Consider the following 144,179-nt stretch of genomic DNA (forward strand, 5'->3'; position numbering starts at 1 on the left):
ACAATGTTGATTCTACCAATTCACAAGCATGTGAATTGTTTGACTTCTTTCTTCCCTATTATTTCTTGCTATGACTAGGAATTCCAAAACAATATTGAGTAGGAGTGGAAAAAGCAGACAGCTCTGTCTTGTTCTTGAATTCAAGGGGAACAGTTTTAGTTGTTCTCCATTTAGCATGATGTTGGCTCTAGGTTTGTCATATATAGTCTTTATTGTGTTGAGGAACATTTCTTCTATTCCTAGTTTTGTCAGAGCTTTTATCATGAAAGGGTGTTGGATTTTGTCACAGGCTTTTTCTGTGTCTGTTGAGAGGAACATGTGGTTTTATACTTGCTTCTGTTTATGTGTTACATTACATTTATGGATTTACATATGTTGAACCATCCTTGTGTCCCTGGAATGAAACTGACTTGGTCATGGTGTATGATCTTTCTTACATGTTGTTGAATTTTGTTTGCCAGGATTTTGTTGAGAATCTTCACATCTATATTCATTAAAGGTATTGGTCTATAATTTTCTTTTCTGGTTACATCTTTATTGGGTTTCAGAATGGGTGTAATGCTGGCTTTCATAGAATGAGTTTGGTAGTGTTCCTTCCTATCTATTTCTTGTAAAAGTTTGAGGAGTATTGGTATTCTTTTTTTTTAAAGATTTGGTAAAATTCGGCTGTGAATCCATTAGGTCCCAGGCTCTTTGTAGAAAGACTCTTCATTACTGCTTCAATTTCATTGTAAATAATAGAACTATTTAGGTGGTTAATATCTTCTTGGTTCAATTTTGTTTGGATGTATGCATCTAGGAATTTGTCCATTTCACCTGGATTTTCCAGTTTACTTGAATATAAGTTTTCAAAGTGCTCTCTAATGATTCTCTGGATTTTGTTAGTATTTGTGGTTATATCCCCCCTTTTCATCTGTGATTTTATTAATTTGGGTTTTCTCCCTCCTCTGTTCTGTCATGTTGGCTAAGGGTTTGTCAAACTTGTTAATCTTTTTAAAGAACCAGTTGTGAAAATGGCCATACAACCAAAAGCAATCTACATGTTCAATGCAATCCCCATAAAAATTCCAGTGACATTCTGTACACAAATGGAAAAATCAGTCATGAAATACATATGGAAACACAAAAGACCTCAAATAGCCAAAGCAATTCTGAGCAAAAAGTCCAATGCTGGAGGCACCACAATACCCAACTTCAAACTATATTACAGAGCCATAACAATAAAAACAGCATGGTATTGGCACAAAAACAGGCAGAAGACCAATGGCTCATAACAGAAGATCTAGACATGCATCTATAGCCAACTGATCTTTGACAAAGGAGCCCAAAATACACAATGGAGAGTTGGTGGAATGGTTCAAGTGGTAGAGCGCCTGCCTAGGAAGCCTGAGGCACTGAGTTCAATCTCCAGCACCACCACCAAAAACCAAAACAAAGCACCAAAAAAACAAAGCAGACCCAAAACACACAATGGAGAAAAGACAGTCTCTTCAACAAAAACTGCTGGGAAAACTGGATATCCACATGTAGAAGACTGAAACTAGATCCCTTTCACCCTGTACCAAAATCAGCTCAAAGTGGATCAAAGACCTTAGTATGAGGCCTGAAACTTTGAAACAACTCCAGGAAGCAGTAGGAAATACACTGGAACTGATAGGTATAGTGAACAACTTCCTAAGCAGAACTCAAAAGGCTAAGCCTGTAAGAGAAACACTGAACAAATGGGACTGCATCAAACTAAAGAGCTTCTGCACAGCAAAGGAAACAGTCACCAGACTCAAGAGACAGCCCACAGAATGGGAGAAAATCTTTGCCAGCTACTCATCCAATAAGGGACTAATATCCAGAATCTACAGGGAACTCAAAAAACTCAGCCCCCAAAGAATCAACACCCCAATGAAGAAATGAGCTCATGAATTAAACAGGAAATTCTCAAAGGAAGAGATACAAATGGCCAGTAAATACATGAAGAAGTGTTCAACTTCCCTGCTTATAAAAGAGATGCAAATCAAAACAACACTTAGATTTCTTCTCATCCCAGTTGGAATGGCCATAATCAGGGGTAATAACAATAAATGCTAGTGAGGATGTGGTGAAACACGAACCCTTATACACTGCTGGTGGGAAGGCAAGTTAGTACAACCATTATGGAAAGCAGTATGGAGACTCCTCAAAACACTAGAGATAGAACTGCCATTTGATCCAGTGATACTGCTCTTGGGGCATCTATTGAAAAGAACATAAAACAGGATACAATAGAGACACCTGTACACTGATGTTCACTGTAGCACTAGTCACAATAGCCAAGGTCTGGAAACAAGCCAGATGCCCTACAACTAATAAATGGATCAAGAAATTGTGATATATACACACACACACACACACACACACACACACACACACACACACACACACACAATGGAGTATTACTCAGCCACAAGGAATAATGACATGTTGTTTGAAGGTAAATGGATGCAATTGGAGGACATCATGTTAAGTGAAGTTAGCCAGGATCAGAAACACAAAAGGTGTATGTTTTCTTTCATACATGGAAGAAACATATACACAAAACCAAGCATGATCATATAGAAACTCAGAAGTAGGACATATTCGTAACAGTGAAACTACTCTATGGATCTCGGGGAAAGAGGGAAAGGAAAAGAGAATGATAGAGCATCAGTAATATTGCATAACATAGGATGTGAAGGTAGAGGATATATTGAAAGCTGTTGAAAAACATAGGGTGGGAGGTAAAGAGGTAAGAGAGTGCAATTGGAAGGATTAAACAGCCCAAAGTAAACACATCCACAATGGGTATACATTGAGATACCCCATTTGAATGTCAACTTAAATATTAATAATGAAAATCAGGACTGTAAAATAGGCATAGTGTGTAAAATAGTACTCGTGGAGTACTAGTGGGAGGGGATAGTGAAGGAAGATATACCAGTCTTGCAACGGTATATGGTTGGACTTCATATACCTATATGAAACAGAACTAAAAAAATTCTTGCAATTGCTTTGGGTGGGGTGGGGAGCGGGCTGAGGGGGAAGAGACAATGAGGGTAATGTAAATAATGTACAATGTAAGTCTGATTGGAATTGTCACTTCGAATCCTCCTCATACCTAATAAGAAACTTGTAATAAAAAAAAGACCATCTTTGGTCTCACTATCCATACTATAATTACTTACTTGCTCAATGTTAAGTGCATACAAAAGGCAGTTTTGGAATTGCTAGCCCACATCCCATTACTAGAGTACACTATTTGTGTATAGTTCATCGTGTCTTTAGCCTTATAGCATGTGAACTGGCTGCTCATCTCTTCCAAAATTACTGATGTTCGTTATCTTCCCTACTCCCTTCTGTATGGTAAAATTCTTTATTTGTAATATAGATAGGTTCATGCTTTAGTCTGTATTTTGAGTTCCTGCACATCATAGTTGATTTTATATTTGGGGTATGTGAAACATGGCCATAGTTTGGATTTGGAGCATTAAAAAAAAATGTAGCAATTAGTCTCCCCTTCCCTATTTCAATGACTCCATTCCCAATTTTCTTACTTTCCACTCTGTGTACGTCCAGTCTGTGTAGGTAACCAGCTTCTAGTTTAGTCTGAGTTTTGCTTGCACAAACAAGCACATACATGTATATTTTCTTAGTATGTCCTGGAAATCACATTAGTTCATAGAGATCTTCCTCAGTCTCTTCTGTGGCTTAGGATTCCATTGTGTGGCTGTAGATTGCTTATTGAATCACTCTATGTGCAGACATTTAGGTAACTTCCAATGTTTTGCAATTATTACCAGTGCTGCAAAGAGTAACCTTGTGCATGTGAATTTCTGCGTTGTTGAGGTGTCACCAGGGTAGTTTTGGAAATGGAACTGCTGGGCCAACAGGAAGTGCACATGTACTTATTACACTGACAAGTGCCCTCCAGACTGCACTTCCACCAACACACAAGGGTGCCTCACTGACAGAATGTGGAGCTGCCATACGTTTTTTTCTAGTCTTACAGATAAGTGGCACCTTGGCCACTTAACGTAACTACATGTTATGGGATGCATATAAAGGAAAAAGTTATTATAGTGAAGTGAATTATGTATCCATCAGTTCATGTGTTTGAATTTTATTTCTGTGCTGGACTTGAACCCAGGGCTTCACACTTGCTAGGTAGGCAAGGGGTCTTCCACTGAGCTCCATCCTTGGGCTGGGAGTGTGGCTGCCCTCAACTTCCACGTTTGAATTTTTAAAATACACTGAGACATTTTCTTTTGTGAACTGTCTGCTCACTCCCCTCCATAGTCTTCTATCAGGCTTTTGGTCTTTTGTCCTTCAATACTTAAGATTAGGCCTAATGATTCTGTAAAACTAATATTAATGTACACACTGGTGGTTAAAGTTTCCCATCATAACTTCACCCAAGTAAGTAATATTATATAGTGTACATGAGGACATGAAGGATGGTCTCCTACAGTGCTGGGCTCTATTTTAATTTGAACACCAGATCACACCTAAAGTCTCGGAAACACAGGCAGATGTTTGTCTACCTATACAGCCAATTCATATTTACTAGGGAACAGACTTATCGTTTTGTATTCTTATTTTCTTAGCTCACGTAGTTGAGCCTCACTGCCAGAGTTCAGAAGTAAATTGAGATAGGGCTTCAGAACTTATGATGGTAAGTTATTTGGGTTCCAAGCCAGGCATAAACCATTTTTTTTTTTGAGTGATTAGACACTTTTTTTTTTTAAAATGATGGTACTGGGGTTTGAATTCAAGGCCTCATAGTTGAATCATGTCCCCAGCATTAGACATGTTTTAACAGTATTTACCTCCCTACCCTGTGGACAACTGGCAGATAAATAGGGACCCTTTTCCTATTACCAGATTATTTTAGAACATCCTTAAAAGTCAACTGTGCATAAAAGATCCAGTTTAGTCAGGCATAGTGAAGCACACTTGTAATCTCAGCTAAGGCAGAAGATGGTCAATTTGAGACCAGCTTGAGACTCCATTCTCAAAAAAAAAAAGACAACAAAACCCCCTATAAATCTAGTTCAACTACCATACATTGCTTGAATTTTATATCTAATTATATGCCACTCTTTCAAAAAATGGTTCTCCATTTGTCTTAGGCAATTGGAAAGAATGACTTATGAAGACTGATTTTTAGACATTAAAAATTGCATTTTTTTCTGTGACTGATTTTCTAGTTATTAAAACATGCCCATGGATGCTATGAAACTGATTAAAAACTCTACTACTGGATGATTCAATTGCAGTACCAATATCACATAATTTCTGATGGGACTAATAAAGTGAGCAAGAAGTGGAAATTATAGTAGCACTGCCCTGTGAATTTATAATGGATTCCTAACATGTATTCCTGTGGCAGAGAAGCTTCGCTGTGAAAGTGCAACTACAAAGCAGTCCCCCAGTTGCTCTCACTGTCCTACTAAGTCACATTATGGCTGCTGTGGCAGGTGGTCTACTTGAGGCCACCATCTTCCCAAAGTGTTAAAATACATGGACTAGTTTGTTGTTGCTTGTTTTTAGCATTAATTTTTCTTATACTCAATTCAGAATAAGGGGAGATAGTACAGAAAAAATACATTAAACTTCTGGAAAAGTTAACAGCAGTTAAAAATTTCCCAAAGAATCATTCTCTTCTTGGTGTTCAGTAGAACACATCGTAGTTGTCTTAACTTCTACTTATCAGTGAAGAGTGGTCAGTGAGATCAGTGGATTTGTTATGACTACTACTTTGCAGGAAAATACTCATGACACTAGATTTCCTCTCACCGTTCCCTCTGTTTTCCAGGAGCCTGACAAAACAAAACTATGACAGTATTTGGGAAATTCCCACAAGAGTAATGTCAAAGCTTTGACATTACTGCTGAATCTTCAGGAAAGAATTGCAAAAAGCTGGAGTCAGTGAGCAAACTGAAGTGTATGAATTTCTTACATGGAGTTTCTTTATGCCTTACTTGCACAAATGTTCCTTAGTGCTGGCTGAGCAGAAAAGTCTTTGTTTACATTATCATCAATGAGAATTTCAATGCAGTGGAAGTTTTACATTTTTTATAAAAATTTTAAAAAAGGGAATTAAGCATACTGAGCCTTTTAAAAAACATGCTCAAATAAAGGAAAAGCTCGAGATGGACTATAGCTTTAAAAAACAAGATGTGGTCAGAAAAAAGGGGACACTTTTATACATAGGATTTTATTTTGCACTGCTGTAACAATTTCATTATAGACCAAGGGAGAAAAAGAAAAAAAGGATAAAACCACCACACTGAGTAAATTACTAAAGCTTTTCTACTTTTTAACAGGATTTTCCATCTGGTAGATTTATTATCATATCCCCTTCAAAACAGACAAGATGCTTACCATATTTTAAAGATTATAGGATGCCACTGAAAAGAAAAATTGTACACAGTCACTGTACATCAAGGTTGAAAACTGTCCTGCATGAAAAACATACTTAGAAATCATGTGAATAAAGAAAAGAAAACATTATTGTGTTTAAGGAAAGATTAAAGTCCTCATCATGTGCCATTTAAATGTGGACACTCATTCTTCTTAGAGTCATTTTAGATGTAGGGATTTCTTGCTTCTGCCCTTTCCACTCATTATACTGTGTTTTTACCCAACAGTATTCATTAAGGCAAACAAATCCTTTTCTGAAGAGAACTTAAGGAAATTGTGGACAAATAGCAAACTTTTGGTATTAAAATAGGTTAACACATACATAGCCTTCAGTAATATACATTAAGCATATTTTTCTTGGACTAGTAACAAGAAGAGATGAACATGCTTGTTAACAATGTCAAAAAGTTTAAAATTCAGTGTCCAGGCAATTCCTAACAATGCTTCTGTAGCTTTAAGCTCTAAACAGTGTAGAATTTATGCAAATGCATTAAAGAATTCAAGCTTGGCCAATTACACCCAAGCAGGTTATTAAACTATATATACAGAAAATAAATGATAAATACAGAATTAAGAGAGTCCTTCTGTTTTCCTTATAGCCTTGAAAATTGACAAACTTTTTTTGAGGACAGTTCTATCATATTAAAAATTAGGTAACCACAGGTGTCGGGAAACCTAACTACACAAACTGATTTAAAATACTCAAGATGACTCTGTAGTGTTTAATACAATTCAGTTCATAGTTAAGGGCACAAGACAACATTTAACAAAAATAATCACATCAATTGACTTAGAAATCAAATGCAAATAGATATGAATACAATCTCCAAAATCTGTCTTTTTAAGTGAACATTAACCATTTATTCAAAGTTATACAAGAATTTGAAAGATTAAAGTCTTCTGTGACATAAAGCCATTTCAAATAGTTTCATGTCTCAGCTGAGTATGAGGAGAGAGGGTGAAAGAGTGAAGTAGCTCCACCAGGCAGCTAGACGGTAAAAACAGACTCAACAGCAGCCTCCCCCGGCCTGCTGTCCTCCCTGGCTGCCTGCGTGTGTTGCATTAGTAGCAGCGTGCTGAGGGCCAATTTTAATGCCATTTGCCTGATAAAAAGAAAAGAATAATAAATAGAAGTGGACCCAATCAAACGATATTCTGATTAAAACAACAACAAAAAAAACCCTCATGAATTCTTCATAATACAATTTTACCAAACCACCCTGAAAAAATATAGTAAGTAGATTTTGAAACAATTACAACAATCTCTTATGGGACATTCCTTCTTTTTTAAAAATAACATTGTGGAAATGTTTATCGCAGTAGGTAAACAGAAATTGGATAATGCTGCTTTTTTGGGAAATTCTCATAATGGAGAATTGTTTACAACAATTATTACAAGGAATCTTTAAAGGATAAAAATATCCATAGCCCCTGCTGCCCTAACATGACTTAAATTCTTTTCTCTAGACAGCGTTTCTGCTCCATGTTGAATCAGCTGTACGGGCTAAGGGCATATGAGTGTTCTGTGTCATCAATAATTCCTATGATCCCCAAAGACATGGCAGGTTGCCAAGAACCCACACACAGAGTAGTTCTTTCATTCATCAAACTCACACTTATGTCTTAACCCTCGCTCCCTCAAGTGGATTTTACCTAAAAATACAACACTTTGAGAAAAGTAGTACGGTAGCTTCAGAAATGAAGCTCTTAAGGAAACTTTACGTCACAGCAAATCTCAGATTTATAGTGCTTGGCAGTTGTTCTGCACAGTAGTAGCCTTGGGGTTTCTGGCACTAGCTCAGTATTGACAGCAGCTGATGTGGTTTCTTTTCGCTCTTTTGACTCCTCTTTAATAAAAAGCATGCCCTATGGCTCATTGGTTTTGCCCCCTCTGGGCTGGTAGCAACTTCTTGAAGAATCAAGGAGTCAGACTTGGCATTAGGCCAAATAAATAGCACGGCCTGTTGGCTCCTGACAGCACATTACAATCAAAGCTGCATACAGCACAGTAAAGCAGTCAGCTACTGTATGAAACCAGACAGAAACAATGACCATGTCCTCTTAAACCAAGGCCCAATTACTATTCAGCTCACAGGGCATTAATGTCAGAATGATGTCACCTTTAAATTAACTCAAGAGGTACCGCCATGTAAGTCTAGAAGACAGGATTTAGAAACTATATTATTCCAAATAAAAAGAAATGAGATGGTTGGGAGCATGGCTCAAGAGGCAGAGTGCTTGTCTACCAAGCGTGAGGCCCTGAATTCAAATCCCAGTAAACCTCCCTTCTGCCAAAAAAAAAAAAAAAGGAATGAGAAGATCAAGTATATTTTGGACTCCTTAGGCAAACTGTTCATTTTAGCAGAGAACCACTGAGGCAAGTAATTGAGAGCCTCCTGTCTGTACAGGCCAAGAGACATATTTGCAATGGCTTCCCAACATATTTTTCTAACTGCAACTGGGAGGAATAAGGGTTTTTCTCTCGGAAGCTAGAAGATTTAACATAGATTCACAAAAATGTTTATGTAAAAGTTAAGTAATGTGGTCTATTCACACAGTCTGAAATAAATAAGGATAAATGCAGAGTGGGGATTTACGTCAAAATAATAGCTAGTGAGCATTCAAAGCTTTACATTTTATCCTAATTGTGTTGACTGAAATGGGCTCAAAATAACAAAAAAAGGCATTGCCAATTACCAATTATATATATGTTAATTTGGTCTCCTGAAAACACACTCTGCTATACTGGGAGTAATTTCCAATTTGGAAATTTCCTTCTTTCATAACAGAAAACAGAGCATCTTGCAATAGTAACATAGCACATGCATTCACACACTAGAATATTATTCCCCAAAGCAGATGCCACCATATGGACATGTGGATAAAAGTGGATTTTTTTTTGGCCTTTGGGGGATTTATATTATTTTGCATTGCTTGCAATAAATAGATAGGGCCACTTACTATAATCCATTTTCATAGATAAAGTGATGCCTTACTAAAACACAAACATTTAATGGACAGTACTACATACATTAGCTTTTTAGTTAGATGATTCCTTACTAACGTGTTCATTGACTATCATCAGCCATTTTAGGTACTTAAAAGATAGAAACCAATGAATCCAAATAGTAAGTAAAAGTAAATTTTAAATTAATATTAGCTAGTAATATTTATATGTATATACCTCATTATTAATGTCAAAAACTCCTTCTTGGATTTTTTCATAAATTTCTTTTGCTGTATTAATAAATGCCTGAAATATAAAGAGAAAGTGGTTCATATTATTCAAAATCACAATAGTGAAAGAACATTATATAAAAACTGTAAAGAATTTCATATCATTAAGCATATGAAAATCAGTTGATATGGGCTGAAGGAGGAGTGGCTCAAGTGGTAGATTACTTGCCTAGCAAGTGTGAAGCTGAGTTCAAACCCCAGTACCACACCCACCCCCCAAAAAAATCAACTGACAAAAACCATATGATTACCTCAATAGATGCAGAAAAAGCACTTGACAAAATCCAACAACTCATTATGAGAACCCTCAACATACCAGAAATAGAAGGGAACTTTCTCAATGTGATAAATAACATCTAAGAAAAATCACACCCAACATCATACTCAGTGGGGAAAACTAAAGGTAAGGATGTATGTAAAATTTCATTAGCATTATTAGCAGCATTATTCACAACAGCAAAAATGTAGAAATATGAATGTTCATTCATCAATGAATGAAAACAAAAATGTGGGCTACAGATACAATGGAATATTATTCAACCCCCAAAAGGAATGAATTGCTGATTCAATGTGGATGAATTCTGAAAACATGCTAAATGAAAGGCAGGCATGAAAGGTCACATATAGTACAACTTCATTTATATGAAATGTCCAAAACAGGCAAATGCACAGAAAGTGGATTATTGGTTACCAGGGGCTAGGAGAAGGAGGAAATGGGAATGACTGGTAATAAGTATGGGGTTTCTTTTGGGGGTGATGAAAATTAGATTGTGCTGATGGTTGAACAATTTTGTGAATAAACTAAAACTCATTTGTATACTAAAACTAAATTGTATACTGTAAATGGGTGACTATTAAGATTTGTGAATTATATCTGAAAAGGAAAAGCATGACAGGGCAGGGGAAGATTATCATAATGCAAAAACAATACTCATTTCAACTAGGTAGCCTGTATAACCTTCTACGTTCAAAAAGCTTACTTTTGGGAACACTATCCCACATAGGGTCCCTTTTGGTTCATATTATTATATAATATAAATAACATTACATATGGTAATATTGTGTATTATCATTCTATTAAGTAATTCAAAGTTTAAGAGAAAAGATACATAGGATAAACAGATATGACAGCACAAATCCTATGCCATGTTGAATGGTTTTGCCCATTTCCCATACATGAACTATTAAATGAACAGAAAATTAGAATACTGCGTATCACATGAATCCCATAAAAACTAAAATTTATCCACAAGCACTCTATAGTTATGTAAAATATTAAGGTACGTTGCAGAAGGTTCTAAGCAATCATATTTGAGAGAGAACAGATAACAGTATTAATCAATATTAGAAATAAGGTCCTCTTCAATTAGCATGCTATGAAAATTCATAAAAGGAAGTTATTCTCCTGTACCACTGATACAGACCTAATTCAAATGTAAAGAAGTAAACAGAATTCATGGGGAGGAACAACTCAAACCCCTCATCTTTTCTACATTGGAAACATTTGACTGCTGAACTTGCCATCAGAGCTTTTGTTTCCTAATTAACAGGACTGATATGTTTTCACCTTTAAAGGCCTTACAGCTCCCCAGAGTAATCAATCTACTGCAGCTCAATTACTGCACCAAGCACACACCAGTCAGTGAAGGAGACTTCAACGGGTACGACAGGAGCACAGAGATATGAATATGCATAAACTCTAAGTGGCTGATCGAATCATCACAGAGGGTCATGAGAATTTGCAGCAAAATAATGAGAAGAATTAATCACTGCAGATTCACAAGGCACTTAGGACGCCAGTCTGCTTTTCATGTGTGTGCTGATGTTAAAGTGAAGGAGAAATTGGCTCCAAGCCAACTATGAATTCACATTCTTCAATATGAAGTTATCCCTATAAACAAGGAACATTTTAGCTTTATTTCTAATAACATGTCCATTACTGTGATGGCCCTAGAAACCAGCCTAACTCAATAGTAAAGTTAACAGATACATAAATCTACCGGGCTAGAATTCCTTGAATGTGTGAATTCCACTAGAATGCTAGACAGAACTACAAAGCTCTATGAATGAGTTATATAACTTCATATAAACAAGCAGTTCTATATTGTGAAAATCATTATGAAATAATTAAAATAAATTTATGAAAATAAATTGCTTTTTTTCCAATCTGTTGATGAATGTCTTTAAAACTAGCTTAAGAAAGCTATGCTATATAGAATTTCACTAATTTTATTATCTAAACACTACTTGATACTTTATTAAGCACTTTTAAAAGCACAGTTGTACCACATGGAATCAAGATGTATTTTATGTTTGAAAGACTGTATATAATCCCTTTAAATAGAAATATAACATAGTTATACTTTTTCACTGCAATTTCTGTCACCTCTGTAGTACCTATGGACAGTGCTACCTTTACTCTGTAATTCTCTGGTTACACATTACAGCCACTAAAATATTTTCTACCTTTCCAAGCATATGCTATATAAATGGATTGTCTTATATGCTTCATGACAAAAAGTTAGCATTTAATATATATTACTGACTAATGACTAATTTTAATGGGTCCTTAGAGTATGAAACCACCCCACATGACAAATGTAGACATTAATACTCTGGTTTTAAAAGTATATGGCTTATGATTAAAATTGCTGAGCTTCCAAATACTATCAAGGCTTATTAGCAATTAATTTCACTCTTTATTCAACATCAAACTTCACAGATATTCTCAAGGTATAGATAGGTAGATATTTCTAGTTTATCCTTGGATTACTGCCTGTGTTTTTTTGAGACAGCTCAGGCTGGTCTCAAATTCAAGATCCTCCTGCTGCAGCCTCCTGAGTGCTGGGATTACAGGTCTGAACCACCACACCTGGCTTAGCAAGTTTTTTATGGGCATAAATAATGTATAAAATAGATATTTTAAATATTGCTCAGATAATACTAATGTTCTTCACAGAATTAATTTGAATGTTTGAGTTGTTTCCCTAAAAATACTTTATCTGTAGATTATTAAGCATATTGTATTTTTGAATCTCTAGTACAATGCTTAAAAATAACATCGGTACTTAAAAGATCTTTGTTAGATTCAATAAGCCTAGCAAGAAATATCTAAAGGGTACACTGGATTTCCATGAAATACTGTTTTCTTTTTGTTTATATATCCATCTGTTTGGGAGCAAGTTCTTTAAGACTTTATTAGGGGGCAAGTAACATGCAAAATTAATAGATTTTAGTATAGGAATAAAAAACCCTAGGAAACTGATGTGAAATTATTTCATTATAAGCACTGTGAAACAATACCTAGGCAAATCTATGATTATTAAGTATAAACATGCTTCTCTCAGCCAACTGAATTTGGCTATCCTCTTGCCTCCCACGCAGTAGGTGTTCTGCTCTAGCGTCAGAAGCCTGTTTGTCTCTTCCTTTCACTCCTGTCCTCCCCTCTCACCCTTTGGTTAATTGCAAAGTTCAGTTCCTTACCTTCATTTTCTTCATTAGCCATTATTTCTCATCTTCCCTCTGATGACACTCATCTTTCAACACTTGACAGCAGTTTTTTGAATGTTACTGATAATACCTAAGCTTGAGGTAAAATTTCTGGGACTTTTACAGCAAGAATTAAAATAAATTACCAAAAACCACCATGATCAGCTAATACACATGCTGATGTGCATAGCAGGTACCGACACTTACTCAAGGGAACCTAGTAAGTTGTTGGAGCATGTTTCAGAGCCTCTCTCAATACTATGGAAGACACAAGAAAGAGGAGGACACAGTTCCTACAGTTGCTGAACTAAAACCATTAGTAGGAAAATCTAAGCACATGGGCTCAAAACTCAGTTCAAGATAGAGGAAAAAGACTTTATTAATTTATAGAGGGAGCATGAGAGGCAGGACTGAGGTCTGTACACTACACACAATGTGCTAAGAGGGCCTTCAGACCAGACTGGAGAGAGGCAAGGGGGTACACAGAGCACTTCTATCAGTTTAATAGTTTTTACAATAAAACACTAAAAATAAATTCTGTCTTCAACAGAGTAACTCTTACTTTGTATATAACATGCTGCCACCTGGTGGCAAGATAAAAATTATAGTATCAGGTAAAACTTCAAAATAACAACTCAAGTAAAGTATCTTGGACAATTTTATTTAAATATCTAGATGCTAGAGAGCACAGTAGCTTATAAAACAAAAGACTTATTAGTTTTTTCTTCAAACTAGAACACACGATGTCACTAAGCTACTGTTTAGTTTTCTTCTCAACTGCTGAAATAAATTACAGGTGTCATTGTGCCTAAGCTAACCAATATTTATCAAGTCCTTAGTATGGGCTAGTCAGTATAATTTTTTAAAAACATTTTAATTAGTATGTAATGGTTGTACAGGGGGTTTCATTGTGATATTTTCATATATGTGTACAACATACCCTAGTTTGGTTCATTTCCTCCATTAGTCACTAGTTTTTAACTATTTCTTATGATTCAAATTATGTGTATAAATATTGAAAATTAATTTTGACTTTCAAGAAAAACTTATGGTTGTGGTGAAGTTATGTCTATAGAACTAGCAGAATGGCTAGGGTGAACCAGGCTCTCCTAGTTCCAACTCCAGTGTCACTACTTGGTAGCTGTGTTACTTGGGGCCTTTTGTTTAACCTCTTTGTAAAATGACCATGCTAGGGTTGATAGAGTGGCTTAAGTGGTAGAGTGCCTGCCTGGCAAGTGTGAGGCCCTGAGCTCAAACCCCAATACTGCCAAAAAACCAAAACAAACAAAATGAGCACGCTGTGGCACTACTTGATAGGCTTGCTGGATCAATGTAAAGTGCTGACAATAGTGCTTGGCAAGCATGAAGCACTCAATGAGTGTCAGGTCCCATGAATGTTTGGGTGCCATGACATGTGGGGAGCAACAAAAGAGGTACAGGTGTTAAATGTCAATGTGCCCTGCAAACACACAATTATTCTTTAGTACATTCAAATACCTTGATTAAATAAAGCTAAACATTAAAAAAGCAAATTAGAAACAAACCATGCATAGAGTGAGCCCTAAAGAATAAGACACCTTGAGATAAGCTAAGTACTATGCAAAGCTAGGAAAGTGCTATGAAAAACACTAGCCTAGAATTTGTTATTAGGGAGATCCAATAAGAAAGAAACTCTTTCAAATTCTGTGACATTAAAGTGTCCTGATCTCATTTGATTTAACTTCAGTGGAAAAGGACTCAGAATAGTGGCTTTTGAATCATTTTTCAGGCCAATGCTGCTGGGGCTACCTTTTGGGGATGAGATATGGAGTAGGGATAGGCCGGTGGAGGGAAGCTCTTCATTATTCCCTTCATTCTCCACAACATCCCTAACTGCAAAGTGCATTGTTCTGCCTTTATTTACTTCTTTCATTGTTTGCTTGTGTTTCACTGAAAAGGGCCACTGCTACTACCCATAGTGATTCACAAGTGCCTCACTTAATAGATATGATGGACTGCAAAGAGAGAAGTGGCTTGCCTGAGACCACACAATCACAGCAGAAGCAGGATGAGAATCTAACATTCTTACCATACTTATCTTTCCTTTATTACTCCACATCCTGAACAAACCTTCCCTGAAGAACTCCCAGGGAAGGGGAAAGAGGCAGGGCAAGAGAGGGTAGAAAGGAGGGCAGGCATAGCCAAAGCACAATATATGCATTTACAGAAACATTATATTGAAATCCATTTATCTGTACAAGTAACGACTTGCAATTATAATTTAAAAACCCTACTTGTTGGTATTATTTTGGATTTCTAGGATTATCTTTGGAAATATATTATACTTGTGATTATTTATGTAGTTTTTCTTCTTTCCTACGCTTTAAAAATGCAGTATCACCAGTAATTACTTATTAACAAGGAAAAGACTGAAACAAATCTTGATTGATTTAAGCAGGAGCCACTGGGGGGTACAGTTTAGTGCTTAGCATGTGAGACCCTGGGTTTAATCTATGGCATACTCTAGCTCTCCAAAAGAAAATTTTAGTAGAGGAATAACAGGGAAGAATCTGGAACTACTAGATTAGAAAGGCTTGGGACAGAATTCTTATAGTACAGAGTTTCCTGTTGTTGGGGCTGGAAGCATGACTCAAGTAATAGAGTGCTTGCTTAGCAAGCAAGAGGCCCCGAGTTCAACCCCAGTACCTCCATCCCCTAAAACAAAAGTTCCTGTGTCTCCAACAACAAAAAAGATATGTATATTTCCTTAGTAATCTAGTTTTTCCACTCAATAAGCATGTACTGAGTGCTTGTTTTGTACCAGACACTGGGGATACTCAGGTTAACTTGAGTATATTAAACCTCAATGGTTTAATAGGCTTTGTGCTTGCAAAGCAGGCACTTTATCACCTCCAGTCCATTTTACTCTGGTTATTTTGAAAATGGGGGTCTCATGACTTATTTGTCCAGGATCTTGAATCATGATCTTCCCTATCTCAACCTGAGTCAATGGCACCTGGAAGGTATGACTACTTCTAAGAAAGAGAAAACCCTGTGAGGCAAGGGCTGGAGGATAAGTAAGACCCCACTCATTTATTAAGAAAATTGAGGAAGGGAAATTGAGATTTTTAAGCTCAATTCCACTGGAAAAATGGGGCAGGCAGGCATTTGAGCTGATGTTAGAGGTGGGCCTATAGGCACCAGAAACTCTGAAAGGCAGGCAAGGAACAAGACAGAGGATATTTTGGAGGACAAATATAAAGGGGCAAGGCTGGTAATAGGCAAACCTGTGAGGTGGCTAAAACAATAATACTGGCAAGAAACAAAGGCCTGAGGAATTAAGATGGTGGCAAAGATCAAATTTATTATCGACTTTGAAGAAATGAATAGGAATTGGCAAATTACAAATAGAAAAAGATAAGGTGTTCACTTTTGGTTTAAATGAGATGAAAGGATATACCATGAACTGAGGTAAATTAAAAAAGGAAAGATGATCAGGTTTTGAGGAGGGAGTGAAAGATTTTAGACAAAATTCTAATGCTTACACAACATCTACATGTGGGATAGTCCTGGTAGATGTTTGAGATGTTACTCCTCATATGTTAGCTACCCTGGTTTGGAAGTATAGAAAATGGATGCAACTTTCAAGAGTTAAATTTGGGCCATCTATGAAGTTCCCAAGGATAGTGGCCAACTTACAGGTGAAGAATCTAAGGCTAGTCAGCCTAGTATTCCAATATGTAAAGGAGAGTGGTAAATATTAAATTAACCTATCCTCAAGCAATGATAGAAGCCTGATAAGATGAGGTGAGATTTCCGGTGTAAAGTCTTGGGGTAGGACTCCAACAATTAGAAGAGGTGAGGAAAAGAAAAAGCCTTCAGCGTACAATCATATTCTGAGCTGAAGAAAAAGTAGTCTCCCGCAAACTAGATGCAACCATGAAGCTGGGTGCCGGTGGTTCACCTCTATAATCCCAGCTACTAATAAGGGAGAGATCAGGAGGATCACAGTTCAAAGGCAGTTCCAGACAAATAGTTTCAGAGATCCTATCTTAAAAAAACAAACAAACAATCAAACAAAAACAGTACAGAAAGGGCTGGTGAAGTGACTCAAGCAGTACAGCTCAAGCCCTAGCACCCTCCCCCCCGCACCCGCAAAAGGACCGCTTGTTATGTTAACAGACTTATGCAGTTTCCCCCAGAAATTCCATCTGGGTGGTTGTGTGTGTGTGTGTGTGTGGGGAATGGCTAAATAATGTTTGGAAAACTGGGGGTTAAAAAAGAGTCAGCAGGGCTGGATTTAAGTGGTAGAGCACATATGCAGGCCCTGTGATCAGTTCTCAATGTATTGTACTTGGGAGAGGAGGGTCAGCATAGTTCTTAATGGTGTGTTCACAGAAATTAATATACTATTGTAAAGTTTGGTTCCCTAACAGACGCATGCTCCACCTTCTCCTACACTTGTTTGCCCACAGAACTATGTACAAGTGGTCATTTTAATAAAAACTCCTCAGGAAGGATCAAATAATCTTCACAACAGCTACTCTATTCTGTACTGTGTGGCATAATATAAACGGGAAAGTACAGGGTACTGCAATGCCTGGGTTTGAGTCTTCTGTGAAAACTGAGATACGGCATGTGAAAGAATCTTGACAAAGTGCCCTAAGAATATCTGACTGCATTATTATTGTTAAGCATAATTATATTTAAAGAAATCAGTAACAGGCATTGAAAATGTAAAGCATGATTTCCAGTCTCCCTTTTCCATGGGAATACCATAATAATAAGAGTATTTTGGTTGAAATTGGTTTTTTTATTTTATTAACATTTAGAAGAATGAATTCTGGAGGGTACCTCTACTATCACATTTATGGGTTTGTCTCCTCAAAAAAGGATAAACGGGTTTAGAGCTACCCCAAGTTGTATAAAACTGACTGAAATCTACTTCAAAGGCGTAATGAACTCCTTTATAATAATTTGCAACTTGAAAATTGTAACTTATAATTTGGAAATAAGTATACTTAAACATAATACTTAAAACTATGATATTTTGCTAATGCACAGATATTTCACATAAGATTTCCATGTTTATAATATTTGAGTACATATCTATTATTAATGTAATATGTACGCCTCTACTCTCCCACTCCAGACATGTATATATCACATAGAGAAATTCTTACCACTTAAGTAATCTCTAGTTTAGGCATTTTTTATTTTTATGCCCTTCTGAAAGTAATCTGAAAATACTGTCTTGGGTAGCATTTTAAATTTGAGATCCTAGTTCAAGATAGATGGTATAAATTCAGTTAAGAACAAAGCAGCTGGAACACCAGGAGGCTAGTTAAAAGAAAATATAACATTTGATGTATGTAAGTACAGTGCTGAGGCTTCATGCCTGTAATCCTAGCTACCCAGGAGACAGAGATCAGGTGGATCGTGGTTCAAAGCCAGCCAAAGCAAAATAGTTTTTGAGACCTTATCTTGAAAAAGCTCTTCACAAAAAAGGGCTGGTAGAGTGGCCAAGGAGAGAGGTGTACAGTAGGTGGTGGTGACTCACACCTATAATCCTAACTACTTGGGAGGCTGAGATCAGGAAGATCATGGTTCAAGGCCAGCCCACGCAAATAGTTCACAAGACCCCATCTCCAAAATAACTAGAGCAAAATGGGCTGGAGGTGTGGCTTGAGCCACAGTACCACAAAAAAAAAAAAAAAAAAAAAAAAAAAAAGATTGTAAGTAGAGTACTCCTGAAGAACAATGCTGATGGGTACCTAATTGGAAAGCAGGAGGGCAGTAGGGGCAGAAAGATAATAATCTTGGATCCAGGTAGCAACATTACCAGGACAGATGCTGAAATAGTTGAGGGTACTCACTGTAGGAGTCACAGGTCAGAAGCAACCTGTTAATTAGAAGTGATGTCAGTGATCTCATTCCATGACAGTACTTTCCAGTCTTCTTCCCTCAGAACATCAGTGAAATGAAGCATTTTTAATATCAAAATCACAGCATCATCTCTTCTACTACTCAGTGCATAAAGAAGATTCATGTATTATGCTGTCATTGGTACTTCAATGCCTTAATTGTGTTCTGTATTCTAACTCAGTGCTTGTCAACCTCAATATAATCAACTCTGTGGACCAAATAATTCTTTGTTGTGGGAGCTCTCCAGTGTATTTTCCTCTAACCCTACTTTGTCTCTTCTTCCTCTCAACAGATCCTTCATAGGTGAAATCATTAATAGTACATCTGTAGATTACACTAAATCTATTTTCAGTAATCACACAGTTAATGCTAAAACAATGGTATTATTAGCTTACTCTGCAAATAATCGAATCCCTTACAGGAAAATGTAAGCTAAACCTCATGGTTTCTACTCAGAAATACAGTAACTGGATCTTTGTTAAAATACGTAAACTTACTATAGCACAAAATGCAAAGGAAACAGGTCCAAGTCTATACCTAATTAACATACCATTTGGATTTAACTCAATGAATAATCACAAAGCCTTTCATTTCTTAAAATAACCATTTTAAGTAAATTATACTGGCATTTGTATTAGTCATTCTTTTACTACATTTTAAAATAATTCATGTATTTTGAAAGGCTTTTGAATTTTTTTTTGGTGGCACGAGGGTCTGAACTCAAGGCCTCATGCTTGCTTGTCAGGTGCTCTACCACCTGAGCCATTCCATCAGAACTTTAAAAGGTTTTTGAGAGCTGGAGAATGAACCCAGAGGCTTGCTCATGCTAGCCAAATCCTCTACAGGAGGATGAGCTACAATCTTAAAACAAAACAAAACACATCAAAAAACATGGTAAACACTGATTGAATTGATTTAAAACAGCAGACTCATCACTTCATTGTGATGAAAGCCTATCAAAATGCTATCCTACAGGTGATACACAAAAATAAGAACAAGCAGTAGAGCACTTGGCTCACAAGCACAAGGGGCTGAGTTCACCCCCAAGGCCCACCATAACTAACTAACTAACTAAAAAGATAGGCTAATGGATCAAAGTGTATTGCCCTAAGAATGCACTGTACTTAATGATGTAAGTAATTGTGTTTAAAAATCTGACGTGTAGACACTGTGCATGAATGTAGTCTTGTTTTAACTTCCAAACAGGTCTTGATGTTAAAGAAAGGATTAAATTTAGCACAAGTTATTTGTACATCATTATTTTTTGTCTAAACTTTTTTATTTTGAACTAACTGTAGATTCATATACAGGTGTAAGAAGTAATCATAGAGATCCTGTGTAACCATTACTTAGTTTTGTCCAAGGGTGACTTTATAGAAAACTATAGTATATTGTTACAATCAAAATACAGAAAAAGGATACAGATCATTCCTATTATGACAGGATCCTGCATGTGGGCTTTTTTTTTTTTTTTGATGGGATTGGGTTTGAACTCACAGCTTGGAGCCTGAGGCACACCTCCAGCCCATTTTGCTCTAAGTTATTTTGGAGATGAGGTCTTGTGAACTATCTGCCTGGGCTGGCCTTGAACCATGATCGTCCCAATCTCAGCCTCCCTAGTAGTTAGGATTATAGGCATGAGTCACCAACACCTACTGTACACCTTCTCTCCCTGGCAGTGACTAATCTGTTCTTCACATCTCTAATTTGGTCACTTCAAGGAAGTTATACAGATGGAACTGCATGCACACTATGCAATGCTGGGGGACTGACCTCATTCAGTGAGCTTAGTTCATACAGATAATTGCAGGTATCAATTATCAATCTTGTCCCACTTTATTATGGAGAAATTGTATTCCATAATGTGGATGTACCACATTGTACTACCATTCATTCATTAAAGTATCCTTCAACCCAGTGGTCTGGGTTGTTTCCAGACTTGGGGCTATTACAAATAAACTGTTATAAACATCTGTATGTACAGGGTTTTGTATAATGAAGTAAGTCTTCATTTTGTTGAAGTAAGTCTCCTTCAACCTGGGAACAACTGCCAGGTTGTACGGTAGGTATGGTAGTGGCATTTTTAGTGTATAGACGACAGCCTAAATTACCTTCCAGAGTGACTTTACTATTTTACATTTCCACAAAAGTGCATGAGTGATCTAGTTGCTCTACATCCTCACCAGTATTGGTGTGGTTATTTTTATTTTAATCATTTTGATAGGTATCCAGTGATCTCTCATGGAGGTTTAATTCATACTTCTTAATGGTTAGTGATGATGAATAGCTTTTCAAGTGTTTATTTGGCAAATGTATGGCCTCTTTCACACAATGTCTGCCAATGTCTCTTCCTCATTTTCTAACTGACTTTTATGTCAATTTATGAAGGGTCATCTTTACAAAGCCGAATATTCCAAATAATAAACACAATACGTTTCTCCATTTAGATATTTTACCTCATTCATCCATATTTTGTGATTTTTAGCATGTCTTATACATGTTTTTAGATTTAAACCTAAGTATTTTTTATTTTCGTTTGAATTTTGGTGTTCACGCCTCTATTGCTATCATACAGAAATACAACTTTTTATGTTTATCATGTATCCAGCAACCATGCTGAACAGTCTCACTAGCTCTTGGTTTTTTCTTTGTAAATTCCTTGAGATTTTCTACTGAGACAATTAGGCCATTCACAAATAGTTTTATTTCTTCCTCATGCTTGCTAGGCAGGCACTTTAACTTGAACCATGCCCCCAGCTCTCTTTGCTATAGGTTATTTTTCAGGTAGGGTCTTGCATTTTTGCTCAGGGCTGGCCTTCCTGGGATGGCGATCCTTCTATGCCTCCTGTGTAGCTCAGATTACTGATATGTGGCATGCCCAGCATATTTATGGAGGTGGGGGCAGGTGTCTTACTAATGTTGCTTGGGCTGGTTCTGAACTATGATCCTCCTGATCTCTGCTTCCTGAGTGACTGGGATTACAACCAGGTAACACCAGGCCTGGCAGCTGTGCGGTTTTATTTCGTCTTCTTGTTTCATGGTACTGGCAAGAGCTTCCATTGACATGTTAAATAATGGTATACACACATTCTAGGACTGCTTTATTTTCCTTGTGAATTACTTTTTATATTATGGAATGTCCTGTCTCTGGTAATTTGTTTTTGCTCTTAAATTTATTTTGTCTGATATATAGCTACTCCTGCTTTCTTTTGATTAATGTTTATATATTACTTTTCCCATTATTTTATTTTCAACTTTTTTTTTTTTTTTTTAAACTTAGGGCCTTGTGTGTGCTGCCAAGTGCTCTATCACTTACACCACATTCCAGTCCTTTTTGCTTTAGTTTTTTCCCTCAGATTACATCTTACACATTTTCTGCCCAGGCTGGCCTCAGACTACAATCCTCCCACCTTTGCCTCTTGTGTAGCTAGGTTTGTAGGCATGCACTACCATGTTGGTTTGTTCTTTGAGACTGAACTGTGCTCCTATTTCTGCCTCCCAAATAGCCAGGATTACAGGTATCTGCTACTGCATCCAGCATGAAATGAGTTTCTTCTCTTTTTTGTTTTATATTTTAAAAACTTTTTATTTTACTTTTTAATTAGTATACATTGTCACTATAAGTTTCAAGATGCATATTGTGTACTCTGAACAAGTTCACCATCTCCTTTATACTTCTTTACACCCTTCCTCTCCCTTTTCAAAGTGTTTGGTGGGTTTCATTATGCTATCTTCTTCTAAAGATAATTAATACCATCATCATTTTAGGTTCAGAGTCCACAAATGTGGGAAGATATGTGATATTTGATTTTCCGAGCTTGGCTTATTTTGCTCTACATAATGATCTCCAGTTCCTGCAAATAACATAATTTCACTTTTCTGTGGGGGTAATACTCCATAGTGCCAATATGTACACACACACACACACAAACACACACAAACTTTCTTTATCTATTCATTGGTTATTGGGCACATAGGCTGATTCCAGAGTTTGGCTATACTAAACAGAACTGCAATAAACATGGGTATGCAGGTATACTCTCTTCTAGGTTGATTTATACACCTTCAGATTATGTCCAAGAGTTAGGTATGACAATCATAAGTAGGATTATTTTGAGGAACTTCCATGCTGATTTACATAATGGTTGCACTAATTTAGTTCCTATCATAGTGTATGGGGATTGCTTATCCCCTCTGCATCTTCACCATTTATTGCTGTTTGTTTTCTTGATGATGGCCAGTCTGACTGGTGTGAGAATCTTACTAGTTTTGATTTGCATTTCCTTTATAGCTAAGAAAGTTGAGAACATTTCTTCATTTATTAGCCATTTGAGTGTCTTTGTCTGAGAACTGTTCAGTTATTTGGCCTACCTATTAATTGGATTTTTTTGTCCTTTTGCTGTTAAATTTTTTGAGCTCTCAGTATATTCTGGTTATTAATACTTTATTCACTGAATAGCTGGCAAATGTTTTCTCCCATTCCTTGGGTGTCCTCTTGATTCTGTTGTATCCTTTGATGTGCAGAGATGTTTTAATTTTTCTTAAGTGGGACTAGAGTTTAAACTCAGCACTTAGCACTTCACAAAGCAAGCACACTACTGCTTGAGCTGCACACCTCCAGTGCATTTTGCTCTGGTTATTTTTGGAGATGGGGGTCTTGTGAATTATTTGCTTGAGCTGGCCTCGAACCCTGATCCTCTTGATTTCAGCTTTCTAAGTAATTAAGATTATAGACATGAGCCACTGGTACCCAGCCAGAAATGTTTTAATTTAATGCAATACAATTATTTCCTGGGCAACTGGAATCCTATTCAGAAAATATTGCTTATGCCTACATCTTCCAGTGTTTTCCCTATTTTTTTTGTAGTAGTTTCAAAGTTTTAGATCTTCCCATTAAGATCAGAGTATAGTTTCAGTCTTCTGCATGTAGATAACCAGTTTTCCCAGCACAATTTATAGTAGATAAATGTATGTTTTTTGGCTCCTTTGTCAAAAAAATCAGATGGCTGTAAGCTGTGTGTGATTATTTCTGGGTCTTCTATTCTGTTCCATTTGTCTTCATGTCTGTTTTTGTAGTAGTACCATGATGCTTTTGTTGCTATTCTATAGTATAATTTGAAGTCCAGAAGTGTCTTTTTTTTTTTTTTTTGCTCAGGATTACTTTTGCTATTTGGGGTCTTCTCTACTTTCATATGAATTTTAGTATTGGTCCTGGGCTTTTCTTTGTTGGAAGACCTATTATTACTGCTTCAATCTCATTAGCTTTTATAGACCTGTTTAAGTGGTTTATATCCTCTTGGTTCAATTTTGGTAGGTCAAATTCATCTAATAATTTATCCATTTCTTCAAGATTTTCCACTTCATCAGAATATAAATTTTCAAAATATGCCTCAGGATCTTCTGGATTTCATCAGTATTTGTTGTGCAATCCCCCTTTCCATCTCCAATTTTGTTAATCTGGGCCTTTCCCCTTTTTCTTTCAGTCAGTTTGACTAAGGGTTTATCGATCTTATTATTTCAAAGAATCAACTTTTTGATTCTTTGTATTGTCTTTTTAGTCTCCATGCCACTGATATCTGCCCTAATCTTTATTATTTCTTTCTGCCTTCTAATTTTTGAGTATGGTTTGTTCCTGTTTTTCTAGAAGCTCAAGGTAATTAATTAGGCTATTTGAGATCTCTGGGTTTTTTTGATGTAGGCATTCATCACTTTTCCTCTGAGAACTACCTTTGCTGTATCCTAAAAGTTCTAGTAGGTTTCATTTTTAGTAGATTCTAAGAACTTTTATTTTCCTCCTTTGTTTCTTCAATGATCCATGGGTCATTCAACAGTGTACTGTTCAGTATCCTTGTGTTTAAATACTTCCTGCAGTTTCTTTAGCTGTTGTGTTCTAGTTTTATTCCATTATGGTCTGACAGAATACAGGGAGTTACTTTAATTTTTTCATATTTGCTAAGACTTGCTTTATATCCTAAAATATGATTTATTTTGGACAAAGTCCATGGGCTGCTGAGAATAATGTACATTGTGCAGATGCTGGGTTACATATTCTGTAGGTGTCTGTTAAGCCCATTTATTATCAATTAATTGTGAAGTTTATTTGTTGATTTCTCCTGTGTTTTCGTGAGAGTGAGGCATTGAAATCTCCCTCTATTATTTGGGATTTTTCTGTGCCTGTAAATTCAGTAATGTTTAATAAAATCAGATGTGTCAATGTATAGTACATATATGTCAATAATTATTTTAATCTCTTGATAGACTGTTCCCTTTATTAATATGAAATAACCTTCCTTGCCTCATCTGATTAATTTTGAAGTCTGCTTTGTCAGACATGCGTACAGCTACTCCTGTCACATTTCAGGGTTCATTTTCTTGGACAATTTTTTTTTTTCATCCTTTTACCTTAAGCCCATGTTTGTCTTTGTCAGTGAGATGCTTCTTGTATGCAACAAATGGTTAGGTCTTGCTTTTTAATCTAATTTGTCATTCTGTCTTGAGAATTGAGACCATTAACATTCAGTGTTAATATTGAAAGGCATACAATATTTTCTGTTGTTTTTGTTATGTTTGCTTCTTTTCTTTTCTATCTTTATTGTTGTGTTGGGTGGGGGTACACTGTGGTATTTTACACAGGTTCGTATAATGTATCGAATATATCATATGTGAATTTACCTCCTCAACCATTCTCCTCCATTCCCCCTTCCCCCAATTCCTGGAATAATTTCAACAGGTATCATTTTTGTGTTTACTTACATGTGTAGATTTTATTCCATCCTCCCACCCACCCTTTCCCCAACCCCTCCCCCCTCCCACTGGTGCCAGCCCTCCTCCCTGGGCAGGACTTGTTCCGTTCTCCTTCTACAATTTTGCAGGAGAAAAAGATAAAAGATAAAACAAGACATGACAATTTCCTTGTGATAGTTCCATGTATGTATGTATTATAACCCCAACTGGTTAATCTGTAATTTTCTTGATTCTACCTCAGTCCCTTTCTTATGGTGGTTTCAGTCAGTTTAAGATTTCTACATTCATTCTTGTATAGTGAGTATATCAACCTTATTCAAATTCTTAGTTTTTATTTCCCTCATGTACATGACATCCCTTTAGTGTGACGAGTGTTTCATAGTATTTGTTTGCTTCTTTTCTAATCCTCATTTGCTAGTCTACTCAGCTAGTGGTAATCATTTTTTTCCTGTATTTTCCTGGGTGCATCTCTCTTCTTCTTTTACATGTAGTATTCTTTTACATTATCTTCTGTAGTGCTTGTTTAGTGGTCACAAATTCCTTCAATTTTTGTTTATTATGGAAAGTTTTTACTTCTTCAATTATGAAGGACAGCTTTGCTGGATACATTAATCTAAACTGACAGTTATTTTACTTCAGGGCTTGGAAAATATTCCATGCCCTCCCTGCTTTTAGAGTTTTTGTTGAAAACTCTTCTGTTATTCTGATGGGTATGCCTTCAGATGTGACTGATGTTCCTCTTTTGCCACTTTCAGTAGTTTTGTTGTGTATATTTAGTGTTTTAACTATAATGCGTCTAGAAGTGTTTCTTCTCTGATCTTACCTGTTTGGTCTTCTGGGAGCCTCCTGTACCTGGATGACACTCCCTATCTCAAGATTGGGGAAGTTTTCTGTTATATTTTGTTGACTGTGTTTTCTATGCTTTTGGCTTCTATCTTTTCCCATTCTATACCCATGATTTGTAGGTTTGCTTTTTTCATGGTGTCATAGAGGCCTTATGTGTTCTGTTTGTATTTTCTAGGTATTTTTTCTTCTGGTTTGAGTGATCTAATTCCTCTACTTCACCTTTGATCCTTGACACGATTTGCAACTGTTCCATTGTATTAGAAAGGCTTTCAATTGAGGTTTTAATTTGAGATTTTCATGTACAGTATTTCTATTTGTTTTCAGGATTTTCATCTTTATTGAATTCTTTATTTCTTATATTGTCTTATTTCCTTCAGTTGTTTGCGTTCTCTTTGATTTCATTCAGCAGTTTATTTTTAACTTCTTTGATTTCATTAAGGTGCTATATGTGTCCTCTTTTAATTTTGGTCAGTCTTATCACTGTTCTTTTGAGTTCACTGTTTGAAATTTCATTCACTTCACTATCATTCAAATCCTTTAACTGTGGAACTATTGACTCTTAGAGGAGACTTGCTTTGTTTTTTATATTACTTGTTTTTCTATACTGAGATCTACACATCTGAGAGCAAGTAGTTTGTTGAAAATTTTAGTCACTGGTATTCTTTCAACTGAAATAATCTTAATGTTCAGACAGACAGTGTGGCTGGGTTGACTTGTTATTTATCACCACTGGGTATAGCTCAGTGACCAGGCCTTTGCCCAGCACTCAGGGCACTGGGTCTGATCCTCAGCTCAGACTGAACTGTGAACCTCTTGTGGAGGGGTTATTGCCCTCTTCTGCATTACTTTCACTATAGAAGCTTCCCTCTTTGTGTACTGGAAGCCACTGTTGGCTGAAGGGAATTTTACAGCTTGTACTTTCTCTTTATTACCCACTCCCACTCCATTTGTGTTCTCAGGGGCAGCAAATGTTTGAATCTGGGGATGATCTCTGAATGCTACAGAAATGTGTGTGTGGGGAGGGGTGGGTGAACAGAGCATTGACTCCTGCCTTGGCTGGGAGAGGACTGAGGGACATCGTCACCCTGTCTGTTGTTCTCAGTGCTTAGAGATCCTGTCCAGCAGTTCATTTCTCTTTGTGGAGGAGGTGGCTGTAGAAGTTTTGTGATTCAGAGAGCCTGGTTTGGGGTCCTTAGTTCTGTCAGCATGCCTACCAGGATGCAATTTCTAGGGGTAGGTTACCATGTTTGGGGCCCTGCCTGACTACTCACCTCTTTGTGGGGTGTAAGGTTGTGGGTATCACATGAGTTGGAAGGTCTGAGAAGCAGGGCTCTGACCCTCTCAGCAGTCTACAACCATAGTCAGAAGGCAGACCTTCAAGCCACAGGCTTGAAGCTTTGTTGCTGTCCTATCCTCAGTGTTGGAAGTCACTCCTGGCCAGGGAATGTGGGGTCTCTGACAACACAAGCCTTGGGCACACAGCACAGCATAGGTGATGGCTTCCTGAGCACGTGCCATGCTGCTACCCTGGCCACCCTCAGTCACTGTTTTGTGTAGCCACTGGACATCTAAGCTGTTGTTACATTGCTGTAACTGGTCAGGCTACTGATTTCCCAGCTACAGGTGCCCAAGATGTTTCTCCTGATGTCCTATGCTGCTACCATCCAAGCTACCCACAGATTTCCCTGCAGCTGAAACTTGTCTGGGGGGACCCCATCAGACACTTTCCCTTTCTTCAACCTCTTCTTGTGGCTGTCTCCCACACAGACTGTGGCAGGCTGTCCTAAAACTCCCTGAGCTATGAATGTTCCTTATTTTTCAGGTCATCAGAATTCCTCCATCTCATCACAATAGGCCCTCTCTCAAGATGACACTCTGCCGTCCAAGATAAGGGAAACCACTGATCATCTTTCTTCACTAAGGCTAGCCTTCTACACTGCAGCAGTCACTGTCTCCCAAGTCCCTGCACTGGGATTAAGGCATGTGGAATGTGTGGATTTATCTTGTAGCTAGAATTGGCAGTCTGTCAACTGGGCTGTCAATTTTACCTTGTAATGGAGTCTTTAGCTTTCCTTGCCCCTCTCAGGAAGGAGAGGGTTTGGAACTTCTCCCCTTCCATTTTTTCCCCATTGGCATGGTTTCTCTGTGATTTTCTGCCTTCCTGCTACCTCTGGCGTGGTTCCTGAGGCTCTTTTTCTCTTTCTCTCTTCAGAATCTAGCCTCTCCTGTGTTACCACCAGACTCTTCTCATTCATGGAGTCAAATGGTGGAAGCTTCTAATTCATGATATTGCCCAGCCTCCTCTCCTCTGCCTTACAGACACCTTATAGATCAGATGTTATTTAATCATCTTTGCCAATCCATTTGGTGTGTTTAGATCATTTATGTGTAATTATTAACACGTGAAAGCGTAAGTTTGTCATTCACTTTTTGTTTTCTTTTCTCACCCTCTCTCCTTCTTTTTGGTGGTACTGGTGATTGAGTCCAGTTTTGCATATGTTAGGAAAGAACTCTACCTCTGAGCTACACCTGTAACTCTTTTATTATTAAATTTAATTTTGATACAGGGTCTCACTAAGTTACCCAAGCTGAGCTCAAACTTGCCTCCTGCCTCAGCCTCCTTAGTAGCTGTAATTAAAGGTGGTACATGATGCCCAGCTATCATGCTTTCTTGTGGATTAATTAAACATTTTTAGAATTCTAATTTAAGGGGTTGGTGGTAAAGCACCTGCTTAAAATTCTAATTTACCTATTATCTTTTATCTCTTTGTATGACTTTTAAAGTAATAGCACCAGGTAATGTACTATATATACACTATTCATCAATCAAATGAATTACACAGAAACTTTATCTTCCTTGGCATCCCTTTATCCTTGTATGGTCTGAAATATTTTCCTTTGTCTACATGAATAACTATATAGAACAGTACTATAACTTTTGCTTCAACCATCAAACATAATAAGACCCAAAACAATAAAACACCTACCATATTTGTCTACATTTTTGTTTATTGTGTTCTTTCTTCCATTATAATGTTAATTTCCATTAATAAATTCCTTTAGCCATTCTTTTATGGTAGATTTGCTATTGACAATTTCTTAGTTTTACTTTAACTGTCAATGCCTTGATAACTCCTTCATTCCTGAAAGAAATTTTTGGTAAGGTATAGAAATTGAAGCTGACAGTTCTTTTTTTTTCAGCTCTTGTTGATTTTTTTTTTTTTCCCTCCACATCTGGAAATTTCATCCTCATTCTTCTCTCTAGGACTGATAACACTTAACTTCTGTTATAACCTCACAAGTCTCTGAGGCACAGTTCATTATTTTTTTCAGCCTATTTTTTCTGCAATTCAGGATTCTTTTTTTATATTTTTTACATTTTAGGGAGCTAGGGATTGAACCTAGCCAGGGCTTTAAGCATGCAAGGTAAACGTTGTATAACACCCTCAGCCTATCTCTGCAGTTTAGACTGGGTAGCTTCTATTGTTTTGTACTATAGTATACTATTTCCTTCCTCTGCTCCTCTCCTTCTGCTGTTAAGCCCATTCACTGAGTTTTTAATTTCAATTATTGTATTCTGCTGGTTGGTGGCATGGCTCAGTGGTAAAAGTGCCTGCCTAACCAGCACAAGGCCATGAGTTCAAACCCCAGTACCACCAAAAAATAAATAAATAAATAAAATCATTTTTCAGTTGTAAAATTTCCTTTTGGCCACATGTATACTATATACCATAATCTGCATCTTACTTTTCTTTTGCTTAAACTTTCTATTTTTGCTGAGATAAGTTTTCATTTCAATCATGTTCCTAATTCAGGCAATTTTATGATGGCTACTTTAAAATCTTAGTTCAAGGGCACATACAAGCCTCCCTGTCTCCTGCCATGTGATGGGCACCCTATACTTCCCTGGTATCTGCCAGCAAGGCAGTCATCACCAGATGTGTCCCCTCAACTTTGCACCCCCAGAACCATAAGCCAAAATAAACCCCCTTTCTTTATAAAGTTGAACAAAATTTTAGTTCAGTAATTCTAGTATCTTTCACATCTCAGTATTGGAATCTATCTTTTTTTCATTTCATTTGAGATCTTCCTAGTGTTAGGTATGTAAGAGGCTTTTTTCCATTGGAACCTTGCATTTTGAGTACTGTGTTATGAGACTGCAGACATTATTTAAACCCCTGCTTTAGTTGGCTCCTCTGACACCACTAACAGGAAAGTGGTGATAATTCGTTACTGCCACGTAATGGTATATATGGCAGCATATACTCTTTACAGTCTACAATAGTGCATATAGCCTTCAATGATGTCTGCCTGCAGGAGAATGACTATTTTCTTAGAGTTCTGTCTTACCAAAATGCCCTTTTCCTGGTCTTCTGGCTAGAACAGACTTCCCCCACTTTGTGCCTATTGGTCTTTAAGACTTCCAGTTTCTGTAGCACCTACTCTAGGGTATGAGACAAAAATGAAAACCAAAGGAAATTAATGCTGTGTGATTCCTCAGGTACCAAGATATGAAGCTGGTCTGCCTTCTTCTCTCCACCTTTCAGAATCTTCTTGTATTTGTCTCATATATAATGCCCAGGGTTTAAGTTGTATTTAGCAGGAGGAATAAGGATAAGTAAGTCTGCTCTATCTTCTTAGAAACACAAGTTTCTTGGCTATTGTTTTCACATTTAATTAATTCTTAAATCATATTAATATATTTAAGTTTGATACCACCCTTTCTTAAATCACAGAGTAGTCTTTCATCTTTTGTTTTGAAATAGGGTAGTCAGGATAGCCACAAACTTGCTACCTAGCCCAGTGTAGCCTCGAAGTTATGATCCTCCTGCCTCTGTGTCCCAAGTACTGGGATTACAAGTGTCTACCACAATGCCTGGCTCTTATCTTAAAATACCTTATCACATAATAAAGGACTTTTTAATCTTTCAGATAAAACCTTACTTACACATTATTTTATTAACTACAAATATAGAAGTTCTGTACTAAGTGTTCTTGAATGTTCAACCAGAAGGACAACAGTAAGTTTACTGCATACAAATAAATATTGTTACTATTATTTTCCATTAGTGATACCTTGTTATTCCACTTCACAGTATGGTTCTTTGTTAAAATTCAGACAGTTTTGGATTTATAGTTCTTAAAATTAACAAGACATACACTCCTAAAGGATATATTTCAGATGACTTAAATCCCCTCTCCCCAACAAACTGCCCTTTATGGATCCAAATGAAACACCTCTAACAAAGCAGTACCTCTCTGAAACATGTAGCTTTATGTCTATTTAAAGTTGGAAAAAAGGTGGAATGGATTTCTCACTGAATATGCCCTATGACATGAAATTTTACTCTTTATCTTATAAGCTGTAACTATTAACAATAACAAAAATCAGTCCCTGTATGAAATGCATTTAGAATTATCACAGAACACACTCATCAAGTATAGGTAAGTATAATATCTTACCTAAAAAATAATTCTTTAGAAAGTACCAGTGTTGTAGAATTACTGTAGTTAATTTTTGGGTTTAAGGGTTAACTAAATATTTACTAACTATATACTATGTTGAAGATATAGTACTAGCTGCTGTTGTCCTTAACAGTGAGAGTTCTCAATCATTTGTTTCCTGAAACCCCTTTCTACAGCTATTTTACAAGCTGCTCTTATCCAAAAGGTAGAAATTAAGCATTAGTTCTAGTAAACTACTTATTTTCTTAGCCTTATTTCCTCTTTTCATAAAATAAGGAGTATAGTTAACACATTTGCCTTAGAGTTTTAACTGTCTAATCATCTGTGTATAGTAGATAAATACCATATCCAAATATATACAGCATAAAATGTGTGATATGTTCAGAAAACTTCTGAAAGTTCAGGTTGAACAATGGAAATAATTGAGATAATGCGAATTTCACCTATTAAAGATGGCAGAATTCCCATGCTTTGAAAAGTGATACACAGCAGTGACAGATGTAGGCTTCAAGAAGGCCTCAGAAGATAATTTAAGGATCTCACAGAAAATGTATGTTATAAGGCATTTCAAAGGGAAGAAAATTTTTAACTTTATGATATTCAAGGATTATCAGAGACTAGCAAACTTACGGAATGAGCACTCATAAATAAACATTAAGATATATGAAAAATTTCTGTTAAGTGAAACAATGATGGACATTTTAAGCGGGCCTCTTATTTACCTCTTCTACATTGGAAGCAGTCTTGGCGGATGTTTCCATGAAGATAAGTCCATGTTCTCGTGCAAAAGCTTCACCTTCTTCTTTTTTTACTTCTCTTCTAGATTCTAAATCACTAATTATGAGAGAGAAAGTATCATGTTATTAACCAATGTCATACAAATAGTGTCATCTTTGGCAAATGGACCATGGAACACAAAGTCGTGCTGACCATTCTTTCAATTAATTTTTAACACATAAATAACTGTGTTATTCAGAGCATTACGAGTGTCAATGTTTGTAATACATTACTCACTTTAAAAAACTAATAATTCAGCAGAAGAAAGAGTCCAATTTAGAGTCCCAGGATACCAGAACTAGTAGCAACTTGAAGGGAGCCTCTAGTCCAACACCCTACCTAAGTCAGAGAGTTTAGAAGAAAGTATGCTATTCAGTTTTACTACACTGGAACTGCATTAATGAGAGTGAAAAGAAGCAGTCTTTTTCAGTTGTGCTTTATTGTAAAAGTTTAAAAAAAAACCCTTACTGTTATGTATAATATTTGTTATTTTATAATATCCATAAACTCCCATTTAATTTTGACATAATTTCCAGATTTACTTCAAATTTCTTTTAAGAAACAAAATCAGTACAATTGAATCGTCTCCCATGTGTCTGTCTGTGTCTCTGATCCCTTTATTTTCGCTCTTACTCAAAGGCTCACTAGAGCTGGCTATGGTGGCATACAACTGTGGTCCTAGCATTCAGGAAGCTAAGGCTGGAGGATCACAAGTCCGAAGCCAGCCTGGGCAACAAAGAGAGACCCTGATCTCAAAAAACCCACCCTTCAAAAAAACTAAAACAACAAAACAATAACAACCCCTCCCAAACAAAAACAAAACAAAACAAACCCAAAAGGTAACCACTACTATGAATTTGCTTTTATCCTCATGCAGGTTTTTATACTTAAAATTCAAGGTTTATAATCATAAATACAGAGTATTTCTTGTATGTTAAAAAAATCTAGATACAGCTTCTGTTCTACAACTTGTGAGCTTTGGTTAACATTATTTTTTCTAGAATTATCCCCATAGTATACATAGATCTAGTTTCTTGAATTTTTTTTACTGTTGTACTATATTCTACTAAATGAATAACACTATTTTTATTGCTCAGTTTGCAAAATTACTTTTATTTTTCCTTATCAAAAGCAATTTTACAATGAATACCTTTGTGTACATGTGGGAAAGTTTTTTCAGGGTAGTATCATGACTCAGAGAAATGTAAAATCACTCTAGTAGGTCATAGTCAGAATTTGTTTAAAAAGAAAGAGTAGAAAATATTAAGAGTATCACTTCTGTTGTATGGAATTTTTGTTTGATGTGTAAGTACATACATACTAGGTAGTCATTTAAAACATACTATTATAATTAAAAAAAAAAAGAATCCTGAAAGCCACTGTACTTGAATACATACTTAGTTCAAAGGTGCTTTCCAAAACAATGATCATTGCCTCAGTTTCCCAGACATAAGATCAAATTGCTGTTTTTGATTCTGCATTCCCTAATTAATCCCATTTAAGTTGTTTCTAGTACTTACACATCTTTCTTTTCTAAATTACTCTTTCATTTTATGCACCCTTCTGTTTGAAGTTTATATGACAGTACTTTTACTATTAAAAACTTTCATCCTTTTAAACTTTTCTTCCAGTTTAAAATGCTACAGTAAGAAAAATCTGTATCATGTGTCATTCTGGGTAACTGCCCTTCTCAAATTCCTTCACTGGCTTCCTACTGCTTAATGCAGCTACCAAAAATTGCATGTTCTTTGTTCTGATGTCTATCCCAACTCACCTCATCCAATAATAACATCTTATTTATTTCTTTTTGTACCTTTCCATTCCTTATATTCCTATGTGTTGTTAGGGTGACCCATCTACAATCATTAGAAACATTTCTTATATATATACCATGCTTTTCCTTTACACCTTTGAACTGTAAGCTCCTCATGGTCAACAATCAAACTGAAAGCCACTGTAAGTTGCCACCAAGCATGTTTCAGACACATGGAAAAAACTGGTAAGATAAAAGTATAAGTCTGTATTCTTCAAATATTCTTTTATTATTTCATATATTGAATGGCAGAAGGAATACTTTCATTGCAGATAAACTAAAACTTCTCACAATAAGTTTACCCTCCAAAGAAGGTTAAGTGAGATGACCTAAATGAGGAAAAGAACCTTGGATGAATGCCAATTCTTCTAAGTATAAAGAAGTAAAAAAAGAATTGGATTTTTTATAATGCAAATGTTACTTAAGTAAATATTTTCTCTTAATAAACCTCAGTTTCTATTAAAATGACATATGCTAAAATCAAATCTATATAGTATGTTATTTGCTACATTAGCCTTTTTTTATACAGCTTTACTGAGGTATAATTAACAGAAAAAAACTGCAATTAAATAGATATAGATATATCTGTTAATTGACATTTGGGTTGTTTCCAGTTTGGGGAACAGGTTTTTATAAACCTGTTATAAACATTTATGATCAATTCCTTATGTATAAAAACATAATTATGAAGGGCAAGCAACGTATCTAGATAGTATGGTGGATATATGTTTAATTTCTAAAGAATCTATCCAAAATTTTTCCAAAGTGGTTGTATTCATTCTAGAGCCCCACTAGCAGTATATCTTTTTTAGTGACATGTCAGTTCAAATCTTGTGCTCACTTTTAAAAACTGGGTTGTCTTCTTATTAATGAACTGTAAGAATTCTTTGTATATTCTAGATACAAATATTTTACTATATATGTTATATATGTTTTGCAAATATTTTATCGCAATCTGTGGCTTGCCTTTTCATTTTTGTAACTACCTTTTTGAACACCGGGCCTTACGCTTAGCTTGGCAGGTAGTCTTATCACTTGAGCCATTCCACCAGTTCTGATTCCTCCCCTGCTTTTAGTTTGTTTATTTCTATCCCAGTTTAAAAATGTTTGCCTTACAAAGATTTTCTGGTTTTTCTAAAAAATAATTTTAGCTCTTACATCTATGTTAATGATCTTAACTTTATTATTCACTTATTTTTGCAGTACTGGGGGGGTGGGTTGTTGAACTCAGGGCCTTGCACTTGCTAGGCACGTGTGCTAGCACCTGAACCACTCCACCAGCCCTTACCATTAATCTTTGTCTGTGGTATGTAGTAAGGGTTGAGGTTCACATTTTGTGTATGGAGTTCAACTAATCAAGCACCCTTTAATGAAAAGATTACCCTTTCTCCCACTGAATTAATATCACTATCAAAAAAATTAACTAACCATATATGCACAGACCAACTTTTGGGCTTTTTTTTGGGGGGGGGGGGGCAGCATTAGGACTTGAACTCAGGACTTCACACTAGCTAGGCAGGTGTTCACTACTGCATGAGCCATGCCTCCAGCCCTCTGTGTTGCTTATTTTGGAGATAGGGTCTTGCTTTTTACCCAGGCTGGCAAGGACCATGATTGTCTGATATGATGCTTCCTGCTGTTGCTGGAACGATAGGTATGCATCACCACACCCAGCTTTTTTCCACTTAGATGGGATTTTGTGAACATTTTTTTGTCAGGGCTGACTTAGAACAGCGAAGCTACCAATCTTAACCACCCATGAAGCCTGGGATGACAGGAGAGTGTACCACCACAGCCAGCTACTGGTCAAGATGGGCCTGCCTTGAACCTCAATCCTCCCAAATTCAGCCTCCCAAGTATGGACTTCTTACCCTGGTCTACTGTTCTATGTCTGTCTATGCTGTTATAATTTGCATCTTAAAAGTCCCCTGGAATCTCATATGCTGAAGATCACTCCCCAGCTGATAGTGATGTTGGGAGTTGATAAAAACTTTAAGAGGTAAGGCCTAGTTAGACAGTTAGGTCACTGGGGGCATGCCCTTCAAGGGGATATCGGGACCCTGTTCATACCTTCTTTTGGCTTTTCAACCACCATGAGGTGAGTAGTTTTCTCTACCTAATGCTTCCACCCAAAAGCACAGTGTCAAGTTACCATGGGCTGAAGCCTCTAAAATCATGAACCAAAACAAACCTTTCCTTCTTTTAATTTGATTTTTTCCTCAGGCAATTTGTTATAGTAACAGAAAGCTGACTAACATATTTGCCAATAACAGACAAATGTGATTATAGTAGCTTTATAATAAACCTTGAAATCCTTATTACTGAAGTCAGCAAATCCTACCATTTTGTTCCCTTTGTTTAAAGTTGTTATGGCTAGACAATAGCTTTTGCATTTTATATATTTAAAAAAATCAGCTTGTCAATATCTACTGCCCTTTACAAATCTGCAGAATTTTTAGTAGGATTACAATGAATCTTTAGATAAATCTGGGAAGAACTATTATCCTTTTTTGTTTCAATGGACTAGGTTTTGAACTCAGGGCTTCATATTTGCAAAGCAGATGCTCTGTTGCTTGAGCCACAACTCCATTCTATTTTGGAGATACGGGTCTCATGAACAATTTGCCCAGGCTTGCCTGGAATTGCAATCCTCCTGAACTCAGTCTCCTAAGTAGCTAGGATTATTGGTGTTAGGTGCCAATTCCCAGCAAGAACTGGTATCTTGAAAGTATTTTGTTTTCTAATCCATGAATATGGTATACCCCTCTCCATTTACTTTGTCTATTCAGTGTTCTTTAATTATTCTTTTTAATATCTGAAAGACCTTTACTGATGTCAATCTTGCATCCCTAATTTTGATAATGCATGTGTGTGCATAAGTGTACTTCTGATAAGTATCAGTAGTTTTTGGCTTTCTCTTATCTCTTTCATTGCTTACCTTGGATTTAGATTATTCTGATGTTTCCAAGCTTTTCTTTGCCTTTTTAGACAGGGTCTCACTATGTAGCACAGATTAGCCTTAACTTGTTATCCTTTTGCCTCAGCATCTGGAGGGCTGGGAATATAGGTGTACACCAATACACCTGGGTATCTTTCTAGTTTCTTTAGCTTAGGTTGCTGATTTGATACCCTTTCCTAATTAATGAGATAAATAAAACCTTTCAACATTTGTTCATGAGCTTACCTTTCTAAATACATTATCTTTTAACAATTACCTATTTTGTAAGCCTAAAGAATGAATGAGTTGTAGGATGAGAGTGTGTGACTCCAGTGATAGAGCACCTGCCTACCAGAGTTCAACAGTCCCCTCCAAAAGGAAAGAATTATGTTTCTAGCGTTTAAAAAAACCACTAATTTTGATACCACTGTAATTTTCTACTGAAATTAGTAAAACTTTTCCATACTCTGATTAGTTTATAGACACTTAGGCCAAGCCACTCTGCTTTCCCAAGACTATCATTTTAAGTGTAACACGCAAGCATATTTACTGAGATAATACTCTGTAAGTAAAACAATGGCACTAATACAAAGTCAAGGAGTTAAGTTTAAAGTAACAATGTAAGCTGGGTGCCTTCATGCCAATAGGAGGATTGTGGTTCGAAGCCAGCCTGGGCAAGTATCTCAAAAAAAACCCTTCACAAAAAAGGGCTGGTGGAGTGGCTCAAGACGTAGGCTGAGTTCAAACCCTAGTACGCTAAAAAAAAAGTACTATTTACTCAGCAATATTAGTAAGTGTTTTAGTACTTTAGAAATATACCCGCTTAATCTCTGTAATGTGCTAATTTATATAATGCACATTAAGTCATCAAAAAGGAAAACACTATTTTTCTGAGTTCTACAAATACTTATTTCTACTGTCAAGTTTTTAAAACAATTTGGATAGTTCTTAACAGTTGCCCTCACCTCTCCCACAATAAGCCAGTGAGTTTTAGTTTAAATTAGTAATCATGTAAAACTTGTTCAGATTTTTTTTTTTTTTTTTTGGTGTTAGAGGGTTAGAACTACTCAAGACGTCACAGTTGCTACACAGGTGCTCTACCACTTTAGTGAGATTTCACCAAACTGAGATGCGTCTTGTGAACTGTTTTTGCCCAGGCTGGCTGAAACCTCAATCCTTCTGAAGTCAGTCAGCCTTCCAAGTAGCTAGAATTACAGGTGTGAGCTACCGGCAGAAATCAGATTATTTTTTAAAAGTACACCTTCGAACAAAAAGTATTTCAAATATAATAATGGTAATACCCAACAGACCTTATTATTATATTTTAAAACTGAAAGAAATACCTTAGAATTTTCAAAGAGTTAAAATTTTCGAAGTCAGTTACTTCCATGTATGCAAATGTGCAGGGGAAGTAGTAATATAAAATAATTTACAGTGTTCATCATTAATACAAAGTTAGCTCTGAATTGGTCCTTTTACCTTTTATTTCCAATAAGCATAATAACCATGTTGGAATTGGAATGCTGGCGGGCGTCTTCTAGCCAGGTTGTCAAGTGGTTGAATGTATCTCTCCTAAAAGAAGTAAGTTTATTACTGTTTTCAAAGTATTTCCCTTAGCAGCACATAATGATATAAACATTTTTAGCCATTTGTTTATGTAATGAGAAACACATTTCATATACAGTACCTGGGTTTAAGTTCTGTGATTACATTTCAGTTTAGATATTAAATCTAACCACAACTTAGAAAATTCCAATGAATAAATAATATTACCAAAGTGATTAATTTGAGGTGCTTCTTTAAATAAGAGAAAAAAACTCAGTTGCATATTTCTATAGTAAATTTAAGTTGGTTTCAAGCTCACAGTTTTAAAGGTGAGTAGAAAGGGCATAAGGAAATTATGGTAACCATGCTTATATAGACATTGTCTCTTGCACTGAACTGAAAAATTGACAACTACTCACCTTGTAATATCATACACTAGTAAAGCCCCCGCTGCACCTCTGTAATATGACCTTGTGATAGAACGAAAGGACTCTTGCCCTGCCTGTGAAGAAAGAAAAGGTCAAGAGTTTCCTTTAAAACTATTTCCTCTACATTTTCTCATTACTCATACACAGACTATGGAGTAAAAAGGGAAGGAGAGCATAAAAAGGGAGAAGAAAACTCCAGCAGTCTGAGGAAAAAGTCATAATACCATTATTGCTTAGGTCACCAGGATGCAGAGGCAGCCTTTCCTGCAACAACCTCCCCGCCCCCCAACACTCCTAACCCCTTTTGGCAATCTCTTGACAACCCAATTTACGGGATGGCTTCACAATACATGAATCTTTATTAGACCACAGAATGGACTCCTAGCAACTAAGCTCTGAAGACAAATTTGAAAGGAAGCAAATAACCCAGAGCTTCACATTTGAATTCAATAACCCACTCCCTGGGGCAGCTGTTGACACTAGAATAAATAAAGCCCATTGTAAATAAATGATGAATGACGTCTTTACGCCCACCATCTGCTGGTGTAAAGGTTGTTGGAAGGCCAAGGATGGAGATTTTATCAGTTATATCATAAGTTGCAGTAAGCTTTCAACAGTTCTAAGATGGAATTCTTTGAGCAATCACTTTATTATGAAAAACAGAAAATGGCTCTGAATTTAATTTTTTCCCTCCACACTTAATCAATTTTTCTCTTCTCAAATGGCACCAGGATGTATCTTTGTATCCACTTATGAAACAGATACCAGAGATTATGCAAATTTAGGTAATTTCTCTAACTCATGGCATTACCTTTCAGTTTTTAAAGAAAGGCTGATAAGGCATAGGAATATTGCCTCTGAGTTTTTATCAAAAGTCCTCTTTCATTTTTAGTCACTTTTTTTCTCGCAGTGCTGGGGATTGAACCCAGGCCTTGTACATGCTAAGCAAGTGCTCTACCACTATGATACAGCCTCCAGCTCTAATCACTTCTACCTTTGAGGAAAAATAAGCATTTTAATTAAGTAACTGTGAAGACAGATTTTAGCAATTTTTGTACATAATTTTTTTCTAACATGAAAAACACTCAGGTTTATATGTTCTCAGTTCTGATTTTCCTAAGTAAACATAAACCCCTTCTCTAATGTTCTACCCTGTTCTAACACTCAATGCTCTCTTAATACTTTGTTCTTGTTGGCTCTCCAACTACATTTCCTCCTTCCAATACCACCAAATGCCTAACACTGGGGCTGGTACATAGAAAGCTTGACGAATTAAAGAACAAACCCAAATGTCTTATTTACATGAACAAAATGGGCAACACTGCATTCCACTTGCATAAGTGGACATGCTAACAGTCAATGAATATAAGTTCTATATGGAAATTAGCAGTTAAGTGCTCTTAGTAACCAATTTTAGCACTCTGAATGTCTTATGTTAAAGCCGTAATATAAAAAAGTTGAAAAGGCTTGGTGCCAGTGGCTCATGCCTGTCCTCTTTGCTACTTGGGAAGCTGAGATCAGGAGGATCACAGTTAAGAGACTAGACTGGGCAAATAGTTTGCAAGACCTTATCTCCAAAATTACAGAAGTAAAAATGGACTGGAAATATGGCTCAAGCAGTAGAACACCTGCTTTGCAAATGTGATGTCCTGAGTTCAAACACCAGTCATATGAGGACAAAAAAAAAAGGCTGAAAAAATACCCAACCCATTTCACATAGTTAGAGGTTAAAAAATTAGATGTTGTTGCTGGGTGCCGGTGGCTCACACCTGCAATGCTAGCTACTGAAAAGGCAGAGATCACGAGGATCATGGTTCAAGGCCAAGGGTCTCCAGCCACGCAAACAGTTCTCCAGATCCTATCTTGAAAATATCCAACATGAAAAAGGGCTGGTGGAGTGGCTCAAGTGGTAGAGTGCCTACCTAGCAAGTGTGAGGCCCTTACTTCAAGCCCCAGTACCACCCCCGCCAAAAGATAATGTTAGGAGCATGAAATTATTTTTTATACATTTATTGAGATGTTCTTTCAAACAGTTCAATAAAATCTAAATTCAAAATGAATTCAGGAATTCATTCACGTGAATTCCTTCTTTAACTGCTTAACATAGGAAAACTAAGGACTAGATCTTTGAGAGTCATTTTATTATGAATCATATATTCTAAGAAAAATAATACCAAAAAATGCACAGTTTATAAGGTCAAAATACAAATAAGGTTTAGAGCTCTTATATTTCCTATGGCCAACTATCCAGCAGAGGTAAAAGTCCTTTAAAACAATCTCCTTCAAACAGTCTACGGAATGAGTTTAAAAGAAAATGTTGCTAGAAAAATTTTCCTTCAGGCAAAACAGTAAAACTTCAGGGTTTACAGTTTGGGTATTAAAAAACAGTAAAAAGGAAATAAACTAGGAAAAGGAGAAAAGCAAATTGTTTTTAAATTGTTTTGAAAGAACAAAACACATGTTCTAATATGGAAGCAATTTGTACTGAATACCACTTCATACTGAATCCACTGAATCTGGATTTTGCTTATTAATACAAAATCAGACAAAAACTCAGGCAAATAAAAAACCATACATTCCAATCAGAGACTACAAACATAGCTATACATCTTAAAATTTTTATGATTATTTATAATAAATGAAGATCCATACTCAAACTAGTTTCCAGATTTTTGAGACCTGACTTCTTGTATGAGAACCATCACACACTCTGGCCTGGTCTCTAAAGATGGCACTGGCAACTTTGAAATAAACCTTGCGCAAGAGTGTTTTATTGTAGTTTCTCTAACTATAAATAAACTTATACAAACTAACTGAACAAAACTAGCCCAATGGTTAATTTTCTTGACCACACTAAAACAAAATAACCTAGTTTTTAAAATGTATTTTAATGTATTTCTGTCTAAATTCTGGCTGATCTGTATTGTAAAAAAATAATTTTAACTCGAAATACAGAAGCTATACTTGATCTTCTTCACTACAAAGTGTTCATTAATAGGATTTTAGTGGCTTGAAACCAAACAGGACAGAATTCTTTGTCATAAGGGACTCCTGATACTAAATCAGGATATAAAATAAAAAAATGTATTTAATGGAAAAGGAATGGTTTAATTTAATGGAAAACAAATCAACCTGGGTTAGGGCCAGATTGGACCATAACCTTCAACCAGCCCAAAAACACAGCTGATACCCATGTATGCAAGAGTAGAGCAGAATAAGGTGGCTCAAGGTAATGGGCATGTTCATGCCCAGTGAAGCTTGGCATTAAAATCAGTCATAGAACATTTGTGCACGTGAGGACTGCTAAAATACAGAAACCCCATCTTTTGCACCATTTAAAACTTACTCCCAATAAAGATTTCACTAAATTGGCTTTCCCATGTATCTGACTCTCAATTTTATAGTAACCAGGTGGTAATCTTAGCCTACTTTCCTCTATTGTTTCCACAAAGAACAACTTTACACACATGGCATTGATCAAAAATTTCTAAATAATCTAAATTAAAGTTATATGGTCTTGAGAATCTGGCCTCAAGATTTTTCTTAATAAATGTCTTATAGCCAGGTATGTTGATATATACCTATAATCTTAGCACTTGTGAGCCTGAGACAGCCACTCTGAGCCACAAAGTGAGATCCTGTCTTAGAAAAAACAGAAAATATACAAATAAACATCTTGTCTTAGAAAAAACAGAAAATATACAAATAAACATCTTGTTTATGTAGTCTATTTTTTCCTTCTGGTATCTTGCCTGTAGTCTCAATAGTCCTGCCTAAAAAAATTATTCTCTTTTCTCTTAGCAGGTTAATTCAAACCCCTAATTTTTTCACAAAACTAGAAGCTTGTGTACTACAGTCCTCAGGTGTTTTTTTCTCCCCACATATCCAATAGCACTTTCATGTGGTCTTTTGGTCCTAATACTATTGATTAGATAAAATGATTAGACAATGCTCAACTGAAGTTTCCCCTTTAGTTCTCCTGGAAGCAGAGCCTAACTCAGAGTACTAAAGTGTATTTATAGGAGGAACTAAAACATGCTATCCTGATTGATCCCAAAGAACCAGGAAAGTTAGGAAATTAAGATTTGTGAAAGTCAGTATTACAGTAAAATATTTCTCTTACTTTCAGCCAGTCATCTGTCTAGAAATTTCAGCTATGTAAAACACAGTTAAGAATGAAGAAGGAAAACAAGTCAAAAAACCCCACCATTCTAAATTGCCAAAAAAGTTGTTCACTGTTTAAGCATTAAACCTCAGGTACCTTAGAAACTAAAGTAGAACCTGAGAAGAGGAACAAAAGTTGGAAATACCTAGAAATAACTGATGCTGAATGCTTTAAAAATTTGAAGATATTTACTTTGAAAAAAAAAAAAACTTAAAAGAGAATACAACTTCCAACTTTGGATTTTTAAAATGCTACTTTGTAAGACAAACTGGAGGCCCAGGTGGGAGGTAAGCAACAGAGTAAAATGAAATGTCTAAGATAGTTTCCTGACTGTGGTTGCGGAAGAAAAAGTCAATGAACAGCCACAAGAGTAAGCAAGAGCAGCTGGACCTCAAAGTTTCTCAGTGGGGTAAGGGTGTGTGCTGGGAGCAGAGAGCAGCAGACAGAGACAGAACTGTTTCCCAAACCTTGGTTAAAGGTGCCTTCCCTGACACTACTGAGTTTTGGTCATCTAGCCTTACTGATACACTCACAAAAAATAATATTCAGTTTTTGCTAAGTATAAGCTGACATGGTTTTCATCAAGGGACAAAAAAATGCCTGTGATCTGCAGAAAATGAAGTTTTAGCATGTGTTCATAGAACTTTCCCAACAATTTCATTAACCCTTATGAGACAGGAAAAGTATATAAATTTGAGGGGGGTTGCTAAATTTATTCGGATGTGCTGAGAAGGCAACTGAAAGAGCAATAAAAGGCAAAAGGCAAGTGAGAGCGTAATAGGGTGAGTAAAGGCTGGCTAGTATCTATCAGGGAGAACAGACTTCTCTGCCCTTTTTCCACCAATCAGTGAACAGGAACCAGGTGCAACTTATGTTTCTTCATGGACTTATCTTGGCTTTTGATTTTACAAAAAGTCACTCATCACAGGGTCTATGATAGGTGCTTTAAAGGAGAAACTGATAGACTTTTATAGTTGCTTCCAGCTGTGAAACTGACTGATGGTCTTATGGCCTCCAAAGAGTTAGCTGCTGGCAGCTGTATTTGCTATGTGCATAAAAGATAAAGAGAGAGAGTGAGAGTGACAGAGAGAAAGAGCCTGGCACCGGTAGCTCACACCTGTAATCCTAGTTACTTGGGAGGGTGAGATAGGGATATCAAGGTTCAGTTCAGGCAGAGGTTCAGGGCCCATCTCCAAAATAACCACTGCAAAACGGACTGAAGCTGTGGCTCAAGCAGCAGAGTGCCCTCTTTCCAAGTGGAAAGCCCCAAGTTCAAACCCCAAGCCCACCAATTAAACAAAAAGAAAGCAAAAGAAACCCAAACAAGGTAGATATTCTTATTTCACTTCATACGTTAGACATATTACTTTTCTTAAAAATATAGTTTCTAGAGCATTTACACAGCTGAAGCATGTGGAACAATACCCAACACCTGGGGGAACACCTGTTTAAAATCACTGTATAAGGAAAAAAACCTTTTTTTTTTGCAGTACCAGGGCTTGAACTCAGGGCCTTCACCTTGAACCACTCCATCAGCCCTATTTTTGTGAAGGGCTATTTGAGATAGAGTCTCATGGAACTATTTGCCCAGGCTGGCTTCAAACTGCGATCCTCCCGATCTCTGCCTCCTGAGTAGCTAGGATTACAGGTGTGAGCTACCGGTGCCTGGCCCCAATCTTCTTTAGTACATTTCATTCCACTGCTGTAGGATTTCAGTATCTAAAAACTATACAAAATAGTTGTAAGCAAAAAATAACATTAAACAAAACAAGCATACAAAGTACTTTCATAAAACAACTTTATTGAGGTCACACAATGTACTTTTGCTATGCTTACCGTATCCCATATCTGAAGTTTTATCTGTTTCCCATCAATTGTTATCATTCGAGCACCAAACTCTACACCTAAATAGAGCAGAAAATTAGTTGTTACATAAACTGGTTGAAATATATTTCACATTCAAGAATTCAAATGCAGAATGTTTATTTCCAGGATACACTATGAAATGTGATACAGAGATCAACTTTAACAAATTAAGATACTGAAATCTGGCAAAAAAAAAAAAAAAAAAAGAAATCTGGCATAGTCAGTATCAACAAAAGTCTCAGAAACATAAATCCAACTTAAAAAGTGATTAAAGAGCTATAACTATTAGTAATAGATGCTAACACTTTAAAACTACACTACCATGGTATAAAAATCAATACAAGAGATAAATTTCAATGTCACAGTCTTGGTTCCTAGCATGGGGAATCTACTAGGAAAGGCATCTCCAAATCTATCCATTAGATATAACCACCAAAAACACTTCTAGATATTGATCCATGAACAAATACACATGCAGAAACAAATATATAATTTAAAATAAATGGGAACATATAAATGCTGTTCCGTAATTTGCTTTTCATTAAATGTTACATTTCCCATAACCCAAACATCCTTGCAAATCATTAAGCACATAAAACTACACCATTAATTTAATGTCTGCATAATATTCCTTCATGTGTACATGATTTTCTAAATTGGAACTCTACTGCTACAAATTTAAGTTGTTCCCCTATTTTTAGTGAATGCTAGAATTAACTTTGTATATACATTTTTAAACTTACTATAATTTTAGGCAACTACAGGAAGCAGGACTGCAGGTCAAAGGAAACACAGGCTTTACATTTACAAGTTTAATTCCCTTGGTGTTTTTTTATTTGCATCTACCACGTCTGGAAAATCAGACATGAATTCAATCATCAAAACAGGAGAAAAATATGGGACAATTATAGAATAGCAAACATATGGGAAGAAGACTCCCAAAGTAGTCTATCACTTATATCAAATCATTACTGCTTGGAGTATGTCCTATCAGCAGTTAGATCAAAGTCAAGATGGAAAGACACATGGTTCCCAGAAACCAGATGGTAGTTATTCTAGCAGAAAAACAGCTTCTAGTTTTCTAGGGAAGGAATGCTAGCCAGTGTCAGAATGCCATTTCAATGAGCTGGGTGTGGTGGTTTACACCCATAATCCCGGAATTTGGGAAACTCGCAGGAGGATCTTGAGTTTGAGGCCAGCTTGGGCTACATAGTGAAATCTTGCCTCAAAAAAAATTCCATTTCAGCATCCTTAGATTAGAAGACAGATATAAAGGTAATTTGTCCTCCCATGATGTAAAACTTGATAGGGGTTTTACTCTGTTTTAATACTTATTCCATACAAGGGACACACAGTCAATGCCAAGAAATTGACAGTGATGCCCATGTTTATGAAGCTCAGAAATATAACAAATCTAGAGAAAAGAGACTTAGGAGTCATGATGTACTAGAATAAAAAATGCAAAAATATAAAATTACGTCACATAAAACTATTACAATGTTTACCTATCTGTTCATCTAATATATATGTATATATTCGTAACACATATATTTTTTCCTATCTGTTCTGTGCCACCCAGTGGGGACCCATATAAAACCACTACCTATCAATGACATGATAATGAAAATACTTGAAGAAACCAGTGGCTAAGTATGGTACAAATAGTTTTTGAAATAGTATTTAAAAGGAGTGTACTAAAGCACAAAATTCTATGTGTTTGTAAGGTACGTGACATAGTATAAGCCTTTTCATGAACCTATTATTTTCTGAGAAAGAGAGAGAGAGAGGAGAGACATATTCTATTTTTCTTTCTATTGGATGGGCTGGCTTTTAATCACAACACAAAAACATGTTTACTGTTCAGTAGGATTCATCAATTCAGTGCATATTGTCAAATTTGACCAAAAGGCAACTGCAAACTAGAAACAGACCTGTGAATGCTCCTAATACCAAAACTGGCAGGAGAGGCAATGAAAGCAAGTAGATTCTCCTTATGTGGAACTGACATGACCATTCCATTCCAGCAGATGAAAGACTGTCTCTGCTACAGGACCATGATCATGAAGTTCCTGTTTTCTGGCCTACCCATTCCCAAACCCAAATCTATACTCTCTTGTAGGTTCTAAATACCACTCCAGAAATCCTTTCCCTTTTGCCCAGAATTGGGTTTTGGTAGGTTCATATCTTTACTCAAAGTAGGTAGACAGAGGTTGCTGAAGCTTGAAGTCTTTAAAAATTTTGCCTAATTTTTCCCTCAATTTTAAAGAAATCTGTCATATGAAAAACAAGAATGTTTCTAAATCAGAGAATGTCTCAATGATTGATGTTCTAACTTCATTTCTCAATAGAATAAAGAATTAAAACAACAAGTGGCAAAGAGTGGTACAGTGGTAGGAAATACACATCTCAAAGGAAAAATCACAAGGACTGAATACTGAAAAACCATGATTGTTTTGTTTTCCTATTAAGTACAATATAATCAGGCTTCAATTTCACCTTCAGAAATAACTCTTTCTCATATACCTTCTCATAACAGGGCCAATATAGGTTTCATCTTTACATTCTATGTGACAAGAGAAAATATTGAAACCTAAGCTGTCTTGGAAGTCTCAGAAGCAAATATAAAAAGCGAATCCTTACTTCTTTCCTGGACTGTTTAAAAAAAACAAAAAAAACTAAGTTCTGTTTTCCTTATATGCTTGCTTGAAACATTTCATTTAAAAAGATTTCCTTATCTGCTTTTTTGTTTGTTTATTTTTGGTGGTACTGGAGATTGAACTCAGGACCTTGGGCTTTCACTCTACCACGTAAATGACCCACGCCTCCATTCTAAACTTATCGCCCCCACCATCAATGGGTTAACTATCATTTTCTATGCCTTTGAGACTCTTTTCTAGATGCATTTTCAATTAACAGCCAATTTGGCTGCCAGAGAAATTATCTGTGCAGTCAAAGTCAAAAACTCACTTACCTAACAGTCATGGAAAGATGATTAGTTTGTCATGCAGATTATTTACTCCTAACTTTTTAGAATAAAATGCTCTGAATGTAAAGACACATTTTTATTTTTGGCGGTACTGGGATTAATTAACTCGGCTTTGTCCTTACTAGGCAGTCACTCTACCTCTAGCCCCAAATACATACTTTTTAACTTCCTCCAGATTACCATCCTTACAATTTACAGTACTCATAGTTAATACCTACTAGTTGTGCAACCCTGGAAAAGTTGTTAAACCCCATGGGTCTTAGTTTCTTCACCTGTAAAATGGTATTCATGATACCTATCGCATAAGGTACTATTCTGGGATGGAGGTATGGCTTAAGCAGTAGAGTACTTGGCTTCACAAGTGTAAAAAAATTTAGTATTTTTACTTAATCGCCTGTGGGAACAAAAGAGCAAACACCCATATTTAATGGTAAAACACTACAGTAATTCAAATTACACTGAGAAACACACTACAGATGCCCTCAACTTGAAATTTTTCTAGAGATTTCTGTCAAAAAATTTAAAAACTAAAAGATATTAACTAAGGAAAAAGATCAACAGATTTGACTAAAAAATACCTAAGTAGAAGAAGAGACAAAGATATAACAGATAATTCAAAGATACCATAATATTTTTTTTTAATTTTTGTTTTTTGAGACAGGGTCCCAGGTGGGTCTCAGACTTGTCATCTCCCTGCCTCAGTCTTCTGAGTGCTGGATTATGGTATGCACCAGCAAACTGGCAAGAGATGGTTCATTTTTCCTGAACTCAAGGGATTGAACCTAGAGTCTTGTGCATGCTATGCAAGCACTCTAACACTTGAACTACACCCCTAGCCCAAGAGATGTAATCTTGTATCAAAAATGCTCAGTCTCACTAAAAATTAAAAATAAGCTGAAAAGTAAATCACTTTTTGTCTTTCTGATTCATAAACGTTAAAAATACTATAAGCTGAGATAGATGCACAGGTGAAGAAAAATAGGTACTTTAGTACATTGGTAGGGGAACTATCTGGGACATGTTAAGTTTGAGATGCCCACTGGACATCCAAGAGAGATGCTGAACATGTAGTTTGATATATACATGGTAAGTGGTGGTGGTGGTGGTGGTGGTGGTGGTGGTAGGGTTCCTAATTAGAGTAGGTTCAAGAATGAATGGGTGGGAAGAAATTGGAGATAGAAAGTATGGATAATTCTGAAGGATTTTGCTAAAATGAGAGAAAAGGATTAAAAGATGAAAAAGAAAATAAGAGTCATGGAAAGTAAGTATCAAAAAGGGAAAAAGTTAGTGATGCTCAGAGAAAAAAAGAACTGCTACAGTAGTGTCCTTGTGGAAACCTTAGCTTAAGAGATTCCTTCACAGTAGCAGGGAGAAAGCCAATTATAGGCACAGTACATGTGGTGGGTGTAGTTGGTAGTGGGAACTTGCCTCTTTTTTGAGTGAAACAAAAACCATGATTATCAAGTGAGAGTGAAAACAGGAAAAGCACTGCATGTTTAAAGAGCAAGAAAGTATGATGTTTTACAGACATCATGTTTCACAGACAAATGGAAACTGAATGGATTGGAACTAAAGTGTAATTTTCAGGCAGCATTAAAGATTCATTTGAAGTTAATGTCCAAGAAATAAAAATGAAACTTGTTATCACAGCCCTATGTTTCTCTCCAGCCATGTCTAGCTATACACATGAAGGCATGGATTTAACCTACAGTTCAGTCACAACATGATGTTTCAGGAGAGAGACAAGATGATTGAGGTCTATGCAAGAATGATTATAACGAAATAATGACTGGAATTAAATCTTGGTAAGCAGGGAAGATGAGAGAGGTGAGAGTGAGAAGATGGTAGAATCAATGGATTATAGATCTAACGGGGTAATAAATAACTGGCATTAGGAACTAGAAGGGATGAGATGGAAGGATGTGAGAGAGAGTCAAATAGCCATATGTATGGAACTGAAATTCTGGAGTGGTTCCAGATAATGTTAAGTACAAGGTGGTGGTTGTGCCTATAGGAGTGCGTAGCTGACACAGGGTGGTAATGACATCATGGAAGAGAGGAAGTAAAGGAACTGAGAGGCCTGCTTATATGTGCCACAAGGCAGACAGAATAGAAAATGTATCTAGCTTGGTAAATAGTATTTAAAAGTAATTGCTCCAATGGTTCCCAAACTTTAAAATGTTCCTATGATACTAGAGAAAAGGTTAGATCAAAAAGAATTAACCTGGAAGGTAACACCCACGCACAGGAAATCAATGTGAGTCAATGCCCTGTATAGCTATCCTTATCTCAACCAGCAAAAACCCTTGTCCCTTCCTGTTATTGCTTATACTCTCTCTACAACAAAATTAGAAATAAGGGCAAAATAGTTTCTGCTGGGTATTGAGGGGGCCGGGGTGGGGGGGGAGAGGGAGGGGGTGGAGTGGGTGGTAAGGGAGGGGGTGGGGGCAGGGGGGAGAAATGAACCAAGCCTTGTATGCACATATGAATAATAAAAGAAAATAAAAATAAAAACAAAATGTTCCTATGAATCACTTGGACAATCTGCTAAAATGTAGACTATGTATACATTTAGTACATTATTTTTTTGTGGGGGGCGGGGGGGAGTCAGTACTGGGGTTTGAACTCATGAACTTGCACTTGCTAGGCAGGTGCTCTTCCATTTGAACCACTCCCCTAGCTCTTTTTGCTTAATCTGTATTTCCAATAGACTCTTGAGTTTATGTCTGGGCCAGCAAAGAACAAGATCCTCCTATTTACACTTTCTGCGCACCTGGAATGACAGGCACACACCATCTCCTCAAGCTTTTTATTGGTTGATATAGAATATGGAGAACTTTTTGCCTGGGCTGGCCTCCAACTGTGATCCTCTTAATCTCTGTCTCTGAATAGTTGGGATTATAGGTGTGAGCCACTGTGTTCAGCTAATCCAGTAGATTCTTTAGCAAACTCCCAATATGGTATTGATGCTGTTGAACTAGGGCTCTAATCTGAGCTTTCAATATAATTATATCCATGTAGCTACTTATAAACTACTGCTCTGATTTATATCTTAATTCTTACTGAGATAGTCAAAGGATAAATAATATTTTAGCCTTTCCTATGATCTTTTATTTCCTCTTTTCTATCATTTAATACTTTCTCATGACCCAACCTTAAATTTTTCACCATCTATTCATCAGGCAGCCTATCTTAGGAAGCATTCCCATATTCCTTTTGAAAATATGTGCTAATGATTTGCAGTTTTATGTCTGAAAAATAAATTGCTGCGACGGGTGTAAAAAAACATTAAGTGGATCTTGTGCAGATGCAGAAAACAGTAATTAATAATACTTAACTGCTTCTACTGGCCCCCATTTAGCTTGACTAAATGAATGTACTATGAGTATACTATATGTAACTCTACATAGCTGTAATGGTAGGAAGGGATAACAGTTAAGTTAGCCTTTATTTATAATAATGTTCTTCAGTGGGAAAAACCTATTGCTAATACCAACAATGAATAGTAAGCATCTACTACTATTTTGAATATTTAGAGAAATGTATGGATTTTTAAAAGTGTACTGAATACACTTAAATCAAATTCAAGGTTTAAAAAGGTGTTCATGGTAGCTACTATCTTTATGATACTTGATTGTCACAAGAGCCATTGTTGACCTATGATCCCAAAACAATTCCTAAGGATCCACTTCGTGAAAGTCCACTCCCTGTATTTCCCTGAAATCACAGCAGGTAAAAGGAACTGCCTGCGTTCATCCTCCGTAAGATTTCCTTTGTCTTTCAGGAGAAATGGTGCAGATCATGAACAAAGTGTGACCTGGTATAGACACCACCATTCACACTCCAGTTGGTGCTGAGCATCATGTTGAAACTCAGTGCCTCTACAGTTACTCTACTTTGGTTGTTTTCCAGCATTTTTGTTTTTTTCCTTTCCAGTCAACACGAATTCTTCACAAGCATGGATATAAAAATCTCGTTTCCTACAAATGGGGAATTTGTAGTTTGTGGTTTGTGGGATGCACAGTTCTTGTGAAAAGAACTTCAAAAAGCACAGATGTTAAGCAAAAGCACATATTGAAAAGAAGAGAAAGGCTGCAGGTATGACCGATTACAGATTATGCCAGTTAACAACAAGGTAGCTAAGCCTTGTTGGGGAAAAGAAGGAGAGAAAATAAGAATCATGACTTAAGGAATCAGTGATTTATAAACAGAGTACAGAATTGATCATTATAGTAGAAAGAAGATAAGGACATTATTACTAACTAGCTAGTTTAGCTGGTAATCATGCTGAACAAAGTAACTCTGGGCCTATGGTCAAAGCTGAAAGAACAAGGAGTGAGTGAACCTGAACCAACTTAGGCAATGAACTTTCTTTCCCAGAGAACTTGGAATTAGGTTTAAGAGAACTTCTACTATCCTGAATGGGATATGAACTTTGGAATTACTGAAAATGACAGCTTCCAACCATGGACACAGGGAACCCCAAAATACTGATTAACATAGAGAGAGAAAAATCAAGCAGGCATGAGGGAAGAATGAGACAATCAGGGAAGAATGTGAAATGGAGGCAGAAATTCCTGTGTTTTCCTCCTCAAGAGATCTTAGCCCTGATTCCAAGCTGATCCAGATGACTCCTTCCTTCCCTCAGTTTCTGTAGGATACAAATAAATACTTAAAATAATAAACTTTTCTTTTGTTTAAGACAAGTTAGTGGATTTTACAACTAACTGTGAGAGTTAGAAAGAAGGAGGGTAGGCATAGCAGTTGGAGTCAAACCAGAAAAACAGAAACCACACTTCAGTATTTAAGTGAGGGAAGTTAACGTGTGGAATTGGTTGCAAAAAAGGAAGAGCTAAGAAACTCAGAGAAGAGATGGAGAATCAGTCTAGAGATAAGCCATGGCAGGAAGCTCCTACCATCCCTAGACTGGGAGGACACAGGAGAAGTTGGGGTTATCAAAATTCAGGAGCCAGTCCATCAGTGGGTATCCCAGGCAACAACAGACTAGAGCTAGAGTAATGGAAAATCTATAGTCAACTCAGACTAAGAGCAACAGAAAAATATCCTTGGCTTCTCTTTTCTTTCAGCCTTCTATTTCCTAGTGTCTGCCATCAGCAAACACAGAGCAATGCCAACTGGCAGCTACATGAGTTACAGTTTTCCAAACAACTCTCTTTGGTCTACTCCCTCATCTCTCTTCACAAGTACAGCCTATGCCAATTTCTGACAGCAGGCTCAGGCCTATCCTCTCTACTGGGTGTGCCATAACAACTCAAAATTTCATGCTTAAGATGCAAAGAAAAAGGACATTTTTGTTTAGTATTCTATATTAAAAATGTCTATTTAGTTAGTTATATTAGGACTTAGTCTTACCTAAATTGGTCACCAAGATTTCAAATCTATTGAGCAAAGAGCAGATCCTATACAAACTATGAGCTCACAAAAGTTAAAGTCATGAAGACCAATTTGAAACAGTATTTATTATGTTTTATCAATCATACCATACATACTTGAAACTACCAAAATTAAAAGAGCATGGATACTCTTATTGACACTAGCTGTTAACTGAAGATTTCAATATCTCCACAAAGCACATGTGGCTTGGTTGAAACTATTAATTGATATGATAATCTTATTCATGAGCTCTTTGATTTGATATTTAAAAAAAACACAGGACATGAGAATCAACATGGTAAGATAATAAAATTGACAGAAAATAAGCATTAAGTTACTGAAGATTCATTAAGCAAAAGGGTAATGAGTTTTCCAATTTCCCTTTTTCTTTATATTTGACTAATTCCTAGCTGTTAACAGACTACACTATAGAAGAATCACCCAGCTAGGTTCTTTAGCATTCAGGATAGACACATAAATTTTAAACAGACAACAGTATTATTACATAAATTTTTAGTTTTCCCCTTGTTTTAATTTTATACCCTTGCCTATTAATAAAAGTGAGTAACATCACTATTTTAAATAACAATAGCTACTATTCATTTAATATTTTTTCCTAGTAACTATCTCATCTACTCTTCACAACTGCGTGATGATAGTTTTTCTTGGTTAATAATTATAGGTGTCCCTACAGCATTTACAATGTTGCAAGTACTACGCCAGTGCTTTACATTTATTATTCATTTACTGTTCACAACAGTCTTGTGGGATTGGTACTACTACTATTCTCATTGTACACATAGAGAGACCAAGACATGAAGTGAAGGGGCTTGCCCAAATCAAGAGACTTGATTCAATTTTCAACAAGCTGATCCAGAGCCTCTGCTCCTACCATGATGCAGTATTATATTGTCTTGCAATAATTTGTTTTGGCCCGACATGGGGCACACACCCAGCCACTTGGGTATCCTACCGTTGGGGGGTAGGCAGGAGGATGGAGAGTTCAAGGCCAGTTAAAGTTAGCAAGACACTACCTTGAAAAGAAGCGTTACAAATTTTTTTTAATCATTTTATTGTTATACTGGGGGTACATTATGACAGTTACAAAATTGCTTACACCATATCTTAGTTAAATTCATCCCCTCAATCATTCTTCCCCTCCCATTTGCAGAACAGTTTCAACAGGTCTCACTTTTTCCATTTTCATACATGAGTACATAGTATTTCACCCTCCTCATACTCTACCCTTTCCTTATTCCCAACCCCTCCCACTGGTACCAATCCCCACACAGGATCTGTTTTACCTTCCTATCCTCCATTTTTGAAAGAGATATTTTTGTCTTTTTAAGATAGCTATACAAGGAGTTTCATTATGACATTTCCATGTATATATGCACTATAGCCTGAAATGGTTCATCCTCTCCATTTTTCTCCTTTTTACCTTATTCCCTAAAATTTTATATTCATTTTTGTATAATAAGTATATCAAACATATTCACTTTCTTTCCTTCCTCCTTTTACCCACCCCCTCATTCTCCCCTTAGCATGACCTGTTTTTTATTCTTGTTGTTTATTGTTTAGGTATCTGTTCACCGTTCAGTGGGATTTTTGTCTTTGTATTATACCTGTACATGTATTGTGCTTAAGTCAATGTAATTCCCCCTCCACTGCACTTCCTTGCCCTTTCCCCTCATCCTGTGTTGTTTTTCAGTGGGTTTCCTTGAATCTGGTTCCTACACAAATGTAATGTACTTCATTATTATTTGCTATCTTTCTTTCCTTCTTTTCCTCCTCCTTTGGTCTCCTCTACCAGTCCCATTTTTGGGTTCATGCTTTGTATATATTTGTATGTATGTATAACATTGCTTATATTTGTATTAGGCCTATAGTCCACATGAGGGAAAACATGCAGCCTCTGGCTTTCTGAACCTGGCCAACTTCACTTAAGATGAGTTCTCCAGTTCTAAACCAAAAGGGCCAGGAGTGGGACTCAACTGGTAGAGCACTTGCCTAACAAGCATAATGTCCTGGGTTCGATCCCCAATACCTCAAAAGAAAACAAAAAAAAAAGGTCTGTTTTATCATTAACTTTATTTACAGCTGAAATCTTGAAACCTTAGAAGTTAATGTCGTCTGCATTTTAATCACTTGTGAAATGTTGGGTAATATTTATCTTTACTAAGCATATTTCTAAAGCCAGGTATGGTGGCACATGCCTAAGGCAGGAGGACTGAATTAAAGGCCAGCATGAGCTATATAACAAGACTCTGTCTCAAATAAATAACTATACATGTTTCTATAAAGTTGGGGAGACTAAACTCTGCACAACAAATTGTTTCACTGATTTTGGAATCATCACTAGTAGAACAGCTCTGCTAGCATCCTACACTAGAACTACTCAAAACTTTTAATGCTTTTAAAACTTTTAACTTTTTTTTTTTTAAGAGAAAAATCTTATAAAACTTACCAATTGTGAGATCATGCACCGGCTGAAACCTCTTGTCTGTAAACTGTAGCAATAAGCATGATTTACCAACACCTAGAAGTTAAAAAAAAAAAAAAGTAAACAGCAAGAGACAAAGCCCACAGAAATTAAGAATGACTTTACAATAACACATGAAAAAGTAGAAGCAAGGTTTTCCTAGTGCTGTGAATATCCAACCATTATTTCTCAGTGCTCTATTTTTAAAAATATCCTCATTACCCTTTCTTATTCATTTAACATTTCCATGTGAAAGATAGACATAGCAGCTAAACATCTAGAAGACAAGTAACTAGGTCCTTCTAGTAGCCTCTACTGCAGTATTATGTAGTAGACTTTTCATGCACTTTCATTTTCTGTGTTAGCAGTGGATATATTTAAAACTTACTTCCCCTTTTTATATTTTATCATACATAAATATAAACAAAAAATAAATAAGCCAGTAGTAAGTGTCTGGGAACTACTTTCCTAGTGAAAGCAGCCTGGTCTGTTTTCTTGCTAATTCATCTCATAAACAACTGTGATCTGAACGTATTTCCTCACTCTACTAAAAAACTGACCTCATTAAGGTCACAAATAAATTCTACATTCTTAAATTCAAAGGAAAAGTTTCTATATTCATCCTACTTGCCCTTTAAGGGAACTGGATAATGAATACCACATTATCCCTACTCATTTTCAGGTTCTCTAAGAAACATTTCCTCATCTTTCACTAGACTAAGTCTGCTTAACTGACAGCATCTAAGACTAAAGAGATAGAAAGATTCTTTTCTTTCTTCCTGGGTCTGGGGATTGAACTCAGAACCTCAAACATGTTAGGCAAGTGCTGTGCCACTGAGCTACATCCCTAGCCCCATGAAAGCAGATCTTTATGAAGAAGAAATGACACTTAAACTAGGCTATTCAGTGTCTTCTAGATTATGAATTCAATGAGAAAAGGGACTATGAATATCTTGCCTCTTGCTGTCTATCATATGGCATAGAGAAGTCATTTCATAATTTTGCTGAAAGATTAGCTTTAGTGTCAAACACTATACAGATTGTCAAAATGTACAACAACAAGTCTATATATATAAATACATGATTCTGTTTTAGGACATGCTTTACTTGCTCAAAATTTTATAAATGTTTCAAGATTCTAGCTAAATAAAAATAAACTGGAGTTTCAAATCATATGACCTTTTTTCTTTTTGTTATACACAAAAAGCCCAAAGTTGAACTTAGTTATCAGATTTTTTAACTTGTTTCAAGTCTTTCAAGTGTAGAAGACAAAACAAATTGGTTTATGTATAAACCCTAGGATAAAAGGAAAATTATCTTAATTTTTCCATATGGAATAGAAAAAAGTATAGTTGGAAATCACATATTTCACTGGTGGTACACACTTGTAATTCCAGTACTCAGAAGGCTGAGGGGGACTGAGAGTTCAAAGCCAGCCTGGGTTATCTAGTGAGACCTTGGCTCTAACTCAATCAATCAATCAATCATCTAAGAGTTTGGTAACCATTTAAGTGACGAGCCTGAAAACTCTTTCCTACCTTGCCACAGAATATATACCACTTTAGAAGATTGGCCTCATTATGATCAAGTGCTGGTTAAATACAGGAGATGCTTACTCTTTGGCGCCCCACTTTTCAAGACTCCATATGCTTTCATAAGGTAATCACATAAGTTATTTTTCAATACAGAGAATATATACACAAGTGTCATTACAGTGCTTGCCAGATCTCTTTAACTACAAATCTGTAGACCGTTTGGTAGGGTGGCTATATTCATAGACAACCTGCCTTATTCAGTATTTGTTGACTTTTACTATTTTAATTCTAGGTAAACTTGTTTCCAAATACTCAGGGTGTCTTGCTCATACTCAATGCTTGCCAAATTGCCAAATCAAATAGCCAGCCTTTTTTCTCAGTCCTCATCTTATCTGATCCATAAATAGGATCTATTTGTGCCTATAACCAAATCTATATAATTTGTTGGTCTAAAACCTCCTTGATAATTAATGATGTCCTTTGGGTTTCTCAGGCTAGAACTTTCTCCTTGATGTCTTTATTCTGTGGCAACTGCTTCTTTTCTCTCATGCAACTTTGAAATATTAAGAGGCTTTCCCAACTGCTCCCTCTTTGGTTTCCCTTTTTTTTTTTTTTCAATCTGAGGGAACCAATCCAGTCCCATAGTCTCAACCTACTTTTATAAATTTGTCAGTGATTATCAAATCCATCTCTCCAACTACTATCTTAACTTCATTCCAATTATATCCAACTGCCTACCAAACAAGCCTGAAACACAAACTTCCAAAACCTAACTCATTCTTCTTCATTTCCTTGCCCCCTATCCTCCCAGTCAACCCTTGCTTCACCTTACCCAAAACAAAGAACAAAATTCCAGTACTTCCCGATCTCCAGAATTGCTACTCAACGCATCACATTCTAACAGGAAAGAGAATCATCTTTAATACCTCCTCTTTCTTTATCCCCCACCTCTAACAGTTCACTAATCTCAACAGTTCTTTCTGAAATGTCTTCATGAATCCCATGCTCTCCTTCCTCAATCCTTGGTGCTTTAATCAATCAGACATCCAAGTGACAAAGCTGAGTAGGCAACTGGATATAGGAGTATACATTTCAGGAAAGACATTCAGGATGAAGACATGAATTTGAGACTTGTCAGTACAGAATTGTATTTAAAGGCATAGGAAGAAAATAATCAGAGAAAGAAAGGAAAGGAATGAAAGGAAGGGAAGAGAAGGGAAGGAAGGAAGGAAGGAAAAAAGAAAGGAACTGGGACAAAGTACACACTTGTTTTTTAGCCACAATTAAAAAGAAAAAACAATGAATCATTTTGATTCAAAAACCTTTCCTTTTAAAATGAAAGACAGAGTGCTAGAATGTAAACCTGTGTAGAGTGGATTATGAGAAGCCTACGAGAACTTGTCGTAAGTACTGTTGTACTTTATGATCTACAGGCTGAGTTTGGCACAGCCTCAGCCACAGAAGACAGCAAAGTACAAACTGCACCACAGCTGCTTTTCCTAAGTTGTTTATGTTCAGAGAAGCAGGAACTGAAGGTTTCTCTTGTTGCAATGTCACACCCCTCCCAGAGAACTATTGCTCCACCTCCTTATTTACCACTGGATAGAAAAGACTTTCAGAAGGAGGACATGGGGTTTTTTGATAGAGGGTGGATTGACTGGTGGGCTGTTTGCGAGAATGATGCTGCTGATGGGCTGCTAAGTTTTGCTAGAGATCAAAGGGAACATGGGATAGTGCAAATCTGTACTGAGAACTTTATACATAGGTTTTAGAAAAGCTAAGCTAAAGAGAACATGGGACAGTGCAAGTCTAAGGACCGAGACTTTAAGAGTTACGCAGTTTTTAGATGTGGCTGCTGTTGTTTGTAAGTCTGAGGGCAAAGACTTTAAGAGAGATTAAAAGGAACATGGGACAGTGCAAGTCTGAGCACCGAGACTTTAAGAAAGCTAAAGAGAAAACATGGGACAGTGCAAGTCTAAGGAAAGAGACTTTAAAGAATAGAAAAGAAGCAAAGTTTTAAAGAATTGTAGAGGAGTAAGGCCTTAAAGAATAGAGAAGTAAAAGAGTTATTAGAGGAAAAGAAGCAACTAGGCTGTTGTGCCTCTCCATCTGAGCACCCAGCACACCTGACCCCAACTTTATGGGTATCTGTTCTATCATTTGTTCTTTCTGCATCTCCAGTTGCCCCAGTTAGCTCAGTTAGGTCAGGAGAACCAGGAGTGAAAGAAAGCTCACTCCATAAACCACTATGAAAAATTCTGGAAAGGAATCCTTTTCATTTAATATTATTTATTTCTATAGTGCTGCAGATCAAACCCAGGACCTAAACACATGTTCTACCACTAAGCTTCATCCCGAGGCCTAGGAATTCCTTTTACTTATTTTTGATATTTTTTCTAATTAGGAATGGAAAATGACAGGGAAAAAAAGCTAGTTTTCTTTTTCTTTTCAATCTGTATTCTGGGATCACTGATAAAAACCCAATTTGAATTGGGAAAATAAATCTATCTCCTACCATTGTCTTTCATTCTGCACCTGGAATACATCAGGCTTTTGAAATCCTCTCTCCTCTCTCTATGCAGACAACGATTTCCATGACTGGCTACTCACCATCACAAATGCCCACCCCTACCATTCCATGTGAAGCAGCTCCCATCCTACATCACTTTCTACTTTTCAGTCTTTTTTATTTTTAATTTTTTTATTATGATATAGTCATTATGCAGGAGGGATTAATAATGAAAATTACATTGCCCCTATCATCTGCTCCACCAACCCCCTTCCCATCTCACCTAAAACAATTCCAAGAGGTTTCTTTGTTCTATTTCATATAGGCATACGAAGTCCATCAACCATATTCCCTCACCTTAATCTCCTTCTTTACTTTTCAGTCTTTACCACAACCCCAAACTGACACCTGGGCTTCATACCTCTAGAGATTTTGACTGTCAACATCCAGCAGTAGTTAAAAGAATAACCCAAATGACGTTGGATAAAACATTTGGCCTCTATCCATTATCATTTTTAAAATGAAGATAAGAATGTCCAGATCACAGTGTTGTGAGAATTAATCAGTTAACATACATAAAACACTTAGAACACACAGGAAGAACTACATAAGATTTTAATGATCTTAGTGTGGTAGTGCAAACCCGTAATTCCAGCTACTGGGAGGAGAGTGGTGGTGGCAGGAGGATCACAAGTTAAAAGGCCTACCTGGACAAAGTTACAGACCTTATCACAAAACAAAGTAAAAACAAGAAGGCCCAGAGATTAAGAGTGTTTAGCTAGCAAATACAAGGCCCTGGGTTCAATCCCCAGTACCTTTAAACTAAAATTACTGGTATTATTATCTTATTTAACCAAAAAGACAAATCCAAGAAAGTTTACTTTTTGATTTTTCTTTACCTCAGTTTTCATTAGACATCCAAGTAGTCTATTCTTTCCTTATATCCTAGATAAGTACTTTTTTACTATTCAAAACAAGATCTCATCCTTTTCTGCCAGTTCTGAGATCTATCAAGTCCTTTTTATTTATTTTTCTCATCTTTATCTCCTTCCTCTTTACTGAATCCTTTTTCTCAGTGGTCACAAATGCACAAGTCTTCCATACTCAAAATATAAGGACTTCTTTCAAGGGAAGATCAGTCAGGTCTCTCAACTACCACAAATAGGAACTATCATTAACCTTAATCCTAAATCTGAGTCTTGTTTAAGAAGGTTTAAGAAAAAAAGTCCAGTTTTTTTCCACTGAGATAGGATCTCACAAACTTTTTTGCCCAGGCTGGCCTCAAACCACCAACCACAATCCTCCTGATCTCCACCTCCCAAGTAGCTATGATTGTATGCATGAGCCACCAGAGCCCAGCTGCCTTATTTTCTTTTACTCAGAGTCCAAGTCATTGTCCCTCCATAAGACACACAGCGTTGTGAGAGTTGAGTACCAAGATACCAAATCAGTCCCAAACAATTACAAGCAGTGCTCATTAGAAACGCAGATTCCTAAGCTCCACTCCAGAGATTTGACAGGTCTTTTGTGAGGCCCAAGTGAATTTTAAGCAAGGGGTCCTTCTCCACAAGAAGACAGAAACTGAACACATCAGATGTTGGAAAGATCTCCTGTGCTGATGGATATGGAGAATTAATACTGTAAAAATGGCTATAGTACTAAAAGCAATCTAGAGATTAGATGTAATCCCCATCAAGATCCCAATGTCATTCTTCACAGTAATAGAAAAATCAATGCTAAAACTCATATGGAAGTACAGAAGATCCCAATAGCCAAAGCAATCCTGAGCAAAAAAAGCAATGCTAGAGATATAACACTGGACTTCACGCTGTGTGCAGTGGAATGCACCTGTCATCCCAAGCTACCATGGGAGGCTATGATCAGGAAGATCATAGTTCCAGGCCAGTCCAGGCAAAAAAGTCTGTGAGACTGTATCTCAAGAGAAAAAAGTTGGGCATGCTGGTACACACCTGACATCCCAGCAACAGTAGGAAGCTTAAAATAGGAGGATCGCATCCAGGCTTGCCTGGGCAAAAAGTGAGCCCTATCTCCAAAATAACCACAGCAACAAGTACTGGAAGTGTGGCTAAAGTGTTAGAGCACCTACCTCACAAGCATGAAGCTGAGTTCAAACCCCATTACTAACACCCCCAACCAAAGATTCATATAATAGAGTTATAGCAACAAAAACAAACATGAAGACCAATGGAACAGAAGACCCAGAAATAAGACCACACATGGCCAGCTGAATTTTGACAAACTATCGAAAAACATATAAAACATATGTTGGAAAAAAGACAGCCTCTTCAACAAATGGTGCTGGGAAAACTAGTTATGTACATGCGAACAACTGAAACTAGACCCCTATCACTCTGTACAAAAATCAATTCAAGATGGATCTTAATATAAAACCTGAAACTTTTGAAACTACCAGGGAAACAGGAAAAACTCATGACATAGGCATAGGCAATCGTTTCCTAAAACAGGACTCCAACTGCCAAGGAAATAACAGCAAGAATTGACCAATGGGAATGTGTGAAACTAAAAAGCTTTTATACATCTAACAAAATAATCAAGAGGCAACTCAGTCCAGGTGCAGGTAGCTCACGCCTGTAATCCTATTTACTCAGGAGGAAGAGATCATGGTTTGAAGCCTGCCTGAGCACATAGTTTGTGAGACCTTATTTTGAAAAAATCCATTACACGCAAAAAAAGAAAGAAAGAAAGAAAAAGGGCTGGTGGAATAGTTCAAGGTGTAGGGCCTGAGTTAAAAAACTCCAATACTGCCAAAGTTTAAAAAAAAAAAAAGAAGCAACTCAGACTGGGAGAAAATCTTTGCCAGATATTCAATGGATAAAGGATTAATATCTAGAATACACAAAAAACACAAAGTTATACAGCAAAAGAACAAATAAACTAGTTGATAAATGGGCAAATGAATTGAACAGTAGTACTAATGGCCAATAAATACTTGAAAAAAATATTCAATATCTTAAGCCATTAGGGAAATGCAAATCAAAACAACACTGAACTGGTGGAGTGACTCAAGCAGTAGAGAGCTTGCCTAGCAAGCATAAGGCCTGAGATCAGATCCCAGTACCACTAAGAAAACAAACAACAATAAATGCTGGTGAGGATATGGAAGAAAATGAACACTCTTACACTGTTGGCTGGAATGTAAACTGAAGCAAACACTACAGAAATCAGTATAGAGATTCATCAAAAAGTTAAAAATAGACCTACCTTATAACCCAGCTATAACACACTTGAGCATGCATGTGAAAGATTGCAAATCAATCACAAGAGCACATTTATGTTCATTGCAGCACTATATACACTAGTCAATCTGTGAAATCAGCCCAATAACTGACCACTGGATAAAGGAATGTGGTATGTATACACAATGGTGTACTATTCAGCTATAAAGAACAAAATTGTGTTGTATGCAGGAAAATGGAGTGATTATTTTGAGTATAAAATGAGAAAAAGAACAGTGCTCCTACTTCAAAAAGTTCAAATGATAAAATGTAAAAGTATTGTGAAAATTCAAAATCTGAATATAAAGGTTAAACTAAGGATTCTTCAAGATGAATACAGCTAAGAGAGCAAAATCTTCAACCAAACCCATCTGACCCAGAGTCAGAATTTTAAAATACATATTTAACAAATGAATTGAAGAAAAGATCCATAGCCTATCTTTTTGTAAACAGACTGACTTCAGAGTTGTTTTCATGTTTAGTTAGCCGTAATATTGTCCCCCTCACTTCCAGGAGAGCAGTCTTCTCCATTCTTCCTTTAAAAAACTTAATTAATTAATAACTTAGCTTTGTGGCTTACATTATTTTAATTACATGCTGCTCCGCTGGTTGACTTGCAGTGTGAATAGATATGGCCCCCAAAAAGAAATGTCAAAGTCCTAACCCCAGAACCTGTGATGTGACCTTACTGAAATAATCTTTGTGGATATAATTAAGGATCTCAAGATAAGCTCATTAGGTGAGGCCTAAAACTGACAAGTGTCCTCACAGAGAAATGTAGAGTAGAATGCTGGGTGCCAGTGGCTCACACCTGTAATCCTGGCTAGCTGAGAGGTTGAGACTGTGAGGACTGCAGTTTGAGGCAAGTCCTAAGTACTTCATGAGACTCCATTTCCAAAATAACCAGAGTAAACTAGGCCAGAGGTGTGGTTCAAGCTGTAGAGTGACGGTGAATGTTTTGCAGCATGAAGCCCTGAGTTCAAACCTCAGCCCCACCAAAGATAAAAAGAACAGTAGAATTGACAGATAAATGGCTGAAGAAAATGCAGTGAAACACATGGAGTATTATTCAGCCATAAAGAAGAATGAAAACTGTGTCATTTGCAGAAAAACCAAAATCATGTTATTTGCAGGAAAATTGATGGAACTGAAGATCATCATGTTAGCAAAGTAAGACTCAGAGAGACAAATATGGGGGGAGGTAAAAAAGATATGAAAGTAGAAGAAGTACTATTAAGGAAGATGAATGGGATCAGGAGAAGAGAGAGGGAATGAGGGTAATGAGGGGATGAATATGATCAAAGTTCATTATATGCATATATGAAAATGTAACAATGAAGTCAGGCACGGCCTCCAGAAGAGAAAAAGAACAATTATCTATGATTTTAAGCTACCAAATTTGTTGTAGTATGTTTCAGTGGCTCTAGGAAACTGACCCACCAATCAAGTCATCTTTCATTCCTCTTTCCCCTTAGACTTCTACTGTTAGTCTCTCTCAGGCTTTCTGTCTCTGTCTCTAATTCGTAGTGCAATCAGTAACATAATTCAAACACTAGAAATACTGAGTGTTGGAGGGAAAAAAACCAAGAAAGATACAAAGCATTTATCTAAGAAGCCTAGCAGTGAAAGCTAGGAGGGAAGGGAAGATACTTATTAAATGCATTCCTACTGTGTTCTAGGCACTGAGGTTGGTGATAGAAATAAAGACATTAAAAGACGTTCTCAAGAAGATGTAGCTTGAAGAAATGCAAGACATTTTCCTGGAAACTGGAAAGTATAGAAACAAGCCTACTGATAGGGATGGAAAGAGTGCTAAAGAATCAACTGAGGGTGGGGGTGGGGGGTGGAATGACTGCCTAGCAAGCAAGATATGGGGAACTGATTCTGCCTCCTTGAGGCAAATCATCTATTTCCAATACTGAAATGCTCCAAATACTAACTAGAATGCAAATGTCATGAAAAATGAGTAAAGCAGGTAACCTCAGCAGAAAATCTATGTTCCTATGTCAGTCTCTCTTATACACTGGGCTTTTGCACTATTTTTGTTTTGTCTTGAAGACAGGATCTCCAGAATGAACTTGAACTCAAGATTCTTCCGTCTCAGCCTCCCAAGTGCTGGGATTACTCCTCTGGCTTGCCCATATTTATTTAGTGTTCTTTCTTTAATACACAGTGGCTTTCTGTCCACTTAGTTAATGGCTACTCATCTTTAGACTTAACTCAAGTGCTATACCCTCTAGGAAACTTTCCATGAAACACCTTTTCACAAGATTATGTCTGGTTGCTCAGAATTTCCTTGTCCTTGACAATAGTTGACAGCTTTAAGGAATACTGTTCAGGTAATTTGTAGCATGTCCTCTGCTGAAACTAGATTGACTTTTTTCATTATCAGACTAGGATTATGGGTATTTGGGGGGAAAAACAGAGACAGAGTGCTGTTTCTATTACATTACTATCAAGTGTACACACTATCAATATGATCAATCACTGTTGAAGTTAACCATCAATCACTTGGCTGAAGTAGTCTGTCAAGGTTTCTTTACTATACTGTAAAGAACCCAACCCACCAAGCTACACTCTTTTAAAGGGTTAACCATGTGCAGTCCACACCTGAGGAGTTGATCTCCTCAAAGTTCTAACCTCTGATTTCTCCTGGCTCTTTGTATGGTGTCATCTTCCATCTCCATATCTCATATTCAGCCCTCACATGATAGTATTATGTATATGCATAACTTTTATTTAAAAAATAAAAAAAAGCCTGTGTTTACAGGGTATAACCTTCAAAATGGGGAAGGACCTGAAAATCACCTTCATCTTTAATTCTTTTCACTGTCAATTTCAACTCTTACTTGTGACCTCCATTTTTATTTTGACTATCACAATCTGAGACAGACTTTGATCAGTGTTAATAACTAACCCCCCTCCCCAATCTATAGTACACGACTGTACCAGAGATAAATGTGTAAAGGACACAGAATGGAAACATCTTTTTTTAGGGTGGTATTGGGGTTTGAACTGAGGGCTTGTGCTCACTAGACAGGAGAGGTCTAGTTATTCCTGATTGGGGTCTAGCTTTACTTATTCCTGATTGGGGTCTAGCTTTTTTGCAAGGCTGGACTCAGACCACAGTCCTCCTGTCTATAACTTCCCAGGTTAGCTAGGATCATTGGCTTGTTGGTTGAGATAGCATCTTGCTAACTTTTTGCCTGGGCTAACCTTGAATGGCATTCCTCCTGAGCTCCACTTTTTTTTTTTTTTTTTTTTTGTGGTACTGGGGCTTGAACTCAGGGCCTACCTCTTGAGTCACTCCACCAGCCCTTTTTTGTAAAGGGTTGTTTTGAAATAGAGTCTCGAAAACTATTTGCCCAGGCTGGATTTGAACTGGGATCCTCCTGATCTCTGCTTCTGAGTAGCCAGGATTACAGGTGTGAGCCACTGGCGCTCTGCTTCTCCATCTCTTGAATAGGTGGAATTACAGATGTGAGCCACCAGGCTTGGCCTCTAAAAGATCTTTAATATTTAATGCTTCAGTCAGCAATAGACTGCATAAAGGTCAGTAGTGTTACAAAATTATAATGGAGTTGAATAATTCCTATTTTTTAATGATATAGCTGTTACAATATTGCAGCTGTCATAATGTCAGTGCAAAAAATCACTCATGTGTTTTGTAGTGATCCTGGTGTAAACCCACTGCACTATCAATTGTATAAAAGTATAACACATATAATTATGTATAGATGTGATACCAGATAATGATAACAACACAACTATGTTACTGGTTTATGTATTCCCTATATTTTTATCATTGTTTTAAAGTATGGGCTGTACCTTTATCCTCCTGATTTCTTTCTCCTGAATAGCTAGGATTACAGGCGTGAGCCACTGGTGCCCAGCTGAGACTATTCTTTTTCATAACAACTCTACAGACTACATTTCAAGAAAAACCATCAATTGCTCAAAAGAATTTGATTCAACAATCGATTTTTCAGATAGGAAAATATGATAGAAAATGAAAACATAGTTGTGCTAAATTAGAATTACATGTCTAAGCTGGGCACTGGTGGCGCAGGCCTGTAATCCTAGCTACTCAGGAGGCAGAGATCACGAGGTTCACAATTCAAAACCAGTCCCAGTAAATAGTTTGAGAGACCATCTCAAAAATAACCAACAGAAAAGGACTGGCGGAGTGGCCCAAGTTGTAGAGTACCTCCCTACCAAACCTGAGGCCCTGAGTTTAAAACCTCAGTACCACCAAAAAAAAAAAAAAGATTGCATGTCTGACATGTGTCCCTAACTTAAGTGTGATTTCCCTTTGAAAAGGTCAACTATCCTGAGGTACACTATTATGCCAGTCATTGACTTCCTCCTAGCTTCAAATCCACCTTTCACTGCCTTGCTGGTGAGACTGGAACATCTACTAGAGGAGGCACCACTGAGCTTCAGTAGCAGCAGCACTTGGTGCTCTATGGTCAACTGTTTCCAGCACTCCTTCAAGCTGCTTCTCCCAGAGTTCCCAGACACAGCACCATTTCCCCCAGCATGCAGGCAACAGCTTTGTAGCCTATCTCAGCCCCTCAGTAAATTTCTCTGCTATCCATCAAGACTCAGCCATGCCTCTTCAAGGAGATGTGGGTGTCAGATCTGTTCCTTCCATGCTCTACTTAGCCTTAGATATGGTGGTCATTTCTTTTATCTGTTATTACTATATTCTTTAGATTTCTCTCTACCCCTTAGTCAATCTAACCCTTCACTAGAATCCCATGTTACAGTTAAGGATTCTTTATATTACACTTGCTCAGTGTGGTTTCCTAGTTAAGTCTCTCACCTAGCTTGAGTCTGATCTGGTATGATTAATAAATCCTTCAGGAAGATAAGCCAAATTTAATTTGGTGAAGTTGAGGGGGTTTGAATATTGGTAGAGTTTAAATTTTCTTAGGAAATTACCTAGCTTGTAATATATATATATATATATATATACATATATATATATATATGTAATATATATATTTTACAAATACAAAGCTACATACAATTTACGTCTTTAGAAATTGGAAAATATAATGGATGACTTACTAATTTTCTTAAGGAGCAACTTACAGAGGTATTAAATCTAATAGCAAGTAAAGTAACCAAATATGATCAAACTACTATTCTCACACTTTTTCCTACCAGCTCATGGAATCTTCCCCACTAGTTTTTGTTTGTTTTTGGTGGTACTGGCATATTGAACTCAAGAGTCTTGTGCATGCCAGGCAGGCACTCTACCACTAGAGTCACTCTACTAGCCCTTTCTGTGGTGGTTATTTTTAATTTAGGGTCTCGCTTTGTGATTGGGTTGATCTGGATCACGATCCTCCTATTCATTCTTCCCACATATCTGGGATGACAAGCATATACCACTGTACCCAGCCATTCTTTGAGATTAGGTCTCCCAAATATTTTGCTCCAGGCTGGCCTGATCCTCCTCATCTCTGCCACTGAATGGCTAAGATTATAGGTCTGAGCCACCATGCCAGGTTCATTAGCTTGTTTTAATGGTAGAAGATGGCCAGAGTGTTTGAGAAGAATCAAAACAAAGAAAACTAAACTATACCTTACCTCTCCAAAGCTTAGAATGTCAGTTTGTTGGAACCAGAGTCTTCTAGCACAGTGTTTTTAAACAGTAAGTATAACCAGTTAGGCCATAAAATCAACTTAGTAGGTTACAACTAGCATTTAAAAAGCACTAGAACGTAAGGATGTGACTCAAGCGGCAGGGAACCTGCCTAGCAAACTTGAGGCCGAATTCAATCCCCAGTATGGATATGGTGGTGGGGAGCTGGAAAAAAAGAGCAAATATTAAATTTTGCTCCTTTGCTCAATAAGGTTAGGATATGTATCATTTGGAAACCTTTTTGGAACATACATGCACTTGCACACATATTTGAACCCTGGGATGCAAGGTAAAATGTACCTTATTCTGTGGCTTATAAAAAACAAACCTGGAAATAACTGTGTAGCATTTCATCCAACTCACAGTCAATGAAAGATCTCATCTACAGTATTTTTGATAGTATTCATAGTAAAATAAATGAACTATGAGGAATCTAAAATATTTCTCTTTTAATTAATATTTAAAAGGACAAATATCAAAGAAAAAAATGATTAAATTGTTAGCAATTTAACAAATAATAAGCTGAGTGGAAACTTACAATCATGCTTTTGAAATTCTACATCCTATTTTTTCCCCACTTATACCACTCGACCTCCTAAACTTGTTCTTTCTTAGATATATACTACAATTTGCAATTAATACTTTTAACTAAAAAGAAGTCATCTTTTTTCAGGTATTTAATGACAGTACTAAGGGAAGAAGTAAAATGACAGGGAAGAAATTTAGTGAACTTTTTTTTTTTTTAAAAAAGAATACTATTTCTACTGGGTAAAGTGGTGTACGCCTATAAACCCAGCAAACAGGAGGATCAAGAATTAGGCCAGCCTAGGCTACAAAGAGACTTTGCCTTAAAGTAAACAAACTAACAAAACCTACAGCATCTCAGGAATACATTTTATTCAAGTAGCTTGGAGAGCATACATTTTTCCACGATGCTAAGGATGGAAGGTATTTAGATATATATGTACACATAAGTGTTATATGATAAAGTTTACTGTACATGATTTCTAAACAATATGTTATGACTTAAATGATTTGTATCACAGTTAAAGGCTGTAAAAGCAACTGAGGATTAATAAGAACCAAAGGAGTAATGAGACAGTAATAAAACCAAATTGCTATATTAACACAGACTAGGCATCAGGCAATCTACAAAATTAATGTTGAGGTTAGTCTGCTGAATTTAAGCACATAAATAGTAAGGTAAACCTAAATATTTTAAGTCTGTATTTTTAATGAAGGTTATCTGACAGCATCTTTTAAAATGAAAATGTGAATAGGAGTCGACCCAGAAATTTGATGTCTTACATAAACACACAAGAATGCTAACAGCAGTACCCTGTATAACAATATTCATCCAAAGGTGTGACACTTGTTTTTGGCAATTTTAGCATTGAGTACATTTCTTTCAGCTGCCTGGCAGTTAACATAGAAACATGGACTAAGACTGAGCCAATCACGCTGGGCACTGGTGATTCACACCTGTAATTCTAGCTACTTCGTAGGCAGAGATCAAGAGGATCAAGGTTCAAGGCCAGCCAGTGGGGGGGGGGGCAGGAGAAGCAAGAGCTTATCCCAAAATATATACCCAACACAAAAAAAAGGGCTAGCAGAGCGGCTCAAGTAGTAGCGTGCATGCCTAGAGACCCTGAGTTCAAACCTCAGTACTGCCAAAAACAACAATAACAAAAACACCAGACTCAGCCAATCAGATGCTCCTATTCAGAACTTGGAATCTTGAGGGACAATATCAGGGACCATCAAGAGATAATCCACAGTGGCTATAGCAGAGATAGGAGTGCAACAGAGTCCAGTGTCACATGTCCAGTATCTTCTTAAAACAGGCTACAAAAACACCAGGAATTTGGGTGTCTTTGTTTTCCTTGGCTTTGCCCATTTCCAAGCTCAATTCTATGGTCTTCCTATCAATTCTCTGAACTTTCCAACCTTTTCAATAAAATCTTCTGCTTAAGTTAACCTAAGCTGGTTTCTGTGTTGGCTACCACAGACTCAAGAGTAACAGAATCAGAAATCGACTGAACAAATTATGGTTTGACTACATGTGAATTTTTTTTAAATGAGGCAGATTTGTTTGTGGTAACATGGGAGGACAACTAAGACTTATTTTTTAAGTGAAAAAATGAAAGGTGTGGAACAATACTAGCTGTATAATTCTATTGATGGGATTAGAATACATGGATGCATATGCTCACCCCCCCCCCACCCCCAGGCTTACAGATAGCACAGAAAAACTCTGGAAAGATATATAAGCCACTGTTTACCATGCTTACCTACGTAAAATATAAAGGACTCTAAAGAGAGATAAGATCTGTTTTTCAAAGATTTAACACTGACAATATGTAAGCAATACTTTTATCAACCTCATCCAACTTACCTCTGCAGGACATAGCATTTAAATAATCAAGAACAATTCTATATGACTTGTTTGCTAAGAAAACTACAAATAAGACTATTTAAACTACATAGCAAAGACTACAACTCTTTGCTATGGATAACAGCAATATGGACAATAATACTTATTTTGAGTATTCAGCCTTTGCTATGGATGCATAGCAAAGGCTGAATACTCACAAATTCACACTCATATCAACATAATTTTCTCATTTTGCCTCTAAGTTCTCCAGGAAAAGAAAGCTCAAGCCAGAAAATATGGGGGTAAAGGCAAAGAAGTGGGTAGAGAAAGAGGGGTTAAAAAAAAAAAGGGAGTGGGGAAGGAGAGAGGGATGGAGGAAGGAAGGAAGGTTGGTTGAGTCAAATGATAGAAGGGGCTCATTAATTGCTATAAAAAACAAAAACAAAAAACAAACTTGAGTTAACAGTAGAAGTTTGCCCATAGAGGGTAGGGGGAGAGCCTGTAGGCGTGGCTCAAGTAAAATGCCTGCCTAAAAAACTGGAGAATAAGGCTTCTACTTTAAAGCTGTCCAAAGAATAAAATCAAGCCCCTGGCCTATGTCACACATACTCTTTACAACATGGTCCGAGGATTCCTTAGTTTTTGCACTCCTGCTCCCTGAACTGGTGGAGTGGTTCATGTGGTAGAGTGCCTGCCTAGCAAGCATGAAGCCCTGAGTTGAAACCCAGAACCTAAATAAATAAATAAATAATAAAGACATTAAGCCTTTATGGCAAAATAAAATAAGTGTAAAGAGCTTAGCTCATATAATACACAGAGTGGCAAGAACTCAAACTGATTCTACAGAATTTAGACCAAATCTGAATGTTTCACTTATAGATGGGGTTAATGGCTACCTATTAGGATCACTTCTAGAATATGAGTCAATGCCATGCCCCAGTATTCAGCATATAAAAAGTGCTCAATAAGTCCAGGCATGGTGACACACACCTGTAATCCCCACACTTGGGTGAGAAAAGAAATCTCAAGGACAGCCTGGGCTACATCATGAGTTCAAGGGCAGTCTAAGATACCTAGAAAACTCCGTCTCAAACAAAAAAGTACTCAGTAGTATTTACTGCAAATCTAAAGTACGAGCCATTCGCTCCATCCTTTAGTACTTCGTAAATATGCCTATTACATTTGTTTGTAATTATTGTGAAAAACTGTTCTCCCGTCAAAGCATAAGACAGTCTTGTTCATTTTTCTAACCCACAAAAGTATCTTAACTTAAAAAACAAAAAGCAATTAACTCCAACCCTCTACCCTTTGAGCATAAATTCCATTCTATAAGCCCTAATATGTATCAACCAAACCATTGCTTGACTAGCTTTAGTATAAACCAACTCACCACTTAAAAAGCTCATTTCATTTCATAAGGAGCCCAAATCTACCTCTTTTCTACTCATGGTCCTGATTCTGCCCACAAAAGGCCATGAAGATTAAGTTTAAGTGCTTTTTTACATGATACTCATCCAAATATCTGAAAGGCATTATATTGTCCTTTAAAATATTTCAGTGACTCAATATTCCTACAATGTCATGGTTGATATAGCCATCATATTGTCTTTACTAGTCTCCTGAGCACAGATTCCATTTTGTAGATCTCTCCCCAAGTGAGGGTTTCCATAACTGACTTGCAGTTAGGCCTGGCAGAACAGAACTATTACCTGCTTTATCTGTGCATTGTACTTTTACTGTTCTTGAATCACACTTTTTTCCCTTTATTACTAATCTGTCTCATGAATCAATACTTGTGAAACTTTAGACATGGAGTGCTATATAACCAGGGAGCATCCATCTTGTGTTTACATGATAGCTATTCTTAGGACTTTAACTTCATTTTTATAATTCCATTTTGCTAAATTCAGGCTATCAAGATCATTTTGGATTGTCTGTTATAATCAGTATTATACTTAGCTCCTTTCTTTCAACCAAATTGAACTTCTTTCAAGTTGTTGCTAATGTTAAGTGCAAAAATCCAGGGCTGCATATAGCACCCTGCTCCCTCCAGCTTGTCAATATGGCAGCCCTTGGTGGATACAGTTATTAAATTAGTTAAAAATCTCCTTAGCTGTGAAGCCAGGAGTGTCTTCATCTCAAATCCAAGGTTATCTGAAAAAGTGTAACAAATACCTTTACTTACAGTACTGGTGAATCAACTCACCAGGCATGTAAGTCATTATTACTTTATTTTGTGACTGATAACTTATTTATTGATTGATAACTAAGGATTGAACTCAGGGGCTGACTTGCTATGGAAGTGCTCTACCACTTGAGCCACAATCCCAGTCCTCATTCTTCTATTTATTAATTCTCATATCCAAGTCAAGCTCTGTACCTAAGTGATTTGGGAGATGTGCACCTTTACTTTGCCTTTTGAAGCTGAACTAATAATACTTCATCTGAAGAGATAAGATAACTCTTGATCAATAGATTAATTATATCAGAGACTTTTATGGATCTCAAAACTGTTTCTTTCCAAAGGGGTTCCAAATTGAGAGAAAGGACTCAAGTGACATCACAAGATACCAACAGTGGGCATAGAAGAAATCAAGGTAAAAGATGACTGTTGGCCTTACCATTTCTTTCCTGAAGACTAGTTTAACAATAGCACCTCTTTTTACAATAGTCTTTTCACTCTCAAGTGGCTCATGAAGAGATCTGAAATAAAAAAGGACTTTTTCTTTTACTGAGTCCAGGGGAACATTAAGATCAAAGACCTGCCATTTTTGTACTTAACATATGATCTTGTTTCCTTCAACTCAAGCAATTAATGTCAAGTCAGCGGAGTGAATAGCTTTTTTTTCCCCTATAGGAAAGACCTACCCCACTAACTTAAATTTTAGAATGTTCAAAAGAAAGGAAAATTATATCTAACATGCTAATAAAGTATTCTGGAGCTTACAAGACACCTGCATATATTGTTTACATCAAGCTCACAAAAACCCTGAAGTTGATAAGACAAACATTACTATTGGTTCTTCTACATGAGAAAACTGAAGACAAAGAGGTTTGAACTTTCCCAATGTCGTAAGTAAGCAGTAGAACCATCACACTAAACAAGATATTTCATTTACAATTACTAAACTCCAAGAGTACAGTCTAAGCTAAAATAATGAGAAAGGACTTGGAACAATGTATTATTTGACTTCCAGGTACATAGTAGTTATTACTAAAGATGGACAAATGCAAAAGGAAGAGTCATTCATCCATTTTAATAACGCTGGAGGCAGCAGAGCAATCATCAATACACTACTGACACATATCAACTGTAAATAGATGAAGGAAGCAATTAACTAAGTTATGAATAAAAAGGGCAAACTTAATCTTTGGTGAATAATACTACAGGGTACGCTTAGCAGGTACTATCCCAATTTTACAAACAAAATTCAGGAATTTAAATTAATTATTCAATTTCAGAAACCATTAGATTCTTTCTACAATGACCTTCAAGGAACAAGTGATACTACAAATCTTGGGAAACCTGGCTATTATATTGCTTCATGTGTGACACATGTGTTTACCTCTACCCAAAAGTCCATGGCGAGCATGCATTACTATGACTTATGCCTTGATCCCTGACTATTAAACTGAACCATGATGGCACCTGATAGTAGACATTAAATCCAAACTCATCAATGATTATAATGCACAACAGCATTAAATTCTCCTGTTAAAATGCAAAATCTCCAATTTAATTTTTAAGAAATATAGCATTGGAAGCTAGGCATGGTGGCACATGCCTAGAAACCTAGCACTCAGATACTAAGGCAGGAGGTTCAGAGTTCAAGGCAAGCCTTGACTACATAGTGGGACCATCTGAAAAAATAACTAAGCCAGGCACCGGTGGCTAACACCTGTAATCCTAGCTACCCAGGATGATCAAGGTTTGAAGCCAGGTCCAATTAGTTCACAAGATCCTATCTGGAAAATACCCAACACAAAAAGGACTAGAACAGTGGCTGAGGTGGTACAGCGCCTGCATAGCAAGTATAAAGCCCTGAGATCAAACCCCAGCACCAAACAAATAAATAAGAAATATATAGCAATAGGTTACATAAAAAACATAAGCCATAAAAAATTTTTTTAAAAAAAGGTGCCCCAGTCAGAACCAGAATGAGAATCAACAGATTACTACTTTGAAGAGTGACTTAGATTAGTGGGTAAAGCTAAAGATGTACATACCTTCTACCACAATTCTACTGCAAGGTGTACTTCCAGAACTATAGCACACAGCTCAAAGAAATGCACAGGAACAATCATGCAATATTTTCTTTTCAACAAAGTAAAAAAAAAAAATCCTAAAATTTCCGTAAGTGAAAAAAATAAGAGAAAATTGTGGCGTATCAGATAGAACTTAATTAAAAGTAAATCAACTGAGCAACTAATATGATGAAACAGAACAAAATACACTAATAGTACTGAAACCCTCAAAATAATGCCAAACAAAAAAGCTTCAGAGCATTCTAGAATATAACATTCCAGTAATATTAAGTTAAAAAATACAAAACCTACTGCCTATTGTCAAAGAAACAGACACAGAAACTTTTCAGGAATAATAAACACTAAATTCAAGAGATTACCTCTAGGAGTTTAAGGGTATACAAGGAGTTTCAACTGTATCTGTAACGTTTATTTCCTAATCAAAACTTAGAGAAAAAAAGGAGAAGGAATGAAAAAGTACACACTAGACAAATATGAAGCAAAAGTTAGCATTCAAAATTAATATCAAACACTTGAATACCAAAGAATACTAAGTAAGAATACTAAGTAAGGGAAGCTTAATGATCCAAGAGTAATTGCTCAGTAAGAAGTAGGGTTACAAAGCCTATACCTACCTTACAAATTAGCTCCCATTTTATGGGGGGGAGCAATCTGACGGAATTACATAAAAATCCATCATCCTAACAGGAAATTTTAAACATCTCTCCTCAAAACTCAAAAATGATGTAGGTAAATGACTACATGGAAGATATGATTTACACCAATGGCTGACCAAATGCACAGGTATGAAAATCTGAACCCACACACACACAAGAATACATGCTGGGGGTTGATACCTATAATACTAGCTACTCAGGAGGCAGAGATCAGGCCGATCATGGTTTGAAGCCAGTCTGGGCAAATAGTTCTTGAGACCCCATCTCAAAAAAATCCATCACAGAAAAGGGTTAGTGGAGTGGTTCAAGGTGTAGGCCCTGAGTTCAAACCCCTCAAAAGGCAAAACAAGCAAACAAATAAATACAGACTTTTCAAGAACGCATGGAACATGTACAAAAACTAACCAAGTACTTGGCTACAAAATTAGTCTCAACTGGTTAGAATCAATATGTATGGTTTATATGCTCTGATTTGAGTTAAAAAAAAAGTGAGAGGTCAATAATGAAAAGATTATTAAAACAACAAAAAAAGCAACCAGCCAGGAATCAGCGGCTCATGCCTGTAATCCTAGCTGCTTGGAAAGCAGAGCTCGGGAAAGATTGGGGTTCAGCGATAAGTTTGTGAGACCCTACCTCAAAAAAACCCAACACAAAATAGGGCTGGTAGAGTGGCTCAAATGATAGAGTGCTTGCCTTACAAGTGTGAGGCCCTAAGTTCAAATCCCAGTACTGCCAAAAAAAAAAAAAAAAAAAAAAACAGAAGCAGCTGGGTGCTGGCTATTCAGGAGGATGGCAGTTCAAAGCCAGTCCAGGCTCAAGAGGTAGAGCACATGCCTAGCAAGTGTGAGGCCCTGAGTTCAAATCCCAGTACCACACACACACACAAAAGAAACGTTTAAAAACCCAAACATATTTCTAAACATCAAGGATCAAGAGAAAGTCATCGGAGAAAAGCAAAGACTTCTGTCAGTTTTTCTTGGATTCCTGTAAGCCTTCTTCAAATTCATTTTCCTTCCTTCTTCCCTGCTTCCTTCCCTCCCTCCCTCCCTTCTTTTTTTTTTCTGGAAACAGGGTATTCATTATGTAGCCCCGACTGGCCTTGAACTCTCCAGCCTCATGCCTCTGAAGTACTGGGATTACAGATGTGCTCTACCGTGCCTGTCTATGCTTTCTTTAAAATCTTATTAAATTTCATTTCTGAGCTAGTTGGGATAGGTTTCTGTTCCTTGAAAACAAATGGGTCTTTCCTAGAACAAAATCCTGAGTCTTTGTAAACCAGAACTTGGGTGGAAACTAAATCAAGCAAAGCTGCTATAAAAAATATATGCCTGAGATAAAAAGAATCATGATAAACTTATCCTGATAATGTAAGGAACCTTGCATAAAACATCTAGATGCAAACAAATATCCTAAGTACAAGAAAACAACATAGGCTAGAAAAAAAGCAATTAAGAGTCAAAGACAGCAAGTACCATCTGGCCACAAATGAGCAAGCTAAGCAGGATGTAGAAAAACAAAATCAACATATTAGGACGCACAGAGTGAAAAATCAATTATTTTTGCTTTGATCAGCATTACTCAGATATTATACAGCACTGGTCAAATCTGGGTTAGTTTTTCAAATGCATATAGGGAAATTAAAGAAACATTCAAGGAAGCAGGATAAAAAGTGAGGATAAAATATTACCCTCTCTTTTCTTTTTTTCAGTGGGACTGGGGCTTGAACTCAGGGCTTTGTGCTTGCAAAGCAGCAATACCGCTTGAGTCACACCTCCAGTCCATTTTGCTCTGGTTATTTAGGAGATGGAGTCTCTCCAACTATTTGTCTTGGCTAACCTTGAACTGTGATTCACATCTAATCTCATTTATTCATTCCCATTTTATAGCTAAAGATACCAAGACTCAGGAAGGTTGCCCACAGTCATATACCTGGTAAGTATCAGAGAAAGGACTTTGTTAGTTTTACACAGGATAGTTCTGCCTCGTTTGTTCAAGAGCAGGTCCTATCTTTTCAGTAAAGGGAATTAAGGGACTATCCTCCTACAGTGTGGCCCAAATGCAAGAGTGAGACCCTGAGTTCAAACCTCAGTAACACCAAAAGCCAAAACAAAAAAGACACCACATTTTAGCTAAGAGCAGTCCTGCAATCCTAGCTACTTAGGAGGCGTAGATTAGGAGGATCTGGGTACCAGGCCAGATGCACAAAAAGTTGGCCAGATCCCATCTCAACCAATAAAAGTTGGGCAGAGTGATACACACTTGTCATTCCAGCTATGCAAAGAAGCATAAATAGGAGGATCATAGTCCAGGCCAGCCCACACATAAATGTGAGACTGTGTATATTTGTCAAAGCAAAAAGGGCTGAAGGTATGGTTCAAATAATATAGTCTGCCTAATAAGCACATCCCCTTAGTCCAAAAAGCCCAATACCACAAAAAACAATACACATACACACGCAAAAAAATACGTATGATATGGAAGAGAGAAGATGCACTTTGAAGTCAGAAGACCTGGGTTTAAATTCCAGCTTGGTCAGTTACTAGCAGTGAATGCCACCATCAGTCTCCCTTTCCTCACTTAAGTCTTCACAGATTACTGATCAGATTCAATGTGTTAATGCCAAAAGAGAAAAACACCCTATAAAACAAACCAGTTGTATATTTACATTCTCTCACTACATTACACTGTATGTTTTAAAGAAGAATCATTTTTTTTTCTTTCAAGACTCATGCATGCATTTAAAAAATGAACAGTATAATTTGGGTAAACAGCAAAGCTGTCTCTTTGCACTGCTTAGCGCTACATACAGTACCCACTTCAAAGAGTATACACAACTTCACATCACATACTTCAGGTATTAATGTCCCCTCTGAGTTATCTCTTCTACCATCTGTTCCTTAACCCTTTGTGGGAGGCAGAATAATACCCATCAAAAGCCATCCATATTCCAATGACACTCATTAAAGAGATTGAAAAATCTACTGTTAAATTTATATGGAAACACAAGAGGCCACGAATAGCCAAGGTAATACTCAGTCAAAAGAACAATGCAGGAGGTATCACAATACCTGACTTCAAACTATATTACAAAGCAATAACAATAAAAACAGCATGGTACTGGCACAAAAACAGACATGAAGACCAGTGGAACAGAATAGAGGACACAGATATGAAGCCACACAACTATGAGCAACTTATCTTTGACAAAGGAGCTAAAAATATACGATGGAGAAATAGCAGCCTCTTCAACAAAAACTGCTGGGAAAACTGGTTAGCAGTCTGCAAAAAACTGAAACTAGATCCATGTATATCACCCTATACCAAGATTAACTCAAAATGGATCAAGGATCTTAATATCAGACCCCAAACTCTTAAGTTGATACAAGAAAGAGTAGGAAATACTCTGGAGTTAGTAGGTATAGGTAAGAACTTTCTCAATGAAACCCCAGCAGCACAGCAACTAAGAGATAGCATAGATAAATGGGACCTCATAAAACTAAAAAGCTTCTGTTCATCAAAAGAAATGGTCTCTAAACTGAAGAGAACACCCACAGAGTGGGAGAAAATATTTGCCAATTATACATCAGACAAAGGACTGATAACCAGAATATACAGGGAACTTAAAAAACTAAATTCTCCCAAAACTAATGAACCAATAAAGAAATGGGCATGTGAACTAAACAGAACTTTCTCAAAAGAAGAAATTCAAATGGCCAGAAAACACATGAAAAAATGCTCACCATCTCTAGCAATAAAGGAAATGCAAATTAAAACCACACTAAGATTCCACCTCACCCCTGTTAGAATAGCCATCATCAGCAACACCACCAACAACAGGTGTTGGTGAGGATGCGGGGAAAAAGGAACCCTCTTACACTGTTGGTGGGAATGTAGACTAGTACAACCACTCTGGAAAAAAATTTGGACGCTACTTAAAAAGCTGGACATCGATCTACCATTTGATCCAGCAATACCACTCTTGGGGATATACCCAAAAGACTGTTACTCCAGAGGCACCTGCACATCCATGTTTATTGCGGCACTATTCACAATAGCCAAGTTATGGAAACAGCCAAGATGCCCCAGCACTGAGGAATGGATTAAGAAAATGTGGTATCTATACACAATGGAATTTTATGCAGCCATGAAGAAGAACGAAATGTTATCATTCGCTGGTAAATGGATGGAATTGGAGAACATCATTCTGAGTGAGGTTAGCCTGGCCCAAAAGACCAAAAATCATATGTTCTCCCTCATATGTGGACATTAGATCAAGGGCAAACACAACAAGGGCATTGGACTATGAGCACATGATAAAAGCGAGAGCACACAAGGGAGGGGTGAGGATAGGTAAGACACCTAAAAAACTAGCTAGCATTTGTTGCCCTTAATGCAGAGAAACTAAAGCAGATACCTTAAAGCAACTGAGGCCAATAGGAAAAGGGGACCAGGAACTAGAGAAAAGGTTAGATCAAAAAGAATTAACCTAGAAGGTAACACCCATGCACAGGAAATCAATGTGAGTCAATGCCCTGTATAGCTATCCTTATCTCAACCAGCAAAACCCCTTGTTCCTTCCTATTATTGCTTATACTCTCTCTACAACAAAATTAGAGATAAGGGCAAAATAGTTTCTGCTGGGTATTGAGGTGGGGGGAGCGGGAGGGGGTGGAGTGGGTGGTAAGGGAGGGGGTGGGGGCAGGGGGGAGAAATGAACCAAGCCTTGTATGCACATATGAATAATAAAAGAAAATAAATAAATAAATAAATAAAAGCCATCCATACCCTAATTCAGGGAACCTATGAATAACTTACCATACACAGAAGATAAAGGGAACTTTGCAGATGTAAACAAGACTAGACTTTGAGAAGCTGGAGAGGTAGGCTCAGTGGGAAAGCACTTGAGTAGCTTGTGTGAGGCCCTGTGTTCAATCCACAGTAACACACACACATGCACAAACATACAAATTAGACCCTGAGATAGAGATCATTTTGGATTATCCAGGTGAGCCCAATCTAATCACATGAGTTCTTAAAACTAGAGATCTTTTCCAAGAGAAAGATGGAATGACCCCAAATGACTTAGAAAGATGGGACACAAGAATGTGAACTTCTCAGAAGAGAACTCCTGCTGTTCTGAAACCTTGATTTTAGTGGTGACACATCAGACTACTGAACTATAAAAAAATGTTACTATAAATTTGTATTGTCTGACTTGCTAATTTTCTGGTAACAGAAAATTAACATCTTCCTTCTCTCATAAAAAAACTGTAATTTGGTCAATGCCATGCAGCCTACCCAGCAGAGCCTACCTAGCACACATTCATCATTCACTAGCACTAAATGCCCCAGGCCCTCCTGCCTTCAAGGAGCTGGCTACACAAGGCAGTCATCAATATTCATTTTCTCCCTTTCTACCTCAGATTTGGCCATAAACACAATAACTGTCAGCTGCACCTGAAAATGGGAATATCTTGAAGAGGGATGAAAAGTAAAAACCAAGAGGTGGGAGAGGGCAACAAGGGGAATGAAGCCAGGCCACTCTGTTGTCCAGAGTATGGCCCTTGAAACAGACAGTCCTATGTCTTTATGCTACCACTTACTAAAAACAATTGGCTTTAACAACAAAACTTAATTTTTAAAATGGTAGCCTCATACATGAGTTGGGGGATAAAAGATTTTAACAGGCCTGTGGAACCTGGTGTTCACCTGTAATCCCAGCACTGGGGAGGTTGGGACAGAAGGATCATGAGTTTAAGGCCAGCCTGGACTACATTTCATTTCAAGGCCTTGACCAAAAAAAAAAAAAAAAAAAAAAAAAAACCCACAAAAACGGGGAATATAGCTGAGGGATAGAATGCTTGCCTACATGTATGTATAAGGTTCTGGGTTAAGTCCCTAGCACAACAACAAAAAAGATAACAGGCTTTGATATTGTGAAGGAACCACAAAAAGTATGAAGGACTGCTCATGCTCTACTACTGAGACACAGTATCAAAAGCTAATGTGATAGAGAATTCCATATAAAAATCAGTCTGGGTACACCTTAGGGATTACTTTGAATAAAAATCTCAGAAAGCAGAAACTCTAACAGTAGGAAAAAAATGAATCAATTTTAGAAAAAACAGGCAAAAAAGACTGACCAGTAGAGAAATGTTCTAATACCACTGAAACTGGAGTTTCGGACCAAAGGCCCAAACTCCTGAGATTCCATATGCCAGTTCTGACCACCAGCCCCTAAATGCCAAATAAAGAAGCATGGTGAAGACAGAGAAAGCACTCAGCTTATCTTCAGCGATCTTCCAGGGTAAGACATGAGCTACAGGCTTAAGTAGACAATAGAACTAGGAGCAGGGGGCAAAGGTATGCATCGTTAAACAGTCCCAGTTACAGGTGTGTTCTGGTTGACCATTGTCTCAGTTCAAGGGTTCCAAAGAGGATGTTATCACTGTCGTAATTTGAGGGGAACAATCTGGTTCCCATGAGATGATTACTCCTGTTCCAAGGGGCAGCCTCATCATTATAGGTAACTGTCCTCATTTGGAGGGGTGGTCTGTCCTGTAAGTCTCCACTGTTCCTTATGGAAAGTTTCAGTCCCTTGTCATAAAAATATTATCAGTCCTGCCCTTTCTGGAATCCAAGATGATTGCAAAGTGACTGCAAAGAGAATGGCTTACGGCTAAGACAGATAAAAAATGGCATCTTGACAGATGCCAAACTTTTCCTGTTTTTAGTTAATTCATATGACCAAGTAAGGAGTTAGTACTTTTCAGCAAATAATTTGAGCGCCTCTTACACCAATACTATCAACACTTTTAAAAAATACAGATGCACAGGACTCACTGTAGAGCTACCAAATCATGTCTGAGGAGATGATCCAAGAGGTTTGAGTTGAAAAATATGGCAGGAATTAAAAGCAGTTAAAAGGGAATTAAAAGCATAGACAATCTACCATGTTTTTGGCAGACATCCTTTGCTTACAAATGAAGAACGGTTAAAACATGCAAAGTAATAATGATGGAATCAAAGGGAAAGTTTTACACAGGAAACTAGAAGTTAGGAAGGACATAAGGGTAGTCCACATGTGGCTGAATGCATTCTTCATAGCAAAGAACAGAGTTTCACAGTCTGAAAATGAGCAGAGAATAACAATATGGAGCAAGCACAACTGGCCAGAAAAAGAGAAAAATAGTTGAGTTGGGAAAATGAGGATCTACTCAAATACAACAAAATTACTAGTTCCTGCCAAATGGAGGAAAGCTGCAGAGATAAAAAGGGGAAGGGAAGTATGGGGGGGGGGGCAGATTAAAAAAACCTTCGTGCTGAAGAAGAAATCAAGTGGGATAAAAAGGGTAAGAGTATTGACATGGAAAAGGGATAGGATCACCATGGGAGGTTAAGAAAGCCAACAAGGAGGGAAAACAACATGGCCAACAATCTCTATAGTTCAATATAAAGTACCAGGAGTAATATAAATATTAGGGCAAGGAAGCAGTAAATAAACTGAGTTCAGATTGAAGACAAAGACAGAAAAGGAAAGTAGTCAAAAATTTTTAAAGACTAACCTGCATATGACATGGATAAAGCAGAAATCTAAGTATAAGAGAAACATATCATCTAAATTCTAGATGATGTTAAAAGGTATGTTTCAATTCTCATCTGATAAATCAAACAGCTAAACCCACCTAAAAACAGGCAAAACTGAACAATGTTAAAAGAAAGGCACAAAGCTGGGTATAGTGGTATACATCTGTAATTCCTGCACTCAGAAGGCAGAGGCAAAGGAATTGTGAGTTTGAAGCACAATTCCTTCTGGTCCATGCCAGCCAGAGCTACAAAGAAAGACCCTGTAACAAAAAACAAGGGCAGGTTGTATAGCTCAATGGTAGAGTGCTTGTCTGGCATTAACAAGGCCCTGGGTTCAATCCCCAAACCTCAGTACCACCAAAAACAAAACAAAAAAACAAACAAAAAGCGCCCACTCAAAGCAAAGAAACCTGGCTGTAAGGAAAAGGTATGTTAAAGATATATAATTCCTTTGGTATAGAGATCTATTATAATTCTTTAAAACTATTAGACTATGCATGTATAGCATGTATTCTTTTATACGCATGGTATATTTTATAATAAAAAACTTTAATTAAAATTTTCTATCCCTGAACTTCCCAATTTGTTTTTCTAGTTTTCTAAAAATACAAACCTGCTCATACAGTAAAAATAATTAGTTGTTTTAGCCATAGACATTGCAATAATGAGCCCTACTTCAAATTTAACAAAACTAAATTTCTAGGGGTTGGGCCATTGAAGTTTTTTTTGGTTTTTTTTAACAGTAATCCAAATAATTTGTAAGAATCCAAAGAAACTCAAATTTGAGTCCCCCACAGGAAGAAGTCTTTCTTCTATTAAAATTATCTCTACCACTCTAGAAAATATACCCATTCCATTTTTCAAGTTCTCTGGGATTTTGCTCCTCTCTTCTGTTTTCAACCTTTCAATCTCAAATATCTTCTATCTTAAAACACGTACATACCTAAATACAAGCCAGCTAACCTGATGTTGCAACCAAATCTAAACATCTTACTCTTTCCTTCCCTTTCACACACAGCCTTCAATGAAACAGCCCATGCTATGGCTTTATTTTTTACTTCTTAATATATCTTTTATCAAAAGCACCAATCTATATATGATACTCCTTAAAACCTGAAAAAGACGGAAGAACCCCATAAAATAGAAAGTCCCATTTCACCAGTACCAACTTTCCTAATAGAAGATTTCTTTCCTCCCCAGAAATAACTGGTAACTGTGTAGTGTTTAGGACTTTTTCTACATATTTACACAGCATACATTAAAAAAAGTTGTTTTAAAAACATAAATGAAACTATCTTACCTTTCTCTAACTTGCTTTTTTCTTCCTCGTTCACTTCTTTTTGTTTTTTTTTGGGAAACAGGGTCTTGCCAAGCAACCTCAGTTGACCTTAAACTCAGGTTCTTGAGTACTGGGATTACAGGTGTGTATTACCACACCCAGCACCTCATTTGATTCTTAATCCAACAGTGTAGAAAGCGCTCATGCCTTTAATTCTAGCTAACTCAGGAGACAGAGATCAGAAAGAACTTGAAACCAGAGGAGCAAACAGTTCAAGAAATCCTATCTTGAAAAAACCCATCACTAAATTTGGTGGCTCAAGGTGTAACCCCAGTACCACCACCACCACCACAACAAAAAAGAACTCATGCCTTCCAGCCATTTTAACCAACAGTCCAACTTCGGCTGCATTTGACATCGGTGACCACTTCTCTGGACCACTCCTCTGTAGACTCCATGACATTGTACTGTCCAGGTCTCTCTTCCTCTCTGATTCTTGTTTCTTAGCTCCTTTTCTGATCATGTTCCCCACCATCACTGAACCCAGGTTTTCCTTTCTGTCAATATTCACTATGATAACCACCTTCTTCATTCCAAGAGGGCAACCTCTACTTGTCATTGATTTTCCATGTGAACCAACGCTGCAAATCAAATAAACAAGATCTTGGATTTGGGGGGCATGATATGTAATTTCCTTCTACAAGTATTTGAAATGTGTTACAATCAGCAAGTCCCCATATCAAAGCAGGAGGATGGGAATAAAAGAAGAAGTTTGGGAAGGAATTTCTTAGAATGGGAGCTTATTAAATATATTCATGTTGTAAGAATTTTTTGTTTCTCTATATTCAGATAATAAACACTCAGGTGATGGGGGTTCTCTTTCATGTTATTAGTTCCCAAAATGTCTAATCCAGATCACCCTCCCGAATTGCGCAAATGTACTTCCCCTGAGCTACAGACATTGCCTCTTGCCCATATGGTAAATCCATGTTCGTCATTCTAATTTCAGCCCAAACTTACCTCTCCTCAGGAGAGCCTTGCAGCACCTCTCCCAAGGGTACAAGGACTTATTAAAAAAATATTGAATAATCTACCATTATATCTAAAGCAAAGTCAAAAGCTTTCCTAACATCAGCAACAAAAACCTAACTATTTAAATTCAGATGGGAGTGGGGAGGAAGAGCAGAGGAACAGAAAATGAGAGTGAAGAAGGAACCAGTAAAATGCAACAGGAAGAGGTGGGGTTTGTTACTTTTATCTTAAAGGAATAAAGACAGTGAGGGTGGCCTGACTGTAATCCCAGCACTCAGGAGACAGCTGCAGGAGCATCTCCAGACAAGCCTTGGCTACACAGTAAGACCCTGTCTCAATTAACTAAAAATAGACCTACCTTATGACCATCCCCACCCCCCACTATACCACTCTTGGGCATATATCCAAAGGAGTGCAAATCAATATACAAGAGAGATACCTGAATACCCATGTTTATTGCAGCTCTGTTCACAACAGCTAAACTGTGGAATCAGCCAAACTGCCCAACAACCAGTTAATGGATAAAGAAAATATGATGTACACACACATACACTGTAGAGTATTACGCAACCATAAAGAAAAATGAAATTATGTCATTTGCAGGAAAATGGATGGAACTGGAGATCATAATGTTTAGTGAAATAAGCCAAACTCAAAAAGCCAAATATCAAATGTTCTCCCTCATTTATGAGGATGGTGATAATAAGAATGGGACTTTTTAGTATGCAAATTAATATAAAAAGGGAACCCTGGTAAGGGTCAGTAGCAGAGGGGAGGGTGAAAGGAAAGGATATTGAAGTGTGGAGAGGATCAAAGTATGTTACATACACACACGCATAAATACATATGTGTATATATACATAAAAAGATAGCATATATGAAGACAGCATAGTGAAACCCACCAAACACTGTTTGAAAAGGGAGGGGGAAGAGTGTGAATATAAGGGAGGAGATGAGCATGCTCAAAGTACACTTTACCACAATGAAACCTTCTCATTTTATTAATGTATGCTAATTCAAAAAAATTTTTGAAAACAAACAAATATAAGAATGAAGAGGAGTTAGCCAGGTGATAAAATTGTGACACAGTATAGTATTTCTTCTCTTTTTTTTTTTGGTGGAACTGGGCTTTGAACTCAGAGCTTTGCACTGGTAAAGCAGACGCTCTATTGTTTGAGTCACACTTCCGTTCCGTTTGGCTGTGGTTATTTTGGAAACAGGGACTCATGAACTATTTGCTTGGGCTGGCCTCCAACCAAAACACTCCTGATCTCAGCCTCCCAAGTATCTAGGATTACAGGTGTGAGCCACCAGCACCCACTTCTCTCTTTTTTTTTTTTTTTTTCCTGAGGCAGGACAAGAAGGGACATTTCAGATAGAAATAAAGACATAACCAATTTGTGTCTTTCTCTGCCTACGTGGTTGAGGGGCAGGGAGGGATAGTGATAAAGTTAAAATAATAAGCAGATACCAGAATTTGAGGAGCAATGATGAAAGGTTTATTATGATTTTTCTCTTGATAATTATCTGCTCATAGTATTAGGCCAGGCTTGCTTAAAAAACAAAATAAACAAAAAAACCCCACTTTCCACTTTACATCTAAATTTAAATTACATTTTTCTAAATGATTTTTCAGAAAGACACTACCAATGAAAATAAAGGCTACATTTTAACTGTATGTATTTGGTCTTAACGGCATCATGATCATGTAAAATTTTTACAAACTTCTCAGAAGACTCTGAAAAGGAAAAACATGCATGATTGTTCCTTTTTGGGAAATCAAAGCACTTTCACATTTATCCTCATTTTATAACACATACTTCTTAGAGAAGGAAAGGCCAAGACGACTGGTTAGGTAAAGTCAGAGGAAAATTGGTGATTTCCTTCAAACTAAGATGCATGTTTTTAACATAATCACTTTAAAAAATCAGGATGGATTGCATGCTATTGATGCAATATTATCCTTTTTTGGAGGGCAGGAACACATTACAACTATGGGCATACTCTGAATTAAGCAAATATGGTAAAAGTTTGTGAACAAAAACAATATGCAAGAAAGTAACAAAACTGCTAGAAAAATCTGTAGCATTATGAATACAGCAGCCTTTTGGCTCCTGGTTCATTAATTTAACTAAACACGTATGGCCTGCCTTTTACTAGGCTCTTTCTGAAACAAAGTCATACAAAACACTTTCTGTCTTCAAGAAGGATATAATCAAATATAGATACCTACACAAGTGTCTACAAAAGAAAAATCTAGGATTAAAATCAGAAGAACAATACAAACTGAAAAACATAAATAATCACTTCCAGCCAGGAAAAATTTGACATAAAGAGTTCAGTGTATGTTGGCTCTACAGGCTTTATCGCAAACTTTGAAGGACCGATAGAATTTCACAGGAAGAGACTGTGGCAGTAGGCACTACAAGCAGGGCCCAGGGCAGGGGTGGTGGGGAGGAAGAACCCAGAAACCAATCACCTGGTCTGTGGAAGCAAGGTGAGAAGTACAGAATGAAAGCTAGAAAAAGTAGACAGGGCCTAAAAAATGAAGTTCATTCAAGGTCAAACTAAAACAATGTGAATGAGCAGGGAGCTGCATCCTCACCCCAGGCTTCATGAAGATTAAGCTGACCTTGAATGGTACTGGTCCAACTGGACTGGGAGAGAAAATGCTACTCTACAGTCTAGTGTGAAGCAGTCAGTGGCAGAACTAGAAAGTAATAGCAGCAAGGCTAAGGAAGAAGTGTCTTCTCTTTGAACTATGAAAGGACATTTCTTGTATAAGGATCATTTCCATGAGAATTGAGCACCCTTCTCACGGAAATTGGCACATTTGTAGCCCCACACTCCCTACACAACACTTCAGTTACCCATAGAAGAGCCTCAGTAAAAAACGCTGCAAGACAGCAACCTGCAAAGTCCAAGTTGAATCTTTGCTATGGCTCAGATAACCAAGTAGCCAGAATCACTCTATTTTTCCCCTAGTTCTGTTACCATTCATGTGTCATCTCTCCAATCTTGTTTTCTGTAACCTACATGGTTTTAGATCCTTCCTCCCTTCTCCTTTCAAATATACCACAACATTCTTTAAAAGTTTATAAATTTGCTACTAGACATCTCCAAAACACTTGCTTTACCCAGGATTTTATATTGAAAACCATCTAGTTTCGTTACACACATACACATCAAAAAACCTCAATGAAGGGCTGGCAGAGTGTCTCAAGCCGTAGAGCGCCTGCCTAGCAAGCCTAAGGCCCTGAGTTCAAACCCCAGGACCGCAAAAAAAAAAAACAACCCACAAAAACAAAACACCTCGAGTAAAAATCACGTTTTACAGCAGGAAGTTTTTTTTCTTTTAGGCAGTGACCAACCTGCTTCCATAGTAACTTATAGAACTTGCTACATCATTAGTGCAACCACAAGCTGCTGCTTACATTTCCAAAGTTGTGCAAAGGGGCCAAAGTTGTGCAAGTCATCACTGAAACCAGACTCTGGTATATTAATAGTTATAACACCTGAACAAGCCTTAGATTTATTTTTAGATTCAAAGCAATGCCCAAATCACAGGTATTAAAAGTATTTTACAATGACTTTTGTCTACTTGTCTGTAAAAGTAACCTATTATTTTAATTGAGAAACGAATTTTGTTCTGCTTCCATGAACACAGACTTGACACAACTAAGACATCAGCGTCCTCAGCACACACAACGCACGCCCAAAGCACGGACCGGCCTTGTATTACTACCAAATCAAATAATCCCAGTTTACACGTGGCAAAAGTCGACAGAAGTCTTTCTTGCTTTAATGACCCCGACAGGGATGCCCGGCCGTCGCGTCGTGTGATATTATGGCTTATTCTAACTTGGGAGCCGCGGGTGTTAAAAATCAAGTCATTTAAAGAGGTTTTTCCTCCTGGTCTGGCTGCTGTACACCAAGGGAGCGGCTGGCCCGGGCCTCTGTCAATGCATTGCAGGTCGCGGGTCGCAGGAGGTGGGACTGGTCAGGACAATCGAGTCCCGGGTCCCGTCCCTTCCGCTCCCCTCGGCCTCCCTCTTTCCTTCTCCAGGGCCACGAAGAGAGCCGAGGTGGGGTGCCTCGGGGACGGGGTGCAGTCACGAGTCGGGCCCCGAAGCTCCGGGCTGGGCCGCCCTGCTGTCGCACACCCTCCCGACCCCGCGTCTCAAACGGCTGCCGCGGGCGCGCCTGCAGGCCTGGCCGTGGTGGGGGCCGCAGACCGGGCCTGGTCAGGCCGCGGCCGCTCGCAGTGCCCACGTCACCAGCTCCAGCACTGCGGAAATGGAGCGGCGCGGCCGGGAGGGAGGCGCCCGCGGGGTCCCAGCCCGCGCCGCCTCCCGGCGCCGTTTGCCCACCCCACCCCCCATCCCAGCCCAGTCCGAGGGCCTCCGACGCCTGTCCGGCCGCGGCCGGGGCCCTCACCTGTGTCGCCGATGATGATGTACTTGAAGAGATAGGCGTACGCCATGGCCGCGGCCGCTCGGTGCCAGGGCACACGGCTCCTCCTCCTGCTACTGCTCCTCCTCCGCGCCCCTCACCCCGGCGCCGCTCAGCCTCGAAAAGCCACACCCCGCCCGCCGCCGCCGCCGCCGTCAGTCGCCGGGAGGAAGAGGCCGAGAGGAAGTCGGACAAACAGACACGCGCTGAGACCACGGAGAAGGCGCCCGGCCGAGCCCTGCCGAACAATAACAGCCGCCGCGGCGCCTCCGCCCCGCCTCCGCGCCGACCCGGAAGTGCTGCAGCCACCGGCGCAGCCGGAGGAAAGGGGAGGAGCCCCGCCGGCCGCGCCCGCCGGAGCCCCGCCCACCCCGCTGGAGCCCCGCCCCGTGCCGAGCCTGCCGCGCCGGTCATGCCCGTGCACCCCGAGCCGGGCCAGGCGGGCAGCGATCTTTCGGCTCGTTTGAGCTGGCCACCCAGGCGGCCGGGAGACGATGGGGGGAGGAGCGAGAGTTTGGTTCTGTCGCCGCTGCACGCTCGAGGCCTTCCGCCCTGCGGTGGGAGGGGCGAGGCACGTGGTGGGAAGGCGAAGGTGGCGTTCGGTCCACAGCATGGGCTGGTGAAAGGTGTTCGGAAATGTGGGAGCCACACTGGAGCGGGGGGTCCGTGGGACTTAGGTTTGGGGATGGGAGTTTGACGGTAGAAGTGGAAATAGTTTTGCAGATTGCAATGAGGGACTGAAGTAAATTATGGTGTTATACTTCTGTAGTGGAATATTATGCTGCTCTTAAAAATAAATGGGCCTGGCATGGCGGGAGGCATAAATGAGAGGCTCTCAGCCCCAGCTGACGGCAAAAACACGCGAGATGCTATCTGAGAAATAACTAAAAAGTGAAAAGAGGTAGTGGACGTGACTCAAGTACTAGAGGACTTGCCTAGCAAGTTCCAGGCTCTGCGTATCCCAGTACTGCCAGATAAGTAAGTGAATAAACCTGACTTGTACTCGAGGTGTGGCTCAAGTGGTAGAGTACCTGCTTTGCAACCATAAAGCCCTGAGTCCAAATCCAAATCTCACCAAAAGAGGAAAAAAAAATCCAATAAACCTAATTTACACTGAGGGAAAACAAGGCAATTTTGTGTATAAAATATTTGAATACATATTCAAATGAATATGTATTATTTGGTATGTTATATATCAGAACATAATTATACAAACCATATATGCATGTTATATTTATGTATATATATGTTACGCCTTTATGTACATATTTTCCATGCGTAAAAATAACAGCAAAACACTGAAATATCCATATGCTCATAATCAGCCTTAGAGAAACACAAAGGTATTAAAGGAGGAGATGGGATTGGGGAGAGAATCTTACTTTTCATTTAATGTTTTTCCTGTGTGCAGCTTGAAAATTTTCCCAGTGTTCACGAATTACCTAAAGATAGCCTTAAAGGAAACAACTGACTTTTGTTCATTCAATCAATATTAATTAAATACATACTATGTTTCATGCATTGCTAATCCTAGCAGCTAGAGGCAGACCTGCTTCTAAAGAAGTACAGGTTTGGAAAAGGTAGAGAAAGAATGAGTTTAAGTGTCTCAAAAGTTTTCTAGAAAAGATGATGTCTGAACAAGGAATATGAATGACGAGTATGGATTGTCAAAAGGACAAAGTTTGGGGGAAAGTAGCCGAAGTTTAAGCAGGAGGAACAATATGCAAAGTCCATGGATCTGTTTAGGGAATTTCATTTCTTCTCTCTCTCTCCATCTCTCTCTCAGCATATATTGGTTGTATGATTGTACAGAGGGGTTTCAGTGTGATATTTCCACACATGCATATAATGCACTTTGATTAGATTCACTCCCGCTATTACTATGCTTATTCCCTTCTCCCCCTTTTAAACAAATTTTAACAGGTGTTATTATTATATTTTCATACATGCTTATGAAGTACTTTAATCGCATTCACCCCTGTTCAGGGAATTTTTAGTTGCATAAGGAAGCTAATTTACAACTCACATCCTCTGCTGTTGGCAATGGAAAGAGAAATCATTGCTGGCAGAGAAGTGATTGGGATTTAGTGGCCCGTGTTCCTGCTGCCTAATATTCTCTCCCTCCAGGGATCTATCATTGTGTAATTACTGCTGACACTATCAGGATGGGCTGGCTGCGGTTGGTTGCTACATGGTTTGCCTGGCCTTGCCAAGTAAGAATGCACAAGGTTTTCCTGGAATATTTGGAGGCACTTTCTTTAAACGTTTAAAGATAGGACATAAGAATTTGGCATAGAAATCTGCCTGGATTGCAAAATTTGGTTCACCTGTCTTGAATTTGGGGTTCCTGCCCAAAGCCCCCAGGTTTGAGAGTCAGCTTTGTCCTTCCTACCTATGTAGCTTTACCTGAGCCTTTCCTGGATGGTAAGCTGAAAACTGAGGTCCTTACTCTTAAGAGTGTGTCCTATATCATCACTGTCTTGACAGGACACCTCTAGCAGGATGTTACAAGGAAGCCTAGTGTCGTTAGGAATCCAGAGCATTCCCCTAATTTAAGAGGGGAGGGCTAGCTGGCCAGGTCTCTCCAAGCACACCATGCAGGGCTTTGTATGCACATAAAACTCCTCCCAGTAGAAACTGAGCAGGGGAAATTCTGAGGGGAAAGAAGGTCGGCATTGGAAGTGTAACAGGAATCACAGAAACATGCACAGCTAGAGAGCAGTGTGGTGTGAAGAGAAGAGCTTAGGAAACCTGGCTTCTGGCCTTGGCCCTTCCTTCCACCAATTGATTGGATGATTCTGACAAATCATTTGGCCTCTTGGAGGCTTACCTGTAAGACACAGGAGCTAATTAGTCAGCAGGCTTTTTCCAAGTCTGTATTTCTTTAATTTTATGTGTATCTAATCGTTAGCTCTAAAGCCACCTGTAAAGAAAATAGTAATCCTTCCCTTGTGAAAATGCCAGGGCCCTGGATGCCAAATGTACATTGTGCTTGCACAGAACTGTTGCTACTTGTGCCCAGGACGTGCAGTGTCACCTAATGAAAAGAGCAAGGACTTGATTTTCAAATCTTCTCTTGAGCCTTAGTTTCCTTATCTGGAAAATGGGGGTGATAACTACCTCATTATTTAGGATCAAATAATGTATGTGAAAGTTTGTTTTTATATAAATTATGAACAATACATACTTAATACATAAAACCTAGTGCTTCATAATCTTTAGAAATAACTTTGAGGGAGTAAGGATGCAATCACTATGGAAGTTCATGTTTTAAAATCAGCTCCATTCCTGGCTCTCTGTCTCTTATTTTTCATCTATATGTAATTCATAATATTTTGTTTTATTTTCTCTCAATCTATAAGTGCTCTTAAATCTTCTTGGAAACATTACAGGATTTGAATAAAATCCACATAAACATTACTTAAGGCATTTTATTTAGCCCATAAAATCCAAATGTACTTTTCAAGAAAAATTCCCCAGATGAAGTGACAGAAATAAACTCCTGTTTTCTTAAGTGGCAGTACCCTTCCTGAAATTTTCCATTGAATTTAATTTTCAGCTACTTTCATTCTCATGGGGATGAATTCCAGTAGCCTCACCTCAATAATACATCAGACATGGTCTGAAGGGCATAACTGTGAGGTTTAAGGACTATTAAGACTACATTTTTTCAATGGTTCTCCATGACATTTCAGCTACAATCCTGTATTACAATTTTGCATTTTGTGCTCCCAACCAATTTTCCTGTATTTCCATTTTCTCTGGTTTTGATTACACTTAGATTGTAGAAAAGGGGGAGGGAGTAGTGGGATGGGAGGGCGGGGTGTTGAAAGACTGTAATTTAAGTTTCTTACCTTGGTTTCCATGGTTTCTTAGCCAGTTTTCCTAAAATGGCATGCAAAATGATGTATGTATTTGCTTATGTGCAATTTTATGGGAGAGATTCTTGCAGAAGACTCTGACCCAGAAATAATTAAGAAACACTGTGATACACTTTCTTTCAGCCATTTCTAAATACTATGACAGAACTAACTTTCTAGCAATACTAGTAAGTTCAGTACCAGTTTTTAGAGGAAGAAAGAATTAGATTCAAATCCTGATTTAAGTACTTAATCAGTTGGGCGATCTTGGATAAGTTAGTAAACTCTCTGAGCCTTGGTTTCCCCATGAGATTACATATATAAAGTATCTAGCACAGTGTCAAAGCACACAGCAGATAGTAAACATTGAAGTCATTCCCCCTTGCCTTTGGGGGACAGGTCACTTCCCTGTTCTCCAGTCTGTCAAGATCTGTAGGAGTTAATTTGAGCCCAAAAAGGACCCTGCCCTAGAGATTAGAGTCTCATTTTGCTGAATTATGAATGGCTTTGGCCTGCTGATGGCTACAGAAGTGCTGTATTATTTTAGAGGAAAGACTTAGGTTCCAGAATGAGGATGGGTTTTACAGAGGGAGAGCCAATGATGCTGAGTCTTCAAGGGCTGTCACTATCTTTTATGGTTAGTGCTTTCACTGGCCATTCTCTTCAGTGTGCTTGGTTTTCCTTATCCACCTGATCTGTCATTTCTGTGGTAGTTGGGCAACATTCCTAGAATTCCCTGCTTTATGTCTCTTTTCATGACCTATTTGTGACCCCTTGTCAAAGCTTGAAGTTTCTCTCTTCTACTTCCTCCATTCTGATCTTCCTTCAGAAATTTACTTGAAGAGTCAAAAACTAATGCCAGCAAATTCATATCCTTAGTCAATGTGTATGATGGTGGGAGAAGAAACTTTCTTTTAAATGTAGGCCATTCTTTTTACTAACAGACTGATCACTATAATAGATGTTCTACAGACTGACATACATGCATAGATCAGACGAACAATTAATATTTGATTATCAGTAGGCTCATTTTTATAAAAATGTGCTTTAAATATAACTATAAAATATTTTGAAGTGAAAATTTCAAACAATTTAAAAGTTAAACCCTGAACTGGGCACCAGTGGCTCACGTCTATAATCCTAGCAACTCAGGAGGCAGAGATCAGTAGGCTCACAGTTCGAGGCCACCCTGGGCAAATAGTTTGCCTTACCCTATCTTGAAAAACTCATCACAGAAAAGTGATGGAGTGGCTCAAGGTGTAGGCCCTGAGTTCAAATCCCAGTGCCGCAAAAAACAAACACCTAAATAATGTGATTTAATTATTTTTTCTAAGGCCTTACAATTTGCCTAGTAGTTTCAGTGAAGTGGTCAGGAGAAAGACTAATATTGGCTCTCAGGAGGCCTGAATTTAAGTCTTTCTCTTGCTATTAACTGGCTGACCTTGAGAATGTCCTCTTCAAACTTTTCATCATCTGTTCAATAGAGACAGTGATTCTAGTTGTTTACATAACAGAATAACTAGAGATAGATGTGAGGACACTCTGGAAAGTACATTGTTGCTAAGAGAAATATGTATACAAAATTGCAGATAGATGATTCTCTATAAATGTATCTGCACATATTATAAGACTAACTCATTCCCTGCACTCAGGAGGGTGAGGTGGGAGGACCGCAAGGTTGAGGCCAGCCTGGGCTATATAGCAAGTTCTTGTCTGAAAAAATGAACAAAAACTTATACAGAAAACCATATAACATTAGTAATATTTTATCATTTGCATTGTTGATTATTTTTGTCAGCAGAGACCAGAATTTACAAATATTTTAAACCACATTCCCTATGTATCTATTTTTTAAACTCTTGTTTTTGTTTGGTTTGGGTTTTGGTGGTAGGGATTCTACCCAGGGCCTCACAAATGTGAGGCATGTGTGCTAGAACAGATGGTGGAGACCCACCTCTCCCTGTGGCACTTAGGCAGAAGTTAAGCATTGTTAGAGCACTGTTAATTACTGTTAAAACACTGTTGATGATAAGCCTTTGTTATAAGTACTACTTACTTTGTTTATTTTTTTCCTTTAAGAATGCTGAGATGTTGGGAGCTATGGAAATTTGACTCCCTAGTTGATAGCTGTTAGATCCCTACCTGCCTTGAGCAAAGGACTGCCAGTTAGTCAGCCAGACTACCCTCATGCCCATGCTGGGCCTTTTGTACCCAAAGTTCATCTGTGGTTCCTAAAAGCTATCCCAGCAAACAGCTTGTACTAGACTTTTTGCTATCAGAGCTTCAGCAAATTCTAGATGAACTGGGGTGGGGGAGATGGGCACTTCCCCCACTGGCATAGCAGAAGATCTGTGACTGGTGACAGGGACTGTGGCACAATTGGTGAAAACAGTCCTTCATTTGCATGAAGGGACTGACAGATTGGTGCAGGCATCCTTGTCACATCCCCTTTATAGCTAAAGCAGGCCATATGGCTCATTGTGAGTAGCCAGGAGACACCCTCCTACATTGACCCCTGGGATGTAGCATTAGGTCCAATACATGCTTCTCTTGAGAAGTCTTTCTTGACTACTATTGATTTTTATCACTAGTAGAGAAGGTTGAGCTGATAACACTAAGAAAAAAGAGAAGAAGCAGTAGCAAAGGAGAGAGCAGTGGTGGGGATAGCTAGAGTCATCCTGGCAGCAGAGCCATCAGTAGTGGATAAAGCCAGTAATGAGAGCAGACCAGGCAGCGGCAGTAGTGGCAGAGCAGTGGCTGTGATAGTGACCACAGAGGTAGTGATAAAAGCTGATGGCAAAACTGGATTTGGTAGCAGAGTCACCCTCCATCCCCCCGTAATAGTGACAACGAGCATGGTAAAAGTGACAGGAAGAAGAAATGTCAGAGACAAGGAAGGATGGTAGAGGTAAAGAAAGCAAGAAGGAACAGGGAGAGCTGAGGCTGAAGATTGGAAGAAGTCTATGAAGTGCCAGGAAGAACTGTGGACCCAGGTCATTGGAACAGAGCTATAACAATTGCCACTGTGGGTGCTGTCAAGCACCCCAGGACCTGACACAGGAGGTGTGAGACCTCTTACACTTGTTACGGAGGGCCCATAAAAGAGCAACACTAGAAAGCACCACTGCTGCTGTCTGTTGTCATCTGCCACTGCTGCTTGCTAAGGTTTATAATTACCCACCAAGGGCCCAGAGTAATTGGAGCAACTCTCCTCACCTACCTATGACTCCTATCGGGGCAATCAGGAACATCACCAGAGCTATCAGCCCTCCTTTTTATCTGTAATGTGTTCTATATCTCCTGTTCATTTTTAGGTATTCTTTGTTTTGGAAAATTTGGGATTAGAATAAGAATGGAAGCATGTATCTCACATAACTGTTACAGGTGACACCATTTATTTTAATTTCTATCTTTAAAGATATTTAAGTTTTGACAAAGAGAAATCTGTTTTGTCTCCATTTTGAGGGAAACAATAAGCTAGCTGTGTCCCAATGGGAAGTGTGGACAGAGAAAACCTTCTGTTACTGATGTATTTTGTGTAAGATGAGATCTTAGGAAATAAATGGTATAGGAAATTGTGAGATCATGTTTCAACTGGCTTCTGTATCCCCTCCTATATAATGTCGATCTTTGCTTCTAACAAACTTATCAAGATTCTCAACATATGAGGAAAATGACCACCATAGGATCAAGTTTTGCTTATAACCTAAAGAAAATACTAGTCTATTTTTCCAAACTTTCCTATTTTTAAAAAATAAATGTTGTTATTGACAGAATAAGTCTCTTTATCAAAAAGTGAAATTATATCTAAGAAATCACATTTTGAAATCTCCAAGGTGTTCTCTCTCTCTCTTCCCCTCCCTTGCTCCCTCCCTCCCTCTCTCTTTTTCTCTCTAAGATAGGGTCTTATTATGTAGCTAAGGCTGGTCTTAAACTTTCAATCCTGTTTCAGCCTCCTGAGAGCTGAGATTACAGGTATATGCCACCTCACTTGACTCTGTTTTTATTTTAAATTTCTCAATTTCAGAAATCCAGAGAGCAATTCTCAAGAACCTTTACAAATGAACAGATTATAAGAAAGTACACAACAATCTTAAAACAATGATAAACTTTTGTTCTATCTCTTGCTTTCATATCAGAAATCTAGGAGCAGCTTCACTGGGTGATACAGGGTGGGGTCTTGTGGAGTAACACCTAAGTTTTCAGCTGGGTCTGCAGTCACCTGAAGGCTTGACTGGGGCTGGAGGGCTTATTTTCAAGATGGTGCATGGAGCTGGATATGGTGGTTTGTGCCTGAGATCCCAGTGCTAGGGAGGCTGAGGCAGGATTGTGAGCCCAGGGTCAGCATGGCCTGCATAGTGAGACTGTCTCAGAAAACAGTAACAACCACAGATAACCACTCCAAGATGGCACTTAACTGTGGGCAGGATGCCCCAGTTCTTTGTCAGGTGAGCCTCTCCATAAGATTGCTTGAGTGTCTATCCTCATGGTAAGGCAGCGTGAGTATTCTGAGATAGAGCAAACCAAAACCCTCAGTGTCTTTTTTTTTTTTAACCTAGCCTGTGTGCCCTGTTGATCTTGCAGATAAACCATGCTAAAATGCAGGAGGGACTACACAAGGGCATAGATACCAGCGGTGAGGATCACTGGGAGTCATGGTAGTTGCTGCCACAAACCTGAAGAGGTGGAGAAGTATAAACAGTCATCTAGTAAGTGTCTAGTCATCTGAACTCCCACACATTGGGAGTCAAACTGGGCTCATTTAATCTGTCTATATGCAAGAGAATCTTATTATACTTGGATTATTCTATAAACAGGTTTATTGTGCTTTTTGTTTTAAGCACTTCAAAATATTTTAGATACTAAACTATACAATAATCATTTCACAGCAGGAAAAGAAAGAAAAAACATTTTTCTATTTTTTAAAAAAATTATACTTCAAAGCAACTTTTGAGGATATTCTACAATGACAAAATATCATAAAAAGGAAATTTTTGTGGTACTGGAGATGAACTCAAGGCCTTGCCCATACTAGGCAAATTATCTACCATTGAGGTACATCTCTAGCATACATTAATAGTATAACTATTAGCATATATTGATAGTATGAGAAGGTTTCATTGTGATAATTCCATAAATGCATACAGTACACTTTGAAAAAGTTCACCCCCTTTATTATAGTCCGTCAATGATCCTCTCCTCTACCTCCTTTTTCAAATAGTATTTGGTGGATTTATTACACTATCTTCATATACATGCTATCTCTATGTATATATACAAATATACTATCTGTGTGTGTATGTGTTGGTATACATATACATATGTATATGTATATATGTATATATATATCAACACATACATATATGTATATGTACATATATATGTATACATATATGTATATATATGTATAATACGTATACATATATATATAGCTAAAAAATTTTGATTCTCTTCACCCCCTTCCCAGTACCCTCTCCTTCCCCCTCCCCCTGCTTTCCCCAAACAGTCCCCCTTTTACACTTATGTCCCATCATTACCATCATCATTTAAGGTATGGATCCCATATATGAGCAAAAATTTGCAATACTTGGCTTTTTGAGCTTGGCCTACCATGCTCAACATAGTGATTTCCAGTTCCATCCATTTTTCTGCAAATGACATAATTTCATTCTTCTTTTTTGGCTAGATAATACTCAATGGTGTATATATATACCAAATATTCTTTACCCACTCATTGTTTGTTGGGCATGCTAAAAAAGATTTTTTATTTTTAATTTTTTAATTTTTTTAATTTAATTTTTATTATTTTATTATTCATATGTGCATTCAATGCTTGGGTCATTTCTCCCCCCTGCCCCCACCCCCTCCCTTACCACCCACTCTGCCACCTCCCTCTCCACCCCAACCCCTCAATACCCGGCAGAAACTATTTTGCCTTTATCTCTAATTTTGTTGAAGAGAGAGTATAAGCAATAATAGGAAGGAACAAGGGTTTTTGCTGGTTGAGATAAGGATAGCTATACAGGGCATTGACTCACATTCATTTCCTGTGCATGTGTGTTACCTTCTAGGTTAATTCTTTTTGATCTAACTTTTTCTCTAGTTCCTGGTCCCCTTTTCCTATTGGCCTCAGTTGCTTTTAAGGTATCTGTTTTAGTTTCTCTGCGTTGAGGGCAACAAATGCTAGCTAATTTTTTAGGTGTCTTACCTATCCTCACACCCTCCTTGTGTGCTCTGGCTTTTATCATGTGCTCAAAGTCCAATCCCCTTGTTGTGTTTGCCCTTGATCTAATGTCTGCATATGAGGGAGAACATACGATTTTTGGTCTTTTGGGCCAGGCTAACCTCACTCAGAATGATGTTCTCCAATTCCATCCATATACCAGCGAATGATAACATTTCATTCTTCTTCATGGCTTCATAAAATTCCATTGTGTATAGATACCACAATTTCTTAATCCATTCGTCAGTGGTGGGGCATCTTGGCTGTTTCCATAACTTGACTATTGTGAATAGTGCCGCAATAAATATGGGTGTGCAGGTGCCTCTGGAGTAACCTGTGTCACAGTCTTTTGGGTATATCCCCAAGAGTGGTATTGCTGGATCAAATGGTAGATCAATGTTTAGCTTTTTAAGTAGCGTCCAAATTTTGTTCCAGAGTGGTTGTACTAGTTTACATTCCCACCAACAGTGTAAGAGGGTTCCTTTTTTCCCTGCATCCTACCAACACCTGTTGTTGGTGGTGTTGCTAATGATGGCTATTCTAACAGGGGTGAGGTGGAATCTTAGTGTGGTTTTAATTTGCATTTCCTTTATTACTAGAGATGGTGAGCATTTTTTCATGTGTTTTTTGGCCATTTGAATTTCTTCTTTTGAGAAAGTTCTGTTTAGTTCACTTGCCCATTTCTTTATTGGTTCATTAGTTTTGGGAGAATTTAGTTTTTTAAGTTCCCTATATATTCTGGTTATCAGTCCTTTGTATGAGGTGTAGCTGGCAAATATTTTCTCCCACTCTGTGGGTGGTCTCTTCAGTTTAGAGACCATTTCTTTTGATGAACAGAAGCTTTTTAGTTTTATGAAGTCCCATTTATCTATGCTATCTCTGTGCTGCTGGGGTTCTGTTGAGAAAGTTCTTATCTATACCTACTAACTCCAGAGTATTTCCTACTCTTTCCTATATCAACTTTAGAGTTTGTGGTCTGATATTAAGATCCTTGATCCATTTTGAGTTAATATTGGTATAGGGTGATATACATGGATCTAGTTTCAGTTTTTTGCAGACTGCTAACCAGTTTTCCCAGCAGTTTTTGTTGAAGAGACTGCTATTTCTCCATCATATATTTTTAGCTCCTTTGTCAAAGACAAGTTGGTTATAGTTGTGTGGCTTCATATCTGGGTCCTCTATTCTGTTCCACTGGTCTTCATGTCTGTTTTTGTGCCAGTACCATGCTGTTTTTATCGTTATTGCTTTGTAATATAGTTTGAAGTCAGTTATCATGATACCTCCAGCATTGTTCTTTTGACTGAGTATTGCCTTGGCTATTCGTGGCCTCTTGTGTTTCCATATAAATTTAACGATAGATTTTTCAATCTCTTTAATGAATGTCATTGGAATTTTGATGGGAATTGCATTAAACATGTAGATTACTTTTGGGAGTATAGACATTTTTACTATGTTGATTCTACCAATCCATGAGCATGGGAGATCTCTCCACTTTCTATAGTCTTCCTCAATCTCTTTCTTCAGAAGTTTATAGTTTTCCTTGTAGAGGTCGTGCACATCTTTTGTTAGATTTACACCTAGGTATTTGATTTTTTTTGAGGCTATTGTAAATGGAATTGTTTTCATATATTCTTTTTCAGTTTGTTCATTATTAGTGTATAGAAATGCTAATGATTTTTCTATCTTGATTTTATATCCTGCTACCTTGCTGTAGGTATTGATGATGTCTAGAAGCTTCTGAGTAGAGTTTTTTGGGTCTTTAAGGTATAGGATCATGTCGTCTGCAAATAGGGATATTTTGACAGTTTCTTTACCTATTTGTATTCCTATTTTTCCTTCTTCTTGCCTAATTGCTCTGGCTAAGAATTCCAGTACTATGTTGAAGAGGAGTGGAGATAGTGGGCATCATTGTCTAGTTCCTGATTTTAGAGGGAGTGGTTTCAGTTTTTCTCCGTTAAGTATAATGCTGGCTGTAGGTTTGTCATATATAGCTTTTATAATGTTGAGGTACTTTCCTTCTCTTCCTAGTTTTCTTAGAGCTTTTATCATGAAATGGTGTTGGATCTTATCAAAGGCTTTTTCTGCATCTATTGAGATGGTCAAGTAGTTTTTGTCTTTGCCTCTGTTAATGTGGTTTATTACATTTATTGATTTTTGTATGTTGAACCACCCCTGCATTCCTGGGATGAAGCCTACTTGGTCATGGTGAATAATCATTTTGATGTGTTGTTGAATTCGGTTTGCCATTATTTTGTTGAGGATTTTTGCATCAATGTTCATTAAGGAGATTGGCCTATAGTTCTCCTTTTTTGGAGGTATCTTGCCTGGTTTTGGGATAAGTGTAATACTGGCTTCATAAAATGTGTTAGGCAGTTTTCCTTCCCTTTCTATTTCGTGGAACAGTTTAAGGAGGGTTGGTATCAGTTCTTCTTTAAAAGTCTGATAGAATTCAGCTGAGAATGCATCAGGTCCTGGACTTTTCTTTTTGGGGAGACTCTTGATTGCAGCTTCAACTTCATTTTGTGTTATAGATCTATTCAGGTGATTAATTTCCTCTTGGTTCTGTTTTGGATGATCATATGTATCTAGAAATCTGTCCATTTATTTAAGATTTTCGAATTTATTTGAATATAGGTTCTCGAAGTAGTCTTTGATGATTGCCTGGATTTCCATGGTGTTTGTTGTTATCTCCCCTTTTGCATTCCCAATTCTACTAATTTGAGTTTTTTCTTTCCTCATTTTAGTCAGGTTTGCCAGGGGTCTATCGATCTTGTTTATTTTTTCAAAGAACCAACTTTTTGTTTCATTAATTCTTTGTAAGGTTTTTTTAGTTTCTATTTCGTTGATTTCAGCTCTTATTTTTATTATTTCTCTCCTTCTATTTGTTTTGGGATTTGCTTGTTCTTGCTTTTCTAGGAGTTTGAGATGTATCATTAGGTCATTGATTTGAGATCTTTCAGTCTTTTTAATATATACACTCATGACTATAAACTTTCCTCTCAGGACTGCCTTTGCTATGTCCCATAGGTTCCGGTAGGTTGTGTTTTTATTTTCATTGAGTTCCAGGAACTTTTTAATTTCCTCTTTTATTTCATCAATGACCCATTGTTCATTAAGTAATGAGTTATTTTGTTTCCAGCTGTTTGCACATTTTTTTGTCTTTACTTTTGTTATTGAGTTCTACTTTTATTGCATTGTGATCAGATAGTATGCACGGTATAATTTCTATTTTCTTATATTTGCTTAGGCTTGCTTTGTGCCCTAGGATATGATCTATTTTGGAGAAGGTTCCATGGGCTGCTGAGAAGAATGTATATTGTTTAGAAGTTGGATGAAATGTCTGTAGACATCAAGTAGGTCCATTTGATCTATTGTATATTTTAGATCTTGGATTTCTTTATTGATTTTTTGTTTGGATGACCTATCTATTAATGATAATGGGGTGTTAAAGTCTCCCACAACCACTGTGTTGAAGTTAATATATGCTTTTAGGGCCTTCAGGGTATGTTTGATGAAATTGGGTGCATTGACATTGGGTGCATATAGGTTGATAATTATTATTTCCTTTTGGTCTATTTCCCCTTTTATTAGTATGGAATGTCCTTCTTTATCTCATTTGATCAATGTAGTCTACTTTGTCAGAGATAAGTATTGCTACTCCTGCCTGTTTTTGGGGACCATTGGCTTGGTAAATCTTCTTCCAGCCTTTCATCCTAAGCCTATGCTTATTTCTGTCAGTGAGATGGGTCTCCTGTAAGCAACAAATTGTTGGATCTTCCTCTTTAATCCATTTCGTCAAATGGTGCCTTTTGATGGGTAAATTAAGTCCGTTAACATTAAGTGTTAGTACTGATAGGTATGTGGTGATTCCTGTCATTTAGTTGTCTTAGTTGTTTGAAGGTTTGATTGTGTGTACCTAAGTTGTGGTTACTCTCTACTTTCTTGCTTTTTCTTTTCCTGTAGTTTGGTGCTGCCTGTCCTTTCATGGTTAAGTTGGGTTTCACTTTCTGTGTGCAGAATCCCTTGAAGAATCTTTTGTAGTGATGGCTTTGTGGTCACATATTGTTTTAGTTTCTGTTTATCGTGGAAGACTTTTATTGCTCCATCTATTTTGAATGATAGTTTTGCTGGGTAGAGTATCCTGGGGTTGAAGTTATTTTCATTCAGTGCCCAGAAGATCTCATCCCACGCTCTTCTTGCTTTTAATGTTTCTGTTGAGAAGTCTGCTGTGATTTTGATGGGTTTACCTTTGTATGTTATTTGTTTTTTCTCTCTTACAGCCTTCAATATTCTTTCCCTCGTTTCTGAACTTGTTGTTTTAATGATGATATGTCGTGGGGTAGTTCTATTTTGATCTGATCTGTTTGGTGTCCTGGAGGCCTCTTGCATCTGTATGGGAATATCTTTCTCTAGATTTGGGAAATTTTCTGTTATTATTTTGTTGAATATATTATGCATTCCCTTTGCTTGCACCTCTTCTCCTTCTTCGATGCCCATGATTCTCAAGTTTGGTCTTTTGATGGAGTCGGTGAGTTCTTGCATTTTCTTTTCACAGGTCTTGAGTTATTTAATTAATAGTTCTTTGGTTTTTCCTTTAATTACCATTTCATCTTTGAGTTCTGAGATTCTGTCTTCTGTTTGTTCTATTCTGCTGGATTGGCCTTCCATTTTGTTTTGCAATTCTGTTTCTTTCTTTTTTTTTGAGTTTTCCATATCCTGGGTTGTTTCCTGTTTAAGGTTGTATGTTTTTGTCCTCAGTTCATTTATCTCTTTATTAATCATGTTTTCTGTTTCACTTTGGTGTTTATACAGTGCTTCTATGGTTTGCTTTATTTCTTCTTTTGCTTTTTCAAATTCTCTATTTTTGTTGTCTTGGAATTTCTTGAGTGTCTCCTGTACATTTTGGTTGACCATATCCAGTATCATCTCTATAAAATTCTCATTGAGTCCTATAGTATGTCTTGTTTTAAATTATTCTTGTGAGCTTCATCGGGTTCTTTGGCATAGTTTATCTTCATTTTGTTGGAGTCTGGATCTGAGTATCTGTTTCTGTTTTCTTCATTTCCCTCTGGTTCCTGTACTAATTTTTTGCTGTGGGGAAACTGGTTTCCCTGTTTTTTCTCTCTTCCCATCGTTGCCCTTGGTGTTGTTATTGTCCCTGTTCTGTGTGCAATTAAGTATTTTCTGGCTTATAATAATAGCACTAGTGATATTTAGAATGGAAGGGTGAGAGGGGATGGAAAGCAAAGAAGTTAAAGGACAAGGGAAAAACAGATAATCAAGTAGAAAAAAGACAAAGCAAAGAAACAAACAAAAAAGTTTCAAAGTTATAAACAGGGAGAGACAGTGTACTAATCAACCGTAAGCTGAAAAGGCATTAGAAAGACAGAGAGAGGATTGAAAATAAAAAATAAAAGGAATGAAGTTAAGAATAAAAATAAAAATAAGTAAATGAAAGAAAAAAATATATAAAATAAAATAAAACAAAATAAAAAATGGAAAAAAAAACCTCCAAGTTCAAATGCAATGAAGTTTCAGTCTTAATAATTTTGGTGTTCGTCCCTCAGCCTCCAATCCTGGAGATGGTGCCTCAGATGTTGTTCTGTAGTTGTCTCATCAAAGGGGAAACATAAAGTAGAACAAAACTGCACACCAAAAAAAAAAAAAACCCACAAAGTGTCCCAAGTTCAAATGCAATACAGTTTCAGTAAGTTTTTCAGTATGCAGGTGTAGTTCAGTTGTTTTCTCATCAATGGTAGGAGAGAGAAAAAAAAGAGTCTGGAGATAGTTCTGTGAATGACTATCTGCGGCTGTGGCTTGCCTGCCTGCTGCTGTCAGCCTGCTGTTGCTGGAGGCGTTATTTATGCAGATCTCTGGGGTGAGCTTAACACTCACCTGGCCCAGCTGGCTTTGTTTACTCAGAGTTCTCCTGTGCGGGAGCCGTTGCTACAAGCTTTCCCCTTTCCAAGCACACTGGTGGAGGTGACACTGCACCCGCTTTCTCAGGCCTGCATGTTTATTTACAGCTAAAAAAGATTTTTTAAAAAGAGTTTGTTTCTATCCCAAGTCCTTAAGGATTCATGCAGACAACATAGTAAATCATTTATTTTTGCTTGTTAATAAATTTCTTTGAATCATTTCATGGGAGCTAAATGTTTTCTGGACCTTGACGACTTTTATATTCAAATATTTTAGCAGTTGATTTTACATTTTAAGTTTCATGTTCACAAAATCAGCATTAAATAGAGGTGGTAGAAGCACTACCTTAGCAGAGCAAGTTCAAGGTAGAGAGAGACCAAAGGGAAACAGGACAATCCTTTTAGTCCCCCAAAGTATCTTTTGTTATTCTATAGACTAGTAATCTTTAGTAGAACCACTGGAGGCTTATGTCATTTTGGAATCTTATCTTGATGTTTTCATTACTAGACTTAATGGGGTATATTTTTTGCTCTTAGTTAAGTGGGTATTTTAATTTTCTTGATAACTGCATTTTATATAAATTATAATACAAAAGCATCTGTTAGAAAAAGCAGATTATTCGGCATTGATATACTATAGTTTTCATTAATTTTTTTCTTTGCAAAAATCAATTATAGACAAAAATCCCCTTTAGAACTAGATTCTTCGTCCTGTCTGTGAATCAACTGGATGCATTCCTGGAAGGTTCACATTTCCCTTCACAGATTAGGTGATTGACTTAATAACTGAAATACAGAGACTGCATTATTTTTCTTCCTGGGAAACAAGCAGAGATGAAGAAGTAACTATGTACATATAGTATATTTTTTATAGACTTATTATATGTGACCCAGGATACACGAGACTGAAGGTAGACTCAGTTTACAGGCATCCTTTAAATAATGACTTTCTTTTTTTCTATTTTTGGTGGTAGGAGGGTTTGAACTCAGGGCCTCACACTTGCTAGCCAGGTGCTCTAGCACTTGAGCAACTCCTCCAGGTCTCAAATAATGCTTCACTGAAGAAAAACCCCTTTTTTTCTTGTTTTCTTTGTGGTGCTAGGCAAGTGCTCTACCACTGAGTTAAACCCCTAGCCCACTTAAGAAAAAAATAAAGTCACTTAACTCAACTACTTGTTTTTCTTAATTGGTAGTACTGAGAGTTGAACTCAGGGCTTTTGCTAGGCTAGCCATACTTTCAGCCCAATGTAGCTACATAAAAAAAGAGTATTTTAGACCTGACATTAATATGCCAGATACCGTGGCAGTTTCCAGTAAGCCACCTTCAAGGGAGAGTAGGTCCAGTTCTAACATGGCTCCCCTTTTGTTCACCCTAACAGGTTTATAACTTACTCAGACTGTGATATTTTTTTATAGCAGCAGAAGATAAACTAAGGAGACTGGATGTGATGGCACATGCCTGCAATTCCAGCACTTGGAGGCTGGGCAGGAATATGGAGTTTGAGGCCAGCCTGGGCTACATAATGAGTTTAAGGCCATCCTGGACTATTTAGGGAAACCCTATCTCAAAAAAAAAAAAAGAAAGAAAGAAAGGAAGCAAGAAAGAAAGAAAGAAAAAGGAAGAAAGAGAAAGAAGGAAAGTACACTGAGACAACATCCAGGTAGAGATATTGGATGAGCAAATGGACATTTGAATAAGGAATTTAAGAGAATTGACTGAGGTAGAGATATATACCAGGTAGCTGATATGATTGTGGAGCCAAATGTTTCTTAGAGTGGAAGATGTCTGCAGTTTCTCAAGTACATATTATAGGTTTGCATCCTTTGCCTATTTATCTATGGAGTCTCTGACAATTATTCTTAAAATTCCCTGTAAGTTTAACATAGTTTAAAATGTGTAAGAAATCTCTTCAAATCATATAATCTCCATAACAAACCTAATGCAGGTTTTGAAAAATAATTTTATAAAGAGACTGAGACTTAAAGAGCTTAAATAATTTCTCATGTCATGATAGCTAAGAACTAGATAACTCAGCACTAGACACTGGATCTGTGGGTCTAATGAGAATTCTGACCTCCACAGACAAATTTAGAAGTTATCAGCATATAACAAATAAAAAAACCCATATTTGTCTTCGCAAGGAAATGATGTATGCTTTATGTTCATAAAGAAGGGATGTACTGAGTCTCTCCAGAGAACTTGCAGGATGGTATCTGCAGTAAATCAGGCTTAGAAACTCAATTACTCTGCACACCAAGACTGAATCCATCTTTCAGGAGCGGACTCACATTAACCTAGTTTATGAGCCTGATTTTTAAAAGCAGAAGGTCAAGTTGCAATGAGAAATTGCTGTTCCAGTGACAGGGATATGTAAAACCCATGGAACTAGCTTTGTTTCCTTAGTTTTAAATCCTGAAGAAGAGAGAGTGTATTGAATACTCAACAACCATAGTGATGAGAACAGGAGTCATCCATTTCACATTTGCTTTGATTTGGTTTTGTTTTTTGAGACAGGGTCTTGCTATGTAGCCCAGGCTGGCCTGGAACTGATAACCCTCCTGCCTCAGCCTCCCAAGTGCTGGGATTACTGATGTGTATCACCACGCCCAGTTCCATTTTTCATTTCACTTTTGGGGTGATCTTTCCAGGGAAGGAAATCTATGAAGCTTGATGCCTGCAAGTGGCTCATTTTCCCTCTCATTTCATCAATTCCAACCACACTCCATTGTCTTACTCTGACCCTTTTGGCCCCTAAAGATATTTTGTAACCCTGGCCCAATAGTTTTACCCAGTAGCAAACAGTTGGATGAATAGAAAACTCCCCTGAGCTGGGGGAGTATAGCTCAGTGGTACAGTGCTTGCCTAGGATGCAGAAGGCTCTCAGTTCCATCCCCAGCACCAAAAAGAAAAAGAAAAAAAGAGAAATTTCCTACCCTAAATTGTGTTTCTTTATCTTTTCTTTTTCTTTTTTTTGGTGGGACTAGGGTTTGAGTTCAGGGCTTTGTGTCTATAAAGCAGGCGCCATACTTCTTGAGCCCACACTTCCAGTCCTGAATTGTGTTTCAATAGAGAGATAATACCAATTTGGTATTTGGGTTTTTTTGTTTTTGTTGTTGTTGTTTGTTTCTACTTTCTTCAAGCCCTTTTCTGTCTAAAACATCACCTTTTCTGCTTGGATACTGGGGATTGAACCAAGTGCTTTCCCACTGAGCCACATCCCCAGCCTGGCAATACCAATTTTTGTCTTTTAGATCTTTTCTAGAGGTGCTAAGGCTGACCAACCCCCAACCCTCTTCCTGTTTGATGGTCACTTTGGATATCTTAACAGATTCTGTCAAGTTGCTATCAAGTTCTAGTCCTGAGGTCCAATCTGGATTTTGAATCATGACCATAACTTTGTTTTGCAGTCTATTAAGAATTCAACTTCAATAATTACTGTCCATACGACCTAACTGTGCCATGAATTCCATCTGTGCTTCAGTTTCTTAATCTGTAAAAATGAGGGAATTAATATCAGAGTCATAGGATTACTGTTCAATGCCTAAAATGTAGGAAGCAGTCAGTATGGGTCAGTTATTATCATATATGTCTGACATTAGACAGGCTGGCTTTTCGCATTAATTCTCAGTAGACAAACTTATTTGCAAATTTTTAGATGAACTCTTGCTGTAAAATACAATGGCTATAATGTCAATCACATATGGTTGTGAAACTAATAAAAGGATGAGGAAGCAGGGAGCTTCCCGAGTTTCAAAACTGGATCAAGTAGCTAGGCATGGTGGACCATGCCTGTAATTGCAGCATTTAGAAGGTCAAGACAGGAGGATCCTGAACTCAAAGCCAGCCTGGGGTACACAGTGAGCTTGAGGCCAACCCGAGCTTCATAGCAAGACAAAACAAAATAAAAAATTGGCTTGAGAAGTAGTAACACTGACAATTAAAAAAACATTAGGCAGTGAAGTTGGGGTGTATTTCAGTGGTCCAGCTTATGCTTTGCATGCACAAAGCCCTGGGTTCAGTCCCCAGAACCAAAAAAAAAAAAAACGAGAAAAAATGAGGAACAGAAATTGTTTTGTCTTATTTCATTTTTAAAAATTTTTAACAACAAACCCTTTATTACTTTGGGGAAGCCTCTGGATGACATCTGACAGAAATTAAGAAATAAAATAAAGCATGAGGATTAATTATATTGAAATGAAAACTTGTGTCAGCTAATATATGTTTTTTGTGTGTGTGTCTGTGTGCTGCTGGGATTGAACTTTGGGTCTGGTGCATGCTAGGCAAACACTCTACCACTGAGCTACATCACCAGCTCAGGGAAGGTTTTTAAAAACAAAAACAAGGAGGATTACATCCAATATTGGGTGACGTTAGTCTGAGGTTGAGCAGACCCATTGCAGAAAGTGCTTTTTATATAAGTTTGTGGTGGCCTTCCTGCAAGCCTGTGGTTCTGGTAGAGTCTTGTGATGAATGCTGTCAGGCAATCATGTGTAAGAGCCCTTCCTTCAAAACCTCCCAACTTTATTTACTTTTTTTGGTAGGGTTGAGACAGCGACTCCTTTTTGAGTCTGATGACATCCACATTTCTTTCACATGTTAAATTTCAGTTATAGTTTATAAAAGATGTAATCCTCCCCCCATCTATTTCCATGTTGTCCATGTACTCTAGATTAAGAACCCAATGCCAACAGACATAGTTATAACAATTCAGTTGATTTTAATTGGCTTTATTTTCGATTCTAGAACTGGGAGACACTTTATTTCATAAAACAGAGCAAGTCTTCAGATGAGCCAAGCACAACAGGTTGCTTGTATAGATTAAAAAAATGGAAACAAATGACAAAAACCCCCTCCCAAAGTCAACTGTCATTTCAAGATTACTTTCCTTATAAGGCAAGGCAGGGAGAAAGAATAATAGAAAAATAACCAATTAGTTAACATCAGGCTTTTTCAGATTACTTCTGTTCTATAAAGATTTAAGTAGTGGGAACTTTCTTATCATCCCAATTGAGACTGGACTGTGGGCTGTTGGGGGGAAATTTGCCATGATCTTTCTAATCCTCATTTCTCAGAAGGTCAGATATACAGCTTAGTTTCAAGTCTGTAATGTGCAACTTTAGCATGAGGGCTTCAACTCTGATTTTTAGCCTGGTCTATTGAGACCCATTGCAGGAGCATAGTCCAAATAAATAGCTTCCTGTTTTTTGTTTTTTTTTTTTTTTGAGGTATTGGAGTTTGAACTCAAGGCCTACACCTTGAGCCACTCTCCTAGCCCTTTTATGTGATAGGCTTTTTCCTTTCTTTCTTTTTTTTTTCTTTCTTTCTTTCTTATCAGAATATAGTTGTTGTACATGGGGGATTCATTGTGACAATTCCAAATAGGCTTATATTGTACATTGGTTAGATCATCCCCACCATCTCTCCCCCTCTATCCCCTCCCTGCCCCACTTAAAGCAATTGCAAGAGGTTTCTTTGTTCTATTTCATATAATTATATTAAGTCCATCTACCACATACCCTTGCCTTAATCTTCTTCATTCACCCTCCCCCTTCCACAATGATAGATTTTTTCCAGATAGGGTCTCTTGAACTATTTGCCCCGGCTGGCTTCAAACTTGATCCTCTTGATCTCTGCCTCCTGAGTAGCTAGGATTACAAGTGTGAGCCACCGGCACCCAGTCTGTAATTTTTATTTAACCCTTGCAAAAGAATGGTAGTATAGACAGCACAGGAAGAATTTTTGAAGGAGGAACTGGTTAACACATTTGGTAGAGAGAAGATATTGTAAACATGAAAATGCTTTTTGGGTTTATTGTTTAGGAGATAATCAGTGAACATTGTTATATGTTTTCATTAGAAATTAGAGGCATCAATGAGGTAACAGTATTTAAGGATTAATTGTGTGTGTGTGGGGGGGTACAAACATGAGGGCCAAATGGCAAACATGTCATTTTGAAGAGCTTTAGCTGTGAAGGGCTAGAGAGGGGAGTCCTCAGAGAGAAGACCTAGTAGGAGGGAGGAGTGGTTACTGGGGAAGGAATCTGACCATGGGTCTGACTATATGCCTATGATTTGGGCAAAGAGCAGTAGAAAGAGACTGGAGAATCAAGACAGAGGGAAAATATTCTGCAGAGGTCAGAGGAAGCAGGACCAAAAAGGCAAAGGGATGTACCCTGGACCAGAAAGGGAACATCTGCAGAAAGGACGGAGCAACGTGGGATGGCATTGCAGAAAGAAGCTGAAGTTGTGGACAGAAAAGTGGGGAAGATTTTTATGTCCAGGTCCTGGGCAGGGGGCACAGGTCATAGGGGGCAGTCCCTGGATCATGTGAGGCAGGAGACATTACTGGAATCTCAGGTGCACATTGCTCCATGATGGGCAGAAAAGGAAGGAGATAGAAGTTGGTGGAAGAAAACAGATTTATTCAGGGCTGGCCTGGAGGAGATGAAGGAAGCTAACTTATCTCAAATTTCAAACTTCCAGGACTCAGGGAGTGAGAAGAACTTTTATGGGAAACAAGGGGTTACCCTTGAGAGAGAATCGGCTGGGTGGGGCTTTTCTCTTTAGAGAGACAGCCTTTTTTTGTCTTGAAAGTCAACAGCATCTTGACCATTTGGGGCCAGTTTCTGCATTTTCTTTTTAGACAAACAATTCATGTGAACATGAGGAAAGTGTGAGAAGGTTGGATGCTAAAAAGTTAGGTAAAAGTCTGGGAAGAGAGGCAAAAACTAAACTCGTTTAGTTTCCCATCGTTTAGTTTCTCATCGTTTCCCATCCCAATTCCCCTCCTCCAAAATAGCCAACTGAGGCCCCAGTCAGTGAGGCATTGCCAAGGACTCAGCTGGCTCCTCCTGAGCCCCTTTGCTTCCCAATCCTTGGTCCCCCATATTCCCTTCTCCTGCAGCAGCCTTCTGTAGGACATTTTCACAGAGGAAAAGGAATCGTATTGTTTGTTCTTCTATCCAGAGCCTCCTCTCTTTCCACCTTTTTGTTGATGCAAGTAAGTGTAATGACCTGCTTCCTGCTGGCACTGAGGACTATATCTACATACGAATTCAACAGAGAAATGACAGGAAGACACTTACTACTGTTTAAAGGAATGCTGATGGTTACCATAAAAAGAAACTAGTAAAGGAGTTTAAGAAGAAATTTGCCACCAGTGGTACTATAATCAAGCACCCAGAATATGGAAAAGTAATTCAGCTGTAGGGTGACTATTTGCCAGCTCCTGGTAGACATTAGGGTGGCTGAGGACAATCAGCTGAAGGTTCCTGGGTTTTAAGTGCTTGTGGCTCTCTGAAGCTGAAGTGAGGATTTCCTTGCAATGTGTAGAATTTCCTTTCTGTCCCTTGTCACAAGTTTAAAAACGTCACAGCTTGTATAATGTAACCTGGTGTCTGTTTTTAACTTGGACTAGTGCAACTCCTTCATGCAATAAACTGAAAAGAGCCAAAAAAAAAAGAAAACCAACTTAACAAATATGTTTTTCTGGACATTTTCTATACCTTCACATTTAGTATAAATATGGTTTCTACCTGCACTGTTCCATTCCTTACTATCATTCCTTCATTCCATTTTCATGGGATGTGGAGTTATGGCCCTGTTCTGGCTGCTTCATGATGAGGGGGGCAGAGCTGGGGTGGGGGTTAGAATGGGAAGTCTCAACATGAGATATGTGCAGATCCAGGTAGGACCATCACTAGTGGACTTGAGCCTCCTGTAAGCTGAAACCAAGGAAGAACATCTCTCCAGCAAAAGGGAGGCACCTGAAGCAAAGGAAGGGAAGGAGGAGCAAGGGGCAGTTTCACATGAATGCCTGTTAAAAAAATGAAAAGTTGTTGGAGAGAAAGGAGAGAGAGATGGGAGGGAAAGGAAGAGAGAGAAAGGGAGGGAGGGAAGGAGAAAGAGAGAGAGTTGCTATGTAACCCATGCTGGCCTTGAATTACAAATCCTCCTGCCTCAGGAGGCTGGATTATAGGCATATGTCACCAGGCCTACCTGTTATAAGGAGTTTTAACTGTTGAGTTTAAAGCAGGTCAGCACAGCTGGATATGGTGATACACTTCTCTAATCCCAGTACTCTGGAGGCTGAAGCAGGAGGATCTGGAGTTCAAAGCCAGCCAGGACTGCATATTGAGACTGTATCAGAAAACCAAACGACAATGACAAAAACCAAAAGAACAACCTCCCCCCCCCCAAAAAAAAACAAAACCAAAACCAAACTAACAAAAAGCCATCCAAAAGCCGCAGCCAGGCATGAGTGGGGTCACTTGAGAGATGGACTCTGCTGCACATCTGTGCTGTTCATCAGGATTGTAGGGGTTACCAGGCCAGGCAAGCAGACTGTGTATAGCTGTCCCTTAGGGAGGTGATCACCACACAGAGGTAGCTGGGTGGAGCACATGAGAAGTTTTGAAATTGAAACATATGCCTTTGACTGCTCCTTTGTTGCAACTGGCCCAAACGGGCATGTCCTCTACTGTAGGCAGAAACCACAGGGTTTAAGAGCCTAAAATGGGGGGTTACAACAGGTAGGCTCTTTGCCTTGGTTAAAAACTGAATGCCCAATAGGGGTTTATGACTTCATTGGCTTCAAGAACAATGGTGACTTGCTGGCTTACTCAACTGAATAAGTCCAAAGATGGATAGGTAGTCCTTGTACCACAGCTGCCTTTCTAAGAGTTGTTCAACTCTGCTTGCCTCTAGGGTATGGCTTCATTTTGAGGGTGCCAGTGACCTGGTTGAGGACTTCAGGTCTCACCAACATTCATGAAGCACTCCAGGGATAAGAAGTTGTTTATTCTGGGTGTGATTTTTCCACACAAGCTTCTTGTGCAGAAATCCCCCCAGGAAATCACCACCCTTTACCTTTAGATCTCATTGGTCCAAACTGCTTCCCATCCTAGGCCATTCTTTGTGGTAAGGAAATTCCCTTCAATGGTTAGCTTACCAACCTTTGGGTCAATTCCTAAGTAATCCCCCCTGCCTTTTTTTGGTGGTACTAAGTTTTAACTTAGGGTCTCAGATTTGCTAGGCAGGTGCTTTACCACTTGAGCTACTCTGCTAGCTCTTTTTTTTGTGTTGGGTATTTTTGAGATAGGGTCTGGAGAACTATTTGCCTCTGACCATGATGCTCCTGATCTCTGCTGCCTGAGTAGCTAGGATTATAGGCATGAGCCACCTTTGCCTCGTTTAAATCCCTTGCTGTTGACAAGAGGAACAGCATACACCATGGACCAGCCATTCGTAAGTAGGACACTATCATACAGCTGTGCATGGGGCCTTCTGGTTGTTAGACTGAGGGCAAGTAGAAGTCAGGGATAATAAACCTCCTAAAATGCATGGGACATCCCTACGTAGCAAAGAACCGGCCAGCCCCAAATGCCAGTTGCACCTGCTGCTCAGAACTACTGCTGTAGATAAGAGACCCACTTTCGAAGGTCACTCACTGGCTTCATGGGAGAACACCAGTGGCTGAACAGAAGTCTAGAAAGAATGGGAAGTCAGTGCGGGGAAGGCAGCCAACAACAGCTACCACAGAGATCATAGACTTGGGAGGCAGACAGCCTGGGATTTAAATTTCAGCTCCACCATTTTCGATCTTGGGCAAGTTAAGGAACCTTTGAAAGCCTTACTTTCTTTTAGTAAGTAAAAAAGGAATAATAACACCTCCGTGTGATCTTGGGCAAGTTAACGAGCTTTTGAAAGCCTTTCTTTCTTTTAGTAAGTAAAAAAGAATAATAATAACTGCTCATGAGATTACTGAGAGGATTAATGGATAAAAGTCTGTGCAATGTCCTGGCCCATGGAAGGGGCTCAATGCCTGCTGGTTTCCTTTCTTCCTGCTCTTATGTGTATGAGTTTATGATGTACTCACTGGAGAGAATGTGAAGGGAACACTATCTTGCCATTTCCAGCAAATGTTTTTTGAGGTGCTAATATCTTCTAATGAGGGCATGAGCTATCATTTAAGCCATTAGATTGAGAACATTACAGATGGTCTCAGCACAATGTGTTCATGTCACAGATGGCTTGTAATAGCAAGTCTATATTAATAGGCGAGAATAGGCATAGGAGTTTTAACTATGGGCCTTCATTTCTTCCTCAAGTACACTATTACTGTGCAAAATAAATGATATATGTATGCACACATATGTTTTCCTTTGTATATGTTTCATAATTAGGTGAAGATTCATAAGAAAATGCCCTTCCCTTTTAAAAAAGTTTTTGGCAGTATTGTGGTTTTTTTTTTCATTTTTAAAAATTTTAATTTTTTTTTTATTTTATCATTTTTACATTTACTTACATGTGTGTACATTGTATTGGCCACCCCCCCCTCACCTCCCCACTTCTGGGCAGAACCTTTTCTGCCCTATTGTTTTCCAATTTTGTTGAAGAGAAAACATAAGAGATAATAACAAAGACATAGGGATTTGCTAGTTTGAGATAAAGATAGCTATACAGAGAGAGAGATTCCTACCAGACGTCTTCACTACTTCCTGGTCCCCTTCCCGTAGTGCCCTCTGCCAGTTTAAGATTACTATATTTGCTCCTCTACAGTGAGCACATCAGCCACATTCAAGTTTTAGGTTTCCTTCCCTTTCCCTATTCGTCCCATGTGCTTTCTCAGTACTGGGGTTTTGAACTCAGGGTTGTGTGCTTGCAAGTTAGGTTCTCTCCTGTTTGAGGCACTCCTCCATCCATTTTGTTATTTTGGAGATAGGATCTCCCTTTTTGTCCAGGCTGGCCTGGATGGTAATACTCCTATTTTAGGCTTCTTGCCATAGCTGCAATGACAGGTATGTGTCACCATGCCTAGCATTTTTCTGTTGAGGTGGGCTCTTGTGAACTTTTTTGCCCAGGCTGGCCTGGAACCACAATCCTCTCCATCTCAACCTCCCAACCAGCTGAGGTAACAGGTGTATGCCACTAACACCCAGCCTTCCTTTGTTTTTTAAAGGTGTCTTCTGTCCTTCAAACCCAGGCCTTTGCTCTCTTTGCTTGGAAGATAACTCATCTTTTTCTTTCAGATTCCATGAAAATCACTGATTCCTCTGGAAAGGCTTCTCCAACTTGCCAGACTATGTCGGTCCTTTTGTGTCTGTTCCCATAGCCCTGTGTTTTTGTTTTCCCTGGCTGTGTCACATGACACACCATATAACAGGACATTATTTCTCAGGATTCTTCTGGTTGACAAGGAGGGTTTTGATTCCCTTGGTGTTGGCTGGTATGCTGAGATACTGAGAAAATCACAAGGCTGGCAGATCATGCAGGTCACCTACTGCAAGCTCAGCTGGGATTGCTGGCCAGGGCCCTTGGTTGCTTTTTGTGTGGACCCCTGTATATGGCTGCTTGGGCTTCTCCCCGCCTCTTTTTCCCCTCTTCCCCATACGGGATAACTGATTCTAAGAAACTGCATTTCACATGTCCTAATCCATGTACAAGTACTCATCAGACTTTTCATTGCATATGTTTGTTATGTCCTAATGGCAGGATATATAAAGTTAGTTATATGGGCAAACCCACTGTAATAGGAAGGAGATAACTGAAGGGCAGAGTATTGGGAGCATGGGTCATTGGGGGCCATCAAAGTTTACCACATGTGGTGAGCCTTTTTTTCACAGCACTCATCATTGTTTGTACTTATAGGTTTATGCAACTGTTTTTCCTCTCTCTTGTTCTCAAGTATAATATTAATGAAAACAGAGATGAATTTTTTTTTTTAACCAACCATTGTGGAGGAGAACCTCAGATGCATTTTAAAGGATTTAAAGATGTCCATGTGGCTGAGATACTAACAATAGGTGCCCCTGTGCAGGTCTTGCAAGAGGAATTGGCCCAAAACTGGCCTAGCAAGTGTTAGCTAATCACTCACCTCATTATTGTGGAGAGAGTGGTAAGTGTGTTGTGCTTCCTTCCCCCATGTGGGACAGGTGCTTACCTCTCATCTCTCACCTCAAGTCCAGTAAGGGGGATTTCAAACACTACTGAGAGAACTTGACATGTGATCCTTAATGCACCAATACCTCCAGGGAGGGGAGCCAAAGATGAAATTCAGTCATTAGGTCAATGAATTAATCAATCATGCCTTCATAATGAAACTTCTGTAAAAAGTCTGGACATGGAGGCTTGGAGGAGTTTCCTTGTTGGTGAACACATTGATGTGCTAAAAACGTGAAGGTCCATGTTTTCTCCCAGATCTCACTCGCCCCATGTGCATTCTTTTTAAATTTTTATTAAAAGTTTTACTGGGGTTTGAACTCAGGGCCTCAAGCCTGCTAGGGAGGCACTCTACCACTTAAACCATATCCCAGCCTTTCTTTTTGCTTTAGTTATTTTTCAGATGGAATTTTGAGTTTTCGCCCAGGGTCAGCCTTGGACTGAGATCCTCCTACATATGACTCCTGTATAGCTGGGGTTACAGGTATGCATCACTAAGCCTATCTTGTTAGTTGAGATGGGGGCTTGCTAACTTTTTACCCAGTTGGTCCTCACAATCTCCAAGTCCCCAGTAGCTGGGATTTAAAGGTGTATGCCACCACACATGCTTTAAAAAATATTTTAAGATAAGGTCATATAATATACCCCAGGCTGGACTTGAACTCACAATACTCCTTCCTCAGCTTTCCAAGTGCTGGGTTTAAGGTGTGTGTCACCATGCTTACCTTTGCTCATTCTTAATAATAAAACTATTGTTGCAAACATGCAACATTTCTGAGTTCTGTGAGTTCTACTAAATGATCATCTCTGAGGGAGGTATGGAACCTTTGAATTTGTAGAAATGAAATATAGTGTAACTACCATCCAAATATTTAGTTGTTTAAAATAATTTAAAAATCAGTTTCTCAACCAGCTATGTGTCACGTGCCTGCATCCCGGTGCTTGGGAAGCATAGGCAGAAGGATTGCAAGTTCAAGGCCAGCATGAGCTACATAGTGAGTTTAAGACCAACCTGGGCCTCATGGTAGATCCTGTCTAAAAAAAACAAAAACAATTTCTCACAGTTTGGTAGGTTGTCTGGGCTCAGAGGATTGGCCCTCCCCTAGTATGCTATGCAGGTGTGGAAATTGGGACAGAGGTCTGGAAAGGTTGTAAAGGGGATGGAGCCAAGGCTTTCTCTTCCCCCCACCCCAGCCTCTGCCTTTTCCTGGGCTTTCTTATAGCATAGTGACCTCAGATTGGGCAGATTTCTCATGTGGTGGCTGGCTTCTCTGTGACTGAGCTTTGGAAGAGACCAAAAGTGAAAACTGTTGGGGTCCAGTTCCAAAAATAGAGTCACTTCTACTCTATTCTACAGGACAACATGGTTCAAAACTCATCCAGAGCCCCACTTCTTGATGGATGAAGTATTAAATAATGTGCAGTCATATTTAACCTGTCTCATATTCTCTTTGACATTTCACACAGATCACCATAAGTGATATGACATCATGTTGCCTGGTTTTTCTTTTATCTCTGAGTAATCTTGTTTGTTTGTTGTTTGGCGGTACTGGAGTTTGAACTCATGGCCTCATGCTTGCTAGGCAAGCATGCTAGTACTTGAGCCATTCCACCATCCCTCTCTGAGTATTCTTCATTGGTCTCCTTCAATGAGGCTATGAGCTGAATGTTTTTATCCCTCCAAAGTTTTGTTTTGATACTTATTCTCCATAATGCAGTCATGTTGGGAGGTGGAGCCTAGTGAGAGGTGTTTAGGTCATGAGGCCATTACCTGAATGAATGGATTAATGTCCCTACAACAGCCTGCAGGAGTGAGAACAAAGTGCATGCCCTTTGCTTTCCCTTTCACCCTCTGCCACATGAGGACACAGCAAGAGAACTCTCACTAGATGCCAACACCCTGATCTTGGACTTCCCAGCCTCTAGAACTGTTGAGAAATAGTGTTGTTTATAAATTACCCAGTGTGGTATACAAAGTGTAGTAGCACAAAATAGGCAGAAACAAATGGGGTCTTCTTTTCCCACTACTTAAATGTCCTCTCCCCTTTTCTCTCTTATTGCTCATCTATACATGAAGATTACAACCACTCTTATGGCTTCGATCACCACCTATGGGCAGATGCTCCTCTGACTCTAAATATGGTTAATTTTCTGACTAATGTAGCCAAGGACCCTTTACAATGCCCATGGAAGTGGACAAACAGGTTTTGTGCATTTTTTAGGGTTCTCACCCACCCATACACAGAGCTGTGAGTTTCATCATAAAGCTGCTTGGATCTTCCTTACATTGCTGTCTTAGGAGATACTGCTTCCATCCAACTGTGCCCATATTCATGGCACCCTGCAGGAGTGACCTAGGTCATAGAACCCAAAAGACTCCAAAAGTTGTGGGAAGGTTGACTGGCTACATGAATAGGAATGATTTACAAGAGCAGTTAAACATTGCCTGTATGACATGCATTTAGTGATTTCCAGGTCACTTAGCTATAAGAAGCACAGACAAGTCTTCTATGTTTCTATGAATTGCACTTGCATAGTTAAGAAAAGAAGAGCTTGTCAAAATATCCTTATTTGCAGATGATATGATCCTATACCTTAAAGACCCAAAAAACTCTACCCATAAACAGCTACAGTAAGGTGGCAGGATACAAAATCAACCTAGAAAAATCATTAGCTTTTCTATACACCAACAACGAACAAACTGAGAAGGAATATATGGAAATAATTCCATTCACAATAGCCTCAAAAAAAAAAAATCAAATACCTAGGAGTAAATTTAACAAAGGATGTATATGAACTCTACAAGGAGAATTACAAATTCCTGAAGAAAGAGATTGAGAAAGACTACAGAAGATGGAAAGATCTCCCGTGCTCATGGATCGGTAGTATCAACATAGTAAAAATGGCTATACTACCAAAAGCAATCTACATGTTTAATGCAATTCCCATCAAAATCCCAATGACTTACATAATAGAGATTGGAAAATCTACTCTAAAGTTCATTTGGAAACAAAAGAGACTGTGAATAGCCAAAGCATACTCAGCAAAAAAAAAAAGCAATGCTGGAGGTACCACAATACCTGATTTCAAACTATATTACAAAGCAATAGCAATAAAAACAGCATGGTACTGGCATAAAAACAGACATGAATACCTGTGGAACAGAATAGAAGATCCAGATATGACTCCACATGACTATACCCACCTCATTTTTGACAAAGGCGCCAAAAACATACAATGGACAAAAGACAGCCTCTTCAACAAATGGTTACTGGAAAAAGTGGTTATTCATTGCAAGAAACTGAAACTAGATCCATGTCTATCACCCTGTACTAGTATCAACTCAAAATGGATCAAGGACCTAAATATCAGATCTGAAACTCTGAAGTTACTACAGGAAGGAGCGGGAAACACTCTGGAACTAATAGGTATAGGCAAGGACTTCCTCAATACAACTCCAGCAGCCCAGCAACTAAGAGAAAGGATATGGACATATGGGACTTCATAAAATTAAAAAGCTTCTGCACAACAAAAGAAATGGTCCCTAAACTGAAGAGACCACCCACAGGGTGGGAGAAAACATTTGCCAGCTATACATCAGACAAGGGACTGACAACCAGAATATACAGGGAACTTCAGAAACTAAACTCTCCTAAAATCAATGAACCAATTAAAAAATTGGCAACTGAACTTAATAGAACTTTTTCAAAAGAAGAAATTCAAATGGCAAAAAAGCACATGAAAAAATGCTCACCATCTCTAGCCATACAAGAAATGCAAATCAAAACCACACTAAGATTCCACCTCACCCCTGTTAGAATAGCCATCATCAAAAACACCACCAACAACATATGTTGGCGAGGATGCAGGGAAAAAGGAACCCTAATCCACTGCTGGTGGGAATGCAAGCTAGTACAATCACTCTTGAAAAAAATTTGGAGACTTCTTAAAAATCTAAACATAGACCTGCCATATGATCCAGTAATGCCACTCCTGGGGATATACCCAAAGGAATGTGACACAGGTTACTCCAGAGGCACCTGCACACTCATGTTTATTGCACCTTTATTCACAATAGCCAAGTTATGGAAACAGCCAAGATGCCCCACTACTGACAAATGGATCAAGAAAATGTGGTATCTATACACAATGGAATTTTATGCAGCCATGAAGAAGAACGAAATATTATCATTCACTGGTAAATGGATGGAATTGGAGAGCATCATTCTGAGTAAGGTTACCCTGGCCCAAAAGACCAAAAATCACATGTTCTCCCTCTTATGCAGACATTAGATCAAGGGCAAACACAACAAAGGGATTGGACTTTGAGCACATGATAAAAGCGAAAGCACACAAGGGAGATGTGAGGATAGGTAAGACACCTAAAAAATTAGCTAGCATTTGTTGCCCTCAATGCAGAGAAACTAAAGCAGATACCTTTTTTTTTAATTTTTATTTTTTTATTATTCATATGTGCATACAATGCTTGGGTCATTTCTCCCCCCTGCCCCCACCCCCTCCCTTACCACCCACTCCACTCCCTCCCTCTCCCCCCACCCCCTTGATACCCAGCAGAAACTATTTTGCCCTTATCTCTAATTTTGTTGAAGAGAGAGTAGAAGCAATAATAGGAAGGAACAAGTGTTTTTGCTGGTTGAGATAAGGATAGCTATACAGGGAGTTGACTCACATTAATTTTCTGTGCATGTGTGTTACCTTCTAGGTTAATTCTTTTTGATCTAAGCTTTTTTCTAGTTCCTGGTCGCCTTCTCCTATTGGCCTCAGTTGCTTTTAAGGTATCTGCTTTAGTTTCTCTGCGTTGAGGGCAACAAATGCTAGCTAGTTTTTTAGGTGTCTTACCTATCCTCACCCCTCCCTTGTGTGCTCTCGCTTTTATCTTGTGATCAAAGTTCAATCCCCTTGTTGTGTTTGCCCTTGATCTAATGTCCACATATGAGGGAGAACATATGATTTTTGGTCTTTTGGGCCAGGCTAACCTCACTCAGAATGATGTTCTCCGATTCCATCCATTTACCAGTGAATGATAACATTTCATTGTTCCTCATGGCAAGCAGATACCTTAAAAAACTAAATAGCATTTGTTGCCCTTCACGCAGAGAAACTAAAGCGGATACCTTAAAAGCAACTGAGGCCAATAGGAGAAGAGGACCAGGAACTAGAGAAAAGGTTAGATCAAAAAGAATTAACCTAGAAGGTAACACCCATGCACAGGAAATTAATGTGAGTCAACTCCCTGTATAGCTATCCTTATCTCAACCAGCAAAAACACTTGTTCCTTCCTATTATTGCTTCTACTCTCTCTTCAACAAAATTAGAGATAAGGGCAAAATAGTTTCTGCTGGGTATCGAGGGGGTGGGGGGAGAGGGAGGGAGTGGAGTGGGTGGTAAGGGAGGGGGTGGGGGCAGGGGGGAGAAATGACCCAAGCATTGAATGCACATATGAATGATAAAAAAAATATAAAAATAAAAAAAATTGTGAGAGAAAAATGAAAAAAACACAAAAGCACTGTGCTCAAGGAGTTAAGATTATGAGGGAAGAGAGGAGACACAGATGAGTGAAAGACACTGGTGCCAGATGACAGGGTCAAGGAATACAGGCAGGGTGGTAGAGGGCAGGGGATCAAACTGCTTCTATTTTGAAGACAGGGAGGGGAAGGAGCAAGGCGAGAGCAGGAGCTCAGGCTGCAGTTGCCTGATGGTGATGAGTAAGCCCAGGCTAACCAGAGCTACGTGGGTGAGGACGAGGGAGAGCAAAACAGAAGTGGGGTGGCATCATGGAAGCTTTTTGTCTAGAGAGATGAGTCATGGAGGCTCCTAAGCTGATTGGGACTAGCTCCCTATGCCGCGTGCCTCAGGATACATGTCAGCACTTGGTTGCAAGGGCGTCTTGTCACACTCTTTTCCTGACTGAAAAGACTCATTTAAAAACAAAGCAAATATACTCTCTCTTCAACAAAATTAGAGATATGGGCAAAACAGTTTCTGCGGGTAGGGTAGCAAGGGGTAAGGGGGGATAAGGGAGGGTGGGGAGGGGGAGGGGAGGGGGAGGAGGGGGAGAAATGACCCAAACATTGTATGCACATATGAATAAAATAAAAATTAGAAAAAACAAAGCAAAACCAAACCAAAACCCCTGTCCTTGATTGAATCCTCTTCTAAGTACATTTTTCCCTAAGTAGCCAAGCTCTTCAGAACTGGCTAGGATATCTGTCTCAGATTCCCCTATTTCTGATACATTTTCTTTTTAGAATAGCATTTTAGTTTCAAATGATCAACATTTCTTTGAGAACTTACACTAAGACACATGTAATATCTGATTAAATTCTCACCCAAACTCTAGGAGGCTTATATCCTTACACCCAAAACATTTTTTTGCATGAAAAATGGTGGCCAAGCTTTATGTAGAATATTCTCATTTCACTGTAAAAACATTACTCCTTTCTACTCTTATTTATGTTGCTTCACTACAGAAATGCCAACTTTTAAGAACACGGGCACTATTTTCGCTTAACTGTCTTCCTCAAACTTTGGCTATTAGTTTGCAATTCTTAATTCTGTGTGGAAAATACATAATTTTAGGTAGTAAAATTATTCTTTAAAACCATGTGTAGAGTATGTTAATTGTACAAAGTAATGGGTTCCATTATGACATTTTCACACATGCATTTAAAAAGATTACAGAAGATACCTATTTATTAAAGAAAATTTAGAAAATACACATGAAGAAAAATATAAAGTTAAAATTCACCACTACCTAATATCTCAAAGGCAATTGAGATGTGTGTGTTCTGTTCTTTCCTTGGTGCATGTATTCATGTATGTGTGATCACAGTCACCCCCATCTCCTCCTCTTATTGCCCCCATCCCTTTCCTCTTCCCTAATATCCCCCCTCTATTTTCATGTCTTTTTCTCTCCTAATTCCACATATGAGAGAGAACATTCAAAATTTACCTTTTTAATTCTGGCTTGTTTTGTTTACCCTGATTACCGCCAGTTTCATCCACTTTTTCTGCAAACAACATAATTTCAGGCTTCTTTATATGTATATATACCACATTTTCTTTATCCATTCATCCATTGGTGGACACATAGACCGAGTCCATAACTTGGCTGTTGTCTGGATTATGCTGGTATCTTTATTGTGTGGTGACTTTGATTCACTCAGGTATATACCCAGGATTGGTATAACTGGATCACATGGTAGCTCTATTGTTTGCTTTTTGAGGAATATGCATCTGGTTTCCATAGTGACTGGACTAATTTACATTCCCACCAACAGTGTATAATATAAGAGCTCCTCTTTCCCCACATCCTTGCCAGCACTTTTTTGAGGGGGGAGGGCTAATACTGGGGTTTGAACTCAGGGCCTTGCTAGGCAGGCATTTTCTTCATGATAGCCCTTCTGACTGGGGTGAGATGAGCCAGTGTGGTTTGATTTGCATTTATTTCCCTGATAGGTAAAGATGTTGAACATTTTTTTCAGGTATTTATTGGTCATTTGTACTTCTTTTGAGAAGTGTCTGTTTAGTCCACTTACTCATTTATTGATTGGAATATTTTTAGGTGTTTAAGTTTTGAGGTTCTCTCTATATTCTGGATAGTAATCCTTAGTTGGATGAATAGCTGACAAGTATTTTTTCCCATTCTGTCTGGTACATTCTTTTTAAACCCTCAATTTGGGATTAGAGGTGGAGTTCGGAAGTAGAACATATGCTTTGCATTCACAAGGTCCCGGTTCAATCCTCAGCGCCAAAACAGAGCAAAAGCCCTCAACCTCTCCACCATTAACAAAAACACATCTGCAAAGATACATGAAATACATCTGCATTAAAGAAAATTCAGAAAATACACATAAACAAAAATATTAAGTTAAAATTTATCATCATTTAATATCTCAAAAGCAGTTGCAGTCAAAATATGTCTGTTCTTTTGTTCTTTCCTTTGTGTACATCCTCATGTATTATTTATCTGTGCACAAGGTGCTTGACTTATAAAAATGGATACAGATTATTTTATAATTTGCTTTTATCGCCTGTTATTACTTTATGAACAGTGTGATGTTTAATCTTTTTGTTTTTAGCCTCACTGTGTAGTCAAGCCTGACTTGGAATTCGCGATCCTCCTGCCTCAGTCTCGGGAGTGGTGGTTAGTCTTGATTATCAACTCGACTGGATTTGCGAGATACTGAGGCAATAGTAAAGCACACTTCTGGTATGTCTCTGAGAGCATTTCCAGAGGCTATTGACATATAGGACAACTGAGTGAGAAAGACCAGCCCTGAATGTGGGTTGCATCATCAAATAGTCTGGGGGCTCTGATGGAGCAAAAGCAGAAAGAGGACACCTGCTATCATGTGCAAGCTCCACCCTTCCTGAGTGAGTGCATCCATTGTCTACCATTGCCCATGGACATCAGACTTTAGTTTCTTCAGACTTCCAACAGTAGTCACACCTGAGACTCCAGGGAGCTTCTAAGCCTTCAGACTCTTCCCGGGACTGCATCATCGGTCCCCTGCCCTAAGGCTTCTAACTTTTTGGACTGAAGAACTATTGGGTTTGCTGTCCCTCCAGCATGTAGACGGCCATTATTGAATTCTGTAGCCTCTGTCAATGTAAGTCAATGCAATAAATTCCTTCTTATAATTGTATAATATTCTATTGGTTCCGTTCCTCTAGACAACTCTTCCTAATAAAAACATTCTTCCATGCCATTAAATATTTTTCTATAGCTTCAGTTTTTTTGGTGCATATTAATTGTACAAAAGGGTTTCATTGTGATATTTCTATGCATGCATATAATGTGCTTTGATCAAATTCATTCCTTCTATTACTTGTTAGTTCTTATATCAGATTTATTATCTTTCTTACTCTCTTTTTTTTTTTTTTTGGTGGTATTATGATTTGAATGTAGGGCCTCATGCTTGCTAAGCAGGCACTTTATCATTTGAGCCTCTCCACTAGCCCTCTTTCTTTTTCTTCTTTCTTTCTTCTTTCTTTGTTTTTATACAATGTCTAGCTATGTGGCCCAGGTTGGACTTGAACTCTCAATCCTCCTGCCTCAGCCTCCCAAATGTTGGGATTAGAGCTATGCACCACCATGCCTGGCTTGGTCTTTCTTTCCTTCTTTTTTTCTTATCTTTTAGACAAGATCAGGCGTGTTCAGGGTGGTATGGCCATAAACTTTTCTGTCTTTTAAATTAAAAAAAATTACCATTAAAGCCCACATTTGGGTGCTGAGGGGTGTGGCTCAAATGGTAGTGCCTGCCTAGCAAGCACAAGGCCCTGAGTTCAAACCCCAGTAAAAACAAAATAAAACAAAACAAACCCTCCCCATACTTGGAGGAAGAGCTTAGCACCAAATCTTGGCATATATATTCATTTCCTTGGGATAATTTTCTAGAAGTTGAATGGCTGGGTCAAATGGTATATTTTATACCAAAAAAATTCTTAATATTCACACTTCTAGCTGTAACCCCTCCCAAATTCTGATTATAATCTTTACTTTTGTTTGATAATGATTCCTTCTACATTTGAATTCAATCAACTGTCTACCCCCACCATATCACTGCTTGGCCCAAAGACACGTTTTCCAAATCCAGGGCATTCTGGTCAATTTTCACTTTCCTGATTTCTCTGTCATTTACTTTTGTTAACCAGTTGAGTGTTTTGGGGGCAAAGGGTGATCCTGTGATCACTCTTCTTTCCCGCCTGTCCTGGCTGGCTCTTTCTTGCTTTGCTTATTTCTTCAGTGTTATTATCCTGTTGGGTTCTTCCTTGACCCCTCTTATGTTTCCTTTCCCTTTTTTTTGAGGTACTGAGGTTTGAACTCAAGGTCTACACATTGACTAACTCCACCAGCCCTTTTTGTGTAAGATTTTTTTTGAGATAGGGTCTTGTGAACTATTTGTCCAGGGTGGCTTTGAATCTGATTTCTACTTCCTAGTATTACAGGCATGAGCCACCAGTGCCCAGCTTGTTTCCTTTTCCTTCCTGTCCCTTTCTGTTGGTTAATTTTATGTGTCAACTTGACTAGGCCACATTTCTGCTCTATTTTAATGTAACGCCTTCCTTCCCACATATAGGCTTTAGTGAAAGTAAACCGTTTGTAGTTACTTAGATACAATAGGCTGTTTTTTGCACATTTGTGTTATTGTTAAATTGAATGTGTCTCTGCCATTCTCCCCCCAAATATCCATCCAGTGGTCATTTACTCATCTTTCAAGACTCAAAAGTGATCTCTGGAAACAAACCTTTTTTAATGTTCCCAGGTAAAAACCATTCTTTCCACTTTGATTCTAGCATCTGAAACATTTTATTGCACTGTATTTATTTCCATATGTGACATCTAAATAAATTGCACATAATTCCTGGCTGGACTGGAAAAAATTTTTCCTGAGTATCCAGCACAGACTCTGACATATAAAATAGATGCATATTTGTGTTTTTTGAATAAGTAAATGAGTTAATCATTGTAGAAAGACCATTGTTTTAGTAATTCAGTTTCCTGAGGTCTACTCCTGACTTAATCTTTCACTTATTAATTTACCTTGAATGAGTCATTATCTTACCTCTTGTACTAGAAGAGCCTTGGCATTTGCTGGAAGGGATATGGTAAAAATATAAGCAAGTGATGACAGAATTGCCATGTAGAGTTTACTGTGACTGTTGTGAGCCCCTCTAAAAATTACTTGTGGTTCAGTTTAGTCTTGTGTGGTGGAGAACACCTGTAATACCACACTTGAGAGGCTGGGGCAGGAGGATCACAAATTTGAGGCCAACCTTGGCTATATAGGGAGAGCTGGTCTTCAAAACAAAACAAAACAAACAAAACAAAACAACACTTAACCCCCAGTAGTTGAGTGGAAGCAAGCTGAGTGCAAGTTCTTAAATCCTGTTAAATAGGATCCCCCAATCCTATGGAAAATATTCATTTTATGACAATAACTCATGTAATGCTGATGTCAAGATAGCTGAGGCTAAGAGTAGCTCATGCTGCAAAAGTAATACAAATCTCCTTCCCACCAACCTGGGAATGTGGAAGAAGAAGCCATGTACATACAGAAGTCAGGGAGTGGTATCAGGCCAGGGCTGGAAGTGATCTCAGCATCTATGCTGCACAATTCGATTACTGGTATAGGGGAGAGAAGGAAGGGATTCCCCTTGCCTGCCACACACCTGGGGAGGCAGGAGGCTTCCCTTGGCCTCTACACATGGCACAAGTTAAGGAGGCTGCCTGTCACCCACACTTAACCAGAAACCCTGGTGACTTTTGAGTCTGTCCTAGGCTTTAGAGTACATGGGTTGTCTGAGAAGGAACTTGCCCTCAACTTGCTTTCACTCAATCCCTGAGGGAAAGCAAGTGACATGAGGAGCTAGCCTTCCCAGCTAATCTCTGCTCTAATTCATTTCCTTTGATGGCATAATGTTTTTGAAAGGCTAAAGAACAGTAACTTGGAGAGTGGGTCAGCATTCCTTTATTCAGGGGATCTCATCCTCTAGGTCTAGATACTCTATAACAATGACTGACAACATCAAGACAATGGTAGCAGCAGTTATTGTTTTAACAGATAGTATTTTCTAGGTCCTGCACTAACCATGTTGCCCACATAACCTCATTTAATAACTCATCATGCCCCATTAGATAGGTATTTTTCCTTTTCTTGGTGGTACTGAGGTTTGAAAACAGGTCCTCACATTTGCTAGGTAGGTGTTCTGTCACTTGAGACACAACCCAAGCCCTTTTTGCTTTAGTTATTTTTGAGAAAAGGTCTCCTTTTATGCAAGGACCAGCCTGGACTTTAACCCTCCTATTTGTGCTTCCCCACATAGCTGGGGTGACAGGTGCATGCTACCATACCCAGTCACTAGTTGAGATGGGGCCTTGCAAACTTTTTACCCAGCCTTCCTTTTCTCTTCTCTTCTCTCTCTTCTCTCCCTGCCCCCTCCCTCCTTCCCACTTTCTCATCCTCCTTTTCTATCCCCCTTCCCCCTTGGTGGTGCTGGTTTTTGAATCCAGTATATCAGGCATGTTAAATAGGTGCTCTACCACTGAGCTTCACTCCCAGCCCAATAATTATCCTTATTATCTCCATTTTACAGCTGGGTAAACAGACTCAGAGTGATCAAGAAACTTGCCTAAAGCCATAAAGCTAGCAAGTGATTGAGCTGAAGAATGAAAAGATTTGTCTGGCCCCCAATTTCTCTTGAACCGTCCTCACTATATAGCATATACTGTAAGATTCATATGGATAATTTTATAGTCCTTAAATTCAGATCTTGTGGTGATTGAATGATATGTGCACAGTTGTGTACAATAATAAAAAAATTTATGACAAATTGAAAGTACATTTTCTTGAATTTTTCATATTTAAAAAATGAAAAAGATTAGGGACTGGGGTAGGGTATAGCTTTGTGGTATATTGTGTGCTTAACATACATGAGACCCTGGATCAATCCCCCAGCAACAAAACCAAAAGAAAAACCAACGAATCAACAAAAACTTCATTGGTTGGAGACTGTCTTAAGCAAAAAATGTATTCTAAATATTGATGAAGCTGCAGACTCACAGATTTGTGAGTCAGCTGGTGAATCATTTTTTACCTCTGATGTTCAATTCATTCCAAAATACTTTATCAGCTAGAGATTAATGCATGAACTCTAAGTCTTTAAAATTACTCCCTATATGTCTTACTGGCTCATCTGCTGAATATTTTTCCTACCTCTGGTTTTGACCAACCACTGCTTCAAATACATTAAATGTCTGGTGATTTTGTTCATCCCCTACTCCTACAAGTTCATGTCATCTAAGCCCTGTCTCTCACTTTTGACCCTTTTCTCATGCTTAATGATTTTTCATTGCCAGTCTGTGTGAATCATGAGTCATGACAAGCCCAGAAGGTAAAGGAAGATGTTCTTATTTTTACCTTGGTGTGGCTGTTCTAACCCTGACTAGGGGATTGGCTTCTCATCCCTTGAGGATGCCTGTGAGTTATAGGCACTAGACCGCAGTGAATAAGATTAAGCTCATTCTCTGACTAAACATGTTATCAATCAGAAGACAGACAATCCAGCCAGAATGACACAGCTGTACCCATAAACCTTTAGGGCCAGCTATTACTTCCAGCCTTGGGAATCATAAATACTCCTGGTGGCAGACACTCTTGGCTCATCTTTATCTCCTTGACATTGGTTTCCTAGTTCCAGACAGTTGCCATCCCTGACTGACTCAGAATTCCCACAGGATACAACACAAAATTTGCCCTTAAGCAGAGCCCTAGCTAGAAGTTTTGTCTCTTGGGGGAAAAAAAAATCCAAAACTTAATTGAAGTTGACTTTGTAATTTAATTGTAATTTTAACTAATTTTTATTGGTTAGGTGCAACCATCATAAAATTATAACTATTTAAAGTGGTGTAACCTCATTTTGGAAACCCAGGACAAAGCTTTGCTACCCCAATTGTGTGCTCCTATGGTGGTGGTCTCTGATGTGTGGCTTCAGTCCCCCATTAGGAATAAGGGGTTTGAATCCCCTGTTGCCTTCAGGAAGACCTTTTCTGTTGGTCTCTTTAAAATGGCCTCACCAAAGGACAGCCACCTGACTCAGGATCTTACTCCCATCCCAAAGCAGTTCAGAGCTGACTAATGGATGCCCCAAATTGGGACTTCTCTGAAGGACTGCTGTAGCTCCACAGCTCCCCATGGTGGCCGTGAGTAGCAGCTCCGGCTGCCACAGGAACAGCACTGTGTCCTGACTCTCCCTTGCCCACCCTGCTTTCTTCCATACCTTCCTTTTCGTGGTGTTAATACCATGATGAGCATCCAGATAAGCCAACCCACACCAACTGCAAACACTAAACTCTGCTCTTACATATGAAGGGTGGCACTGCTGAATGGAGCCCAGCAAATTCAGTCCAGTGATTAGCTGTCAATCAGGACAAATGTACACCAACCACATGTTGACATGTGGCTGTACCTGCACACATCCATTCCCTTCTGGCACTAGAACCCATGTGCTCAGTAGGGACTCACTTCCTCTTCCTGTGCATGTGCTCCAGGTGGGTTGATTTCACCCCAGGCTCCTGTTGAAAGCCATGTCACCCAGTGTAGTTAATCAGAGTATGATGTCCATTCTGTGATCAACTCGGATGAGTGTTTATGCACAGATGGCCAAGTATGACTCAATTCCGTGAACTTGCTTTGAGGTGTGTGGAAGACCATGTGTGTGCATTCCCACTGTGCAAGAAGTGAGTGTGGGGCTGCTAGGCCGCCTAGGAAGAAGGCTGACAGCCCAAAGATGGAAGAGTTGAACCAAGAGGACAAGTCTCAAGGACACCACTGCTGCTCCTGAATCTGTGCCACAAGCTTCCCCTGTGTGTGAAAATTAACTATCAATTCTGTAAGCCAGGGTTGAATTTACTTATAGCACAGACTGGTCTTTAACTTTAATCCTCCCACATCAGCCTCCTGAGTGCTGGGATTAAAGGTGTGTACCACCATATCCAGCTTAATTAACACTTTTTCAAGTTAACCTGAGTTGAGAGGTTGGTATGTGCCAAGACTGTTCTTAGTACTTTGGACACTAACTCATATCATCCCATGAGAGGAGCCATTTTTATCTTCATCTTATAGAAAAGTGTGAGGAGGCTATGTAATTTTCCTAAGGGCACGGGATCAGTAAGTAGTAATGGTGAATTTTAACCCAAGTCATTGTACTCTGAGCTTGAACACTTAAACAATACACCTGAAAGACCTAAAAGCAAAACACCTGACAAAATTCCCAGGTGTTTGGTTTTATTTCTTAGGCTGTAAAGATTTTGTGAGAATCCAAAACGTAAATTCCATAGCTTCTCTTAGCCACTCAGAGCAACTGTGGGAACCGTGTTATATGACACTGAAACTCCATGCAGTAATCCACGCAGTGCTCAACCCTGAGCACAAAGGTGCAGAGGAAGGAAGAATTCTGGCTTAGATATGGTTTCAGCTCAGCTCAGCCCCATGATGGGCTCTGCAGTCTGAGAGATCATCCTAGGTGAGGAGCCTAGGCTATTGTACCATCATATAGCAGAGTGTGCTGAGGCATGCTGGCTCCTAGACTTGTCCAGATGAGAAGGCTCTGGCCAGGGGAGAGCAATGTCCTCTAGAAGGGCAGAGCTCTGAGCAGTTACTCGCTTATGTGCATGGCAGCCATGCATGGGCAGAAGTCTGGGTTCAGCAACCTGAACCCTGGTAAAGTGTTGTAAGGGAGGGTTCCAACAGTGTTTTTCTTTCTTTCTTTCTTTCTTTCTTTCTTTCTTTCTTTCTTTCTTTCTTTCTTTCTTTCTTTCTTTCTTTCTTTCTTTCTTTCTTTCTTTCTTTCTTTCTTTCTTTCTCTCTTTCTTTCTTTCTTTCCTTCCTGCCTTCCTTCCTTCCTTCCTTTCTTCTTTCCTTCCTTCCTTCCTTTCTTCTTTCCTTCCTTCCTTCCTTTCTTTCGGGTCTTGAGTTTGAACTCAGGGCCTCCACCTACAAAGCAGGTGCTTTATCACTTCAACCACACCTCCAGTCCATTTTGCTTTGGTTATTTTGGAGATGGAATCTTGCAAACTGTTTGCCGAGGCTGACCTCCAACCTCAATCCTCCCGATCTCAGCCTCCCAGATAGCTATTTCAGACAAATATTACCTTCTGTACATGTAATCCTGGGGAAGAGAGGAAGTTTTAAGTAGTTAGTTCTTACTATTACTACTAAAATAAAGCTCACATTTTACTTTGTGAGGAAGCTGAAGGCTGTTGTCCCTCTTTTGTTACTTGAGAACTATCACTTATTGAATGGTTATTGATATCATACTTATTCATTCCAAAAGGCAACAGAGATAAAAGTTTAAGCCTCTTTAAAAAACAAAACACTTGGAATGTATGAGTGATATTCAACATTGGTCTGTAATTGACCTCAGATAATATAAAAATATTCCCTTGGAATATAAGTTTATTGATCCTACTGTAAGTGACAGGGTAAGAAACCACACTATTAAATGCCCACATCCTTGATACAGGACAGTTATTTCCCAGGTGTATGTCACTAATTCTAACTTCTTTGAGCCACTCTACCAGCCCTTTTCTGTGATGGATTTTTCCAAGATAGGGTCTCACGGACCTATTTTGCCTGGGCTGGCTTCTAACCACGATCCTCCTGATCCCTGTCTCCTGAGAAGCCAGGATTACAGGCATGAGCCACTGATGCCTGGCACTTCTTTGTCATTATCAAAGGGTCTTCTTTGCATTTCTGGCTATTAATCAATCATCAGAACACATTGATGCTACTGCTGGTTCAAGTCCAGAAGAATTTCCAACCAATAGAACAAGGAGGAAGGACCAGACTGAGAGCACATTGAATTACATCATGCCAGACTCCAAGACACAACAGACACAGGAAGCAGGAAATGGTCTTTAAAGGGGTATCATGGGTCCTTTGAAGTCTCAGAAGTTTTGGAAGAGTCCTTAAGATCGAATTATTAGAGAGTTGGTGACCTCCAAGATTTCTGAGACAAGATGTATATGATATTCACAGATGCTCCAGGAAATGTGAATGTATTTTTGGTGAATGTTAGGTCCCTGGCATTCTTGGGGTGGGAAGGTCCTGAGGCTAGCACCAAAACCAGACCCCCTCATTTATGACTGCTTGCCAAACTCCGCTGCTTGTTTCCCTGCTCTGCTTGCAAAATCTCAGGAACTGCCAGTTACTCAACTAGCCAGGCATGTTGACCTGTTCTATCTGGTGGTCACGGATAATCGGAGACCAGAGACTCTCTCCCTCCCCCATGGCTTGGCCCCTCCTATAAAGCCCACTACTGATTTCAGCCTAAGCCGCTTCACTCTGCACCCAAAAAGAGTGACAGCCCTGCAGTCTGGTTCAAATAAATCTTTCTTTTCCACACATGGCGTGGTCTTTATACGGCAGTTCCTTACATCTCGTGCCAAAATCCGGGAGATGTTAACAGGATGCTCCGGCCCAGGGCTGCTCCCTTGGCCTTTGTGTCCTGCCCTCTCCCAAACCCAGACTGCTGAATTGACCCCATGTGCTTCTGGACTGTGGATTTTGGACCTTACTGCCTTGCCAGCTTTCCCATCCATCATTAGCCTCTCTCTTCCACTGCTTTCCACCTGACCTACTCCTCTTCTCAGACTTGGTAAGTGTCACCCTCCTTGGGGCTACCTGCTCTGTCTGGTCTGGTAGTCATGGCGCCATACCAGCTATGCCTCCTACACCCACTGGGGCGCCCCTCCACTTAGCATGAGGATGCCTGGCTAACCGGTTGGTCATTCTATACTGACGGTGACCCAGGCTGGGGACGCCTGCCCTTGGGAACCCATTCGGGTGGAACTCCCCCTCACTTCTCTCTCTCTCTCTCTCTCTCTCACTCTCCCTGTCTGTTTTCCTTTCCTTGGCCTAGGGTGAGAGATCAACAGCCCCTCCAGCTTACTTTGACCAAATGGCAATCGGACAATTTGCTCTCCTTGCCTGAGTCACATAAGGGAGGCTAGATCTTGACCTAGATCTATATTGGCCTGAATGGTAAACTCACCAAGGCACCTGCCTCTCTCTCTCTCTCTCTTTTTTCTTCTACATTGTGGGAACCACATACTCTACATTAGATGTGTCTACTGGGATGCCTTCTCCGCACCCTCCCCTTGGTCTCCAAGATGACAAAAACCTAAGTGACTGATTTTCACACACTTCTAGATCTTGATAATTTCAGCCATCAAAATGGCAAGTGATCCAAAATTCCATTCGTCCAAGCTTTCCTTTGTCTCCACTCTCAACCCTCCCTGCTCCAATCTTGTAATGCTGTTCAAATCCTCCTTGCCAGTGACAACCCCCCCCCAAAGTCTGTGTCTCTCTCTCCCACTGAACCCCCTTCAGAAGACTCTTCTCTTAGTTGTGACCTGATCTCTCCCTCCCACTGAACCTTCTTCAGAAGATTCTTCTCTTACTTGTGACCTGATGGGCTCCATCTGCCCACATCCCAACTCCTCCTGCAGTCCTCTACATCAATCTCTTCTCCCAACCTATCCTTCCATGACTCAGACCTTCCTTCTTCCACCCCTGCTGGCTCTGCCAAACATCTGCCATCCTATTCCCCTTTTACAGTGCTCACAATTGACTCTGAGCCATTGGCTCCTCAGCCAACACTGCCAGCCTTGCCCTCAGCTCCTGCTACACCCTCACCCTTCTCCTTCCACCTGCACCCCATACCCACTCCCATATCTCCTCCCAAGCACGCCCAGCCCATCTCTACCCACTCCGGGAGGTGGCAGGAGCTGACAACATTATCAGAGGTCATGTGCCCTTTTCCATGACTGATCTCTCCCAAATTGAAAGGAGACTTGGCTCCTTCTCTAATGACTCAGCCTCCTATATTAAAGAATTTAAATACCTAACCCAAGCATATGATATGACTTGGCATGAGACCCATCTTCCACGGGTGGAATAATTATTCTCAGCTCTCATTTTACTTCCCAATCCTTCCCTGATATTCTAAGAAAACTTAAATAGGCAGAGGGTGGCCCTCAAATCCCCAGGGAGATCTGTGAAAATGGTATTTAAGGTATTTAATAACTGAGATGAGGCTTGAGATCACTGAAAGGCCCAGCTCTTGACGGCTGCCCTGAGGCTACCTCCTCCAACTTCGAGATGGGCTGGATGACAACACACGCCTCCAGGAGTCTCCTTCAAGTGCAACCAGACAAGACATCGGGCAAAACACTGCCCTTCACCTTGCCTGCCGCCAGGACCCTGTCCACGATGTGGCCGGAGTGGACACTGGAATGATGACTGCCCCTCTTTGTCTCTGCAAGGTAGGTCAATCTCCTACTCCCACTCTCAATAGAGTGAAGGCCTCATGGACCTCTGCCATCTGTGGTGGCAGAAGACTGACGCGGCCCTGTGACCTCAGCCCCCTTCAAGATCACTTTGGAGAAGCCCAGGGTAAACGTCCAAGTAGCAGATGGGCCTTAATCACCTACTTGGTGCTGCCAGACTTTTTGGGTAAGCTTTATCCTTCACAGAGCTCCATGGTGGGTGTGGACGGTCCCCTCCACCAACCAAAAAGGAAAGACAGTTCTATTTAAAATTAAAATTCTTATAAAAGTTAATTTTAAAATAACAAGCTACAAAGTAAACTAAATAATGAGCTAAAGCTCTCTTTTATCCAAAGGTGTTACATTTAACCTGCATCCTGACAGTCAGACCCTGTTTGCCTTTAAAGATTCCACAAAGTCTTCACAGCAAATAAACTGGACAGTTTTGCCACAAGAATTTAAAGACAGCCCTTATCTTTTTGAACAGGTCCTAACCAGAGACTTATTAGATTGGTACTACACAGAGGCCACCCTTCTTCAATATGTTGATGACGTACTTCAGTGCAGAGCCACAGAGCCCCACATCTGCAGGGCAACTGAGTCCTTTAAAAAAAACAACTTTCTAGCCTCTGGGAGATATAGTCTCTAAGGAGAAGGCTCAATTATGCCTCCCACAGGTCACCTACCTAGGTGTGGTCTTAAAAGGACAGACTCAATCACTGAGTCATGAGGGAATCAACCCAATCCTCCGTTTCCCACTCCCCCATACCATAAAACAGCTTAGAACTTTCTTGGGAGTTATAAGATTTTGCAGAATCTGGATCCCTAGATATGCAGCCCTTGCCAGACACCTTTTTATGCTTCTTCTAATACTCCTATTTGGGTCTTACATAATAAATGTTCTTAAGATTGTTTCCCCTTCCCAATAAAGGTGCAAACCAAACCAGTTCACCTGAGAAAGCCCGTGAATCCATGGCCAATGAGAAAAAAAAAAAAAAAAACAACCACACCGGACCACCCCCCAAAGCCCTTCCTTCTTGAGCCCCTTTGAAATAATGTATGGCTGCCCATTTCTCTTAGGAAACTTGCCTCCAACAGACTCTGCTCCTCTGACTGACTATCTACCTTATCTTAACCTCCTCCGGGAACTTCTCAGAAAGCATGCAGACCAGATCCTGCCACATCCCTCAGAGGGCCCTGTAACAATTTTTGTTAAACCAGGGCATCTTGTTCTCCTGAAGGATCTTCGACCCTCTCCGTTGGGACTTCGGTGGACCGGCCCTCATCTGGTCATCCTCACAATGCCCACCACTGTCAAGCTCAATGGGATCCCCCAGTGGCAGCACATTTCAAGGATAAAACATTGCCCACCAACTTCAGACTCTTCCACTACAGCAAAGGATGAGTACTCTTGCATACTGCTGGGCCCTACACAGCTAAGCCTTTCCCACAAACTCTCTCCCTCTTCTACTCCTGCATAAGTTCTTAGTCCTCATCTGGCTCTCAATTTCCTGCCGTATTTGAATTTAAAACACTGGTAGGGGCAGTGGGCCTAATTCTGGGAGCATGCATACTACTTCCCTGCTTCCTTCCCTTGGTTATATGATCTACTAGGACCATTATAGAGGCTACTATAGAAAGAAAAACAGCTGCACATGTAATGATGCTATGGAAACATAAACCCTTAAATCAGGAAAATTCTCTTTAACCCTAGATGCCTCCAGGATCATTCAGGGAACTCAGCAGACAGACTTCCCACCAGATGCTACTACAACCTTCTCCCAACAACTGGCCTTGTCTGCAAATGAAGCCTGGGAAAAACTGTCAGCCTCTGCTCCTGGGGACCTCACAAATTTCCAAATTCCAGCTGAACCCCCCCTTAATGATGCCCCCACTCAACACAAAGCAGCTAGATCAATCAGCTCCCACAATACCAACAAAAGGCTGGAATGTTAGTCCCTGGCATCCTTGGGGTGGGAGGAAGATCCCAAGGCTAGCACCAAAACTAGACCCTCTGATTTATGACCACTCGCCAAACTCCCCTGCTTGTTTCCCTGCTCCGCTCGCAAAACCTCAGGAACTTTCAGTTACTCAACTAGCTAGGCATGTTGACGTGTTCCATCTGGTGATCACAGATAATTGGAGGCCAGAGACTCTCTCCCTCCCCCATGGCTTGGCCCCTCCTGTAAAGCCCACTACCCATTTCAGCCAAGCTGCTGCACTCTGAACCTGAAAGAGTGACAGCCCTGCAGTCTGGTTCAAATAAATCTTTCTTTTCCACACGTGGTGTAGTCTTTATTCAGCAGTTCCTTACAGTGAACTCATGATTTTTTTTGACTGATAAGACTTTCTGGACCAAATATGATATCAGTCGTTTGCACATTTGTTTCACTCTTGGGGGGAAATAGTTAATTATATGCTGCTTATCCTTTCTTACTATATTTTAAGCTTTGTGTTGTCAGGGAATAAACTTGCTCAACTTTGTAGGATCTTTAAATTCTTATCAGGGTACTCACAGAGTAGGGGCCAGGAGTGGAAGCAGGACAATTTGATGTAGATATTTTGAAATGGGGGAACATATGGATACATCAAAATGTGAAAATGATTCATTTCCAAGAAATATATGAAGCGAATATTACTGACTTTCATTCATCCCATTCTCAACCCTTGCTCTTTTCTCTGGAGAGTGGATATCTGTTATGTCTGATTCTTGGTTAGTAAGAACACTCTAAAATTTAAATGCTTGATATCCATCAAGACAACTGCATCAAGATCAATGGAAGGGCATGTGTTTTTTCTGCATGAATTGACTGAGAGAACTTAGTCATGACTAGTTTTTTTTTTAATTCATTTATTCACATGTGCATACATTGTTTGGGCCATTTATCCCCCTTCCCCTCCCCCACTTGCAGGCACAACCTGTTCTGCCCTTATCTCTAATTTTGTTGAAGAGAAGACATAAGCATGATAAGGGAGACAAAGCGTTTTTGCTAGTTGAGTTAAGGATAGCTATACAAAGAGATTCCTAGCATTGCTTTCATGCACAAATGTGTTATAACTCAAGTTGATTCATCTCTAACTGATCTTTACACTGGTTTCTGATCCCCCTCTCATGTTGACCTCGGTCACTGTAAGGTTTCTGTATTAGCTCCTCTGGAGTGGGGACATCAAACACTTTCATGTTTTGGGTTTTCTACCTATTCCCATATCTCCCGTATGTGCTCTCCCCTTGTCATGTGATCCAAATCCAACCACATTGCTGCATTTGCCTTAGATCTAAAGTCAGCACATGAGGCAGAACATATGATTTTTGGTCTTCTGAGCCTGGCTGACCTTGCTCAGAATGATGTTCTTCATTTCCATCCATTTACCTGCAAATGATAAGATTTCACTCTTCTTCATGGCTGAGTAAAACTCCATTGTGTATAAATACCACATTTTCTTGGTCCAGTCATCAGTAGTGGGGGTAGTGGGGCATCTTGGTTGTTTCCATAACTTGGCTATTGTGAATAGTGCTGCAATAAACATGAGTGCAGATGCCTTTGGAGTAACCTGTGTTGCATTCCTTTGGGTATGTCCCCAGGAGTGGGATTACTGGACAATATGGCAAATCAATATTTAGATTTTTAAGAAGTCTCCAAATTTTTTTCCAGGGTGGTTGCAACAGCTTGCATTCCCACCAGCAGTGTATGAGGGTTCCTTTTTCCCCACATCCTCACCAACACATGTTGGTGGTGTTTTTGATGATGGCTATTCTAACAGGGGTTAGGTGGAATGCTAGTGTGGGTTTGATTTGCATTTCCTGTATGGTTAGAGATGGTGAACATTTTTTCATGTGTTTTTTGGCCGTTTGAATTTCTTCTTTTGAGAAGGTTCTGTTTAGTTCAGTTGCCCATTTCTTAAGTGGCTCATTGATTTTTTTTTTTTTTTTGTCTTTTCTTTTTTGGTACTGGGATCGAACCCAGGGCCTCACACATGCTAGGCAAGTGCTGTACCACCGAGCTACATCCCAGCCCCTGGCTCATTGATTTTAAGAGAGTTTATTTTCTTAAGTTCCCTGTATATTCTGGTTATCAGTCCTTTGATGTATAGCTGGCAAATGTTTTCTCCTACTCTGTGGGTGTTCTCTTCAGTTTAGAGACCATTTTTTTTTGTTGTGCAGATGCTTTTTAATTTCATGAAGTCTCATTTGTCCATCCTTTCTCTGAGTTGCTGAGCTGCTGGGGTTCTATTGAGGAAGTCCTTGCCTATACCTATTAGTTCTAGAGTGTTTCCTGCTTCTTCCTGTACTAACATCAGGGTTTTTGGTCTGATATTAAGGTCCTTGATCCATTTTGAGTTGATACTAGTACAGGGTGATAGACATGGATCTAGTTGCAGTTATGACTAGTTCTTGTTATTCAGATGTTTCAGTTTCCCTAATTGCCTTCCCAAGTCAGATGACTTAGAACCTCAAATTTCCCACTCTGAAGGAATCACAGACCAGGAGAAGTCAAGAGATGGTTAAATAGTGACACCCTGGGCAGTCAGTAAAATTTCAGTTGTAACTTGAAGAGATATTTGCAAGTGCAAGTATTACTACTTGTACTATTACAAATATTTATTGAAAATTTACTGTGAACCAAGAGCTTACACCATTGTGTTATTTAGTTTTCTTTCTTTTTTTTGTGGGACTAAGATTTGAACTCAGGTCTTTGTGTTGGCAAAGCAGGTACTCTACCACTTGAGCCACACCTCCAGCTCCTTATTTAGCTTTCTTAATAAGTCCATAAATAATACAGTAGATATTTAACTTTTTTAGTAGATATTTGATTTTATTAGAAACTTTCAACTTTCAAAAGTGGTATTATTTTACACTCCCATCAACAGTGAGTGAAAATTCCAGTTCCTCTATGTCTTAGCCAACTTCTTGGCATTATCATACTTAAATTTCACCCTTTTTGCTGAAAGTGTACACTGGTATCTGTGATGGCTTTAATTTGCATTTCCCTGTCATGAATGTTGAGCATCTTTTCTTATGCTTATTGACCATTCAGATATATTTTCTTGGCTGCATGTTATGTTATTGGTTGGGTGTTTTATTTTCCTTGGTTTGGAGGGATTCCTTTTTTTAAAAATGCAAATGCAAGACAATTTATTATCATTGGCACATTGTATAGATGCCTTTTAATCTTGAACAGCTGCTATCAAGGTCACCCATTTTGACCTGTGGAACTGGGAGCCCCACTTGCCAGCAATTTCCTGAGGTAGCTGTAGGTGTTTACCTGAGTGTCTACAGGAGCTCAGAGAAGCTCCTTTGTGCTCTGTGGGCAGGGCAGTCAATGAACCCAAGAAAGCCTGTAACAAAGTGCTCTTTAGAAAACAGCATCTGGGGTTGGTCTACACTGCTGGCCCAGCTAGGTTACTCCCAATGGCTGAGCAAGTCTTAGGCATGGAAGCTGGAAACCTGGTTTGTAGGAGCTCTTCATATTTTCTGTGTATGAGCCCATTTTTAGATATATGTTTTGCAAATAATTTTGCCCTATTCATATTAGCTTGAGTTGCTATTTTAAAATTCTGTAGACTGTCCTGGAAGCTGGAAGATCAGGATCATGATGCAAGCAGATTCAGTTCCTAGGGAGGGCTTGCTTCATGGCTTGTAGTTAGCTGTGTTCTTGCAGTGTGCTCATATGGCCTTTCCTTTGTGTATATGAGAGAGAGAGAGAAAGAGAGAGAGAGAGAGAGAGGGAAAGAGAGAGAAACAGATATTAGTGCTGGTGAAATGGCTCAATCTGTAAGAATGCCTACTTAGCAAGTGTTAGTCACTGAGTTTAAACCCCAATACCACCACCAAAAACAAGAAAGAAAACAAAAACAGACATTAAGTAGAAAAAGTAAGGGCAAGAGGGCAGATTAGAAGCTATCCTCCATTTAAGTCTGTGAATGAGAAGCATCAGGTAATAAAGGAGAGAATATATTCTGAAGAGAGAAAAAGAGGAAGAACATCAGGAATCATAAAGTAACACAGGACAGTTAAGCCTGATGCTGGTGGCTCACGTCTGTAATCCTAGCTACTCAGGAGGCAGAGATCAGGATTGCAGTTCAAAGCCAGCCTGAGTAAATGGTTCACAAGACCTTATCTTAAAATAACCCATCACAAAAAAAGGAGGGGCTAGTGGAGTGGCTCAAGGTGTAGGCCCGGAGTTCAAACCCCAGTACCACCAAAAAAAAAAAAAAAAGACTGGACAGTGGAAAAGCATGGAGAAACAGAAAGGTGACAGAATACAAGGAAAC

The 144,179-nt window shown here is 38.6% G+C and overlaps 1 protein-coding gene and 1 pseudogene across 1 annotated transcript; one reads left to right on the forward strand and one right to left on the reverse strand.

Moving 5' to 3' along the window:
• Positions 1–6,207: 6,207 nt before the first annotated feature.
• Rab2a (RAB2A, member RAS oncogene family) lies at positions 6,208–91,407 on the reverse strand. Its single transcript, XM_020180957.2, has 8 exons — positions 91,098–91,407; positions 56,498–56,569; positions 45,621–45,688; positions 39,611–39,693; positions 39,126–39,218; positions 32,841–32,952; positions 9,617–9,685; positions 6,208–7,535 (listed from the first exon to the last, which is right to left on the reverse strand). Exons 1-8 carry the CDS (start codon positions 91,141–91,143, stop codon positions 7,440–7,442), a joined length of 639 nt encoding a protein of 212 aa, XP_020036546.1. The 5' UTR covers positions 91,144–91,407; the 3' UTR covers positions 6,208–7,439.
• Positions 91,408–113,332: 21,925 nt separating this feature from the next.
• LOC109676826 (eukaryotic translation initiation factor 1 pseudogene) lies at positions 113,333–114,395 on the forward strand (annotated as a pseudogene).
• The last annotated feature ends 29,784 nt before the right edge of the window (positions 114,396–144,179 follow it).

This window comes from Castor canadensis, chromosome 3, assembly GCF_047511655.1.
Source record: "Castor canadensis chromosome 3, mCasCan1.hap1v2, whole genome shotgun sequence".
Classification (NCBI taxonomy): Eukaryota; Metazoa; Chordata; class Mammalia; order Rodentia; family Castoridae; genus Castor; species Castor canadensis.

Excerpts from the sequence above, each read along its gene's own strand:
- Rab2a (XM_020180957.2), bottom strand. The coding sequence starts at position 91,143 with ATGGCGTACGCCTATCTCTTCAAGTACATCATCATCGGCGACACAG. Across the intron at positions 56,570-91,097 it reads CATCATCATCGGCGACACAG|GTGTTGGTAAATCATGCTTA; the intron begins GTGAGGGCCCCG and ends TTTAACTTCTAG. Across the intron at positions 7,536-9,616 it reads TTTTTGACATTAATAATGAG|GCAAATGGCATTAAAATTGG; the intron begins GTATATACATAT and ends TCTTTTTATCAG.